Raw genomic sequence first — 143,037 nt, 5'->3', positions numbered from 1 at the left:
GCCCGGGAGAGTTCATTGTAAAGGAAAGCTTCGTTGTAATGCATGCAATCAATGCCGCCCACCTTCCGGAATCAAGAGCTTCTTCGCTGAAATAAAGCTAATTCACTCACTCACTCACTCACTCACTCACTCACTCGCCAAGATCAACCTGCCTAATTTCGTTGTCGCTGTCTAAAGTTCCAAAGAATCGCTCGCGAATTCATTAGCTTCCTGATTCTAATTAACGCGTACGCTTTCGTTTGAAGGCCCGAGAAACATAGGTGGTCAGACAGTACTTTCTTGAGTGACCCCTACGCCAGGGCAGTTTCGGCTAAACTACAAAGCTTGTTCTTTCAAATGCCGTTCGTTCTCACTTAATAACGGCATTTTTATGTCGCGTTCAAGGTGTTTAAAGTGGTGCTGAAACTTAAGAACTAATGATGGAGTGGCGTCCGTATTGAAGGACGTCATCTCACGAACCTCAGGTCACAAAACGTTTTTCGAATACTCTGCTAGCGCGCTGGAAGCTAAACAGCGGAGAAGCCCAGAGAGCAAAGCCCCAGCGAAAATTTCAGTGTCGCAGTGACGAAAGGGCTCGTGGCGCCACCCCGTGGCAGCCGCGGTAGACTTCGCTACTCAGCACGCGCCTTCCCATCTCGGAGGCCACGCTTAGCTGAAGCATCTACGCGCAGTGCAAAGATGAAATCATTTTTCTGCCTTTTTGAGATCACAGACGCATATATTTCTCATTTATTTGCCTCAAAACTAGCAAATATGCGTTGCTGAGAATGCTCTCGCGATCACAAAAACAGCCAACAGGGTTGGTGGGTTCAGCTTTTTTCGATTACCCTTCACGACGGGCATTGCGTAAAACAGAGCAAGCAATTTCCTGCTCTTTTTGACAGAAGATTGTAAATTCTCTGTGGCATGCAGTGAAGTAATGTCTGGCTTACATGTTCACAGCAGCCTCTACGACAGATTGGCAACGTTTTCTTACTATATTGAAACGGTGCTTAGGGCCCCTGTTGCAGTATAGTGCTGAGGCACCAAACGTGCAATTGGATTGGTCAGTTCTCTGCCACCGAGCTGTCTGGCCGAATATTTTCAGAGGCAGTTAAGCTATCGTCCCGTTCCCGCTCCCCCAGAACAACACTCCACCCCCTTGCATAAATGGCACTGCAGTTCTGTTGCAAAGGCGTGTTGGTACTTGTTTTGTTTGTAAATCTCTCACCATCTCGCGAGTTCGAGCACAACTTGTTGGGTTATTTCCATGGATCGCATTTCATTCCCTTCATTTTCATTAAGTCAGTTCCATTCTCAGCGTCAAGGTCTCAAGCTCGCGCCGCATTTGCCTTGCTTTTCACACCGCGTTAAATAATGACGCTCCCTATCTCCCTCACGTTAAGCTCAGGCGCGAGGAATTGCTGGCAGTGAAGGTTCGGCACAACATTTTGGCTTACCGACAATTATCTAATCTTTGCGAATGAACAACTTTCGGCAGACTAGAGGACCCTTGGCAGTCAGATAGCAACGACTTGTCCATAAACATGCGTTATCCTCGTGAAGATCTGCAAACCATGTCGCTTTTCTTAGTGTGAGGAATGACTGTTTCGCAGCGGCAAATGCTTAGAATGCTTGTGGCAGGAACACCTACTCGTTGATTTGAACAACTGTCAATAATGCCGAGAAACAAGAACAAGTACACATGACAATAAGGTAAGCTACGTGACCTTGCTTTCTTTCGTGAAATATTCTTGTTCGGCTAGGCTTACACACACAACCTACAAAAAAGCAGAAGTATACGAACAATCATATCAAATGTGCTTGTATGTTCTCTTCTTTGTGTTGTTCGCAACTATGCCCGTTTTATTCTTTAGGCGACCAATAGTTTATAATGTTTTTCTAACTAGCCCGACGTAAAGCTATCCTTTTTTTACTTAACTGCTTGTACATACGTAACAGCCTTGTACATATTTTACGAACTGTAAAAGCTGGTTCGGCGCCAGCTTTTACTAACACACCAGTATAAGAACTTTTGTTCAAGCTCTAGACATGTTTCATATCTTTTCTATCTCTTCATCGTCGCCTATCTAGTAGGGGGATGCCTTGATCTTTACAGCGAGGTTTCGTGGTCTTGGTCGTGTCCACGGGAGGTACACCGACATTTACTGTGGCGTCAAAAATTCGTCGCGCCAGCTTGATGACAGTAGTCGCATGTTGTGTTCTATGGCACTCGTGCACCTCAGAACGCTCTCCCAGTCTCAAGGCACGTGCTGGCGTCCTCTGCTGCCCACCGCCGTAGTAGGTGTAGGTACGCTGGCTCTCATAGGAAAATGTCGCACTAATGGACGTTGTTTTCAATACGTACGGGCCTTACAGGGTCTCCTTTCTCCAACATCGACAAGACCATGTCAAATCAACATGGTTGAGTCTAAAACAGGAACAAAAGGAATAGCTTCCCGAAGAAGCTTGGTGAGACTTCCCCGATATAACGTAATGAGCACGTACTTGCCTGGCCACAAATAAACTTTCCGTTCTTCCACTGCAGCCATATCAGGCTGTTATCCAATTATTCTGAGCCTTCGGAAGCCATTTTCGCGGTATTAAGCTTCGGACGGATAAAACATTATGGTACTTGCAAAAGCCAGAAGGACTGGCAATTTCGCGATGTTCAGTATGTCGGTTGAATCCGAAAGAGGCGTTGTGTGTCCTCTAAAAATGGTACAGCAAGAAATTTGCCACAGTTTTGAAAACTGACTCCCTCTGACCTACCATCGCCTGCTTCTGCGTGTACCTCCGTCTTGACATGAATAGCGATCTATGAACATCAGACGCGCACGCTTCGTCAAACAATATTTCAAAGCCTCCTGTCTAGTTCCTGTCGCAATAGCATGTTCATACATTGGCGGCCAGTTAGCCAGTCACACATACTCCTTTAGAATTAGACCTGATAATTATTCCGTTTCCTACGCACTATAGTGAAGAGATACCACCGTCATCATTATTTTTACTTCAATAAAAACTGGATATTTGCATTTGTTCGGTTACTCCTGCAACAATTCGTTCCAAGAACCGGCCTACACAGAGCAATGTAGAAACTTATATATTGTAAACAAAAATTTGCCTGTGGTTTTTATGTGCTGTAGCGTTTTTGTACAGTAATCTCAAAAAACTCTAAAGATTAAGTCAATGGTGTGCCAAAAATTACGCAAATGTCCCGCATTCCGGTAACCTATAGTAATTAGGCTGCAACCCACCTATATTGTAGAGGGTTTACCAGTTTCCTCTTTGGGCCCTATTTATCGTTCCTTGTCTCGTTTACGCTATAACACGCCCCTCCCAGTTTCCTCGCCGCTTCGAAAATGCTTGCTTGCTCAAACATTCTCTGTAGCACTTTTTTTGGTATCACAATCACATCGTTTCTAAAGCACCACTGCAGCATCGACAGCGTGAGCCCCTTTTACAGTAAATGTCGCGGTTAGGCAGTCATTTGCAGCGTAATTTGCATCTATCATTTGTTTGCGCGCCGGCCTGAAACACCTTGTTGGAGTGGCTGCATTGTTGGCGGTCGTCATTGGTGTCATTGCTATACGAGCGGTCGCCAATGATGACCTATATCTAGACGGAAGGAAGTTTGTGAACATGATACATTTCTCGAAATAAAAAAAGACAAATGAAATAAAAAAGCAATACTTATCACAGCTTTCTTTTTTTTTTTCTTTTTAATAGTGTCTTGTCAGACTGCAGGCAGTAAAGTTGGAAGGCAGTTGACAAAAGGTTTTGTAAAGCACGTGCAAAACGACACTGATCGGCGTACTGCTAACAGATAGAACTTTTTATTGCGATAGCAATTATATGGACACTTCAACGGGATTTTTGCCGTCGGCGTCGTCGTCGCCGTCGCCGTCAGGTTCCGTATAGATCCCAAGGGCGATAAAATCGTCGCCGGGCGCCGTACGAGTAAAAGCGCGCGGGGGACGCGCGCTATCACGGAGAGCCAACGCACGGCGGAAAGCAAACGCGATTGTCGCCCAAAAGGCCGTGGGGGTATGGGGGGGAGGGAGGCGGGGCGACGCTGTGCTACGGCACCAAATGCTTATCTTGCAACCCAGCGCAAGGAGAACTGCCAACGCAATCTCCCACGCGAAAGCAAAAAAACTCTGCCAACTAATACGCTTGCACTGGCTGTGATGCCGTCGCCCGCACCGTCTCTTATCTCCTCACGGCTCTGACCTTTGTAAATGCCGCTCAGTTTCCGTTAAAGCGATAAACCGCACGATTCTTCGCCCGCTACAGCGGCCGCGCCAGCGTTTTGACAGTCGTTGTCTGCGGTCATTCAGTGTGATCTATTCATGTTTGCTTGTGCGCGATGACACCACGCTTGTCAATTCAGTTAGAACGCGAATGTGTCCAAGTTTATGCGGCCGATAAAACTACTCTACTATCCCTACTCCGAATAGCTCTCTACCAATTTGCTATCGCAATTGATGCTTCGCCTTTCGGGCGAAACTGCGACATTTTTTGTTTAAACAATACTGAATGATATTCTTGAGGGATAACCATTGCTTTACTAGAGTTAAATAATCAGCGTTGCCAAGATTTGTTTTTCTTTTTTGAAGCGTGTCGCTCAAGTGGGACAACACACTGAGGATCCTGCGAAGGCAACCATGCTGTGAAGTACCGTATTAAGACCATCAATGTGAAGACAACTGTTGCTTCATCGTGGTCACAGAGCCCACACGTCGTACAGTCAATTTCGGCCACTCACACGTAGCTTTAGAATAATAAAATCAGCTCTAGAATATCAATTTCGAACTTTCCTAACTTCGAAGTCAATAAAATGTCGCCAATTGGTCAGTCAGGTCGCTAAAAAAGGTCGCCGATCAGTAAATAGAAAAATTGGTCACTGAACAAACAAGAATATTGATAAATCTCGTGACAAAACTACTAAAATGGCAGCATTGAAAAGAATGCGCGTCAAGGGGCGATAAGCGTGGTCGAGGACGCCACCGATTTGACAGGCTAGTATAGTCGTGATAAACAATTTCATACAGCTGGGGTTTTCTTAAGCAGGAAGAGTTATTGTTGATCTCAAAAGATCCCTTTGACAAGAAATGAATTAGTCTTCCGGCGATCCAACGACAACACCAAACTAGATGACGATAGTCGATTACTATTGCCAATCCAACGTTTTATTTTCTCACCTGGAACCTGGATGAAATTTTTGTCAGCTCTTTGACCACGGTGTTTCTATCTTTCGGAGATATGCAACTGTTGTTGTTCCTTTGAACCCCATATGCACTATTTGAATTGAACAACCAGTTTTTTTATGCATTTCATGTTGTGCCTAGGATTTCAGGTTGAGACATCACTCTTTATTCGATTGTTGCTTATTACGACTTTCATTTTTCATTTGGTAATTTATGTGCTTATATAATCAACGTAACCCATTGTATGCCGATATTATGGGCATTTTCTTCCTGTAATCTCTGAGTCAATACTACCCATTTTAATGCTTTTACGGGTATCCAACGTCCACTGCGTACATAAGAAAATAAAAACCAGACCTTCACACTTTAATTTGGCACCGGACCTCGGAACTATAGTGTCATCATTTTTTAAATGAACTCCGCAGGAATTCTGATTATCTGGGATACTTCTTTATATAGGAAGAGTCTGCGAGGGCTGCTAAGGGTGTGTTTCATGAACAGTTATGTAATCTCTATATGATCTTACTTCAAGTAACTACACTCTTAGTCAATACCGGCTTAAAACAACGCATTTAACGCGGAAAGTAGATCAAAATTTTGACGCTTATAAATGGCTCACTGCAAGTGGCCTACTGCGTATGTAGCCTATATTATGCGGCTCTTGCATATATGCGGCCCGCATTTAAACGTCCCAGAGTAGGGCCGCTTGGAATACGGCACGCATGAACCGCAAATGTTTATGCGGTATTTTAGATCGAATCTGTCCGGCTTACTAAGCGGCTCAGAATTATGTGGCCCAATTGGTATTTTTATGAGAGACAGAGAGAAAGAAACTTTTATTTTCTGAAACGGCAATCCGAGTCAGAACCCGGTTCACTCTAGGTGGGAAGATTCCTTATTCCAGGAACCCTCTGGCTTGGGCTGCCTCCTTGGCCCGAGCGACAAGACTGCGTTGGTCGTCCAGGTCGTCAGCGGAAAGCTTCGCCTCCCACGTTTCAGTGATGGTATTGAAGTGCGCTGAGTTGGAATGCTCTTCTTCAGCCTTTATGGGGCATCCTTGTTTGGAGTCGTCTTGTTGAGTTTGTGAGCTGGGGTCGGTGGATGTGTCACGCAGTGAGCAATCCTGGACCATGTGTTGCAGAGTGTCTGGGATGTCACAGTGGGTGCATGTGTACGAGTGCTGCGTAGGTGTCACAGCTGTCCCCGATTCGTCGTCGGCGCGAAGTCGATCGACGGGGTAGACAAGCCGGTTGGTCGTTCCGTACTCGAGCGAACACAGTGTGAGAGTCAGAGTCTGGTGTAAACAAAAAACACAAGATATTTATCAGCTGACAACTATACACAAATTAATAAAATAAAGTAATAAAAAACACAAGACAGACTAACACACCTGAACGTAATATAACACAATGATGAAGACAAATAAATACGAGCAATATTAACAATAGATATCAAAATGAACAGTTTGAGGATCAAATACACAAGAACACACTCAACAGTATTTCACTAAAGCAAACTTCAAAAGAAATCAAAGTTCAAAAGAAAACAAATGGTGTCATACGCATGGCCGGGCAGCAGCAGCAAGTCCATAAACCGTGAAGTCGGCACGCAGAGCTTTCCCAAAGAATGCTGGCGGTCCGATCTTGTTGAGGTGGATGCGATTGCTGAGCTGGGTTTCCTGGCAGTCTAGATTTGACGTCTTCACTCAAGCAGGTTGAGCTAACTTAAGGCGAATTACCGCGAGCTTCGTTGCAGACGTTGGTTTGTCGTCTCGTACGTCAACTAGTTCCTCGGAGTACCGACGTGGCCAGGCGGCCCAGGCGATACTGGACGGCACTAGCCCCCCGACGGCTTCTCAGCAGCGCATAGGTTCAGCTTCTAGACTAATCAGTAGGGCCCAAAACCTGCGCTTAAATAGCCTCTCCTTTCCCTAGTTCCCTATGTAGGGAAACTGCCGGTATGCAGAGTTCACCTAATTAATTCACGGCTCCTCCCAAAAGTCTTGACTCCGCCCCTTTCACCATGGACGAAGGACGGTAGATTCCCCTCTCTCCAAGGTCAAGCGCCAAGGTCGAGCCCCGGCACTGTACCACGCGGACGCCCGCGCGGACGCCCACGCGGACGCCCACGCGGACGCCCAGGAGATGCCACCCCGTAAGGTCACGACGTTTTTGACGCTCGTAATTCGGCGTGTCGCCTTCTCGAAATTATACGCCGCATAGTGAGGCCACCACGTTTTTGGCGGCCGTTAATTGGCGTCAAAACCACTCAAAAACTCGAGAAAATATGCCGCTCCGTGACAGTAGGATACAGTCTGCGCATGATTATTCCGGCGCAGGATGACTCCTTCCTCTTTGCTCAGCTTCTTGTGTAGTGAAGCGTACGTTCTTCTGCTGGGTCGGTGGTGCTGCAGAAGATCCGAGCACTCTAGGGCGATGTCATCAACGTTGGTGGCCAGCCTGTCGTGGGATCGCAGGAAAGCCCGGCTGGTATGCGCGCAGGCGGCGGCGTGTGCCGCCTCACTTCCTGTCATGCCCTGATGGCCGGCAATCCAGTTGATGTGGGTTTCGGGGAGCAGGGCGCGTGCGATATGATTTCGAAGTATCTTGAGTGCTGCTGCTTGAGTGGGAATCAGTGAGGATTACGGCTACTTCAGGGCAAATTGTTATCGCCAGAGCGATTGGCGTTTCCTCTGCGGTCTCGGCGGCTCTTGCCCGGGTGGTGACAGCGGCCAGTTCTTTGCCTTGGTGATCCGTGACACTTAGGGCAAAGGCGTTTCCAGTACCCTGTATCAGGGTTTGTCACGTATTTCTTGCTGAGTGCGCGGATTCTGCTTTGCCGACGCTCATTATGGTAAGTCGGATGCATATTGCGCCGTATACGCGCAACGCTGATACACTCAGGGAGTGCGGGTGGGATTCTCTCTTTCGGGTCTGTTTCAGCAATGTAGCTTTCACTGTATAACGTAATAGTTCAGCGGAAACCCGCTAGGTGGAGAGAAGTAATTAAAGGGAAAAAGAGACATCGACCCAAATGCAGCAATTGCTACAAAGGAAACCCATACGGGTTCCTCGAAAGAAAGCCTCGCAGTTCAAGAAAAATTCGTCCTGGTCCGGGACTCGAACCCTGGGACGACCGCCTTTCCGGGGCAGCCGCTCTATCATCTGAGCTAACAGATGCTAACAGATGGCAGGGCGAAGTCGAATTTGTCAATAACTCGAAGCAAAGGCAAGTGTTTGACGTATTAAACTACATTTAAGTTCGTTTCCTTCAAGGTTACGCTGTTGCGCTGCCTCTACGGTATAACGGCATTGCGGCTCCAATATTCTGAGACGTCGAATAAGCGGGCGTGATTTTGCCGGCCTGTCTAAGTTTGTTGAACCGACAAATATTTCCATTCACCTCTGCTGGCTTCAACAGGGATATCCTGTCCGAAATACTGGCATATATAGCTTATGTGAATATCAAGAATACTCTCTAACCGATCATATTATGCTGCTCTGTTGTAGTTAATGATTCAGTGTTTATTTTGAAGCAGCAAGGCGCGTCGGTATCTCCGCCTGTGAGCCTACCGTAACTGCATTGCAAATATCAGAAGCTTCACTGTTTAGCTCACGCTAGCTTGTTGTCACCTCTTCCCCTGCAAGGCGCAAGCACGTGACGTTGCAACTAGCTACCGTGGCCATACCTGCAGTGCCGTCGAGCTAAAAGGAATGAAGGGAGGAAAGAAATCGAGGCGTGGTTAAAGAATTTAAATTGTGTGGCTTAGCGTCCCGAAACTGTTCTGGAGCTATGGATTAATTATGGTCACCTGGAGTTATTTAACGCGCATCGAAAGAGCGACACAAGCGTTTTGCATTTCCGTCGGAATGCGACAGGTGCGGCCGAAACGCTATGGTCACCCTGTTACTGCGGTGACTGTCGTTGAGAGAACGAATCAGCTGTTTTAAATTTCGTATAACAAGGCGGGATTTTGCCGACGTGTCGAAGCTTACAACGGCTCCATTCCTTGCCTTGCAAGTCGATGGCTTCGACACAAAATGAACGTGGAATAACCGCGATTTGCCCATTGTATCTTGCGCTACATTAGTATGGTCAGCACTACCGAAATGAGCACTTTCTGCTATCTGGAATGCAAGTGATTCTCCGTGCGCAAGACGAGCCGCATTCATGCACAAACAACTTTTAGTTATGTCAAAAAAAATAAAAAGAAAGCACCGTGCAGACTGTATTGAAGTGCACGCGCTGTATCAAGTGGACGCGCAGTGCTGTGCTGTGTCAGGCAAAGGAAGGTGTGCCATGAAGTGGTTGCAAGCAGGTGAGATGGACATGCACGCTAGCATACCTAATCATCTCGTTGGAGAGATTGAATTCGGATTCAGGTATCATGTACATTCGTTGAGTGTCTCTGCCTTCGTTATATCGATTGTGCCCTCTATACACAGTTATTAAAAGCACACGTTTTTCTCCTACCACGTTAAGTATGCTTTTGCGGAATGCCCACTTCATCTGTGTACGCCATCTGAAAGCATTCTGTACATTCGCGCAGACACGTTCATGCAGACATAGACAAAGAACATATTTTTCAAAGGAGAATGATTTATTTATAATACAACAAACTGCCCAGCATAGTTTCACTGTAGGTTTTTAACACAGAATGGGGACTTGTACACCAAGCTCTGAAAGTAGCAAGTAAAAGACAAACTGCAACAGGAAATACAAAAACATGTGGGCCGTGTTAGTGCCTGCAGCTTTTAAAATATGAAACAAGCATAACGCATGAACTTGCATGAACTTCATGCAGTTGTGACCAACAAGAGTTGGTCACAACTCTTGTTGTGACCTCTCAGTTCACCGTTTTCTCGTTCATTGAAAAACATTTTCTTTATAACCAAAACTATGTAAAATAGCAGATAACGCAACATAAGGAACAGAACACATATATGTACTAAGCTTACTTTAAGGTCACATTTTCTATAGATAAGTTATCTAAGGAATTTAGACAGATAAGTGCTCGCAGCTTTAATGAAAAAAATAGCTATCCATGACTAGCATGAAAAAAACAAATAATGAAACTGCTGCAAGAAAATACACGAGGTGTGTTCAAACACAAACCAAACTTTTGAAATAGCACGCCAACCAGCAGAGAGAGCACGCTGCGGCTACTTAACGCACGTAGCAGTGGGTTGACAACAAACTGCCATTTGCCGCGTTTCGCTCTGAACGTTAGTTGGTGAGCTACAGCCGCCTAAGTGAGCACGTGCACAAGCTGTTTGTCGGATTAGTGCCAAGTTAACAAAGAAAGAGGTTGGAGAACCACGTGTGGGTGTGAAATTTTGCTACAAACTTAATTGGCAAAACTTTGACAGCGACATTTCAATACAAGACATACAGAGAAAACTGTATGAGTCGCATTCGGTGCTATGAGTGGTTCGAGCATTTTGAACAAGGTAGAATGGCAGTTGGTGACAATATCAAGCCTGGACTACCTTCCACATCAACAGATGATGACCATGTCGAGAGAGTGCGTGCTGTGATTCGTGGAAATCGTCGTTTAATTGTTCGAGAACTAGCTGACGAAGTGGTCATCACCGTAGGGTCATGGCATCCTATTGTGAGTGACAAACTTGGGATACATCATGTCTGTTCCAAATTCGTGCCGCGTTTGTTGACTGACGATCAGAAACAGACCCGTGTTTAAATCAGCCAGTAACTGCTTGCCACTGGCAATGACAATGAAAACTTCCTTAACAACATCATAACAGGCGATGAGACGTAGGTTTATGGCTGTGATATAGAAACAAAAGTGCAGTCGTCGCAGTGGGTCGGCGAACAGTCATCTCGTCCAAAAAAGCACGCATGAGTCGCCAAAAAATCAAAGCAATGGTTGTGTTTTCTGACTGGAAAGACATTGTCCTTCAGGAATTTTTACCACGTGGTCAGATTGTAAACAAGGCAGTCTACCAAGGAATTCTAGCGCGTTTGCGGGATGCTGTGTGCAGTAAGAATTTTGCGGGAAACCCAGACCTAATTGTTGCAACATGACAATGTGCTAGTTCACGCGTCGCTCCTCGTCTGCAGCTAACTAGCAAAACATAACGCTCTCGTTGTGCCTCAACAACAGTACTTTCCAGACCTAGCCCCGGAAGTCCTTTTTCTGTTTCCCGAACCGAAACTCATGTTGAAAGGACGACGTTTCCAAGCCATAAAAGAAATTTCAAAACAATGCAACACGAGACCTACGCACCATCCCAGAAAAAGCGTTCCAGGAGGCTTTCCAAAAATGGAATAAATGATGGGAACAATGTATTGCCAGAAGAGGGGACTACTTTGAGGAGGACAGTGCTTAAAATGTTGTACTACCCCGATGGAAAGAAACGCGAACAGCGGAGCGCGTGACCGAAGCATAACTGAAGTTATAGTGCGCGCCGTCCTGTTATCACCATTGACAGGCGGGAACATCCGGTGTGATCGCGCTGTGCGATGGTGCGCCCCCTATCCTGCAATATTTTTGTTTCTGTTCTGCTTCTCTTTTATTTGAAAACGAGGGAAGGTGACGGCACAGTAATGATGACAGCGCAAACTGTGCTATCGCGATGAAAAGAAACGCGAACCGCGGAAAGCGTGGCGTTTAGCACGGTATTGGCAAGGAAAGCTCATCATCAGCCAGTCATATCTGACACTTGGAACGCATTCGCAGTGCCGGAACAAGATTCTAGCGCTACGGTGGCGCCGACTGAAAATAGCGACAGCCAAAGCATATGGGAGTCGGACCCATATCTTCGCACTAGCGCTGACTGTGCCAAAAGCCACGCTTTCCGTGGTTCGCGTTTCTTTACATCGCGATAGTACAGTTTGCGCTGTCATCATTACTGTGCCGTCAACTTTCATCGTTTTCAAATAAAAGAGAAGCAGAGCAGAAACGAAAATTTCGCAGGATAGGGGGCGCACCATCGCACAGCGCGATCAAACCGGATGTGCCCGCCTGTGAATTGTGATGACAGGACGGCGCGCACTATACCTTCAGTTATGCTTCGGCCACGCGCTCCGCTGTTCGCGTTTCTTTCCATCGGGATAGTACAATAAGCAATAACGATGTTCTAGCAAAAGTTTGACTTCTCTTCGAACACACCTCGTACGTATTTGAAATGAAGAACTCTTTTGGGAGCCAAGCAACATGAAAAATCTTTTGTCCTCCGGAGCACACTCCGTATACATGCCACAGCGGTTGGGTGAATGCAGAGAGATTCAAGTGAAATCTTTTAGGTAACCATTGCTAACAAGCGAAAAAAGGCGTTTTCAAATATTTGTTTCATTTTGACATACATAATTGCTCCGTCATCACAAACACATTAGATATCATTCATATATGTTCAGAGTTATCTGTCCTGATGACTCCTGGACCTCCAGGTGGCCGTCGTACCTGGAAGGAAAAAGAAATCCTACTCAATGTTAGACAGTTCAAAAACTGCTTCACCTTAGCCCTGTTAGGGCTATGTCTTGTTCAATAGTTGTTCGAGGCCAATATAGTTGTGATCTTGCACGAAACATCTCAATGTTAACCGTAAACTTCTGAGGCTGCGAGATAACGATCCGAGGTCTTTAATTTGACTGCGCTCATTGTAGTGTGGCTAGAAAACTACCCTTGACTGCGCTTAATTGCACCTTGTTGGGGAATAACACCACTGTTTAGACTGTGTTCAACGCCCTTCCTACTTGACACGGAGGTTGTTGCTGTAGTGCACGGCATCGCATTGATGGGCACACATTATCTTCCTTTCTATTTTAAATATCGGCTCTCCTGTTTCCTTTCATTCCCATTATACCCCTTCCTCCGCATAGTCGCTTCTATTTACACTGGTGAACCTTCCTGTCTTTCTATCTTTCTACCTCTTTTCTCCAAGAGCATGTGTCAGCATTATAAAACTAAGTGTCCATGATTTACTACAGAAAGCAGAACATTCTATATCACACACTTCACATGTGAATAACTCATAAGAGATTGTGGACGACATGCGAATGTGTCCGACCTTTGAAGTTACCGCATTGTATTTGAAACTTCACTGGCATTGTTAGCACTAAAGTCCACCCCTAATTAATCCTAATGCAATGAGCGCATACACAGTGTAAACAAAGTAATCAATCCATGACAATAGACACACACATAATGCTCTGAGCAAGCAATTAAAGAGAAAAATACATTCAGTTGCATTCTTTACGTTATGCACAAACACATTTTACATGTGCTTGGCCTTTTTGAACTCAACTCATTGTGCTTGGCCTTATGGTTTATTTAGGTCATATTTCTTCACACTTGCAGGCAATAATTGATTGGCCTACATTGTCAGCTGGCTCTCAATGGCACTCATTTATCTTCATTACACTTACTGGCATTCAATTACACTTGCATTAACATTCGCCTAAACTGAGTGACTTCCCACTCTTCTTAAATCAGCAGAAATTAGTGAAAGACTCTCGAATGTGTGTCCATCTGTAGGGATATTACAGTTCGTGAAGTTGCTTCATTGTCATCCGCATGCGAGCATTATTGTAAACACTTTTATCTTTCTGAGCCCCACACCACTTTTAAGCTGGGAAAATATGAGCTTTTTCTTCGTGTGCTTCATCATAAGCATATATTTCCGCGCTGCAATGAACAGCCATTCTGGGCCTGATTTTCGCTTATCGGTGCTCTGGTCCACTCTAAAGTTCCACTAGAGAGCCCGGGGTTCTCCTTTCTTTGGTGGTGTTCTTATTAGTGTTGACCTCCCGCTTTAGTCCTGTATAGAAAACAATTTAGTTAAGCGAGAATAAAAAGAAAATGCATAAATGTGATAACTCGAGAAGCATATGCTCATAAGAAAGGTCTTATTAAGGCCTATTTTGGTGCTGTTGGGTACCTCATAGTCGCAAATCAACACTGCATAGCAATTACCACACAAAAGCAAAATGTCCAACTTGTTATGTTCTTTTGCTTCTTTCATAGTATTTTTAGCTATGCAGCACTGCTTTCTCACAACATTATCAAACGACGCAAGTACTGAAAACCAGATTATCTGTCTGCTATAAAACTTGAAACTACAAACTACTACAATCGATGTGTCGTATCGCGTTGTTGAAATTTTGCCAGTGGCATAGAACTTCGCCCCTTCTACAAGTAACGAGTGTACTGCTCATCGCCGAGAGGTATTGTAGCAAATCCTGCGGCTAGTGCAAACCGACACTTCGGAGCTGCTGCTGTCATCGGAGTTATATGATTATGGTCGCGTCACTCAAGCTTCGAGCTAAATTGGGCTTTGAATTTTAGTGAACTCAACGTACTGAACGGGAAAGCCAGCAACCTACGCAAAACGACACACTACACAGAGGAAAGTGCGTAACACAGCAGAAACTTGTTCAAAATAAAACCGTCGTTTGACAAACTGCAACTACGAAATGCAATAAATTATTCACGCAAAGCCAACGAAAAGGATTTTTTTTAAAAAGGTGCACTTCATGGTTAGAACGCTAGGTTGCGATTTCCAGCGGCGCTATAAAACGCAAGCCCTAAGGAAAATTCGCGCATGAACTTTCAACAAATGGACACCTGGCTACGCAAGAAAAAAATCGCCAGCAATCGTACAATTGCAGTAAACCGAAACGTTCAGGTATTTAAATCACCGAGATTCTGCTGGATCATAATAATGCAATGGAAGAAATTAAGCATTTACTAAGCGTAGCGTATGGAAAGCACAAATCGACCTACCACAGACACAGGTTCTCAGCTCTACAGCAAGCACTCCTGGGCCCGCCGATCCAGTGCACATGGCGGCCCACTACCACTGATAGCCTGTGTAGCCGTCGTACTCGCAGGAGTTGTCGAAGTTGCACTGGCTTCGTGCAATTTCCGGTAACAACGGTAGATTTTAACATCACTGACATCACCGAGAGCGTTCATCGACGTGGCCAGATCACTTCGCAACCTGAACACAGTCACATAACGTCGTCGTTACAAAGATGTGACGATAATTGCCGCCGAAAACAATCGCCTCATCCGCCGGCTTACGCCATGTTTATGTTTCTTCACGACTGACGCAGTCTTTCCTCCTCCTTCGCCATCAAAGCAACGCAGAGGCGACGACTTCTTTCTCTTCGTTCTCTCCTTTTGCCTTTCTTTGTTCTTTCTCCCTCAAAGCACCTCTCTCACCGCTCCTTGCAGCTTTTGGTTCGTAACACTCTCTCAACGCTTCGGCACGCTTTTTGCGCGCCACATTTGCAGGGCTGCATATAAACGTTGCGTCCATATAGTGGGATTAGCCTGCTGCCGCAGCTATTGTCGCATAATATTACTTGAAAGTCCGTTTATATGCAGTACTTTACGCTGGAACGAAAATATACCGCATATGTGCCGGACGTTATACAGGACTTGACTAAGAGCGTAGTAACGAGATCTAGTCACGTTTCACTGGAATCTAATACTTACATAGTGCAAACTCGACGCTGATTAAGTCCGAAGTTTCAATACGATGCCTTTACCGGTATTTCGCTTTAGGACGCTTTCTGTTATACAAAGCGCAACCCACGTCACCGCATACACCACTTTCGCCAGTCTAACCTGCTTTCTACCAAAGTAAAATTTTAATTAGTGTCATTTGTGCTTGACCCTGCCACTGGATCAAACTTTGTCAACTCGCTGCACTATAACGAGCACGAACAATTTCCAGACTTTCTCTGGTAAATCAGCCTGAAGATGATGGGCCTGCTAAAAACCGTGCAGGGAGTCCCAGTGCCTCACTTCTTTCCAGACAACGCTGTCATTTCGGCGCTGACGTACGAGCCTCTCCACTAGGACGTCTTCGTCACTACGTTCCCAAAGTGTGGGACAACTTGGGTTCAGTGCATTGCATACGGAATCTATCACGACGGCAAGCCACCACCCAGATCACGCTCGATTCCTTGCCAAGTCCCCGTTCATAGAACTCTTTGGTGCTGACGCAGTGGAAGCCATGCCCCGACCTGGACCATCACGACTCACTTGCCTTTTGACGAGAGGAAATTTTCCTCCCGCGCGAAGTACATCTAGGTGGCAAGGAATCCTTGCGACGTATGTGTCTCTCTGTATCATCACTTCAGAACACAGACTATGGCCGCAAAAGTTTAAGTTTCAACGAGTTCCTCCGATGTTGCGTCGACGGTGAAGTGAATTTAGGAAGCTACATAGAAGACAGCTTCCTCCCCTGGTACTCCCGCGGAAACGAGAGCGGCGTTCTCTTCTTCACCGACGAAGATCTGCTCACTGACGTCAAACTGAAAGTGAGAAGGATCGCCGAGTTCCTGGGTAAATAGTACGCTCGTCTCGTCGCCAGAGAACCAGAAATGCTGCAGCGAGTTGCCGACATCTCCACAAGGGAAAATATGCGACCGCATTTTCAGGGATTTCATCACGACCAACTTTGAGTTCGTGGTCGACCATAGGAACAGCAGAAACATACCATGGACCCAGGAAGTATTGAACGCTCTGGGGTTTCTTATATATAGGAACCGGCCGCCAGGGCATGAATTCGTGCGTGATGTTGCGGTAGGTAGCTAGAAAGACATTCCTAATGATTGTCATAGAAAGGTACTGAGGGAGTGGATTTCCGCAAATGCTACTGGAAGCGATATTATGAACCTGTGGTCAAGTACCAAATTAGAATAATACTATTTTATGTACACCTATGATAAACTTCCAGCGTCCACACTATGGATGACTGTGACTGAAAATAGAACCTGGCTTTGCTCGATCATAGAGGCTGAGTCCCACGACTATTGCAACCGAAATGCCTGACTGGTTAGATAATAACCGCTTAACATTATATTTCGACGTCCCAAAGCACAACGTGGTTCAGTAAATCAACGGCACAGAATAGACGCGGACTGAGAACGCATACGATGGGACAGGAGCCAACTTCCACCTGAATTTATTCTAAACAAGAATTTGCTTTTTACGCACAGCCATGCCACGGGAGAATTGTGAAAATGCTACAACGATATATCCATAACAAAGCGCGAACGCTAGGCGATCATCTGCGCATGCTTATCAAAAGACACGCACAGAAAGTGGCTGAGAAAAGCAGTTCCTTATCGAGAAGGGATAAGGGCGCCACGGTGACACAAGCATCACCCCTTCTCTTCACATAATAGGCCTATATTACTTCCCTCGCAGTCTTATCTTTACTTTTGCCTGTAAAAATGGTTTACGGAAGGGGTGATGCTTGTGTCAGCATGGCGTCTTTATGCCTTCCCGATAAGGAACTGCTGTTCTTGCGCAACTCCTTGCATGCACGTGGTTTTACAGCAAAGCTGTATATAGCTACGCGAAAACAAAATCCGTCCGTCCAATGTGCGCAGATAGTATCATCATCAGCAATGGCTCGAGCGTCGTCGTCTTCTTCGACAGCTGGCTCGTTGGCGCCCCTCGGCACAACCGCGCGAATGCACTCGTGCCACTGCTCCCGCGTTCATCGCCGTCGTCTGCTTCCACTTCCGCCTCGGTTTTCGCTCATCATTCATGCGTAGAATTTCACTTTTCTTCTGTCGTCGTAATGGGGAGGCCGCGTTTACGGCGATATGAGCCATTGCTTAAGGGGCATGAGCCATTCATTGTCTTATGGGAGAGAGAGATTTAATTTTGAAGCAATTCAATTTTCAAGAATCGCAAGCGGCAATGTTACAACGGCGGACTGCGGGCATACCGTCAGTGACGTCATTCTTTCCGTCGCAGCCGAACCGTCGGGATTCACCCAGTGATTAACACCGGGACCGCACGTTTCAGCTTCGCTTGTTAACCATAAGTACGGAGTGCTTGGGCGGTGATTTCTTTTTATTAGCATGCGCAATTGATCACTTCGCATTTGCGCTTTCTTGTTATTTTTTTCGAATATTCATCATTATCATTTGACTTGCCTGTTCATAAAAAGTGAATTCTTGTTCTGTATAAATTCATTTAGAAGTTGGCACTCGTCCTGTCGTTTGTGTTCTCTTTCCGTGCCTATTTTGCACCGTTTTCCTGACGTATGACCCACCAACTAGCTCAAACCCAAATTTTTCACTACATGGTGCTATTAGGGAAGCCGTGCTTAATGATCCTGAGAAATTGAGCTGCTGGGATTCGGTGACACGCACTTAAAGGTAACACTGCAACCCTTTTTGACCGTGCTAAATATATAGGCTTCATCGCCAGACAGTGCTGTCATCAACGCCTCAACCAAAAATCAAAGCGCCTTTCTTAAAGAAAGATGATTGAACGCGAAGCTTTCGTCCGGGCAGACTGAATCAAAGTCCAAAGCTAACGACCACGCAACGAACCCGAGAAATTCATAGTGACTCAATGCGATGCATATGTGATTTGATTTCTTGTTTAGGATTGTATTTTTTAACGTTGAAGTTGAATGAAGACACGTTTCGTGAAGTTGCAGAGCCTTTATATTAGATCAAGTAGCCGTTAATTACACGCACAAAATCACACTTTCACGGACTGCATGCCGTTGCCGATACACGGGATCAGCCTTACGGGCATGATCGCGTTCGCGCTTATGTTCGCGTACGGCAGCCCTTTCTTCTGCCATGCACTGCACCCGCGGCAGCGGGTGCAGCGCATGGTGACGGCCGGGAATGCATTGCGTGACGTGCGTAATGCAATGTGGATATCTACAGTTCGTCTGGGTAGCGTGGCATTGCAGTTCCCATTGTTCTTATTGATTCAACTGCGAATGTAAACTATAGTGTTCTAATATTGTGTGCGCAGATGCGCAGATAGTTCCATTGTGTAAGTTGGCTTTCCTGCAGTGCGTTTTCGGCGTTCACGGACAAATCAGTGAGACCTAGAAAGCTTCGCTTTAAAATTATTCGCCCGGACGTTTCTTTGAGTTTGCAGTCTTGTGCACAAGACAACCTGCTCTTATTTCTTCCACTTCGCAATATCTCAGGCAATTTTCGTGTACATTCCTAAGCTATCTTAAAGACAGAGACTTCGTATTTATTTAAATCACGCCAATGAAACCGCCTCCGACAGAATGGAACACGAATAAGCCACATCCTCGTATAGGGAGCCTACATGCAAGTGCTATTCACGTTTGCATGTAGGTTCCCTATCCTCGAAAAGTGGTTGGCGCCATCTGATGGAACACAACAATACCACTGTGCCAATTTTGTAGCCTTCAAGATCGGCGCAACCGTAACGTACCCATACAGGCAATGCCGGCACCACAGTTCAGTTGAATGCCCTGTGGAATATAACAGGTGTCGTTCCACTTTCTAGCACATTGGGAACAATGAAACGAATCTGGATACAGTGAGACCTTGGCTAAAACAGAATCTAATTACTAATAGCTGCGCTTGTTCAAGATGCATTCGAAATAGCTTGTTTGGAAAATATTCGCAAGAGCAACTTATGTAATCTGAGACCCAATCCACACATTTACCAGAACATTGTACCTAACCCCTTCAACCTAAGTAGAGGAGCGTCTTTCGTTCCGCACTAATCTGAATGCTGCTTCTAAAAATGGAGCGCGTGACTTAGTGAACAGCAGCAGAACGTATTTCAGTGAGTAAGCAATATTACGTGGGAGGGCATACGATCATTCCATATTACAGTAAACCTGGCAGATCCAAGCTACGACAGCACTTTAGTAGGCTAAAGGTCTACTTGCATTCACAGGCAAGCTGGAAGCTGGAAACGGCATGCTGGAAGCCGTTTTTGCAACGTTCATATTTTTATTAAGAATGCAAGCTGGAAGCCACTTTTGCAAGGTTTCGCAAAGAAGGTAAGCGTCCATTCATGACTACAATATTACACGTCCTGGATTTCGTGAACGTCAACCTAAAGGGCAATGCGTCTATACAGTTTGTCATCATAAAGCGAATGTTACGAGGTTCTTTATTGTAGTTTATTATAAAATTCTAGATTGATTGAGTAATTCTGAATTCAATGAAAGGAGCGTTTTATGTCCTTCCAATGTGACATTTAGGTAGTAGGCTCCAGGTAACATGCAACAATTGAAAACGAAAAAGCAAGGGTGCGTGGACGAGCCCGGGTTGTGCTTGCTAAAGATGACGAAGAAAGACAAGTTGGAAAAATTGAAGGGATCACATGTGCTGTCAGAGCCTGACGAGAGGTTAAAATGTGTGTTCCTTTCAAAATGACAACAAGGATGCAAATAATTGTGCAGAAACCATCCACCATGGTTGTCAGTGCAAGCGAATAGCTCGAACGAATGACTTCTGACCGACCACTAAAATGGCCGAAAAAGCGCAATAAAGCTGTTCACGCTAAAAATTATTTCATGAGCAACCCAGTTGCAATGTCCGGCAAGTACACACCGATCAAATTGGGATGCGACGTTCGCGTCCGTGATGTGAGCGAGAAGCTAGAAAAGAAAACTGAATCTGATTTCGGTAATACTCATTATCTTTAGGGTTGTGTGGCTCTCTTTGACAATGTCTACCCTCGCCAGATATTCATCCGGGCAGTCAACCCTTGAATACATTTAGGTATCATTTTATATGTCGCTGTGCTATGCGCTAAAATTATTGGGCAAGGAAAAATGACTAGGGCACCAGCAGCCCCAACGTGGCCCTCGCGCACAGAAAACGTAAATGCGCCCGTCTAAGTAGAGTCGTCAGTGACGACACAGTTCCGAAAGCTGTTCTGAGAAAATGTATCAATGATAAGGGCAGAGTAGTTTTCCTATTTCCTTGACGTCCTTATCTTGAATGGGAGCTTTATTCGAAGGCGTACAACGTTTCAAGCGTGCCCTGGTTCCAATTGAACAGCTAGCTCCACAGTGATAAATTCATACAGTCGCACCGGGCATCTGGCTAAAGCGGAGGAAGCGCTTCGAAAACAACAGCTGTGGCCTTTAGATAAGCACCTAAGCAGCCATCTCCAGTATGCAATGGACGCATTGCCTTGCAAGCGCTCGCTCCTGAAACAAGCACCAAACTGCGCTAGTTCCTTACTGACGTTGAGGTTTCCCGAAAGTTTTGCGAAAAAGCTTTGGTAAATATTACTACGGTGAGTATACGCTCTTTTATTTCGATTACGTGCAAATGCTTTCTACCAGGTACAAAGAATACCACTCCAATAAATTATGTTCAATCGTTCGCATCTAGATTTTTTGCACATAAGTGCTGCATCCTGTCGCATCTTGCGGCATCTACATGTGACAGGCTACCTTTCATTCTCAGGCAGGCTTGGTCTGATCAACTGACTGACCAACGCCCAGAACACCAATTGTCCTAAAGGAGCTGCTTCAGCGCACCAACAAATAGACTAGTCAGAAACCTTCGATAAAGTAGAAATGTGAATGACTTGACTGAAATTTGTGATTCCAACGTAGAGACCAAAGACAAACGAAAAAGAAAAGTCGTATACGCACCTGATTTATTACGCGGTGTCACTGTCTTTCCCTATCAATTAGTCACGCCTACGTAACTGTGTTCGTATGTGCCCGACATCATCGTTTGACATGATGCGTGTATCCACTTTGTTATCTAACAAATCAAAGTAAATATTTAGGTTTCACATTCCAAAGACACGATATGACTATGGCACACTGTAGTGGGGAACTCCGAATTATAATGAACAATGTGGTTTCTTAATGTGCACCTAAATCTCAGCACACCAGCGTTTTTACATTTTTCCCCATCGAAATGCCACCGCCGGGCCCGACATTCAAACCATGACCTCGAGCTCAGCAGTATACAACACCATATCTACAAAGCTACCGCAGTGGATATCACTTTTTTATTATATCTCCTTCATCATTCCATACTGAAGGGATATAAGCAATCAACTGTTGCTTATATAATAATCCCATATAATAATCCCCAAACTTGATGTTAACAGACTGTCGCTTTCTAATAATCCTATCGTGCCCCGGAAGAGCTATAGACCATTTGTACGGTCTAGGAAGAGTTCGCGACACCGTGGGAATGAAAAATGGTAATCTGCTTTTCATACATGCCAACATTCTTTTTCGCGAAGGCAGCTCCGCCATGCGGGCTTCCGCAGAACTTACGCATATTTAGTTACGTTTCCCCTAAGATCTTCAAACCCTGCTTGAGCAGCCCTATTGTGGAGCCCTTGAAAAATCAGTGGTGTGGAATAAGTGGACCTGAGGTAAATAGTCGTTTGTACAGTACCCGCCAATGCCTTCAAATTTCGATTAATAGATCCTCAACAATCGGGCGCGTTTGCAACGATAATGACTTTGCAAAGTAGTTTTCACCCAACTGCGTGACCGCGCGTGGAATACATTGGCAACTTCAGAGTTAAGCACGTTCCAGCGCCAATTAGAGCAGTCTTTTCAGAGGGTTCAAGCAAAGGCATAAAAGATGCCATTCACCGTAGGCAACACAAGTTTTGTAACAGCTAGATACACCCACACTCATGCTCATTTTATTCACCGAAAAAGATCTGTCATGGAAGGTTCATGTTTTTTTTTTTTTTGTTACATGTATGACATTCACTCTGTCGACATGATCAGAGACTCTTTGTTGATTGGTAAATCAACATTCAGCTCATATTTACGTAAGCAAAATGAGCAATTAGGTCCACTGAGAAATCTACAGAAATGGTTGAAAGTTATGCAACTTCAAAAAGGCTATACCGATACCAACAAGCAAATTTGAAATGACTTGCTTCCGTCCCAAAAATAGTTTACTTCATGGTTCCCAGTTATTTTTTGTCTCCTTTTAAAATATGTTCTCCGTCTTTCCTGACAAATAATTCTTCGGCCAATGAAGGTTTCAGTTCAATATTGTTACGCGAAGGACCTGGCCGCACCTCCACCACAATGTTACCCCGCCCTTTCATTACAATGTTACGCGAAGGATGGGTCAATTAAACAAAAAACTATTTACGGATTATATTTACAGCAGCGGTTGATGCAGTACTGACCGGTTTCATTCACAGTGCGAGCCCAGTTCGTTCTTCCTCCTCTTTGCTCGATTGATGGCTCCCGCGCGCCCGGTTCAAACGACCAACTACAACACGCGTGTAGCAATATTGTTTTAAGCAGAGCATGCTTTCAAACTTCTAAACATCCGAGGAGACCTACAAAATGTTTGAAAAACACATTATTCTTGGAGCAATAACAAAATCTTTAAAATATGCCAAGCAATTTTTACCCGAATTATGTCCATTCATAGTACTTAAAGGAACGCTTTATCCCAGGAGCTCCTATCTTAATACATGCGAACGGAGAAATTGCTTTCTTTTACTACCACTACACCGAATTAGATTAGGTTTGCAGGTTGTTAACAAAAAGGGATGTCACCGACTGCATGTTCCGGATTTTAATAGAGTATATATGTTTGTTAAAGCATCTTTGAAATCAAAAAATTAGAAAATAAAACAAGCGTAATGTACCAGCTCTGTAACTCAGCAACAAAAAGATGTCCCAGTTATGTAAATTCCAAGTATTGAGATATATAAATACCCACTTGAAAGAATGTACACCGCTCTGTAATTTTCAGAAAAAAATTTGTGAGTAGGACCGGTTCACTTAGGACCTGCTCAATGTATGAGTAGGACCTGCTAAGATCTGCGCAAATTTTCTAACATTTTCACATATCCTGCACACTCACGTTTCAAAATCATTTACTTTAGATGCCCAAATATACAGATTACAGAAATGCGTTATCTGTTGTTGGTGCGGTGTTACGAATTTGTTAACTTAGCCTTTAAATTTTTTTTCACTTATGCCATGCGGACAACTTTTGTAAAATCTCTCAAGACTGAACAAAATTTATGCTCCCTGCTGTCATTAAATGTAGCTTTGTCTCTTAAGTGCAAGAAAATGTTCAAGTCAATTCCGTAGTTGTCTAAAGAGAGCATTTCTGCGTCTTCCATGTATTTCTATACAGATATCAGAGTGGCCCCTAAGTTGAAGCCTCCTCTTAGAGTCCAGCTTTGCAGGCTTGCCGGGTGTGTGACAAGCGAGCAATCTTAATTGAACATTTCTTCGCGCATGCGGTCAATCTGCAGGTTCGCCACAAATTCTGTGCACCAGCTCAAGCAAAGTGATCCGCTAAAAGACCAAGCACCGAAATGGCCAGCGACGCCTTCAGGTACATCGAAGGCCTTCATATTGCTAAGGCTTTTCCCGAAGACACCGTCCGATCAACCATCGCCTACAAACCGCAACCGGAAGACCTGTTCATCGTCACTTACCCCAAATGTGGCACCTCCTGGATGCAACAGATAGTCTATAACATCCTCATGGACGGCGACGTGCCCGACGACAAAACGGACGCCGTGCTGCGCCTACCATTTCTCGAGGTCCAGGGAGCCGACGCCGCTGTTCACGCTCTCAAGCCCGGAGCGTTCAAGACCCACCTGCCCTTCTGGCTGCATCCTTACTCACCCGATGCCAAGTACATCTACGTTGCCAGGAACCCGTACGACTGCTGCGTGTCGTTCTATCACCACACCAGGAACTTCGCCATATACCACTACGAAGACGGCACGTTCGACGACTTTCCTCGACAAGTTTGTCTGCGGTAAAGTGGACTTTGGTGACTACTTCGACCACCTCCTGTCGTGGTACGAGCATCGCGACGACGCTAACGTGCTGTTTGTCACCTACGAAGACATCAAGCAGAACACGAGGGCTTGGATACTTCGCGTGGCAGAGTTCATGGGTGATGCTTATGGAGCTAAGCTTCGTGAGGACGTAGCCTTGCTAGACACGATAGTGGAGGCCGTTTCTTTCGAAAGCATGAAGCACTCTCTGAATTCCAAGTACGATGCCGACAAGGCAAAAAAGGACACGGCTGAGTATAGCTCCAATAGTGCCCCGCCCTCACAGGCAAAAGAGTGGCACCCGACACTGCTGAAGAGTTTCGAGGCTTTCAAAACATTCTTCGCCAAACCTATGAAGGGAAACTTCGCGAGAAAGGGCATCGTAGGTGACTGGAAAGAGCACTTTAGCGATGATCACATAACCAAGATGAAGCATTACATCGCTTCGAAGACAGCTGGAAGTGACGTGATGAGCCTCTGGCAGGACATTCCCGTCGAATAATCTGAGTGCTGTTGAATAAAGTTAAGGTAGCAGGAATGGCATTGGCTTGTGCCGAAGCCAATTTATGGCTCGTAATATTGGTGCGGGAGAGGGACTGTTGTTAAAGAGTGGAAGTCTCAGGCTGCTTATGGATAGATATCGGTCACGTTATTAAAAAATCATTGCTTAATTAGTAAACACACAATTTATTTACTATTTGCACTACTGAATTCATCGTAACACATCGGTGACGTTCAGAGTTTGGAAGGAATACAATGTACGTTCCACGAATAATAAACTTATTAAGCACAATCGTAAGGAACACGTTTTTTTTTTCTGAGTGAACTTTTCAGGGCCGCTCGCTACAGTATCCTCGCAGGTCTTGCTCTTATAATGGTTCTGCAGGGTCACAGAAACATAATTTTAGCTCCCTTACGTTCACTATCTTTCAAGTTACTCAATCACGAAGAGAGACATTTATTCAAAGATAAACCTAAAAGGGCGACTTGAGACAGTGTGTTCAAGCAAGCTAATCAGTGTTCACCCGAGCAGGCAAGGCGGTTCGCTAGAAGAAACGAAGTAAAATGAGGATCATGACTATTTGGATGGAAAAGTTGCTGCGGAAACAAAATTAAATAAATAAAAGTGAAGCATGCTTGAACACTGAACATCAAGCTTTCTTTTTCCCAGAAAGTCTTCTATGGCCTTCGTAACCTGACGACCAGAGAATTTTGGCTATAGACCACAACAGGCGTTGTCAGAAATTGGCCAGTAGTCTATGTGTCCTCCAAAGTACAGAGATTCCGTCGTCCGAGCGCAGCGAGCCCACAAAGAACTGATAGAGCATCGATGAATGATCTGTGAACGACATGGCTGCGGTATGCCAAAATAACCCTTAAACATGATAAACAGGCATTGAAGTAAGATACATTTCTCAGCGCTTTGCATGAGCGTGCAATGACTGATGACAAGATGATCGATTGAGGCTCGTAAACTCTACACAATAAAATATACTGCTGCCTATCTGGGAATTTGCAAGATGCATTGTTTACTGGGCAAGTGCTAAAAAAATGAAACTCAAAGTACATAAAACTCGGAAGCCAAGTTCCCTCCACGTGGTGCCGACAGCCGGAGGCATGATACGCTCGTAGGTTCGCTGATATCGTTTTATTTCCTGAACGTGTGGAAGCGCTTTCATTAATGACACTGTTCCCTGCAGTCGCTGAGGTGCGTCACTGTCCCCCGCAGTCACTGTCATTCTAACAAAAATCCGAGGACACCTTAGCACTTATGAGTTATGAATGCGAAAGCACTATGCTCCAATTGAAAGCCGCTAAGCCGTCCTTCGAGTTATGAAGTCCTCGTGGGCAAGCGAACGCGTTGAGACCCTTAGGGTTCATTCACACTTGCGACTAGGCGAGGTCGCGCGACCAAGTTAGTCGCAAAGCGACCAGTCGCAAGTAGTCGCAAATGGTGGCTTTTCTCGAAATGCGACCATTTCGGGCTAGTCACTCACTGCTCGATTTTTCAGTGCTCGCTGACGCTTATTTTACGCGGTGATGACATTTCAAGCAGACGTGAACGGCAATCGCGAGACATTTCGGTTTAGCGACTTGTCGGTCGCATTTGTCAGTGTGAACATCGTTCGTCTTGAGTAGCTTTCTGGTCGCCAGTCGGAATCGGTCGCGTGACCTCGCCTAGTCGCAAGTGTGAATGGGCCCTTAGCGCGTTTTGATTTGGCCTTACTGAGGCGCAGTTCGAACGCAGGCGGGAGCTTGCGCGGGCGAGGATCGCGCGAATAAAACAAGCCACCATACAACAGCGTCTGCATGTGGCGTCGCGCCATCGCATCGGCTCCGTCGAGGGGCACTGGTGACGTGGCGTCGCAGCGAATGGGAATTTAGGCGCCATTGCGCCGCTACAGACGACGCCGGCTTTTTCACTCGATGGTACATTTGATGCTTTGGCATGAAAAAGCTATATAGGTGATACCCAAATAAGCATTGTCACGACGTACTTCCGCCTACTGCAATCGCTTCCGGCACATTGCGGACACAAAACATAGCCTTCGACGCCCGTTCTTGGTAATCAGTGGCAGTTGTCGGAATTTAGACACCAGCTATTCCGGCACACCCACTGGATTAAACATTACGGCGCCCATGCCACAGTGCCGAAAGTCGTCTGTGAACCGCAATCCCATGCGCTGTGCTAAACATTCCACTGCAAAGCTTTAGAACAGCGCAGACCTTCACAATGACGTAAATATAAAGCATTATCACAGCTTGACCACAAAGACAAATGGTTTGCACGGCAAAGGCAGGGAATTTCATGTCACTGGCAGATCCAGAAGGAGCCTTAGGCAAACCCCCTCTTCCACCACGCCCCGAGAGGTGGCTCACAGTGTGGAACGTGAAGCGACATGATGCGTACACGTTCTATCAGCATGACTTTTGGCGGAGTGCTAAGAGAGAGGGGCTAGAACATGTTTTCACAAGTTTCCCGCCAAATAGTAAATAGTAGCAAAGACGCGGGAAGCACTCGAAGGCAGATGGTGTTGTTGGTCAGCACATCATCAGATCTCAAGGTTTTAATGCGTTTGGCATCTTGCCGTAATTTTTTCAAGCATGTCGCTAAATAGAGACAGAAAAGTCGTTAAATTACCGCTAAATGTTGCTTCAATGTTGCTAAAGTTGTCGCTAACATTCTTGAGTAAAATTTAGATGCTGTATTGTAAGCTAACGGGGTGTAAATAATTTATCGAAACGTCTCAACTTTGTATAGCGCGCATGTGGGTGAGGCACAAACAATGAATTTACTATCAGAGTTTAGCGGGTTTTTACTTTACTATTGTACTTCCACAACAACGGAGATAGCCACTGTAATTTGGCATTTACTTTCGGATTGTGCGTTTACACATGCAGCACGATTCAAAAGAACATGAGAAGTCTTATTTCCCCAGCACGCAAAGGCTCTTGGTCCACAATATCCCTGATTATCTTCTAGTTCTCGGCACTCTTGGAATGAAACCTAAATTCTGACACACACATTCGGTCTAATGTAAACATGGCCATGGTAATTACGTGACCTTTACGCAGATCAATTACAACGCTTTAACCCCTTCATCTGCCTGAAAGCTCCTCGCATTACTCACTTGTCCAAAAGCCATAATATAAGAAGGCAGCGTGTTCGGACTCGCGTGAGCATTATGTCCAAAAGACATATGATAAGGAAACAGTGTGCTCAAACTCGCGCGATCGAATCCAGCTGCTCCAAAATTTACGCCTTTAGAGTGCTTATCTGTCGTATAATTCACTTGCGGCGTTATAAATATCACCTTCAAATTGATTGCAACCGCCTATAGGACGCCTCTCACCGGCTGCTGGGAAAACGACTTTGCGGGTGGTGCGGTTTGAGTTATGGTGCGTGCATTCGGAACAATCAGTGGCCAGAGCTAGCCCCCCCCCTTTAGCTTTCCAGGAAGAAGAATAACCTTTGGATTTTGTAGTCTCGGTGTATTTCATGACGACCATGTCCGGGTCAGAGAACCCACGTTCCCACCAGGTGTGGGCACACTTATTTACTCCTACCCTTGCAAATCTCCACAATTCGAACCTATTTAATGACAGTGCAGAACACAGTACGTTAATACCCATTAAAATCGGATTCATAAAATACAAAACATGCATTTTGTGAGCACACTGTATAAGCCCCTACGCTGCGAAACACCAATGTCAAGACGAAGTGAAGATGATGTGATGTGAAGACCACCAATGTCAAGGCAACCGTTGATGTATGGTGCTCACGCAGCCTACGCATCTTACAGCTGATTACGGCTGCTTAGATGTAACTTTTGAATAATAAAGTGCCTTGTAGAAGGCAGTTTTAAGCAAGTTCTTCCACTTCGAAGCCGCCAAAATGTTGCCAATCGTTTTGCATTGTCCTTGAATATAGGCGCATGTCGCTAAATAGACACATTTGTCGCTCAATAGACTAGAAAGCTGTTGAATCTAGCGACAGAATTGCTAATATAGTAACACTGATTAGTATTCTTTAGAAACTGTACCAACTTTCCAGATTGTACTCTTGTATACAACCTCTTTCGCGCCAACTTGGGTCACTGAGTGTGTGCCGTTTTTCAATAACCGAAATTTATTCGATGCTGGGAAAAATCGATCCCGCGTCGTGTAAATAATCAGACGATCTTGTTTGAATATATATTCAGACGTACGTCGCACACTGAATTCACGGCCGTGGTGATAGATGATGCAGCGTGTGTTGAGGGAAGCGCAAGAGAAAAGCCCGGCTACAATGCACACCTCATGCATAACAAGTTCAGTTGGTGGCAGTACGGTGTGTCGTTACATTTCATCAATGCTTTCTGCGTTATCGTCTTCAGTCATGCTGCGAAGTTTCTGTGGGAATTTTCTTTTTTTTTTACATCGAAGCTGTTGATACGGCTAGAATCACTCAAAAATGTTATACGCCATGTTCGCAAAACTATCAAGTAACTACAACGCATACAAAGTATGTCTTCTGGAAATGTAGGGATTCTTAGGTCCCAATAGAAAGGCAAAATTTTTAAATCTCTCTACCAGTTAGGGAGTACATGAAAATTGTTAAACACTCGTTTTTAGCACACTTCGTAGCGTTATATGAACTGCTTAAAAGGTTCTTCCTTTTCCGTGGAAAGACCATAAACGGCAGAGACTTCACATTTAAAGCAAATGAGATTGTCTTTATGGGTGACGCGCACCGCAAGTTTGAAGAGCCAAGAATAGTTTGGTGGGTTGAAGATATTTACGGAGTTCTCGTCTTCTCTCAATATGGATACTTCATAAACAGCATGTAGTTGCTGTTCGCCGGTCTCCTTGCTGGACTATGCGAAGCACGGTGGTTATATTTAGTTGAAACAGGAAACAGGTCGTGCTGGGCAAACGATAAATATTTCATCTGTCTAGCTTAATTGCAGCCTTTGTAGATATGTAGTTACGTCATACTGGCGTTGTTCGCTATATTTCCCAAAATCCTTAAACAAATGCACCAGACACTAACTTCTAATTGGGTGAAAACAGTAGGAATGTTAAGTTTAATGTGTGGTGGAACTTTCTTGTGCCTGGTTTAAATAAAAGCGTTGTATATAATTATAGGACCCCATCTATATCTTAAACTTATGTGTAATACCAAGTTTGAAATTCGGTTTTCCAGATTCCTTCATGTACTAGACAATCGCCTTGTTTATATTTGATTAATACAAGAGGAAGGTTATGGCTAATGGCTATGCAAAGTTTTAAATATATGGGCCTATTTGCCTCATTTGTCATTAATTATCTATGCAAATCTCCCTGCAAGTGATTAGTTTGTTTTATGGGTGTCGCAAATTTCAGCCCACTGCCATGAGATACGTGACCCAAATTCAACTTTGCACAAATTTTGCAAACTTGTGTGCGCAGATAAATGTGTGTGGATGTAATACAGCTTCTGCAGGAATGTTTGTAGCAAGTACTCACAAGTGTTCCGCTGCCGTTATCACCTACGTTTCCAAATGTCCTGACAAACCTGGGCGTTAAGAAAAAGAAACTTTCTTCATTAGAAATGAGGCCGTCTTTAGTGCAATGTATCGCGCACTTTTAACTCTTCTAGTGGGTGCTTTGCAAGCTATTCTGGAACACTCCTTTTTTCGCTATTTCCAGACGTTATGCAACGTTCGCCCGGTGTCCTGAGTGAACTAAATTAGTCACATTGCTTATATGAGGCCCAAGTAAGGGCCAAGTAATGAATGATGTGTAGAGAAAGTGCCGAAATGTGGAAGGTCGTGGTGGCCTATTCCATAAATTACGTATGCAAGTGCTTCGGAGAGTACTGGGTGTGTATTACGCGTGGCGCAAAATTTATCCTGCTGCACTTGACGTAACTAAAAACGCCACCAAATAAAACTTACCTGACATGTGGGGAAAACGATGACAAATTAGTGTGCGGAAGTTCATTTTCTTCTAAACTAATACATTTTTATGCGACCACACCCCTCCCCCCGCAGAAAGCGCTTATTGAGCCTTTCGCGTAGCAGTTTGTTCCTGATAAACAACGCCGCACGTTGTCTCAGCGAACGCTCACGATTACAAAACCATCACCGCTTCTGCCGTTTCTGTGCCGTAAGCTGTCGGAAATGTAACTGAATTTCGCTCACGTACTGCGCTCCATTCATGCTTCAAAATGTGGAGCGGTGGATTGAAGACGTGTGCAATAGTTGGCTGCAAAAATAGTGACTGTCGTGTAAAGGAATGGAATGAATATGGGTGCAAAGTTCGCGAACCATTGTTACATACGGACAGCCTGTGTTTCCGGCCCTTCTCGATGCACGATTTTCCTCGTGGATAAAAAATTTCACTCATTCGCCAGCGTTGTATCCCTAACCTCCAAACAAAAGACTTCGACCCCGGAACGTCGGCAAGAGTGAGTACCCCTCGGTAAACAACGACAGACGGAGTAGCACCGCTTCTAGCATAATAAATTTTATGCACACTAATTACACACATCCGCCCCAATTCGCTCGCTAACTTACGCACACTCTATCGCCAGCGTATTAAGAATATGTGATTGGGCGCACACTTGAATCAATGCGCCAAAGCATGGGTGGCAGCGACTACACCGACAGCACACGAATGATCGAAGCTGTATGTCTCGTGACGGTCCACAGAAGTAAACAAGTTATTAGCGATAATACATCCTTTAGCGATAATACACGCTATTACAAAGTACAGAACAGCTATGTCCCAAGCTTTGTATGGTGCACGAACATATCTATTGCAACTGAGCACACCCGCGAGCGATTAGGCAGAAAATAATTGAATAGTGACCGCACTGACAAACTTCATTAAGTCGGAAACACGACAAGCCGCTGCATTAAAGTATTTGCCAAATAAAGAATGAAGAGCAAAACACACTGATCCTGATGATGACACTGATAAGCGTAAAGTTTGGATAGCTTGAAATATATTTTTAGCACCGCTTTCAGAACAAACACCATATACGCTGCTTGCGCCGTTTGCACAAAGCTCAACAAGCTCTGAAAGCGCTTTTACATGTCCTCTGAAGCTGTGGCCAAAGCTTCGTGTCGTCTGCATATCTTCCAAAACAGAGGTTTCCTGAACCACACAGGGCATCACACTTCCTTTGTGAACACGGAGTCAACGGAGGCAGCTGAGGCAAGCAGTGGACGCATCACCACGTGATCAAACATAGCAGCATCCACGGGATCACTGTCACGGGATCGCATCCAAAGGATCAGTAGCAGCTGGGTTCTAGAGTATAGTTCCCCGTAGTCATTGAACCCAATTACTTGAAGAAAAGAAGAGCTGGCAAGCTAAAATAAAAGGCTGATCTTTACTGTCGGAGAATGCTGCTATCAAAGTAAACCAGTTCAGGGCTGAAGGAATCATTGAAGTCTGCGGTCGCTTTCTTTTTCAAAAGAACATTTTCCCCACTTTCTCTGTCAACTCTGTAAGAAAACGTTCACGCCAGTTTGTGTGAACGGTGCCCTTAATAAAGTGCTCGATGTATGTGAGTTTATGTTCTCCTCAACGTACTTACCTTGCCTCAAAGCTGTTGTTTACGGTATCTCTTTTGCACGCGGTAAAGCGATGCAATTATCATGCAGGAACAACACGAAAAAGCAGCCCTTCACCTCCTTTTGGGCAACAAGCGCTCGTCATGCGCCGTGTCATCACGTACTCTATCTCTGGGAAGCGATTAGCGCGAGATAATTGTTTTGGATGCGAACCAAGTACGCAAAACCCCGAAGTGAGACGCGTGATCTCTGTATACGCCACGTGATGCGCTCTCCTATACAAAAGGAAGATCAACGCAACTTTGCAGAGCTCTTTCTTGACTGCGTAGAATGTGACCTATAGGCTACGTAGATAGTACGGAGCACTTTGAAACATAGTCCTTATTTCTGGAAACTTCACCGTTTTCTCGAAGTTGCATATGCGCATCTACGTTGTGTAAACGACGCCTTATATATGCATGACTCTCTGTGTGGTAGTTGTACCTAATGCGGCTCAATTTAATGACGCGCAAAGTTCTTAGATGCACTGATCGTGTCGCCTAGTGGAACAACGATATCCCCTGCGGCAAGCATTTGAACTCTGACACATACCTTCTTGTTTATCGGAACAACTTTCATCTTTCCTTCGAGCGTGTCCCTCTCGATAGAGCTTCCTGTGAAAACCTCAGATCTGTGACACCGGTGCGCCACCGAAGGTAGCTTAATAGCAATTTGAACCTATTTCCAGCTGGTTACTCGCTTTGTTGCAGCGGCACCTGAGAGACCAACATGCCTGAGGCACAGGTAAGCCTGTTCTTTTTTTGCTATTGACATGCGGGACAACACCGGATTCGATACACGGAACTCCTGCTGAACAAATTACTTGCGCATGTTCAGCGATAGAAACAGGCTGAAGCGCGCACCAATCCAGAAGCTCGCTTGGCACGGTCTGTTCAAGAGGCGAGGCTAGAGGTGAAGGTAATTGCAGCTTATAAAACCGCTACTTCACATCTTTATGTAGTCATAAATATTTTAATTTCACTGACTTGACCTTGACCGCAATGTCTTTTTGTTTTTGTTTTTTCTGGCGGGAGCAATAAACATTCATAAGTCGGCCCTTTATTACTTTTTCGGGCATTGTTGGTTGTACATAGATCGCGAGGCCTTGATTATAGCTGCGTTACTAAGTTTGTCCACGTTTTAAAACAAATAATGAGCAATATTGGGCAGTAGAGACCGGCCCGCTAATTATGCTGCAATTCTGGGACAGTTATTTATAGTTACAGTTTTGCGCTTTCGGGTATAATCGAGAAACTCTTAGAAACACTCACCGGTAGAATTTTTCTGCATTAGGATTTATCCGGAAAACTACGACTTTGAGGCCACGTAGGCTTAAAATACTCGAGGGTGGCTTCTGTTCATCGGACTGACCAATGCATTCTGCCGCGGACGCCGCAATACGTGACGTCTTTATGACATCAGGAAGATGCATGAGACGCAATGTGTCAAAGGCACAAAATCTGAAAAGCTGGAAATGGACATGGAAACAAGTGGCGGTGTGCACGAGCTGCTCATAAAGCTGAGAAAACGTTTAACGAATTGTTGCCCACTATCAGTAACCTTGAGGCGGAGTAGACTTTAGTCTACCAAGTCTACACCCGATGCTTACTGTGCTCCTGAACGTTCTCTTTGCTCAGTGGAGCGATGATACGCTAACGAGCTTCAATGAGAAAGTTAATTGCATGCTTGAGATTGTTGAGGAGGAAAAGTGATCTGACGTAGTTGGGTTCTTGTAAGAAGTGCTGCTACGCAGTGGTTGAGAAGTGTAACCGTACTCTCGAAAAGAACATAGCCAGTGAACTGCAGTATAACAGCAATTCATTCTAGTACTATGTGGAAATTATAAACCCCCCTCAAGGACCGATTTGCCGTGGACATTCAAGACTTACTTGGCATTGTTTGCCCTAGTTGTGCCAGATCAGAAAAATATCCCCCTACTTCCCGCAGACTTTCTGCAGGGTCATTCATATGATGTGAAATACATTGTTGAGCCGATGGTGTTCTTGCGCATGCATGTACAGGACCGGCCACTCCTTTCACGTTGTGCACTGCATATACTAGCCTTCACAGTATCTTGTGCCAACGTCGAAAGGACGTTCTCTCTTTTGCGCGTCGTGAACAAGAAGGAACGTGCCACATTTGCGGATGCAAACATAGGAAAGTGTACTGGTATACAGGGTGTCCCAGCTATCACGCAGCACGATTTAAAAAAAGACGAACGGCGATACGCGAAGCCAACCTAGTGCGTATTGTTTCCAGTACAGTGGAGTAGCCGCCAGTAATATTTTGTTACTGAGATTTAATTAGGTTTTGTAATCAATTATCTAACTCGATAAGTACTGTGTTAATTATGAAAATGTCAATTAGAAAATTGTAGAGCAACATGAAAAACTCCCGATACAGCTTTCTGTTTCTCAATACGTGCTACACAAAAGTGTTTTTTCCGAGCGTGAAAGAAGGCCGCGAATAGACGCAAAATGCCTCAAGCGGCCAGTCGCGCGGCAAAACTGCACTTACTCGCGGGCTCCTTTCACACTCAGAAAAACACATTTTTGTGGCACGTATTGAGCAACAGAAAGATGTATCGGGAGTTTTTCATGTTTCTCTGCAATTTTCTAATTGACATTTTCATAATTAGGACAGTACTTCTCGAATTAGATAATTAATTACAAAACCACATTAAATCTCAGTAACGAAAAAATTACTGGCGGCTACTCCATTGTACTGGAAACAATACGCACTAGGTTTGCTTCGCGTAACGTCGTTCCTCCTTTTTTAAATGGTGCTGCGTGATAGCTGCGACACCCTGTATATCACAAGTTGAAACCAGCGGCAATAATTGTGGTACCAGTTGCACAATAAATATATTCTGGCCTTGAGAGTGCGTTCTGGTATTAGAGAACAGTTGCCTAAGTTTTGAAAAAGACAACATCCACCGAAATATGTCTAATGACTTGTAAAATATATACTGTGGAAAAACACTGTCATTTTGGGCACAGACAAACTCCGGAAACGCAGAACCCAAGTTATAGTGGATTGGATTAACGCGCTGGTTCGCCCAAAACCAAGAGCGACTTCATAACAGGTATGTTTGCTCCAGATGGTGTGTTCGGTCACGTTTTGAAGTCGTTCTTGGTTTTATGAAAAACGCCTCGTTTGTCCAATACAGACAAACTGAGGCCTCCACAGAGAGGGAAAGAAACAGAACTGTCAAGGGAAAGGCAGGGATGTCAACAAGACACGAATATCCTGTTTGCTCCCCTAAGCTGCGAGAGGTCAACGGGTAAGAATTAAAGGTAATTGAAGACAGAGAGCACACCATCCGGTCTTGAATAGTAGAAACGCGATATCCGAAGTTCGCTTCAGTATTGGAGTTGTTCGCTCAGACCGACTGCCCGAAAGAAGGGCTGCGTCTTCTGCAACCGCTTTTGTGATACCTCTCTTCTGTAGAGATAAACATTCTGGCTTGTGGAGCGCTACTCTACTCTCCTAAATTATTTATTCACGTGTAAACGTCAATTAAGGCAAGACACGTCAGGCGAACGTCAAGAAGCGGCGAGGCGACCAGCAGCCAAAATCCTGGCAAGCGCAAGCTCGGGGCGCGTGGTTGGCACCAAGACTGTGGCTTGCTTGCTGACTGCTTCGTCGTCGTCTTCTCTTCTTCATTATATTGGCCCCCGGTGAATAGCGTAGCCATCCTGGCGACTTAAGGCGTTGACAGTATAGCGGGGTCATAATAGGGCTTGAGGCGACTCACGTGAACAATTTCTCGACCACGACGACGTAAGTCTTGGGACGGTGTCAAGGGCTTGTAGCGCCAACCGACGCTGCTATGCGGGGACGCTAAAGTCGGCGCTCTCGGCCGGCGCTTTGGGCCGGCCGCGGATGCCGAGGAGAATAAAGTTGGGCAGCGCGTGCTAGCGGCGCAAGCACGGCACGCGCCAGTCCGTTCTAAAAGCCTGCTGAGCTGGTCCTCTTGGTGCTGCGCTCCGTGACGACCCCTCGGTTTCTTACACTGGTGACTTCGGACGTGATCCTCAGAGTATCAACAAGGACCGATTCAGCATCGCCTGCTACCGAGCCCTGCCCGCGGCCATGGACCAGCTGGAAGAAGAGTGGCGCCCTCCAACGCTCGACGACCCTTGGCGTTTGCAACTGTGGCCCTACCGTCCGCACAGCCCTATCGTGTGGCTCGCGCAGGTAGACGCACAGCTATACGTAAATGGCGTGTCGTCACAGCTCTGGCGGTACCTACTCCTCAAGCGAGAAATTCCCACCGACGTCTTCTCTCGTCTTGACCTTCATCAGACCAGAACATGTACGAGGGCCTCAAGACCGCCTTCTTTCAACACTTTGGCGTACCAGTTCCCGATCACTTACGCAGCGCGACACAGTTTCCTTCAACGGCTGACGCTTCCGAAGGAATGGCTCAAACTACGTCGTCCTATTCACCATCGGCGCCGGGTGAACGCTGCGCCACTGCTCGCGAATCTTGCGCCGCACGTACACCACAGGAGCCACTGTGCGGAGACAACAAGACAACTGCGCCTCCCGCGTCTTGTTCGTTCCCCGACGACGAACAACCTCCCGCCACAGTGCCCGCACCATCAACTACACAACTGGTGAGCCCGCTAGTCCTCAGCAACGACCACCTTGCATCCACGTCCGAGCACACCAAAGAGTCGGCATGCACTCCGTCTCCACCCGAGTTACATGCCGTCCCCAGTCCAAGCCGTGGAGATGACTCAGCAGCGAGCCGTGCCTTGACGGCTGTCGAGAAGCCTATCAGTCCGCCCGTTCCGAGTGAAATCCTGCGGCATCACTGCAGTGAGACTGGTCCGCCAGCTATCACGTGCACTGCACTTCCCAGCTATGCCAGTGTCTCTCCCGTGGAGCCCTTGTCGCATGCCCCCTCTCGCAGCGCACGTTCAGTGTCTCGGCTTCAACGCCCCAACCACACTGCCTTGACGTTTGGCCACAAGGATGCCTCCCCGGCTTGCGGTGCTCGGCGTCGGAGAACTCGTGCCCAGCGCGGCCGGCAGCCCCCCTGCTTCGCTGGTTTTCGTCGCTGCGTCCACCCGATTTTACACAGGTGCCAGGCCGGACGCTGCTACAGCGCACTTCGAAAGCGCCCGCCCTCAACACCAAGCCTATGTTCACGGGTCCGACTGACATTCACACGTTGGCACCACGCTAACTTCAATAGAGCGAACCGGGTCCCGTGGTCGTGGGCTTGTCACCACGGTCGCAGCATCAGCGGGGGTCGGATTCGATGTTGCTGTCGGCGCCGACGCACCCCACCACCGGCTTCACCGCTTGACCAGCCCAAACTTGGACATGTCATCGTGGCTGCCGCGTTCCCCGCACCGTTCTGCGATCGACCGTCCATGCTCACCGACCATACAACATCTGCATCTGCAGCTTAGAGCGCGAATGGCGTCGCCCCTGCGCCCTCCGAGATGCAGGGATCATCGGGGCCACGTTCCTCAAGCTGCCGCCACCAAAACCTCGTCCACTGCTGCACTCACAGGCCAGACCACCTCAGTGAATCGCGCACATTTCGCCGCTCCGTCTGGGCGGGGGGCCCTGTAGCGCCAACCGACGCTGCTATGCGGGGACGCTAAAGTCGGCGCTCTCGGCCGGCGCTTTGGGGCCGGCCGCGGATGCCGAGGAGAATAAAGTTGGGCAGCGCGTGCTAGTGGCGCAAGCACGGCACGCGCCAGTCCGTTCTAAAAGCCTGCTGAGCTGGTCCTCTTGGTGCTGCGCTCCGCGACGACCCCTCGGTTTCTTACAGGCTCAACGTCATAATTGGCTGGAGATGTCCGAGCGAGGATGCGGTAGGGCCCAAGATATCGGGGCAGTAATTTAGACGAAAGGCAAGGCGTACTCGGACGAATCCAAAGCCAAACTAGGGCACCGGTCGCGAAAGTAGTGAGAGATCGGTCGGTGTCGTGCCTGAGCTTCTGGTGACCTTGGTCCTCGGTTGTCAATGAACGGGCCAATTGTCGACAATCTTCGGCGTACTTGGCGACATCAGAAATTGCAGTGTACGCAGATGAGTCAGGTGTGTAGGGAACCATAGTGTCCCGCGTGCATGACGGCTCACGTCCGTACAAGAGAAAGAACGGCGAGAACCCTGTAGTCGCGTGCGTAGCAGTGTTGTACGCATATGTGACGAATGGAAGGACGGTGTCCCAATTGGTCTGGTCTGACGCCGTGTACATCGTCAGCATATCCCCCACAGTGCGATTAAATCGGTCAGTGAGGCCATTAGTTTGCGGATGATTGCACTTGTCATGCGATGAACGATGTTACACTGAAGGAGCAAGGCTTCAATAGCACCAGACAGGAAAACACGTCCCCTGCCGCTTAAAAGTTCACGGGGAGCACCGTGGCGCAGTACGAAGTTGCGTAAGATGAAAAACGCAACGTCTCTTGCTGTGGCTGTGGGCAAAGCTGCAGACTCGGCGTAACGCGTGAGGTGGTCCATGCCGACAATTATCCACCTATTCCCAGAAGTGGTCGAGGGAAGCGGGCCGTATAAGTCGATACCGACGCGGTCGAATGGACGGGCCGGGCAAGGGAGAGGCAGAAGTGTACCGGCCGGGCGTTGAGGTAGAGTCTTGCGCCGCTGACAGGCAGTGCAAGCACGTATGTACTTGCACACAAATGCATACATTCCGTACCCTGCACCTCCACCAAATGCAACGTGATTTATTCACGCGTAAACATCAATGAAGGCGAGAAACGTCAGGCGAACGTCAAGAAGCGGCGAGGCGACCAGCAGCCAAAATCCGGACAAGCGCAAGCTCGGGGCGCGTGGCTAGCACCAATACTTCGGCTTGCTTGCTGACTGCTTCGTCGTCGTCTTGTCTTCTTCATTACAGTACCTTTAAAGGCGCTTGCAAATGAACAGTTCCGCACAAAAATGACACTGTCTACCAATATATAACGCTTTCTACAGGATGTTCCGGTTAACTTGGGCCAAACTATCAAAATAGGCAGATGCTACGTAGCTGGACAAAACCAAAGTAATGTTGTTTGCCGTCGCTTGGAGATACCCAGGTTATTCTTTGCACTCCGCCTAATAAGATAATTATAGTCCTAATTAATTATTCAACTTCTCAATTACTGTAATTAGGTGAAAAGTGTCAATGAGAAAATTGTAGAGACACATGACCAACTCCCAATACATATTTCTGTTTCTCAATACGTGCTGCATAACAGTGTTAAAGAATCTCGCGAATACACGCAAAATTACAGAATGATCTTCTTTCGTCAAATATTCTGTCAGTTTTTCTCTGCCTGTGTTCAAGTGGCCCATGGCTCTAGGGGCCTATACAGCTCGTTCGTGTCTTCACCTTTCGACTCAGCCCCATGATAATCGTGTACTCATGTATTTTCATACAAGATAAAATTTTAAAAAATATCTGATTGGCACAGCAAGAGTGTAAAATCTGCCTGTCTTCGGGACAGCGCATTTATGAGTGCACTTCCTGCGCGATGGATATACTTCCTGCTCCCGCGGACATGTCGCGACAGGTGTCATTCCACTGTCAGTTCACAAATGCAAAGCCAGCTCATCCAGGAGAGTTAACCGTACCGTGGATCAGTTGCTCCTGCGCTTCGACGTTCCTTATCCAATGTTAGAGAGCTTTGGGTTGCTGGTTGGTTGGCTCTCGCCATACCTTTTGCTGGCATCGTGATTGACGTAGTTGATAGACGCGTAGAATTGGCCACAGACGATATCCGAGGAAGCGTACCGTGGGATAGCTAAGCTACTACGGGAAGAGCGGATAGTACTATAGCGGTTAATATGAGTTGCAACACGGGGATACACCCGTTAGTTCTTTCATTAATAAAAAATTACAAGTGCCATTTTTCGTGTAAACATGGTGCTACCAGTAATCGGAACGGTTTTCAGCTGACTTTCTGTGCAGGTGGTGCCATGCTGCCGTAAGGGCACCGACACAATAAAAAAGGGCTTCTCACGTTGCAAATCATATTGAGCGCGATAGTACATGAATTTGTCTAACATTTGTGCTTGTGGCGTTAGGCGTTCTTGCAGCATTATATTTCACGCTTTATCTTTCTAGGATTCAAATGAATCATAGTTTTGTGGCGATAGCAATTATGTGAACACTCCGAGCAAATTTTTTGCCGTCGTCATCAGCGTCACCGTGAGGTTCTGCATATATTAAGGTATGCTGTATTTGATACCATGCTATAGGTCATGCGGCATGGGGGGTTATATTGCCACACTATTCTACCTAAACATTTGCTCATGCCAGTTTTTACCTTCTTGACAAAATTATTGCCAGAATTTTGAGAATGGCAGCCCACAAACAAAAGTCACGAAACGAAACACAGACAGCGCACACCTTTTATCTTATATCTGCTCAGACCTAAATATTAAAAGTGTGGAACAATAGCAGAGCTCAAAGCTGAAACGGGTATTTTAATAGCGCGGCTGTACACTGCCTATGATATCGTCCCAGGAAAGAAGTTTTAAACATACCCGATACGGAAAAGTGATGGTAAAGTCGCTAAGGAAGACGCTGGCTTTAATTAATAAACATAAATGAAACTGTCCGATCGCCGGATTCAAACAGAGGAACCCTATCACAATAGCTCGCTTTTATTTAGTCAGCTTACGTTTACTTCAATTCATGCTGCCACTACAGCTACGAGCTTTAGAGTTCGTGTAATACTCTAACATGTTGCTATCGCATTCATTGTTTCACCCTGATGGCGACACTGTGATCATTTTCTAAACGCTGCAACGCAACAAATCTGTCTGCAAAAACATTGCCAATAGTTGCACTTATACTATTTCGTTGGATATGAGCTGTTTACAAAGTCACGAAGCCGTTCGAAGCCAGAAGGGCGAAGTTTAGACAAATTTACATACTCTATCCTTATAGCGTCAAACTATTCCAATCTGTTTTGATTCCAATCTCCTGAAGTAAAATTTTCGTAAACGCCGACGCAAGCATTGGGGGGTGACCCGCAGCAGTCGATTGAACAGCCCAACCAAACGCTGTCCTCGTTCATAGTAGGTCACTTTTGTTTGCTCTCAAAGCAAAGAGCACTGCCTACGTTGGCAGGCTTTTCTTATCTAATTGGCTGACAAGAGACGAGGAGCACGCAGAAGTGGGCATTCTTTCGGTTAGGCCGAGCTAGCACAGTGAAAGTAGATAACCGGATGAGGAGGGTGGTGCCGGCGTCTGCAATTGGTTCACTGCCCTGTGCCCAGCTTGCGGTGGCTGGTCGAAAATTGTGGCGACGTGCAACGTAAGGTTGAAAATGCCTCTAAAACACATCCTCACTGAAGGAATGTTGGCATTGTGATGTCGTATAGGTGCCGAGAATGTTCTACAACATTCTATTGTCACGCAATTTTTTTCTTGTACTCAAAATAAATCCATTCTCCCCTGCAGTGCCGACTAGCCAATGCCAGAGTGATTGGCAGGTAGCCATCTTCCATTCCTCTTGGAACAGGGTGCCATCCACCAATTCCCCCCCCCCCCCCCAAAAAAAAAGAATTCAGTTTTCTTCGGCAACACAATGAATCTTTAATGCATATAGGTCACTTTGATGGGGTGAGTTCTCGCATTTTTTGAACATCAAGTGAAAGCCCGAGAGCGTTTCTCCAATAACGGAGGGCTAATGGCAAAAAAGGGCGTAGAATAGCAAATAATTATTTTTACTTCGTTCGCTCTAATCACGAATAATCAGTGTGTCCACGTCAAATAAGAAAGGCAGACCTCGCGGTTTTCGGAACGTCTCGTGACAGGCAAGTGAAGGGGGGACGGCCTGAAAAATATTTAACCAATCACTGGAGGGCTGATCGATAGCAGAAAAGTCATCGAAACTGATTGCAATAGATTCATTTTATAGCACCCCGGCTCATCATTACCATGCTTACTGAACCATGACCCTTGCAGCTGCCGTAGACACTGTCGCCAGGATTCCATTTAGAATTTTGTAAGAAACTCTATATATGAGCAGATATACTGACCCGAAAAGATGATGGTTCCGGGTTCAATCTCTAGACCTTAACGACTTTTTTTTTCAGTTACGAATCTTTACTTCTAACGAACTCGCGTGGGTTCTTGAATGGATGACATTTCCTTTTCACGTGTTATAAATAGCTATATCATAAATTATTGAATTTACCAAAAGCCACAGAACAGCGGGTGCTGAGCGAAACCGTAGAGGCGGGTAACAACATAACAATTAGGGTAGCAATATATATCGCCATTTCTCAGTGTTGACAATGCAACCTTTTGTTAGTTCTTCACCCTCAAGAACGTCGAGAATGTGTTCGTCGCTTACGTTGTCATAAGCAAATTTTACGTCTAATGGTGCGACCGAGAGACGCTTCATAGATTTTTACTGTTGTACGGAAGTCAAAAGCTCAATGATACTGTCAGTTGGAGACCATCCACATTAAAAGCCAAGCATAGCATCTAGGTAGTTGTTTTAATATTCTAGGTGCCATTCCGTGCGTTTCAGCGATATTCTCTTCATAGACCTGCCGACGCACCTCGCAAGTGCAATCGGCCGGTAAGATGTAAGGGCCAGCGGAGATTTTCCAGGGTTCAATAGAAGCATCAAGTAGTCGAGAACTATGTCGTCATGCCAAGATTAATTGAAGGTATCTAGAATACAGCATTTGCTGTCAGGCCTAGGTGCCTTAGATCAGCATAGGTCACCTCGCCGGGGACCTGGTGATAACGACCGCTTGCGCGTAGCCGAAGGCCCTTGATGTTCTCAAGAGAAAGGCACTTCCATACTCTGATCTCGCGCGATAGGAACGCCATATAGTGACAGGAAAGCCAGTAGAACGACGTCGCCTGCAACCTTCGCACAAAAATCACCAGCGGCCTCAAGCTCTGGACGACTTTGATGTAGGGCTAGCGCAGTGAAGAGGCGGCCTTGTTGTGGAAGTGAGTGAAGACCCCAGAGCGTTCTGCACCAGGTGGATAACGCCTTGCGAGGGTCCAGCGATTCGCTGAAGCTCTTACATCGTTGGTCCTAAAGTTTGGTCATTTGACGCTGAACGTTCTTCTGAATGTATCGGACATCGCTGAGGTCATAACTTTGTCCGTCTATGCCACCTCTCGTCCCAGTGGATCGCCCAAAACGTCTCTAATTCTAGGCCGGAAGGAGCGTTTGTCAGCAGAAACGCTAATGTGTAATTCTCACGCCAGCAATCGAAGCCAGAAAGCTGCACCAGCTCCGGCAGAGCCGACTTAGCCGAGCTTGTCGGTGCGTTACTTGTGCTTCGCAGTTGTTGCAGCCTTGCACGTCTCTGTAGGCATTCTAACGTTCCACGTGCGGACCGCATACGCCCTCGATACCTGGACCACATGGCAACTGTTCCGACGCTGTAGTTGACGGATCGATCGTGCCTCGAGTGCCCCCGTTGTCGATTCTGCCATAATAACAGGAAAATGTAGATGAAAGCACACAACGACATACCAGGCATGTGTTGTGTTCCAAAATTCGCATACAAAGCATGCGGGAAATTTTGGAAGAGAAATAGGACATCTATTTTGGTGTGTAGCTTAGTTCGAGAGCCTGAACAATCTCATTTTGCAAAATATTGTCACGTTTACCCTCCGAAGGTTGTATAGCAGGTTATGAGGAATGCCGTCGTGGAGGACTGGGGTTCCTTACAGCGCAGAATTTTTTTTTCTCGAAAATAGTGGCAGCTTTGCTCGAAGGGCGAAGCACTCACAGCGACAGTAAGGCTTAGCGTTCGTTGCTCTAAGACTTTTCCGACGTCGTTTTGAATATATTCGCGGGTACGTGATGTTGGCGTGACGCAGTACGCAAGGCAACTGCTGCTCGGCAGAACAGCGCCATGGGGGCTATCCGGGCTCTCACAACGCCGGCATGATTGGCAACGTCGCTGGTGTCGTTTCAGGTACATCGCACTGCGATGGGGCAGCAGAAAATACCGACGGTAAACCTGCGGTGCTTGTCAGCGCCCAGTTTAATATTAGGTAACGTTAGCTTGGCGCTTACTGATCGTTCCGCTCAGAGCAGCGCATACTGTACACAGGTAATACCACATAATAATAAAAAAGTTATAAGTACGTTGTGCAACTAAAATACAACTTGCATAGATCCCAAGAATCTTTATTCACCAGAAGGCACGCTCACAGCTATGGTATGCATCAATATCGGTGCATAATTGAGTACAATATGACGCATCTGACGTAATATTTCAGCGGTAGCAGGCTAGGTGGAGAGAAGTAATTAAATGAAAAAATGAGACATCCACCCAATTGTCGCAATTGCTACAAAGGGAACCCACACGGGTTCCTCGAAAGAAAAGCCTCACTTTTGAAGAAAGATTCGTCCTGGTCCGGGTTAGCTCAAATGGTACAGCGGCTGCCCCGCAAAGGCGCTGGTCCCGGGTTCGAGTCCCGGACCAGGACGAATTTTTCTTCAACTGTGAGGCTTTTCTTTCGAGGAACCCGTATGGGTTTCCTTTGTAGCAATTGCTACAATTGAGTGGATGCCTCATTTTTCCATTTAATTACTTCTCTCCAGCTAGCGTGTTTCCGCTGATATATTACGTCGAACACTTGCCTTTGCTTCGAGTTGTCGATAAATTCGACTTCGCCCTGCCATCAGCTAGGCGCCTGGTTAGCTCAGATGGTGAGCGGCTGCTATGGAAATGCGGTGGTCCTGGGTTCGAGTCCCGGACCAGGACGAATTTTTCTTCAACTCTGAGGCTTTTCTTTCGAGGAACCCGTGTGGGTTTCCCTTGTAGCAATTGGCACAATTGGGTGGATGTCTCATTTTAACATTAAATATAACGTATCATACATGCGATACATGGTACTGAATATGAACAAAACCAAGGAGCAAACAAAACTGTAAATGGTGTCTGCTTGGCGCTGACTTTGCGACTTCCACTTTAAAAACCACTATTACAGCGTACATGCAAAAACATTATTGTCCGCCTCGAATTCATGAGTGACACCAGGACCACCATAAGCTGTTCAACAGTTTTAACAGCTGTTCAAACAGTTTCACAGCTGTTCAAACAGTTTCAACAGCTGTTCAGATTCGGCTTCACCGAGTTTGGAAAGCTCTTAGTCTAGATGACAAGATAATATCTCCCGTAGTTTGTGCAGCCTGCGGTATATTGCTTTATTTGATCGTCGAGATCGTTCCGCAGTGTTGCGGAAGCGCTACAAAACATATGTTAGCGTTGTAGCAGCTAGTGTTGTAGCATCTAGCGTTGTAGTAGACGAGACTTGCAAACCGATCTCCTAACAGTGGTGGCAACGAGATGGATATTCCAAACATTCCTGCAACCAGCTTCCAGAAGGTGCGTGCTACAACACATACCTTTACTGCGGGCGTGTTGCGGTCTTTTTGTGCGTAGTGTATGCATTTATAACTTGATACCATTTCCCTGCATCCAAGCTTGTCTCCTGTAAGTGGAATGCATCACTGATATCGCCAATGAAAACTCTTCACTTCAGATGGCAAATATGGTGAAAGCACGGCGGCCCATGTTGTGTAGTCGCTGTGCCTGGAGGTACGGCTGTCTCACACAGCATTTCACAAAGCCTTGAAACTGGGTGTCTTACGCCACTTTGTATTCGTTGTTTGTACAATCTGGATTTGTAAGCGCGCAAGCGCCGCATGCTACGGTGCTGGCGTTACTGCTGTCGGAAGCAAGTTGTCTAGACTTCGCGGCATAAGCGTTCGATGGTAATACCATTGAAAGAGCAGCGGCCTGCCTGGGTACTTCTCATCATCAAGTCGGTCACATGTACTCTTAGTGCACCGCTGCCTACCAAATGTAACCGTGCATGACAAGATCCATCCTCTGTTGGCTTTCGGCTCACGCAAAGCTTACTGCGCTACGTATTGCTACTCGTCTAGCCAGCACCATGAGAAATAAGTGTGTTTTACTACGCGTGCTGTTGGCGTCGGCAGGAGAGTTACCCTTGCAGCAAACAGCAGTTTACTGCACAATGTTTAAGAGAGCAGTGAGTGGGGCAAGTTGGTTAAAATTCGTGATTAGTGTCAGCGCGAAGGACAAGGATAATGCGAGGCGGCAAACACGGCGCTGAACTGGCCAGTGGAACATTATTGAAAAAGAAAGAAAAATATGTAAAGATAGGTCTACAGTGCGCATCACGGGATTTGCAAACAAAACGCCACCACCAAGAAGTGGCATTAAAGCATCCCCCGGCCTCAGCATATATCTTATACTGACTTACGCAAATCATTTACACAGCGGTGACACGGAAACCGGGAACAGCTATATTTGGGTTGAGTGCACGAGCGTGTCTTTTTGTACTAATTGTAGCTATCCCTGCTTCTTGCGGGTTTGTTGGAGACATTAAATTCTTGCATTCTGTGTCTTGCACTTTGGGTAGGTTATCACAACAAAAAAAACATTTCATTACGCAAGACTTGTGTATTGTAAATATATTCCGGTGAGAATGCTTCTGAGAACGCAGTTCCAGAATATTCTGTTGATATCTCGCCCCGCACTGATTTTCTGTGCCATCTTGCCTCCTTCTGGACGGTCGAGCCAGCCGCAGTACCTCGGGGTCAGAAGTAGGTCTGTTCGTCCGCCGCGCCTTTGCAGAAAGAAGCACGAGAATACCAGCTTACATGCCTATGGTATCGTTAACGCTGGTGACCTAGGTAATCGCACATTAGCTGCGTTTGGCAGACCCCATCTTGTACTATTCTTATCCTTCTGAGGCACTCACAAAGCTGTTCAGTCTCTTATTTTCTACCTATGCTGCCTTCCACAAAATAACGGGCTTTTCTGTAACAGGTATTGAAGTCGTGTTCTATATGCCACTGCATTTCATCAATCTAAAACTTACCGTTACTCCCGCAATAAACTTGCTGCTTTTTATTTTGTTTATATACCCGCATTTGTAACGGCAGTTACACCGCGATTAACATGTGCTTACGTAAGCAGTTTGCATAGGTTGTACATTTCCATGCTCGTCAATGTTGCACCCTGCTTTAATCTACCTGGGGAACAAGCTTGTTAAAGCCATTGATCACAATGGCTTTTGGTCTGTGCTCCTGACAACATGTAATGATGTTGGATAAACTGAACTGAATATAAATGAATTTATTCGCGGTGCAGCAGGAGAAGCACGACCTGGAAGGTGTGGTCCGAAGCCGTCGCGTGGGTTCGTACGTCTTCTGCGAACACTTTCCCGACGAGATCCTCCGAGGAGCCCTCGCTTACCGCCACCGGCCTGGTGAGGTTTATGTGGTGACTTATCCCAAGTGCGGCACAACCTGGATGCAGCACATTCTCTACCACGTGTACACACTTGGTCAGCCGCCACCCACGGCCGAGCATTTCTTCCGCAGCATGCCTTTTCTAGAGAGGCACGGCGTGGAGGCCGTCTCTGGACTGTCTTTTCCTGGTGCGTTGATGTCTTCGAGCACTTATATAAGATTACTACTGACAGTTTGTGCCTACAATGTGACAGCGCTGGCATTATATCATAGCATGTTTTTTGTCTGCGCGCTTACGTGCACACCGTGCCAAATTTTTTGACGCGCCCATTGTATTACTCATTCATTAAACCCGCCTGCGGTAACATCTCGTCATTGTGCGTACGTGTGTGTGTGTGAGTTATTTGTTAGTTTCTTCATATCATTTCTGTATATTCATTAGAAAATCAAATGTTGTAAAGGAAGCCCACGACGGAGATTGCCAACATTTTCAATTCAACACGTGTTGCATGGTGCAGAAGTAAGGAGCTTTTTGTTTCGTCGTCGGAAGGCAGCGCTCATAATGGAGAGGTGGGCACGTGGTTCTATCAGCGCAGTGACAGCAGTGCCTTCAACGTCAACTTCAATAAGGTTCTGCTTCGTGGGCGAAGTGAGCAGAGTATTTGAGGGCAAGGTCGACATCGAAGTTTCGCCTCCAGAAGCTGCCGTTTCTAGTTTTCCGGCCGCGTTGGGTGGGAGGATGGAAGGCGACGAAAAGCGACGGTGCTAGAGCGAAAGAGACTGGCGACGTCGGGGTGACGGTGATCGGCTGTAGCAAAGATTCGGAGCAGTGCCGTCAGCGACAGTAAGATTCTGGAGAGAAGCATCGGGAGCAGTAGGTGCAGAGTTAGGGAAATATGCGCTGTTGTACGTCGGAGACGGGGTTGGCCTTGGCCATCAGTTGCGGCAGTGACGAGCGATGTGGTCAACGCGGCAGCAGTGGAAGCAGGTGGGCCTGTCGTCAGAGGTGCGCCATTCAGACGGATTGCGAGATGTGGCTGGAAAGGATTGTCGTGCACGAGGAGGGCTACGAGAGAAGTGCTACACGCTGTGTACGTGGGTACACGAGCACACGGAGTTAAGACCCATGTTTTCACATTTCTGTCGAGCAACAGCCTGGATCGTAGCAATTATGGTTGGTGATGGATCGGTGGTCGTCGCGGAGTAGTCTGGAGAATAGGTGGCCTCGAGCGCGCGGTGAACGATGCGGGTTACGTTGTCACATGGGATTGACTGGCGGGGATGGTCCTCACAAGTCGACGTAGCAGCGGTATTTGTAAAAAGCGCCAGGATTTCTTGTATGTATGAAACGTAGGATTCTGTGGGGCTCTCAGCACAAGTCTCAAGGGCCTTTTTTGCTGCGACCGTGCGCTCGAAGGGGTTGCAGAATAGTTCGCGAAGTATTTCTTTGAAAATGTCCCAGCTTGTTAATTCGCATTAGTTGTTTCGGTACCACACACGTGAATGGCGCTGGTGTAAAAAACTACGTTAGCAAACGTTATCGTTGGATCCCACGTGTTATGTTAGTACTGACGCGTTCATAAGCGGTGATTCTCTCTCCGACGTCAGTGCCGCCCAAGCCGCCAAAGAGACCAAGGTCGCGAGCGTGGGAAAGCGTCACGACTGGAGCAGTGTCATGAGTCGTAGCCGACGCTAATGGGCTCTCATCTCCGGAAGGCATGGTAGCGAGCTGGAGGTAGCGGCCGCTGCGGAGCTCCGTGGCGAGGACGGGTATCGCAAACCTCCACCAAAATGCTACGTGTGGTGAGGCACAAAGGAACTAATTACTACGAATTTACAAGTGCAGCGCAGGCAGATACCAAGATGATGATGATGATGATGACGAACCTCTACCATGGCTCGTACCCTGCTCACGCCAAGCCCAGATGCCCGTCTTCGTCTTCCTTTATACCATGACTCTTAAGCTGATGATGTTGGACTGTGACAGTGTCATAAAATAAATCAAATTGAAATACTCCCATTGGATTACAGATGTTGCTGCGTTATGTCCATAGTCAAGAAAACAAAAACAAAAACATAACAGGTTTGTGCGACCTTCAGTAAACACATACATAAGGCAGGCCGGCATCGAGGTTGTTTCCACCCCGATATTCTACGGTGGTGATTTCAAGCGCCTCGCCTCTCCTCGCTGCCTGCGCATCTCGCTCCATGGCCGTACTCGATGCTCATTGCAGTCTCATGATTTCTAGTCGTCGGTGTTCCTCAGAAGTACAAGTAACTCGTCAAGCTCGCTCGGCGACTGTTTTCTTGACTTTGCAAACGTCTGGCGTGACTTTCTTCTTCGATACCACCGTAAAAAAGAGGCTAAGCGATGCACGCGCTCTGTCTTGTAGCGCACATGACGCCATGCGTCAGAGCCTGGTCACTTAGCTGCTCACGCCACTGCCAATGCGCCTCTGAGTGATTCAGTGTTAGTTGGTCCGTTTGACCAGACACGCAGCAGCTCCAACGTATTTTGCTCGCCTGCTCTGGGCTCAAAGCATTACCTATGAGTACTAAATACACTGTTCAGTTTTTCCTATTCCTTGTGTCGATATCCTAAGCGCAATGAGCATCAACAAGACGTCTATTTCCCATCAATGTGTCAAGTGTTTTGTCTCTACAGTTTCCTTGCGATAGCAAGGTACAGTGAGCGCTTGCACTGGTTCATGAAGCATGTTATGTAATATGTGCCTTCTCGATGCGCCATCATATGGCGTTTTTCTTGGGACAGTGAATAACGCCAAATGTTTGAACATTTCCAGCACCTCGAGTGGTCGAATTTAATCTGGAGTCCACCACTACGACGTGCCTTATAATCATAACATGGTTTTGTCACGTAAAACCCCGGAGTTTCATTAATTAACTTTTCGGAAAGTTCTTGCGTGCCAAAAGTCTAAACACGCGATGAAACGAAGCAGAACGTGAAAATAGAATCAAAGGTGTGCACCGCCAATCTCGGAGGCAACAGCCTTCATTCGCTGAGTGCATGTGAGGTGGCGCCTCTACACAGGCGCGTAATATATCCGCCTTCTTGCCCCAAGTTCGTTAACGGACGCATGAAACGGCGGTTGAATAACCAGAGCACTTACGTCAGCGGCGCCGTGTGCAAGATAGTGGAGAACTTGCTGTCGCACACCTATGAGCCGCAGTTTCACGCGGCGAGCCTCTAGTTTCTGTCTGTCTGTCTGTCTGTCTGTCTGTCTGTCTGTCTGTCTGTCTGTCTGTCTGTCTGTCTGTCTGTCTGTCTGTCTGTCTGTCTGTCTGTCTGTCTGTCTGTCTGTCTGTCTGTCTGTCTGTCTGTCTGTCTGTCTGTCTGTCTGTCTGTCTGTCTGTCTGTCTGTCTGTCTGTCTGTCTGTCTGTCTGTCTGTCTGTCTGTCTGTCTGTCTGTCTGTCTGTCTGTCTGTCTGTCTGTCTGTCTGTCCGTCCGTCTGTCTGTCTGTCTGTTTGCTTGTTTGTTTTGTTTGTCTTACAAACACTGTCATAAAATTCTGGAAATTTCCTACGGCTCTGAGAGCAACAATTTTTTGCAGCACCTCGGTTAACTTAAGGCACAGCCAACTTTTTATAATAATCGTAAAGAGATCTTGACTAAACGTGAGCATCTAGAGAGATTTCGGAATCTTCGTATGCTTTCATGCTTTTAGCTTTTACCATTTGCCTTATGCGAACGTTGAGAAATCAGTCGTATATTCCGAACTACAAACAGCATTCTTGTACTTTTTTTCAACCGACAACTACTAACAACCTTCAGAATTCCCCCAACAAAGTTTTTCCGATGTAATTCGTGTTCTGTATTTCTCAAAGTTCTGTAAATTCACTTTTATTACAACTTGTTCTTTCGTACAATTCTAAAATAGCCTGCACCATTCGTGACTCGTATTTTTTACGGAATAATTGTCATTATTGTCATTATTCTTGCGGGCACTTCATTTAGCATTCTGAACTCACATTTGTTCTATCTCTGGAGTGCTGCGGCACGCTGAGATGTGCATGCCAGGTGCGCAGCGTAATTAAACAAAGGAAATACGCGCTGGATCGATGGCCATTATCATTGTGGGACAAAGAAAATTCATCCAGTGTTGTGACAGTGAGACAAAAAAAAGGTACACCGACGATTACGATACTCCCTAACGCAAAATTAGAGCGCAGCTGTATACATGTTTTCATTTCGCGATATATTGGCTGGCGTGGACAATCTATCTCGTGCGGCATGTAGCAAACGGAGCGAAGTGTGGGCGTGACTGGCTAGCTCATCTGGAGATCGCAAGAGCCAGCGCGTGGGTGATGCGTGGGCACGATTCACAGCAGTTGCCGCCGACAATCTACCAGGCGACGCGCACTACTCTGGCGCCATCTCGTAGCCATCGTCGCCGCACTACGCTTTTCTTTTCACGCTTTCGCCATACCCTCCTCCTCCGCTTTCCACCTCATGGCTCTGCTGCACCCTACTCTCCGCTTTCCTGCTCGCGTCTTTCATCCCCCGCTGCGCTCAGCATTCGCTCTTTCATCTTTCACTGTGCTCGTTCGCTCGGTTACGCTGCCGCCGCTGACGCTGGCCGTAGGAACGGGCGCCTAAGTGCTGCGCTCTAAAAAGTCTTCTCTAAGGCGTTCACGGCAAACACGCTACTCAGAGCGCAGTTCATTTTACTTTCCGCGCACATTATTTCGTGCAAGTCTGCGGTGAACAAGCCTGTCGTCGCCCTCCAGATACAGAACAGAGTGATCAAGTTGTGTTAGTGTGCTTTGCGCCGCTGTTTGCATAATATGGAAACTATAATATTCGTGTTTGATACGTGTTATTTGCGTATGTATGCTATTAACAACGTCGCTAGATAGATAGATAGATAGATAGATAGATAGATAGATAGATAGATAGATAGATAGATAGGATAGATAGATAGATAGATAGATAGATAGATAGATAGATAGATAGATAGATAGATAGATAGATAGATAGATAGATAGATAGATAGATAGATAGATAGATAGATAGATAGATAGATAGATAGATAGATAGATAGATAGATAGATAGATAGATAGATAGATAGATAGAAGTACATGCTGTGTTTTCTGCACCTTTTGTGCAATAATCTAACCATGGCTGCTTTTAGATAACAATGCCTTCTTTATGGCCGTAACTGCAGGCAGTGCAATCAAGACGCATATGATGTACGACCAAGATCGCATCTGCCCCGAAGCCAAGTACATCTACGTGGTGCGAAACCCGTTCGACTGCTGCGTCTCCTTCTACCACCACTACAAGATCTATCCCATCTACCAATTCGAACAAGGCACCTTCGACGAATTCTTTGAGCTCTTCCTCTCCGGTGACGTGGACGGTGGAGACTATTTCGACCACCTGCTGTCCTGGTACCCGCACCGAAATGACCACAACGTCCTTTTCGTCAGGTGCGCAGATATACTCGTGATTATGACTGCGTTAACATTGCGCCGCGGTACTCTTAACAGGAAAAAATTCATCAAATCACAAATGTACGCCGTGAGGTCTTCTGTAGGATGAACCCGACGTTTTTAGTGTTACAGCTGAGCGGAAGCATTTAAAGAAATAAAAACATTCCGCGTGGTAGTGGCTAATCAGGTTGGAGAGACTATGAGATTTAGTGTCCCTTTAGGAATCACACTTTAGACTGCCAAAAGTTATCCAGGCTGGATCTATGTTGGCCCTTCAGATTTTTGGAACGTACTATCAACGCCCATAGGATCATAAAAATAAACCCCCCTCACTCAGACTCACTCACAAAATATATATATTTTTAACACGAAAGTGTTTTATGCCGGGGTCCACCAAGACTTCACTGACGTATTTCCGTCACGGAAATACGTCACACGAACATACACAAACATAATACAAAGAAAGAAACCAGAAGAAAAAGTTCCACAAACATGCAAAATTTGGAAATGGAACCCACGACCTCTCGGTCCGCGACGATAGATCGCCGAGCGTTTAACCCATTGCGCCACAAACGCATTTGCAGAGAGCTACACAGACGCGCCTTATATATCTAACACTCCTCCGTGTACCCGCGCTCTTGCTCCGGGCGGTGCCGCCGCCTACGAGCAGAAAAGAGAAGTACTGCATTATGACACTAACGCGCACCGACAGTGAACGCTTCGGTGGTCTCAGCACTACGACGCCTCGATGCCAGCATTCGAAGGGACGCTGGCATCAAGAAGCACTACCAACGCCACCTAGGTGGCGTTCACCGTACTCAGCACAGCGGAGCGTGGCCTCCGCAATTAGCTCTGAAAATGTTTCTGAAGTTGATCGCGGAGGCTGCAATTACGACGCGCTGTACGCGCTGATTTGACTCGGTGACGATTCAGTTACGTGCTTTGTCTTGCGCGTTGTATTAGTGTGTCAGTTACGTGCTTCGTCTTTCGCGTTGTGCTAGCGTGTGCAGCGTAGTGCAGCTTCCATATGCACGACGGTTGCTCATGGTCATCGACGTTGGTAGTCGTGATGGAGGAGACGTGCCACCAGGCGTCAGCGTGGGTGCATCAACGCCTAAGGGCGCTTTAGCCACAAAACACCAATAGACATTATATATCAATGTGCAATAAACATTACACTACTTCTGTGAAGACACGTTTCACTTTCGTGTTCTATACCGATTCCTATATAAGAGGGATCAACCACATTTTTTTTTTTACTTAGAACCTCACTCGTACTCACTCACCAAAATTCTACTCAATCGCACTCACGTGGACTCGGACTCATCAAAATTCTATTTAAGTATAGGCTCACTCACACACAGATTCACAGATCGGTCTGAGTCCGAGTTAGTCGACTCATCAATGAGCTTGCCGACCTATGCTCAACGAAACTTCCATTTGTCGCATACTATGCTTCCATTAGTAGCTTTTGGCCTAGAATTTTTTATTATGGTATATTTGATTTAGTGCTCTTGGCGTACACCACAAATGTTAACAATAACAGATTATGAAAGGGGATGACGTAGATTGCATTTTTTATATTAATATGATTCGCTGTTGTTATGGCGTGAAAGGACGCGAAATGATGTCAAGAAACAGCAATACAGAAAAGAACGTCCCTGCAAATTAACGTCAATCGGGGCAGACAGGTTCAGTTTTCATGAGGAAGTTGCCAGCGTGTTAGGCATTTGTGTCAGCGATGCTCCTGCTTTTCATATACCTGTTACACTGGGGGCTTTGTATAAATTTGGCGCATTGGATAGCAGAATCTCAGTTGGAACTCTGTGTTTGTCCTTGTCCTGTCTACGACCGTCATGCGGTACCCTCATGATAATGAATCCCAAACTAGCCCAAACAGCCACCCCGCTAAGTTTGGTTGCCATGAGGAATTGGGCTCGCTCCCGCTGGCCCCTTCCTTAGAAAAAAGGACAACTATATTTTGAATTAACTTAGTAGCGAATGACGTTCTTTCCTGTATTGTGGCTGCTTCAGATATTTTCGTGCCCCTGTTAACACCATAAGAACCATAAACTAACTTGCCCAGAAACAAACAGTCATATAATTCAAAGTATGCACATAACTAAATTGATAATGCGCCACGCAGCAGAAAAAAAAATAACATAAAAGGGCCGGATTGAAGCCTCTATAAACTAATGTTGCAGAATGTGTCTGATATTAAAGGCATTTCCTCAAAACATTTACCAATGTGCGTTTTCTGAACCAAGTAGTGGCAATCGAACTGGAAAAGAACCCGAACGGGAAAGAAGTTAAGAATGTGGTTACTGGTATTCTTCATGTGCGCTCATCTTTATTGAATTGTACGTGCCAACACGCCAAAGGATGAACGCTGTTTTCATCTAGCGCTGTTTCATCGAACCAACTCAATGAAGCACGAACATTTTTTTGTCTCTGCTGTCACCCAAATCTCTCACGTAACGCTAATGCATAGCGAGTGCTGGTAGCTGTACTAGACGGGAACATTCACGTCGTAACTTTTCTACGACGACCCTCTGCAGCTCAAAGTGTGTATACGTAGAAAGGCGAAAGAAGGTTTATATTAACGCGACTAGCGTTAAGGGCCCCGTGTCGCAGACAATCCGGCGCCGGCATCGGTGTCGGCGTAAGCGCTGGTATCCGTGACGGTGAAAATCACCCCGAACCACCCCGACCGCGCAGGCCCTCCGCGTGGCGCAAGTTGTTAGTGAACAAAAATTGAATTTCTCATAGTAAGATTTCTCAGAAAAATGGTAAATTACGACTTAACCCCAACCTATACACATGGTGGCAACGAATTGTAATTTCAATGTACGAGAAAACATAATTCTGTTACGAGGAAACTCAAACACAAACCTCTTTTCCAGCATTTATATCATGCCAACAGCGGCGCGCTCTGGTAGGTTACTTGCGAAAATCTTATCCAGGTGGAGCTCGCATCCTCGGCCGGTCAAATTTCGGACACGCGCGCGCATCGGGGCAACAGCAAACAATTAGTAAAATAATAATAAAAGGTCCTAGGGCCTTCAATTTTAATATAAGACGACTTATATTGCCCTGGAAAAACGTCTTCCCAGCAATGTATTTCTGTTTAAATGTGAAGCCGACTTTAAGGGGATTGGTGTAAGCTTGGGCTTTGTAAGCTGACTTTCCCGCGTTCTGTGTTGCAGTGAAGCCTACTCATAAAGAAAAATGCGATGCGAACGGGGCCCGATAACGCTATCGCGTTCCACTCTTAAAGGCGAAGCTTAAGCGTTCTCCAATTTTTTTTATTGGCCTGAAGTGTTTATGTTTTGCTAAGATCCCATGCCGCTTTTGCTTATTTCTGCAGGTACGAAGACCTGAAGCAGGATACCAAGTCCTGGGTTACTAGCGGTGGCCGACTTCCTCGGAGCCGAGTACGGAAAAGCGCTCCGCTCTGACCCTGACGTCCTGGCCAAGGTGCTGCAAGCCGCGAGCCTGGCAGACGTCCGCCGGCTAGCCCGGCTCGAGCGAGAGTATCAGGCTGAGCTCATGGCCTATACACCCAGGCACAGGTGATGATATGCAGTCTAGCTAGCATGGGGCATATGAATCTCCGTAGAGACTTGAAAGGACACCTAATTGGTTTAGAGGGATAGAGGAATTTTTAAAAAGGTTATAATTTCGCGTCGAATTTCCCGCACCATTCGTCATGGATTTGAAAATACTTTCGCGTATTCAGGCTCTTGTGACAGACAGTTTATTCACCGCATGTGCTTGTGCGCTTGCTTGTACCTGTTGCTCATAGCGCTTAAACAATCCTAAACACGTCTCACGAATAAATACGAACCTCAATGTTCGTCAAGTTCCCGAAACTCGCTAAATTAGGCTTTTCATTCTTTTGAAATACAGCGCCTTTGTACTTTAACTATAAAAAAGAATTCACCGTTCAAGCACTCCGTACACATGGTTAACCAGCGAAGCTGAAACGTGCGGCCCCGGTGTTTATCACTGGGTTAATTCCGACGGTTCGTTACAGTATTTCTCAATTATGAGGTTACACACACGTTCGGCTGTGTCCGCCGTTGTAACTTGCGTTCGATGTCTCGAGTTTGCTCGGAGGCGTGGTTAGCAGGATTCGCCCGCCATTGCCGCTTGCGATTCTTCGATACTAAATTGCTTCAAAATTAAATCTGCCCATCACGCGTAAGACAATGAATCAACGAGCCCGCTGCGGAAGAAGACGACGACTCTCGAGCCAATGCTGATGATGATAGTTTTCTGTGGACAGGCGACAAACACACGCTTTTTCGTTTGGCCTAGCCATATAAAGCTTCGTTTTAATTATCTATGCCTCAGCAGACACATTCAAAATCAATGGCATCTAAGCGGCGTCGCCAGCCACATATTATTCTTGCCTTTTCTCGGTTACGAAGCTTTCTGTGACGGCAAGAGCGTATTTGTTTTCTTTTTTTGTTTTTTGGCGTTGGAGGAAGGTAATTTACTAATACAGCTCCTAGTGTCTGAGGAGCTCAACAGCTGAAGTCTGATGAAGTTCGGGACTTGCTTAGACTGACTATATGAATTTATGTTTTAATGTTGCATTCCCCATTGTACATAGGGCGGATGCAAAAGCCTCTGCATGTCGTTTCATCATTTCGTGAATACCGGCAAGGCAGGAAGGAAAGTGCGCTGACACGGAAACTGCGAACCGGCAAACGAATAACGTTATTACGTTTTTGCGGAGCCACTTCCAGTGAGAAGGCTGGAAGATTGTGCGGGATTATCTTATTTGGCTTGGTAATTGCTTCCACGGAAACAGAACGTTCAGAGCAAACTTCTGCGTTTCAAAGGTTGCTTATTCGTCCATTTCTTTGGTTATTTCTCGTTTTTTGTGTGTGTTTGTGTGTAGGTTACCAGGTGAAGTAACGGAGTAATGTAACGAGTAATGAAGAAATACGCATTGTACTTTTCTGGAACTGGAGTTACGAGCAGAGGCGTTTTTTCGAGTCTTTCTTGGTTTAGCACTGTGGTAGTGACTGGACATTAACACACATAATCTCGGGATACCGGACCGATTACTGTAGAATCCTCGACACACGTTAGACACGGCACACTTGCTTATGAGAGCGAGGTCCTCCGGAAGCATGTCAATTAGCAGCTGCAAAATTACTTGAAGCGTGTCTGGAATGCCGTCACGCACTGTCGACACTGGCTCTGTGCAAGTTCTACAGCCGAGAAGACTTCTTTCACAGTCTTCTTTTATAACGAAGGCTCTTGAATCTTTGCCTCTGGTTCTTCTCGCTGTAATACATTGAAAAGGAGGAATTGTCCTATACAACATCCGCAGAAACGATATTGATAAAGTTCGCAGCATATAAAAGCAAGTCATAATCTACCTATTCTAGACACAAGACCTAACATTCATTACCTTACTTTTTGGGAAGGAATTACTGAAAAGTGGGTGCCGAATTCGCATAGCGTTTCAGTCATAAGTGGTCTTGCGAATGTCCGCCCACCATCGTTGATAATATGTTCAACATCGCGAGAGGCTGATATCTGTGTTTCTTGGGAACATGGGCAATCTCATGTGCAATCGGGAGGAGTTTTACCACTGCACCCGCTTTTGGCATAGAGATAGCAACGCAGTTTACGCTGCCACTGGCAGATTTAGTGGAAGCATGTGCTTGATCATTTCCTTTGACAATGCAGTACCTTGGTAGCCACTGAAAAACGTTGTCGTGTCCTGTCTCAACTGTCCGATGGCAAATTGGTTATATCTGCTTGACAAGTTGTCCGTAGCATCTATGGCGGAATGTAAGGAGTAAGCTATGTAGGGGGGCTGCCTTGGAATTTGAATAAAATGAATCAGCGCTTTATTCGTCCCAGTGAATTCGGGAATGAACCTCAGACAAAAAAGCCACAAAAAAATCTCGAAGACATCTGGGGTCCAGAAAACAAATACAGGCATCCATTAGACAGGGGCGGCATGCAGACAGAATTTATGCCAGCAGGTAATGGCGAAATAACATTTTAATAGGACACAAGATGTGGTATAAAATATTTCACAAGATAGACCTGCTGCATGCCAAGGAATTTCGGCTATTTTTCGAACTTCACCGCAGTGCGCAAACGGAACTCAATGCGCAGCATTTTCAAGAAATGACATTTCAGAAGGCAGCCCAAATTTCAGCAACTTTCCGTTAGTAACGTCGAGGGGGTGCGTCTTTTTATTAGCATGCGTGTTTTGGTCACTCCTGATTAAAACGCTGCTATAACACAGCTGGAAAGTCACGAATCAGTGCCCTAAATATGCAAGATTTTGAAGGACGTATCCTCTCCACGTCGCTAACTGAAAGTTGTTGAAATTTGGGCTGCCTTTTGTAATCTCATTTTTTTTTATTCTACCCATTCGGTTACGCTGGTGCAATAGCGTGAAGTTCGACTGATGGCCACAGCGGCAATGTCGAAAGTTTTCTGGGTATGAGGGTGTTTCTTAGTCGATGAATTGAAGTACTGCACGCAGATCTGCAAGTTTGGTGGCTGTCGTCGGTGTCAAAATTCCAAGCTCAATGTATTTAACCCGAACGAACACTGCAGCTGCCGAACTAAAGCGCAAGACTATAATCCATCGTTGGAAACATACAAGCGGTCACTGTGGTATTCCTGCAGTACCAATCGAAACATTGCTACGCATCTGCATACGTGATGAACACGCCGAGTTCAAGGCGAACCGCTGTCGAAACGTGTGAGACTAGACGAATAATAGAGCAGGCTTAAAACATAACCGATATTTAATGACACAGAAATAGTCAACGCAATAAACACAATTGGAAACGTTCATATCGGTGCATACATTAATGTGTCGCGCAACGTATATTTCACGTTTGGTATCCACATAATCAGTTGGTCAACATCGGTACCATCTTTATTTATATCTCTCACCCTTTCCGCTTCCCAGGGCCGCGTCAACCGCACGACTGGTGAAGTTCTTGCTGCCCGCTGATTCAAGCCAGCGATAATATGTTGACATTATTTAGGTTCATTGTCAGGAGTGGTCAGGCTGCTAAGTAAGGCTTTAAATGCTAAGTAGTCAAGTGTTCAGCGATTCTAAATGTAGAATTTTCCTGCTCGTGTTACAATGAAACTTCTCGCGCTACAACATATATCCACCGTTAATCGCGTCAGAACAGCGGCTACTTGTAAAGAAAATCATAACTGTCGCTTTACACGATAAAACTCAAGCCTGCCGGGTCGGTCATGCCATCCACTCGTCGTCAGATGAACCGCTGTTGAAAGCAGCACACGCTTAAACGATAGCCTTATTAAGATGGCACACTTTTACATTTCCAGCCAAGAGCCATGTTGGTATTCGGTGATTGCTCGGGGATTTTATTGTAGGCCATTCTAAAAGGGCTATATCGATCAAAGTAAAATTTCCCCAAACACTTCACAGATATGTGCGAATCCAAGTATCATGTTAAACGTCTTATAACAGGAAACCCGGCTCCGCGGTTATACACACACCGATCGGTGTCATCTAGGCATTGCTATAAACAAACGGGTCATCAAAACCAGCACGACTATTACTATTATTTTATTTTGTAGCTGTTAACATTTCGCATGCGGAGCCGCTCTTCGTATCCTCTTTCCTCTCCTTACGACAGGTTACCCCGGTGGGCACAGTTGTACCTGGACCACTCAGGTCACCGCGCGACCAGCAAGCTTGCCGAAGGCACAAGCATAGTGAGGAAAGGTGTTGTGGGAGACTGGAAGAACCACTTCAACGCGGAGCAGGTGCAGAGGGTGAAGGACAAAGCGGCGCTGAAGTCTAGCGAGATCAACCTATTGAGTCTGTGGGGAGACTGCCTCAGACTTTAAAATAAGTAAAACAATATTTCCAGCAAGTGCCCCATAAAGGGACGCTTGCAGAAATTCAGTGCCATTCTATACGCTGTGAATGTGAATCACCAGCGGGGCTGTAGATATGATGACATGCTATATTGATTTCAATAAAGACACATCCCGCATGAATTGTTATTTTCGACCGTCTTTATCATTTTGTCACTAAGATGACTATAGCTTTGTGGTCGCTATGGTAGACAGCCATGGGTCCTGTTACGACCCTGGAAATGCTCTTCGCGAAAGTCAAGTCTATGCAGGACCGATGACGTGTGGTAGGCCCACCGACGTTTGTATAGCACTGAATGGCGAACCTTTCCTATAGAAATTCCAACAACGACTTTCGGTCTGGCCGACAAAGGTCTACGCTGAAATTACGCGCAATTACGATGGACATGGACTCGGCGTTAGCAGCCTCCCGCCGCCTTTGCGCTCATTCCCGCTTCTGCTCTCGCCGTCGTTCTTTGTAGGCATGCTGTTCTTCCTCGGTCCGCACAATACACGGCCTATCCATCACACGGCCGGAGCGCAACTGAGATAACGTGCCTATGCAGTGCTTCACGTCACCAGCCAAAGAGATACACCCAGTGATTATTTTCAGTTTTTTTAACAACGGAGCCAACTGTAGAAGAAGATGACGACGACGACGCGCGAGCAGTTGCACGAGCAGTTGCGCGAGACGCGCGAGCAGTTGGGCCGAGGGGCACCAACCAGCCAGCTATGGAAGAAGACCACGACGCTCGAGCCACTGCTGATGATGGTAATTTTTGGTCTACGCGCTCGGTCTACGCACGCAGGGATCCGCTGCAAACTAGCGTATAACAGCTCCGCTGTAAAAATATTTCCAGCAAGTTCCCCATAAAGGGACACTTGCAGAAATATTACGTTTCGGTTGCCTGCCTACCTGCCTGCCTGCCTGTCCTGACCGACCGACCGACTGACTGTATGTATGTATGTATGTATGTATGTATGTATGTATGTATGTATGTATGTAGTATGTATGTATGTATGTATGTATGTATGTATGTATGTATGTATGTATGTATGTATGTATGTATGTATGTATGTATGTATGTATGTATGTATGTATGTATGTATGTATGTATGTATGTATGTATGTATGTTTTTCACTGTAGATCGCTGCACATTATTTTGTAGTCTGTTGCTCCCTGGACCGATGGTATCCCGGTCACACGTGTATGTTCCACGGAACAGACGAGCGTCATATGGTCTCCAAAGCAGCGTCCTATTGTCTCCCCATTGCACACATTTGCTACACTGCGAATGTCATTAAATATATGTCACACTAATATACCTATAAATAAATATGTACAGTACTAACCGTCGTTGCGACCAGTGTGACTTATAACGGTGCACGTGCTTTCTTAATCATTTCATTTCTTGCAAGAGAAGTCGTTCCTGTAGATATATTTCGAGCAACATATGCTATAAACAGAATCTCAACTGAGCTGTGGAAGAGGAACATTTACTAGCTCTACATTTTCCTATAAGTGTAAAAGTTGTCATTTGTTGGAAGTGGGTGCCACACACTAAGACACATGGAGTAGCTGGTGTCAGTTGACTACGCCGTCATCATTACCACCTAATAAAGGCAATGATCGAGTGCCAACAGCTGAGCCGAAGAGAGACACGAACTCGAAGTAGACACCGTGTTTCGATGTTGCGTACGACCTAACCGCCTACCACTTTGTACCAATGCTTCAAAACACCCTAAACGGACGCAACAGAATACGCATTCAAGGCGAGGTGGCCGTCTTGTCGCGAAGACAATAGGCTTACGATACCATGTCGTGGCTGCGAAAACCTTGTTTTGCGGTGGTTCCTTGCCAAAATAGATTTTGAGTCTGTATACAGTATAGACTTCTAAACCACTTTTCCTTCTTATGGTCTTGTCCTTTTAGCAATATAAAGTTCAAGGACCAAAGTCCTTAGGAGTTCCTTTCATTTCATCTTTGGCGGCCCAGACTTACGCATTGGCTGTTTAAAGAACCTTCTGGTACAACCTATGGAACACCTCGATGCAGGCAAAGCTGGTCAGCCCAGTTGCAATGATAAAAATTTACGTACCTTATCGATAGAGGGTGGGGCTGTCATGGGAGGTTGTTGTCTCATAAGATTTCATGCTGCCTTTCTCATCGGTTCTTTTCGTGGAGTGTGTATAGCTCGTTGCGTCAGCGGGGAACCGAATAATCGTTTAGTTTCTGTACTAAGACCACCTTTATTTAAATTCCAACGTGCTTAAAGCTAATGCAATCGTCGCCAATTTTCAACCGTTTAACGTTGCGGACTGTCACGTAATTCTGGGAGGGTTATAAAAGCTTCATTTCAAGTCGGAAATTATCAGACGTTGATTCTAGGGCTTCTCAATAATGGACCGAGGTCTGGTGCCTAGTTCGGGTCCGCCTGGGTTTGTGACTGTCTGATAGACGAAGCGGTCATTGTTCGTGCGTTTAGGCATTGTTTCCTACCAGCCGAAGCGAAAGGTGCTCTCAGTATAAGTGTCCGTACTCACCTTTGTACTCACTGGCGTCAGCACATGACGGGCATTCTTGGCAGCACTATTTCTTTCACGATGTCAAAGAATCTTGCCAGAACACGACTGTCTTTTATTTCATACTCATTCAAACACTACACAGCACCATAGGCGCCAGCGCAGAAGAATTAAAGGAAGAAATACCGGTTGTTACAACAATGCCAAAAATAAAAATAAAAGTTGACAGCACGACAGATATAGAAAGAATCACACATGCAACACAGAAAAAAACAGCCGTACGACAAATCTTAAGTCCACAACAGGCTTCCTGCCTGTCCGAAAACGGTGATGCTCGCGGCTTAGAACCTGCTCCTACTGAATGAGCCGGCGTCATGTCCTCGGGTACTGGAAAAGTTATGAAAGAGTAACCATGTGACACCAAAAAAATGACTATACGAGATCCACAATGCACATTTTTTTCTCACGCAGTTATGTGCGAGTGGACGTTCAATGTTTCCAAAGCTAACCATGTCTGCTGACGTCCTTGAAAAGTGGACGAGTTTTTTTTTTAATTTCGCGGATGAGCGCGGGGAGAAAGGATGAACGTGTTAGGATGACCGCCAGCACCATTTTCCATGTAAAGATGCAGAGGAATCCTTATCAATGAGCCTTAGCCCAGAGACCTAAGAAGAATTGTAGAATCTAGAGTTCTTCATTCGTTTCACAAAACAGACGCGCGTCACACCGTTTCTAAAGCACCGTCATGCCTGTCAGCGCACAATCGTCCACGCTTTCCTGAAGCGGTGAACAGGCTCATAATATCTACCGCAATCCGTGCTTCTACTAGTGACAATTCTGCATTCATAAAAAGAGTTACACATGCCACCTCGGTGGACTTCTTCCTGGTATTTTGAAGATGTCCCTGACTGCCTGCTTACTGAAACAGACCAACGCTATAAAGCCATCAAGAGCCTGCACTGTTGTGTTATAGCCGATGCATGAAGGTCTGTATCCTATGATTTCACACCTATGCTTTTCCAATGGTAACAAGTCACTCAGAGGTTTTTCTGCAGTACCAGGCAGTCAAAACTACTTAGAGCGCATGCACGTCACGGTAAATTGATTTTCGAAACAGTTGTTTCTACAGAATAATCTATCTTGCTGTCCCTGCTCATTTTGGCAGTGTATTCCTTTTTTAGATCAGAGTGCCTTCGAGGTGAATATTTGACGCCATCGACAAATGTGCCGCTAAACGACAGAGTCAGAAAAGCAAGCTACACGGCCTTCAGAGTTAAAACTGAAAGTGAAATTTAAAAAAAAACCGCAACGCTGGCTAAGCAAAATCTGTTTGTACAGGCGGTTTATGCGCTTTGTCGGACACATTTTTCGTAAAAAAAACAAAGAACCAAGCACATAATTCACAAAAACTTCTTAAATGAAATCGTTGCTATCACAATTAATTTACATGTTTGCATTTGAAACTTTATGACACATTTTGAAGACACCTTCACATTGTTTCGTTCTCCTGGGGCGCTTGTGGTGCGATATATTTGACACTCATAAAATTTGACACTCAATCAGCTAATTTCGCTTTCTGCAGCATTAATCTCTACACTACTTCAGACGCCCATTGCGACGTAGTTGTGCGTAGATATGACTGTCGAATATTATTTTCAAGCTGGGCGAATCTGGCAACAGCTGCACTTTTGGTATAGGATAGTGAAAGCAAGCAACGACTGACTCCTTCTCTTTCCCTCACGTTGACATTCCTTCACCGCTTGACGGTGTGTCGGGATCCAAGCTCATGAATGCGAAATTGCTGGCTGCGAAATGCTGGCTGAGTATAAAATGTTATGATGAATATCTCGAGGCAGAAGCACTCCTGGGGAACCAATCAGAGTGATGTTGTCGTGAATACGATTGTGTTGCCGTATATCATAACGTGCATACCCAAAAATTTATTCAGAAGTTTTGTTAAATTTGTGTTTGATGATTACAATTGTTCGCTGAAATTGTGTCCGCCAAAGCGCATAAACCGTTTGTGCAAGCAGATGTTGCGTAGCTAGCATGGCGTGTTTATTTAAAAAGCTGTTTAACTTTGAGGGCCCTGTAAAGGAACTGCAAGAAAGGCATCACGTGACTGGCCGCCATCTACTGTGCCATTTCAGAGTTGTAGCTAACTAAAGACGTGGAGAAACCGCGTATTCAGCCAGTCAATGGCGCATAAGGCCATGCCAAATGTTTCCTACGGATAACATGCATGACGGCCCAAGTGGCCTCACCATGGTCCCCATTTGCGCCTTCGTAGACAGAGGCAAGTACAGTCCGAACAGGTAATTTCTTAATGAACACGATTTTATGGCTGGCTAAGTATGGTCCCGTTCAAGCACTGTCCGGGTCCTAACAGACCCCGCTGTCCTGTCAGCTCCATTATCTAAGGGGGTTTCGTCATAACCACGTTTCTGTTCCCGTTCCCCGACGCGAGTCGGGGCTAGCCCAAACCTCGGCTAATGCACGTGCTAGCCCTCGGCCGACACGAGCTTGGCCATGGGCGACAATAGCGAGGTGATTCGCGTCGTGGACATGTCCACCACGGCCGCGGATGACTTGCACGTCTCGAAGTCGGTGCGGTGGTTGATGCAGGCAATCTCGATGAAGTCCCCCGCAGACCTCGTCAGCAGCTTCTTGATGTAGTCCTCCGCCTCGGCGCCACACTGCTTTCGCATCGCGTCGCCCGAACACTTGAGGTACTCGGCGAAGTTGCTGCGCGTTGTGAAACCAATCGGGAAATGAGAAAGTGATCAAACCTACGTATGACAAGAGTGTACGGCAGAAAAGAGCAAGACGAAACAAGAACACGTATTTCGATTTTCCAACTCGCGAAGTACCCATAGTAGCCAACATTTAGAAATACTTTCAAACTTTCACCCTTGCAGGTGATTTGAAGGCAGAGTGCCGAAATTTGTAAGCTGACCTAGCTGGTTTCCGCTCAGTATGGCGAACGCCACGGACGACGGGGCAAGAAATATGCGAACAGGATACACCCCCTGGCAGTGGAGCAGGTGAATCTACGCTGGTTGCATAATGTCAGCCACGTCGTCTGCGCTGTATACCACGTTGAATAAAGGAACAGGGATAAAAAAAACACTTGACATACAATGCGGAACGATAATCGTGCCGGTGCGTAAAGGCTTTCCAGAATCACAGTTATTTTAACAAGTTCATTAATACGGTGCACCAACAACCGGCGCCCGACCGGCGCCGAGCAACAAACAAGCGCGGCTTCCATGACAAAGCGTTTTTTCTCCAGCGAATAATTAAAAGCATTGTCAATGAACCCTAAGATGTTTCATGAAATAAATTCTGAATGTCTGAATTTTGAAGAACCGTTAAAATTAGCCTGCAAATTTACTTAGATACTGTGATAGTCTACGAAAATTTTCCACATTTGCAGCCATCTTTGAGTGGAATTGCACAGTTTTTGAAAAACTGCAGAATGCATTACATTACATAAAAGAACTTATCGTGCTCAAACGCACAACTTCCCGCTAGTTATTAGTACGTATCAGGAAACAACTTAACTGCAACGAAATAACTGCTGTATAACACAGTCGCAATATTTATCCCAACTGCATCGATCAAAGGGTGAAAACAACAAAAGAAGCAATAGTTTAGGTCACGGCTGGTCATCTTCAATCTCGGGAGATAGACAATGTGAAATTTAAATAGTCAGATAGGGGTTTCATTTGCGTGATAGTGCATTACTTACAGAATGGTCGCACACGGTTATCTGGGACGCTGTTAGTGTCCTCGCTGTTACACGCCTCGTATATAACCCATAAAATTGGGCAGAAAAAAGGTGTAGCTAGTGATTATTTGCGAAAGGACACAATAAACCCACACACACTTGAAATTTTCGGTACACGTCACCCAGATTTCTCTTAAAATATTAAGTCGCTGCCTGTCTGGTCTTCCCAGGGAAGCAGAGAAACTTTCTAAACGTTTGATAAACGTGTCTAAATAGGCTTTTGAAACGAGGTTTTAGCAATTTTTATTGAACCCTTAATTAACCCACACATTTCCGTATCTGCTTGCACAATGCTCGAAAACACTTCCCACATTTCCTCAAAATGTAAACTACGTAAGTATTTGCTTTCTTTTTTCAGAAAGCAGTGAGAACAGGCACATAACGTTCTTGAGTGTCTTTATTCGCACTATAACCACTTCGCTGTAAACATTTGCTTCTACAGTCAGTATATTTTACCTTTTTCTTGTTGAATGCAACCAATCTAAACAAAGTCGGTGCAGGCAATGTCGAACAAAACAGTTTATCTGATTCCACGCATTCCTGTTTCCAGTTTTGGAAACTCTGTATATTCTATGTCTGCATAATAAATTCAATTGAATTGAATCAGTTATGCATTCGCGTGGTAAAGCTTCCTCTCAAAGGTTAGCTCGCAACGACATTTCGGGCCACGTAAAGAGCCTCGATTTAGATAACGTGGCCACATAAAAGCGTCCGCGCAACAAAATTTTCCGTTCTTACAATCGACTGAATGTGTCGCAAAAAGGTTTCATAAGTAGGCGCTTTCAATGCCGAAACTGAAAAAAAAAAAGCAGCCATTTTCGCTCGCCCGAAGTGACACATGATCCAAATCGCGCGGCTCATCAGCGTGACCTCCTATTCGGCACCGCATGTGGCTGCCCACGGAGCTCTGAAAAAATGTCGGAGCCTATGCGCGGGAACTTAACGTCATAACCGCTAACCTACCAGATGCACGCGTCGTCTCCTTAAGCGCTATTAAAAGGCGGCTAATTAGAAAACTATACCATTGCCAGCGCTGCGTCTGTGCCAAGATTGCGGCACTAATATGTAATACCCGTTTGTTAGAATTCAGTCGAAGGAAAGTTTCGTTCCAATTGTCTTTTTGAAACACAAAGTCATAACGCGTGCCTGAATGGGCTAAGTTGCATCCCGAAGAGGGTCGAGTAACCAGTCCGTGCTTACCAGCAGGAGCGGCCGACCCTTAGGTGTGGCTCGATGCTGGCGCTGTAGTCGAGGCTTAGTGTGAGCTTCTTCATGCACATGTGAAGCGTGTCACCCACCTTGTTCATGCAAGGGGCATGCTTCAGGAATTCTGCGAATAAAGGAGTACGCGACAAGTGTTGTTCACCTTTGCTTTCAGGCTCTTCAGGATCGACACGGGTCCACTAAACCAATTCAAGAACAATAACCGTCCACAACTTTGTTTTTATTTTATTTTTTCCTTTTTCTTTGTCCACGTTATGTCGGTCGTTTTTTTTTTTTTTTAACGATACTTTATCGTAAGTCTGCTGCTGTTTGATCACTTATATACAAACTCCTATGTATTTAAAAATTGTGTTTTTATGTATGCATGTTTGCTAAAAAGTGTCACTAGCAAAAGCACAGAGGCTTAAGGAAATCGCAGGATCACCACAATATTCTTGCAGGACACAGTTAACTCAAGTTGCACGCTACTATTTACGCCTGGAAGCGAGAACGAAAAGCGTATTATACCTCTATTTTCAGTAAAATACTGCAGTGCACTTCCAGGAAACGAATTCTGTCAATTGACGTCATTCGAGGTAATTACGACATTTGTGCGAGCTCGACACCATTTCTTTCTGTGTATTTTGTCCCACCAACCATCGTGTAGTGGATTGGAGACGTTGCATTTGGAGGAGACCTCCTGGCTGATGCCCTCCAGGATGACGACGACCATGCCACGTGGAAGCGGAGGAAGGCACCGGTTGGCGAACTGGCGCGCACAGATACCCGCGGAAAACTCGATCCTGCGATGGAACATCAGGTCGCTCAGTTTTCAAGCGGGCCACTCATTCATTCAATCATCCAATATCCGGGCGGTTCGTAAATTTATCAACAACGTTCCGCGAGTGAACAGCGGCAGTGCCAGTGCCATCCTGCTGGGGAAAAAATGAAGAATAAAGAAAATACATCGAGTGAAAGAATGAGGCGCTTTATTGAAAACTGGGAGAGTTTTGCTTGGTGCCACTTATAGCATGCTATTCACGGTGAATGCTATGATAAATGGAATTATAGACACAGGACACAAAGGACACTTAACACACACATTTGCGTTTTTTGTCATTTGTGCTGTAATTGTTCTTGGTGTTTTCCATCTCTGCGCCACAGCTGTGCGGAGAACCCTGCTACGTTTACTCAGCGAGACAGCGACGCCAAACCCGTATGAAGTGGCAGAAAAGCTAGGTCAATGCATGCTGCACCTTATCGACTGCAATGCGATATCATTATTAGGGCTATCCCGATTTTAAAGCCTGCAGGATCCACTCGCGTTATACATCAAAATCAAACCCTTGAAGGGACACAGAGCATGCACTGGCGTAAGGACCGGTCCAACGTGTCACCATCTTTGATCACACAGTCTCCTGGACGGGCTCGTTTTTGAGTACGTCGTCTTCCGATCGGTCCAGTTATGATTATACCATTGCCAAAATTACACTTGTTTACCGTAACACCCGTCTCTAGGATCGGCCCACTTCACTACACATGAAACCTGCCGATACACAGACAGGTAACCAACGCCCAGCAGGATCACTAGTTTTGTTAAAGCATCGTTACTGGAAAAGCAGAAAACGTGGGGTCATGGAGGCAAAGAACGCCTTGCTTTTATAAAGAGTCATTGAAGGAAAGAGCGAACAAAATGTTCGCCCGAGTTTCGCCCGAAAGGCGAAGCATCGATTGCGATAGCAAATTATTAGACAGCTATGCGAACTACGGGTAGTAGCTTTTATCGGCCGTATAATCTGGTTAATATTCGCTTACTAACTACATGAGCAAGCATGTTGTCATGCGCACACAGGCAGACATAAACACATCTCACTCGATGACCGCGGACACTCGCTGTCAAAACAGCTGGCGTGAGGAATAGCGGCAGCACTAGCAGTGAGCGAATTGACCTTCTTGTTGCCTCCTTCTTCAACGCGAACCAAGCGGCGAGAATACAGCGAATACGACACTATCAGCCCTCGGTACATCTCGACTGTACCCTTCCCAGATCGCTTTCAAGATAGGGCCCGCGCTGCCGCGCTCAGCCACGCCATACGCCGCCGCCGCCGGAGTAGAATACACCCCCCCCCCCCCCCCCGTGCTTTGCTCTCGATGGCAGACGGCGAGCCACCATCTTCGACTCACGGTCGCACGCTCTCACTCGCACCCACAGCAGGCGGCGCGATGCGGAGACGTTATCGCACTTGGACTTTATACGGAACATCACGGCGGCGGTGACGACGGCGGAAATTCGCCTGGAGTGTCCATATATTTGCTATCGCAATAATACAAGACCATCTGCGTGGTCGCTATCATACAGTCTGCCAAGGCTTCATGCTCACACCACATCCCAAAGAGAGAATAATGGAGTGTGAGTTCGCAGTCCTTTGCTATCGTGGCATACTCACTCGCACTGCTTGAGCAGCTCTTTGGTGTTGTTGGGAACTGTGTGGCCGGTGCCGAAAATGACCAGGTCAGCGCCACACTTGTCCAGCACTTCTATGCTGCAGCCCAGCTTGAGGGAGATGCCCACCACCGGCCGAAGACCTGCCAGGATGCAGAAAAAGTGCGCGTCAGGGAATTATATGGTCAGCGCTACAACGATATTATAATGTCCGCCGTATTGTCAGGCAAGAATTTCTATTCGTATGTCTTGAGGCATTAGGAGAAATTATTGGCTGGTTTGTTTTTGAACAAGCCCGTTTTATCGCGCGAGTCAAGATTGCTCTTAGGCATTCAATATGTTCATCTTTCCGCATGTCCAATCGGACAGTCTTCCTGCAGATTGTAGAGGCTAGCGTCATCGATGAATCATCTTTTCGCTTAGGGAACCACTACATAAAAAACAGGCCTGCTCAAAAACGAAGTGAGAATAGTAAGAACATTTAATGCAAGTAATAGTCGGCACGCATTTATGCATAGTTCACAGAAGGTTCAAGCAATAGTTAGATATACATACAAATGCAAAATCTGCACGATAGCCTGACAGTTAATTATACATCATAGAAAAATGTTGGGCGTTCAAGAGTGCCATCTGAACCCATTCTGTTGCAGTGCTGCTGGGAGATAATGCGTAAGCGAGCAACTACACGCTCTCACTGAGAAAAGTATTCAGGCAGTTGCCAACAATTGCAAGCAAAAGCGCCTGCTCTAGCTGGAAATTTCGGCTGAACCAATGTCAATGCATTCCACAGGTGTGTATAAAGGTGCCAGTGCCACAAACTACCAGTCAGCTGCTTCCCATTGGTGTACACTTATTAAGCAACAACAAAAGCAGTCACCTGCTGCAAAGCCGGGTGGTTGTAGCACTTTCCTGAGGGAAAAATTTGCACCTTCTGTTCGCTCATGTGTTCTCTTTCCCAGTGAACCGCACTGTACATATTTGGACATAAGCTGCGCATGCTTCAACTGGATGTGAGCTACCCTGGTAGGCTCCCCGCGCACTGCTTCGCATAACATCGATTCCCACAGGGCGTGGGATCTGCCGGCTTTTTTTTTTTTTTTTACTTTCGCGTTCTGTGCAGAACCTACTATTTGTAGCCGCAATTTGTGTAGGAAACTTGTTTGTTCTTTTTAGAGATGTTGTATTAGTTCACATTACGACATGTACCTTGAGCATAAATTCAGGCGTGAACAAGCCAAGCTCAACCAGAACGCGTCCCTGTGGTATCACGTTTTCCAAGATTAGTAACAGTGGTATCATTCGCAATCTCGCACGCAGTTCTGGGAATGCGGCACGTTTAGCTCGTGGCTGCAAAGCGATTGAACTACGCACTACCCAGTGTTCACTTGTTAGTCGTGTTGTGCTTTTCTGATTTTCCTTCTCTTTGCATTTCAGTTACGCTGGCTGTAAGTACAAGTGACGTGTCTTTCGTTATCAGGGACATGCTTCATTACGGTAAAGCTCTGCCATTTACTTCATGTCGTTCCGGCCCTGCTGCGCAAATCATAAAATAATAATGCCGTAATGACAAAAAAAACTGAATATTTTTGAGTGTAGAACAAAGGTCACCCGTCAATTGGCTTGTCGAGTTAGCGTACGCACATGCAGTAACAAAGTCAATTCGTTCACGGACCATAATAGGAACATTTATCACATGCGAGAAAGGAAAATAAAAAAGAGAATTGGTTGGCGAGAGAAAAGACAACGAAAGAAAAGGATTAACAAGTGGTCAGTCTGCACGTCTACAGCCCTTGAACTTTGGCAGATGAAAACCGGCAGGTGTCAGCGACCTGTCAGAACCGTCTCCTCTTCTCTTTCCGTCACACGGCAAGGAAAATGGTGCTACACAGCGGTGTTTATTTCGGCAAGTTTCCATGCATCACAACAGCAGCCGCGTCAGCAGCGCGTCCGAGAATACAGCCCTCTGTTCTGGAACGCATGCATAACTTCGTGAAAGCTGTGGACTCCTCTGTTAAGGCCTCCGCTGACTTGAAAGGTTTAAGAAACATTTAGACATAAGTGCAAGGTGAAATATTGCTCAAAGTAAGACGATGACAAAGAAGAAAAAAGGAGGAAAATGCAGTTGTTTGGCGATGAGAGTAACTTGTCTCTCGTCTTTCTAAATGAACTTGATCGATCGGGACTCCTCTGTTGAAACGTGCACTCCGCTAAAGCGCCCTTACGTTGATTGACGCCTGGTGGCACGGACTACCAACGTCGATGACCATGAGCAATGCATATGGAAGCTGCACTACGCTGCACACGCTAAGCACGTAACTGTGACAAAGCACGTAACTGAATCGTCACCGAGTCAAATCAACAGTAATTGCAGCCTCCGCGATCAACTTCAGTCAGAGCTAATTGCGGAGGCCAAGTACGGTGAACGCCACCTAAATGCCAAAATCGAGGCGTCGTAGTGCTGAGACCACCGAAAAGTGTCATAATGCAGTACTTCTCTTTTCTGCTCGTTGGCGGAGGAGTGTTAGAGTAGCTCTCTGCAAATGCGTTTGTGGCGCAATGGGTTAAACGCTCGGCGATCTATCGTCGCGGACCGAGAGGTCGTGGGTTCTAAAATGAACTTTTTCTTCTGGTTTCTTTCTCGTGTACATAAGAACGTCATTCCGGTATGACTCCGTATACCAAAAAACTGCACATTAAGCCATGAGCCAGGCACTAGTGAAGTGCTCAAAATTAATTTTCACCACCCGAGGTTCCTTTAGGCGCACCGACGCCTAAATGAATGTGCTTTTTATTGCGATAGTGATTATATGTACACTCCAAGCGCATTTCTGCCGTCGCCGTCGTCGTCGTCATCGCCGTGAGGTTCCGTATAAAGCCCAACGGCGTTAAAATCGTCGCCGCGCGCCGTACGCTGCGTGTGCTAGTGAAAGCGCACGAGGGTGAGCCGGCAATCGCGGGTCAATGTAGCGCACGCGAGGGAGGAAGGCAGGCCGGAAGCGCGCGGTCTTTCGAGCGTAAGGCACGGGGGTGAGGCGACAGAGAGGGAGAGTGAGGGAGGGGGTGCGTTATGCTCCGTCGGCTGTTGCTCCCAACGCGGCCGCGCGGCCGCATTTTGAAAGCGATCTGCGACGTGGGTCAAGTGCCGGCCCGCGCGGGCCTCACCTTCACAGCGATCTGCGACGGGGACAAAGTGCATGCGCCGAGTGCCGGTAGCTTCGTATGCGCTGTGCTTTCGACGTTCGCGTTGAAGCGAGGCGAGATACAGCGCGAAGGTCAATTTGCCCGCTGCTGCTGGCGCGCTTTCTCACTCCGGCGTTTGCACAGCGACTTTCCGCGGTCATCGAGCGAGATGTGTTCATGTTTACCTGTGCGCACGTGACACCGTGCTTGTCTATTTAGTTAGTAAGCGAATGTTCACAACTTTATACGGCCCATTAAACTACTATCCTTGCTTCGTATCGCTCTCTACTAATTTGCTATCGCAATCAATGCTTCGCCTTTCGGGCGTAACTGCGACTTTTTTCACATTCCGCATTCATCTGTGAATGCGGCCGCCGCATGCGGGAATCCTGCGCGCGATGTCACATTCAGGAGCAGAACTTCGTAGCGTCTGAACGACGACAGCTCATATCGTTCGAGGAAAGCATCTCCCTAGCTTCTGCAAGCACTGCTCAGAACTAGGACGGACCACAGCAGCGATGCCCACTCGCGGTCTAGCTTTTCGCCTTTCACGGCTCGTACGCGCAACGTCCATTTGTCGTCCGCAGTCTTTACGGTGCGACCAGCTGCTTCGAAAAGTGGAACTTGCTTTATAATGACCCAAAAGTTTGACACCTGCCTCGTAGCTTCTTTGAAGGGAGCTAGTTACATTATAACAACCCGGCCATTCCAGAAGATAACGTCTCTTTCTGTCGCGTTGTGTTGACGAAAAGTGTGCTCTGCCCCGCTCTTTCATCGGTGGTAGGGTAAGCAAGTTCCCGGCTCACGCATGCAGAACGTTTATACATCTGACGTTCTTGTGGGGCTTTATTCTGAATCTTGATCTCAGTTAGCCTAGGTCCCCATAAATGACAATATGAACCATGTTGAAGCTATTTCACTACGCCGAACTGGGCTCATGGCAATAAAGATTCCACTGTGTTTGGCCATCAAAATTCTCGCATCACTGTTCTTTGTCATCATCGTCATACCCATCCATCATTCGCCTTCTCCAGTGCGCAATTACAGGATGACGCGTGCGGGCTCTGGCCGATCTCACGGCCTTTAATTAACTTCACTCTCTTTCTCTAAATAGTGCTGACTTAGTTTGCCCGCTCAGACACGACTCGGCGCACGGCGACATTTACCACTGCAGAGTTATGACTACGAAATTTGACATTCCCGTGCTGGCAAAGTGACGGAGGTCAATGTGAGCGATGACCGACCAGTCAATTCGACCAACGACGAGGCCAAAAATGAAACACCGCTGCCCGATTCGCTCTTTAACATTCCCCTTATAGCGAAGATTGACCGCCGGTGGCGGAAAGCACCCGATTCACGCTTCTGCTGGCATTTCTCGCAGTGGCCATGTTTTTTTGTCTGAGGCAGCTCCAAGCAGCCAGCCTTCGCCTAGGCTACCCTCCTCACTTACAATTACGCTGGATACATGGGCAGTTCAACCGGTTCTCGCTGGACTTCATGCATGAAACAAACTTGTTGGTTTACGCGTGATGCTTTCTGTTTATTACCCGGCCCTTTCCCTTTCTTAAAAAGGGAAATAAAAGTTTAATTATTCATTCATTCATTCATTCATTCATTCTGTGTATTACTGTCTCAGGCCAACCTTTTGAAGCAAAAAAAAAGTGTTCCCTCGCCTAGCGCATTGGCTTCATTGTCCTTAACAGCAAGCCATTTCTGATGAGGCAATTCCCTAATTTAACACTAATCTTTGAATACAGAATCGTTCATGGTTATTTGCACTAGTCTGGTAGCGATTAACCTCTCGCGACATCAGAAGTATCCAAAGCGTGGAAGTTTTATAAGTACGGCGCATCACCTCTGCGAAACTAAGCTTGACGAGTGATCAACACTGTTCTAACAAAGAATGGTGCCGCTGCCACTGTTTCAACTTGTCTTCTTTCTGATGAAGACAAGTCTCTTTGTCGAAATGCCACCGCAATGTCGTCATGACGTAGACAAGTCCTTTCGTCGAAACGTCACCGCAAATTCTTCAAGCCGTAGACAAGTCCCCTCGTCGAAACGCCACCGCAAAGTAAGGACGTAGACAGGTCCCATAGCCGAAAAGTCACCGCGATGTTAAGTCAAGAAGAAGTTAAGTCTCCATGTCGAAAGATTACCGCGAATTCAAGTTATGACGTAGACACGTCCGCTTGTCAAAACGTCTTCACGAAGTCAAGCCCTGACGTAGACAAATCGCTTTGTCGAAATTTTGGCTCCAGCGACATCCCTCGTTAGACCATTGCTGATCCCTTCAAGCCTTCATCTTCCTGTGAACCTCAAGCTGACGAGAGTATTTTCAGGGCAGTGGGCTTTTCCACCGAGGAAACTTCATACCGATTGCGACAAACACGTGACACCTCTCCGTCCCACGGGGAAACCGCACATGGCTATCGAGAACCTAATCCGTCGCCGATCGCATATGCTATATAAATCACACAAAGCGAAGGAGAGATATAGCGAAAGCACGTCCCATATCCCCTAGGCACCTGCAGCCATCTGCGATCCAAAAAAAGAGAGAAAAAAAGAGAGAGAGGGCGCGCAAGGGAGGACAAGGCAGACACGAAGCAGCCGGCAACAAAAGTATTGGAAGTATTCTCTTCCTCCGATTCGCTCGGTTACGTACATACCCGCACGCCTGCTTTAGCGGCATTGCGGTTTCCTGTTCTCGTACATCGTCGGCGCCGTCGTCTTGTACGGGAAGGAAGTTAAATGTCTTCACGCGAGCCGCTTGTCGATTCGCGGCGGGGGAGAGACGGTGACGGCGAAGACGACGCGGTCTATTTTGGTGGCCGTCCTAGATCGCCCCGGCGATCGGGTCGCAGACGCACACGAGCACGTTCGATCGAAGAGGCGACGACGTGTCTCTCTTCTCTTTCCTCGGCGTACGCAGTTGAGCGGTCACGGTAGTGTGAGATCCCCCTGTCGCCCGCATGTCTTCATCGACGTGCGGTGAAGGCAGATAGAGGGGCCGAACGGGCAGGAGTCGTTCGAGATTAACCCACGGGGCAAATCTGGCAGCGACCTGTCTTTCACGGCTGTCAACTGCGTGAAGCTGTGAACAGCTGCTATCGAAAAATGATGTACAGCATATTACAGGTCCCCGCTTTAGCCTTAGCAGATGACGTACGTGAGCCAACGTATGGCAGGTGAATACGCTATATCGGTAAGAGAGGCGCAGGACAGACGAAATTACACGCGTGTAAGAGCATTGTGAGTGCGTATTTGTTTCAAAAGGACGGTGCGTTGGGCAGGTTAGTATTCCCTACTGAAACCATTCACAGCGCGAAATGACACGAACACACAGAAAAGATACACGGACAAGCGCTATTAACAGACAACTTTATTGAAAGCACACATAAAAATAAGTGATGATGCACGTGACAAGAACCGAAAATTGACAATGTGAAGGCACAATTGGCACGAAATGACCATAACAATCCATTGTATCATATCAACCACTAAAGAAACTTGTCCAGGTAATCTATCTCCGACTTAAGGAGCAAAGCAGACAGACGCGCAACACAAGTGTCCCCCACCTTATCAATTAAATAGGCTTCCATTATCTCCCGGACACATTTCTCCCCGTGCCTCGATAGTACTTTGGTTTTGTATTCGTATTTGTATTGATAGTAGTTCGGTTCTTGTCACGTGCATTATCGCTTATTTATACGTGTGTTTTCAATAAAGTCGTCTGTTGATCGTCAGAGCTTCTCCGTCTATCTTTTGTACACATGTGTTCTTGGAGTTTCGCGCTGTCAATGGTTTCAGTGTGTATTTGTGTGTGCGAGAAGAGAGGGGGGGGGGGGGGGGGGAGGCGTTGAGCACGTTGGAACAATGTCTGTTGTGTGCTACAGCAGTGATTGTAGTGATTTCACCTTCACGTAAACGCGCCGAGAAATGATGGTCCCAATCTTGCTTGCGTACTTTCTAGGACCATGCGTATAGTAAAAAACACAGAGACGGCGCATTTATGGACAAGTTAAAGGAGCAGTGAAGAACCTTCCTAATCAGTCAAAAGCTGCAAAGTAAAATTTTCAAATATAGGTGCATTTGCTTGGTGGAAACAGATTTTTATGAGCAGATAAAATGAAATGGGGGCTTGTATTTCGTGACTTTCGAGCCGAAACTATTGTTTTGATGGCGTCAGTATGGCAACATGAAATTCCCAATGTTCTCGTTTGAGTGCGTCCCCTCCTCCCCCCCCCTCAATTCCTCCTTTTGTATTGTTGATGTTTTTTGTGTTTTTGTTTTTTTTTTTCGCGTGACAAGTTTCCAAAAGTGGCCAGGTTCGAGCCGTTGCTTACTTTAGAAGACGATGAAACCTTTCGTTATTGATCTCCGAGTGGTCAATGTCAGGAAGCGTGACATCGCTAGATGTCACTGCGGGAATTTCGTAATAACGACTCCACCAGTCTTTTGTCATTGCGTGCTTCGCGGCTCACCCAGCTTGCTTTCATCGCAAGACTGATAAAACTGTTACTCCCGAACCGATTTAGCTTATCTGAACTTGTATCTTCAGTGTTCATTGAAGACCGATGGGTCGACTTCACCTTCTAATAAACTTGTCGGATTTTCTTTGCGGTTTGTATTCAAGTTCCGCCTACCGGTTGGCGCACCGTGCGATAAATCATTTACCAACATTCATTCTCAAGCGACTTTTATCTCGAATACAATGTCAAACTCAGACGCCTGGGGAATTGACTCATGAACGCCGAAACATTCAAAGCATTCGAAATAAGGAGCTGTTATTTCGTAGGCTGTTATATCAAAAACAAAGCACGTTTTGTTGTCAATACAGAGGGCTCTGCGTCACACGGCGATAAGCGTGATACCATCCACCTCTTTCTGCATTCGTACCGGGTATCAGAAACCGGCATGCAGGTTCTTCCTTCCAAAGGCATCCCTCTCCTCGTGCACCAAGCATACAGCGCACCTTATCGCAACGTGCCGCGGGCCTTTCGATACGTGCTCGAAGTATGCAAGGGCGGTATCCGTATACTTTACCTACATCCCCGTACAGAGTGCGCCTACGCGAGTGGATTTGCGCGCGCTCAAATTCAGTCGGGAAAACGATAAAGCAGCCGTCGGTGCGCGTGCAATACGGCGCGAAACGATTCCGGAAGCATTGCGGCTCTCGAAGATTTCCGGGCTCAGACGGGAGGTTGGGCGTACGGGCACATACATAAACATTCATGTTCAGAGCGTTCTGCCGCTACCGTGAGCGCAAGGATGTCGCCATGCTCTCCTCCGGCACCATCCTTCCTTCCTTCCGTCATTTTTATTTATTTTTTTTTCTTTCTTTCCTTTGTGACCCTTAAGGTGAACTCTCGCGGATGTTCCTCATTCCTTCTTTTATTTCCTCGAGAAAACACAACAAAAAAAAATATTCGCGCACCTTCTTCTTGCTACAGAGCTAGTCTTAGTAAGCCGGGATTACGTAACGTGCATTATTTCTTTTTTTTTTTTTTAGCTCTTGCTCAGCGTCCTAAAATGAAAATCGGAACAGGACCGTATCAAGTGCAACGCAGCTCGAAATAAATTCGCATCTCAAAACCGGTCTTAATACTTTTAGCGCCCTTCCTTCCGGGTAGCCTCCACAGAAGGCTTTGCGTGTATAATGCGTGGCAAGCTGCGTGATTGGCCGGGACGGATAGGAGAGGAAAGTAGGAGGGATCGCGTTTTTAACGTAATTTTCTTGCATGAAAAACCGTGGCAGTGACTTTTTTTAAGGTGTGCGCTTGGCATTCAGGCCCTGTTGGACGCCCTAAGCAACCGCTGTCAGAGTACACTGCGCCACCTAACGCCTAAGCTAAGCTAACCTAACCTAACACCTAGGAACGTAATCCGTGGAAGAGGAGGTGTCGCGGACCCCAAGCACAAAATGGCAGCTCGTTGCTACGGTGTGACATCAGTGTGTCGCCGGAGGCGTTTCAGGCAATCGCGTTCAACCGTGGTTGCTAGGCGCTGTGCCTTCTATATCTTTAATATACGCGGGTAAGTACTCAGAGGAACCCCGAACACGACACGGCGCCGCCCTTATATTGAGTGACCGATTGCGGAGCGTTCTCTAGACGTTATCTACTCAACTGTTTATAAAACTCTTCCTGAAACGTTGCCTCTTGCAAAAACTACGCCGCACAATCGAGCTTAGAAACGTAAAAGCTAATTTTCCTAGAAGAAATAAATATTATAGAACAAAACGTCATGTAGTTCTGAACTTTATCCGCTGCTGTGCCCAAAGCTGCCCGCGGCAAGCCAAATGGAGAACGTTCAGAAACGCAAGGCCTGCGAAACAACCCTCAGAAATTTGAAATTTATTCATGCATGCTCTTCTCTTTCAGCACAGCACGATATGCTCAAAACATGGATATGTTTACTACAGTGAGAGAGAGGGAGGGGGGGGGGGGATAAATTGTGTGGATGGTGCTAATATTCTGGACTCTGTCAAATTCCAGCATATTATCGAATTCGCCATCTTCTCAGGGCTGCTAAAGTCTCTCTATTTGGCTCAAAACGCCAACTTGGCGGAATTCAGCAGTGTCCGGAATAGATCTCCTGGTTCGCGAATGGGACCAATACCACCCCCTTAACGAGGCATTTGCTCTACTATAACATTGCTGACCAGAGGCCAACAGATGGCTGAGCTAAGTTTTCGACTACTCGAAGCGCTGTAACATTGATTAGTCTATTGATCTCGGCGATTAAATTATTTCAGCAATTCCTCTAGGAGATATATCGGCTGTCTTCGTTGCTCTTATCATTTTGGGCTAACTGTTCACATTTTACTGCGACAGCCGTTAAAAGTCCACAACCAAGAATGCTGTGCCCGTACTTTCCGTTGCGCAGTCGTTGTCAGTTGATCGCCGTCAGGTAATCGTCTCAGCTTCACCGTTGCGATGTGTCGCAGTGAAACAAAACATAGCTTCAAACTATGTCCCTGCGGCAATGCGCTGTAGGGAGACAGGGTGGCATTCTCGACAATTTTGGAATATTTTGCGAGATTTCGAGAAACCATTGCAGGAGCGTCTACGAGCGACAGCATTCCTGGCACTGTACCAACCCCGACAGTGTTTCTGGCACAGTGTCAGAAGCACTGTCGATCCATAGACTACGTTGGACAGCGGCGCGTCCTGTCCGTAGTAACGCGAGATCTCGCGAGAGTATCCCCGAAAGTTATCATTCGAGAATGCCCCCTCTGGGGGCTCTAACTACTGCGCTACCGCGCAGTTTCGACTATCGACAGCTTGTGCGGGCTATTGTGCGACACGCAATCTTCGAGAAGGGTCGCGCGTCGCCAGTACAGCGTTTCATCCAGCATGGCAAAGATGGGTAAGACATGCATTTGTCTAAACGTTGCCATTTCTGCACGGAACACTCTCTGTTTTCTTATTTTAACATAAATCCGTTCCATGTCAACGATTAAGCTCATGTCGCCCATAGTTTCTACCATCTCAGTGTTCGCAGGACATTACAACTAAGGAGAACTGATGAAAGTACAAAAATGTTCGCCCATTGTAGGTGTTACTGATGAAATGCGGTCTAGATCTAGCGTCACCCATTGCCTGGAATTACGAGACTTATGCTGAAGATGTTACGCGACAGAATGAATTAGTTGTTAACTTGAGACACCAAACTTACCAATATAAGCGCTCTGCGGTAGAATAGCAGTACAACTAAACCACAAGGAACAATCCAAAAAAGCCGCACTCGGCTTTCTGAACGATGCCCTTACGATTGTATCCGTGTACTACCCATAATCCGTGGCTGAACGACTATGGCCCACCAGATTTTCATCTAGTAAGGTTGTTATTGTCTCGTCGTCACGTCGTTTTGTTGTAGCCATCGCTTTCTCCGGTCATCACTTCGGTGATAGTAGCAACGGCGATCTCGTATCACATGAAACATGACAATCTGGAACAGCACGCACAAGCTAGAACTCTGGCAAGTGTGCCGCATTCTGTTTCAGTGTTCATTAACGTCCATCATATTCCACTATATAAAAGTACCCAATGACACATCCTCGTCGCCAGCAAGTTAATCGCAGAGAGCGTACCACGCGCCTGCCATATGCTCTGGTAAGCAGAACCAGAGGATATTTTCGAGTTTCTCATTTGGCTCTCTTACGCCAACAGCTGTCCGTTCACGCGCAACAGCTTAACAGGCTGAACAGTCGACAGTGCCACAACGTTTCCCCTGAAAGCGTCTGCGTGACTTTCTTCGCAGGCAGAAGGAAAGCGTCTAGCACGACCATATGGCCGGCCTACAGTGATGTGCCAGTCCGATCCACCTCTTTTGACCCGAGGGATGCTTACTTGCTAGGCTCATATCAGCGTCGTATATGGGATTGCAAGTTAAATGTCGAACCCTAAACTATATTGATTCTGAAGTTTTACATGCTAAAACAAAGATTTGATTATGAGGCACGCCGTTGTGGGGGACTGCGGATTAATTTTGACCACCAGGGGATCTTTAACGTGCCCACAATGTACGGGACACGGACGTTTTTACACTTCGCCCCCCATTAAAATTCAGCCGCCTCGTCCGGGATTTGATCCCGCGACCTCGTGCTTAGCAGCGCAATACCATAGCCGCTAAGCCACCGCGTTGGGTAAACCCTAAACTACCCTACCTCAGTGATGGATTGTGTTCACTTGGGCTGGTTAGTACGTGGCGCATTGTAAAAACAAACAAAAATAACAGGGCGAAGACGAAACACAGAACGCAAGATGCAGGCACAACCAAGCGCTGAAGCAGCTGACGCATAATGTCTGTTTCTTGCCCCCTGTTTCCCGTCCCTGTGATGTCTTCTTTCTTTCTTTTTTACCTCAGTGTCGCGGGCTTGTGTCTGGCTGCGGCGTGTACTTGCATATATGACCTGCATACACGTCGTGATCGAAGGTGACGCAGGGGGGTCTTCGATTCAATGCACTGCAGAGAAGCGGCGGCTAGCGCAATACATTACTGTACATGCTCAGAAACGACCCGTCACGACGGTATTGCACAGCATCGCCCCAGCTGCCATGCGTACTCTCAGATAACGCCAGTGAGTATACCGCTTGTCTTATGCACACACACACACCGACCGGTCTCCCCCTTCACGTGCGCGCAGTACGAGACCGGCCGCTAACCGCTGCGTTACCCAATACCTGCCGCCGGCGTGCGGCGCCGCTTCCCTTTCGAATCGTGCTGCGCGCCGTCACGCTATAGGGCTCGGTAAAGAGGTCGCGATGGGGGCGAGTAAATGTCGCCGTTCCGCGCATAAGCTTTGAGCCTTCGCGAGGCAAATAAAGCGTACATTTGGCGCGAAAGACCGCCACGATGACTGGATGGGCCTCTGGAGGCACCTTCCTTACTTTATATACGTACATATATAAATGGAAGCTCGAGCCGCGACCGCGTCGATCGCATTTGTGGCGTATTTCACGCGTCGCGGCGTCGGTGTCTCTAATTCGCAGTTCGCAATGAGGCCGCTGCAAATGCCCGGCTGAAATGTAGCCTGCTCAGTTTCTCATTAAGGAATAGCTTTCCTTCGGGACCAGCTCCGAATCCGCCTATTCAAATGCATGTAAAACGCAGGAACGCTCTCACTAGACAATCGGTTTTAAAAAAATTCATTTGAATTTGTTGCGGTTAAGAGATAAATCTGACTCATACCGGCTGTATAGGAAGCAAGCTTTTGGCGTCCAATTGTTTACGATAATTACAAAAACAACTTAAAATATCGGTATGTTTAAACAATTGAAGCAGAAAGTTTACAAATCCGTAACACTGCGCCAAAACTAGATATCGCAGTTCACTGCGTTACCTGTGAGCTGCCGCGGATGCGTCGAGGCGAGCAACATGTGGATGGTGCTGCAAGTAACGGAGCGGGGCGTGCCACTCCCACTAAGACAGACCTCAAACGGCAGCTGGAAAATGGGTTTGTGTTTGAGCTTCCGCGCAACAGGATTATGTTTTCTCGTATATTCAAAATTACATTCCGACGCTATCATTTGCGTAAGTTGTGTGTAATCTGTACGTAATGAATTTTGTGACGCATTTTATTCTGAGAAATTCTATTATTTCAGTAACGCCTATGCGCCACGCGGAGTGCCTGCGTGGTTCGGGATGATCTTTCTCTAACGGACAAGCGCCGTCGACACCGACATCGGCTTTTCGGCGACACGGGGCCTTAACGCTGTCGCAGTCAAAATTGGTGGTAGTTGACGGGGATGCCAAAGAGTTGTCACAATTTCCATTTATTTAGACTAGGAGCTCCTAGAGTAAACATTGCCTCTTAACTCTCAAACTGCTCGGTAAGTTTCTAGGCTGCTAACGAAAAATGTTAGGGCCGAGTAATATACGCTGCCGCGATACGTTACCGCGAGATGGCCGGTGCGCATGCGCATCTCATACACCAGGATACGATGGCGTGGAACATAGTTCTACAGCCTACGGTTACCGTGCAGCGGAGACGACTGAAACCTATGGCCACGCCAACGCCAGGCGAAGCTATGGTAGCAGGCCAGCAAATGGTGGCGCCCCGTGCAGGAGAAAAAAAAGCCAGCGTTAGCATAACAGCATTTTGGTGCCACGCGCGCCCATCAGTTTGCCGCAGGCTTTGATAGACCACTCGAAGATGTCGGAACGTGATCCGACATGCCCGATAACGGGAGAGCCGAAGCATACACAGACGACATGCCACGAGAAGTGACATGCCGACATGAGACAAGTGACATGAGAAGAAATGCCGCGGTGCGGCCTCGTGCACTGGGTTATGGCTTGTAAGCTCTGCGCGAATGAAATGAAATCAAATGAAATCATCATTTTTCCTTCTGAAAAAAAAGAAATGATGCGGCAGCCACTCAGCGCTGTTTTGTCAACAGTCAACTTGACGAGGCGACTGTCCCTGTACTGGCAACGACAGAATAAATATGCACATACGTGGTCATCGCCCGCTTCAGAAAGAAAGCCAAGTCCATAAAGAACATTTTCTTTGGACAATGAAATACGGATAATAAGATAAAACAGTGTAAAAGAAAAAGAAGGAAATACAGCACCCCAAACACCTCCACAAACTAATAACAGTCACAGCGTTTGCCGACAAACAGCATTAAATATACAACTGCGATGACCTCTTTCCAGTAATGCAAGTAAAACCCAATTACGCGAATTTATGCTTTCGTTCCACAGCATCAAAAGATCGAAAGGACAATACGAAGCCCCCCGTCCCCCCCCCTCGTCCCCCCCCCCAAAAAAAAAAAGGTTACTGAATGTCACTCCGTTCACACATTTCCATAGAATTAGATGTGAAGAAACATCGTAAATAATAACTGGACCTGATATTCTACAATAGACACTTATACTTTCAATACTTTCCAAAAATATCAATACTTTCCAAAAACACTTAGAATTCCGAGCGTTCGTGTATTTGGTGCACGTATGTTGGCCTATTGGTCTCTTTTATAAGGGTAGATTGTTGGCCTACCTAGTGTCATTCAACAGTCATTGCATTGTCTGCACATTAACGTATCCTGTCCATATACAAATAGGCGTCATAACACTATCAGCTGAGCGAGTTGATAGGCATTCATTAGGCAACAACACCGTGGCGTCTAAGGGGGGTGCCGGTGGTGGTGGTGCATAAGGCGGTATTATTGCATTGAGTTCAGTTGTTTGTTTTGACGCTGGTCGGGCCTAGAGAGACGGGACCTAGCCAGGAAAATGTTAAGATTTCCACCTAGGGCAGATGGCTCCACAACAATGTCTCTCGTGATGCGTTGGCGATGTGGAACGCTCTAAACGTCCGATTCATCACAGCGTCATTAATTTGATGCTGTGAATATAATAGCGCGATCCGCGTTGACAGTATGCTAAGATGTTGATCTCTCGGCATGTGTTTACCGCATTCCCGCGTACTGACGGCATATATGCGCTAGTGAGCTTAAGAGGACGCGTTAGCTCGGGGGCTTCTATCTAAATGCATGGGATGGAAGAAATCATTTCTCTCAGCAAACACCGGACCGAATTTGTTGAAGTGTCTTGAATTTAAAAGAACAAGTTAAAATCAACTGACTGTTGAAGGGGAGTTTTCATTTAGATTGTCAATTTTTTTTTTTCATTCTTGAAAATCGATATATTTCAAAAACGAAACTATGAAGTTTATAACTGTGAAACTCGGTAATGAAAGACGATATCACTATTCTATCAACTGCATCTAACAGTACATCTAAAGCAGACAGAGTTGATGTATTATCACACTTCTATCCGATATGCCAATAATATGTGTCTAGAAATTTCAAAAAACCTTCGTTAAATTGCAACCAATTCATGTAAGCTGTGAATTAATATATAAAACTCGACCGATTTAGGTGCTTAACGGGTTGCAGTTTACAAAACTGCGATATCTATATTTAGTGCAGTGTGGAAGACGTATAAACTTTGTACTTCTATTTTATAAAAAATTCCCTATTCTTGGCAATGTTGCGTAAAACATTCCATACCTTAAATTAAAACTATGCGTTCTACAGTCACCAAAATTTACCTTTCCTTCTCCAATGCAACCAATTTCATTCAACTCGGTCCAGGGGTTGTTTCATAAAAGCCATCTCAGTATTCCCTCTAAATGTTGGCAATAAGATATAAGACTAAGACTAGCTATATTTTTTTATTTCTAAATACACGCATGTGTTTGCAAATGTGCGTAAGTACGCGAAGCTCTGCGTCCACGGTATTACGCGGCAAGCTTTCTTGTGCAGGAAGCGGAGGCCGTCCCGGTAGCTTCCGGCTTCCGCGCGCGCGCACACAACCGGTGCGCTCCGCCTGGTTGCGCCGGGTGGTTCCCCTTGGAGAAGCTCGGTATAAGACGGGGAGGAAAGGGAAAAAAAAACGCCAGCTTTGGTGGGGCCCCGTCAGCAGCGCACAGCCCCGCCTTCGCAAGCAGGAGACTGCGCGAGCGAGCGAATAACGCGCAAAGTTTTTCCTCAAAGAACAGAAAATTATTACCCGCATCGCAACAAGCACCGCTCGAGGAACGACGTGCCATCCGCGTGGGAGCAACAAGCTTCCTGACATTGCGAAACTCGGTGTGAATTCTGAAAGCGGGTTCATCGACATTCAATACGGTAGAAACCAAGAGTCCTTACGTACCGGTGTTGACCTCAAATAAAAAGTCATCCTACGTCTGTGCAGCCAGTCTCGGTATCACTGATACGAAAGTAATTCAGCAGTGTTCGCCATGACGCAAACATCGTAGCTTTTTCTGAAAGACCAGGGCCCATATCTTCCTGAGACCCGGACACAACTATCGGAACATAATCGCTCTTGAAGGTAGTTGCTTATGTCTACTGGTATGTTAAGAACTTGAAAAACAATTTTTTCTAATTTATTTGCCACGGTTAGGTGCCAAGATCTGCGTCTCCGCGTACGTGAAAAAAATAACTATCGTCATCATCTCTTCATCTTTTCTATGGTAAAAACTGAAGTTCATTGCTTAAACGCTGAGATGAAGATGTAACTGCGTGTAGTACATTGCCATGTTGCTGCCACGTCCTGGTATTTTCACGCAGTCTTAGCGATTTCGAAACACACCTCAAGCTTGCTTTCGGCCATCTGGGATAACGCAGAAGTCTACATCAATTGAGCGCCAAATTTCGCGAAAGCGGATCAGTATACCACTTCTTTACAGTTACACATTCACCGCATACTTCATACCCAAAATGAATATCTTGCGTAATCACTTACGAGCGAATTTCGAAAAAAAAAATGTTGAAGGCAACGTGCAATGTATTGTACAAGGGGTCTTAGGAGGACATTCACAAAATATTCCTAACCCATATTTCCACGTTAACGCGATTAGCATTGAAGCAGTGCAGTGACACACTATAGTACCACCACCGAAACGTGCCATGTGTGAAGCGTGCCTGCAGCCTGGCGCTTCTCTGGCGCTTCTTCCCTGGACAAGCTACGCCATCTGACGGCACAGCCACGACGTCCTCGTGCCCAAGATGGCGTCAAAGAGGTTCATTGAAGACTGGCGTATACCGTGTTGCACATACCGAGTGATCCAAGTTGACGTCAAGAGGCTCATTCGAGTTCGCCACACACCTAGTTGCATGTTGTTACCAGTTGACAGGTTAGCATCAAAGGGGTTCGCTGGACAGTGCCACATATTCAGTGACCCAAGTAGCTCCGACAGTCGGTTTCCAACCCTGTCCCCTCAGCAAAGCAGCCCGATGCGTTACTTATTACATCGAAGCTGTTAGCCTCTAGTTAGCCGAGATTTTGCGTGGCCGCGTGCTCGCACAAAAAATGTGGGCCGATCGTGGAGACCGCCAAAGAAGCGGCAAGTGCACAGTGCGCTGCTTCTCCAAAAGGCATCACATGACGTCAGCAGGTGACATCATCACTTGACGATGTCGTTTTCGCGTGACGTCACGTTTGCCGAGATGACGTCATCAGGTGATATCGTCACTTGACGATGCCGTTATCACGTAACATAACGTTTGACATGACGACCTTTGGTGGGATGACGTAATCGTAATCGTGATGACGTAATCACGTTTCGTCATCGTGTCAAACGTGACGTCACCACTTGATCACATGCGTTTTGGTACCATCGGCGGTTAACGCCGGATTTCTCCCTTCATGGGTCATATAATGATTTCGCATTTATGAAGACTACCCCCCTCAGCAGTTGTAGTGGTGCTTTTCCACAGCTCCGCGGGGCATGCACTTTCGCAGGACCGGAATGGCAAGTCGATTTTTTTTAGACGATCGACTACCCTGTGACCCAAGTTCACGGGAAAACGGTTAGACACAAACTGGCAGACATACAGACAGATCCCGGACAGTACGTCAGTGGCCTAACAATGCTAATTGCAATGAAAGTACTTACGTTATAACTATTCATAAGAGCAAATGCTACCCAATAGTGCGGATACTTCTAGCGATGGCTGTCAGCCAGTGCGAAAAAGCAATTACGAACGAAAATTTTGTCAATTTGGTCTCATGTCCGTCTTTAGTGTGGCCAAATGAAAACACGCTTAGCTATAAAATTACGCCACTCTTCTCGCACAAGAGATGAACGAGGTGTAAAGGCGGGAGCCATGATGGTGCGAAATGGAACCACACTGCGTCGACGAATGTGGTATCACGAGCACAACCCCGGCGGCGGCGTGAGGACGACAACGACAAAGACGGTGGCATGATAACGACAATGGCGAAAGCTTTTGTGTTATATGAATGCTATTAACATTCTTTGGGAACTTCACCCAGCTTGCGCTGTGTCTCTATGTCCTCGCCTAACCTCTTTCCCGCCAACTTGGCTCACTGGGTAGTCCATGGTCAAATGGGTATAGAGCATCGGGCTGCTTTTCTGAAGGAATCTAGTTTAAAACTAACCATCGGCCCAATTCGGATCACTATGTAACTCTGGGCACGCAGTGCTCTTCAACGAAGCTCCTCGACAAAAACTTAGGTCACTTCTCTTCTATGCCTCTTCTATGTCTATTCTCTTCTATGCTTATATGCCTATTTGGGTCACTGAGTATGGGCCGCCTTTCATGATAATCCGCAGGTAAACATAATAATCCTCAGATAAATCCACCAGCAAAAAATTAGATTGCTAGTAGTAATAGAGTCGCCAATCACCTCTACAAAAATGAATACGCCGCAAGTTTTTTTATCTAATACGTAGGTCAATTCTTTAAGAAAACGGGTAACGCAGTAATGTTGGTAACGTTGATGACGAACAAACGTTGATCGCCCAGCACCACTCAACATTGCCTTAAGTAGCCGCCGTGGTAGCTCAACGGCAAAGCATGGTAATGCCGAACATGTATAGGTTCGGCTCCCAACTCCAACAAGTTGTCTTTTGGTCCACATTCATTTCCATTTTCCTCAATATTTGTATATTCCAATTAAAATAACAGTTAATTTACGCTACGCGTTCCCATGCAGGCTATTGCCTGTTTGCTTCATGTTGCTACAACTAACAAGAAATTGAGCCCCTTCGGCGCCGCTTCTTTTTCTCGCTGTAGGGGAAGCTAGGCATAACAAAGCCATTCAGCATGACACAGTGGCTCTGACTAGAGCTCGGTCGGGGTTCCTACTTCGGCACTTGGGTGCATCATGGCTTTTTGCCCAGTATAGAAAAGGAGCTCCTACATGCATCCGATTAACACGAGATGCAAATCTTTCGCTTACAGGTTCGCCTGTTAATGCGTGCCTATAGGCTCCTCACGCATAGCGTGATATAGTTATGTACCAGCGAACTCGGCATTATGCCGTGCCTAATAGAAAACTATAATTATATTAAATTTGTGGTAGACGAACTAAACATGAATTCTTCACCGTCCGTTATCGCACACAGGGGCAGGAAACCAATAGGAGCGCGATGAAATATTCAATGTAAACCTGACTAAAACATCATAAATTATTAATAATATTATTACCACTTAGTTTGAAAACATATATACACTTGAAAGAGAGAAAAATAAAGCAAGCAGCAAGCTGGGAACTGGTACCGGAAGGGGCATAATGCTAACCTACTCTTTAGGATGAAGGGGGCCGAAACGTAGTAACGGAAGATATGAAGAAGAGAAGGAAAGATTGAAGAAAGAATAAGATGACAGATCTGAAAGACTCAACCAAAACAATGATAAAGAATACAGTACGGCTGTAGGCACGTAACACGGGTGTATACGAGCCGGCCAGCCCCCTTCTGTGTGCAACACCTAAGTCACCCTGGTAGTAAATGAATGCAATCAACTATACCTATCATCCGTAAAAGATGGTGCAACTTGTTACGGTGAAATAGGAAAGCGAGAAGCGGAGGTTTTTAATTTTATAGCGGACGGAATGTAAAGCATCTAACGCGACCATTGCAGTTCCCACCTGTTTTGCTCTGTCTGTGTCTTTCAATGGTATCCCCCTTTTGCGCCGACTATTTTAAGTGATAATACTAAGCGACTTTCCCAACTATAAATTGTATTGCTACCTCTTGCAGCCTTGACAAACGCGCTTACATATTTAAGTTGCAGTCCGAGCGGCTTTTCGTGGCCGTCTGTGCACAATTGCACGTCTGACGTTGTTAGCCGTCTATCTATCACATTCCGCGTTAGCCATGCTTTTGAGTGTCTTTATTGTTGCATATACAGTATATATACGTGACTTCACATACGTGGCTTCACAACAAGAAATAGTAATTCAGTGACACTTTACCCACATAAATTCAGCAAGCAGCCCTGTTACACGTAAGAAATGCATAGACGAAATGAAACAAAGCATATGTTAACATAAACACAAGAAAATTTAGCAGCCACATCTACATGCTTTGTTCGCATTATAGAATACATCACATCACAAGAATCAACAGCGATAGACATTAGGCGATAACACCAAGAGTGGTAGACTTCACAAGCGATAATTTACAGCAAATTGAAATGTATGTAAACCCTTTCACAAAAACATGTCCGATGTTCTGTTTGAAGTTTCTTAGTGAAAGGTAGAAGTTTCATTTTTTACCTGCATGGTTTCGAATCGCAGGCACGCCTCATGTGGTTAATGTTCTCCCATATCCTGTACTCGAAGCAGGATATCCCCGCTGTACTGTTATACAAGTACGAACCTTCCTTCATATTATCTGAACTAGCGCGAAGTAAGTTCTGAAGATACCGTCCACTTCCTTGCCTTTTTATAAGATTGCATAATCCTTGCTCTAGAAAGTAATGTACACTACGAAACTGTTGTCGCAGTGAGCGAGCTAACTATTAGAAGTTAACATTACAATACAAGCATCAATGGATTGCTTGTATTCCGCGAAGGACTTCACTGTGATAATTCGCATGCCATGAGGCACAAAGCACGTACTCTGGCGTAAAGAATGGCTAGTGCATGTGTATACGAAAGAAAGTGGGCCGTCGAGCCTCTCTTGCCGTAGACGGACGACTCCCCGAAACTCACGAAGAGCGGCCGACTGAACGCCCTTCAAGCCATATACCGCCCGTCAGCACTTCCTGCAGGAGCCAGCTCCATTGTCGACCCGGAGTCACGTGACCTCCCGGCCGTATCGTTACTTCGGTCGGCGACCGACAAAGTGACCGACAAAGAGGGCCACCCGAGAAGGTGAAAGCGCTTGAGCGCTGATTGTGTCCGTGTATACAGTATGGGTCTGTTCTTTCTTGCAAAGTAAACAGAGAAACGAACGGACAAAGAAGAAAGGAAAGCAAAATCTAGAATCGGGAATAGGCGGGCAACGCCTTCCTGAAGAGATAAGCCACCATCTCCTTCAAGCAGCAGCAGCAGCAGCAGCGCTCCCTGAGAGGGGGCGCCCCGCGCGTTTGCTGGGCCCAGCGAACCGGAGCGGACACGCCGTGGGTAGGAACAAACTGCGGCTATGCGGATCGCGGCCGGTTCTGCTCTACGGGGCCGCCGTGTTTTCTTACTCATTATTTTTTATTCTCTTCCCGCACCGCTGCTGCTTGCTTTCAACCAGCCGCAAAGATACCTGCATCTAGTTGACATGGTAGATGAACTTATACACCGGAATCGGCGATGCTACTTTATAAGCACTGAGCTCCGAACTCGGACCACCCCAGTCACGAATACAAGCAACGAGAATTGGGCACATTGTGGCAAGCGTGCCTAATTCATGGACTAAGGTTGGCCCGTTCTCTTACCCCCCTTGGTTAGTTGGCTGTGCGGGAACCAGTCGTCTTCGCTCAGGCTCGGCGAAATAAGTCCCTAAATGAACTGCCACTGACGAGGTCAGATAAATTTCTCGATCACAAAGGACGACAGCAACTTCCGGATGCCCTGTAGATCAAGCTAGTGGCATCGTTTCCAAAAGAAAACAAGTGGACGCTGTTTCCGGTTTCCAGAAGATCGTGGGATGTCATTTCGCTTTCATTATTTCTGTCATCATCCACTTCCCGGCATTTTAAGAGATCACTTCAACCTTTAAACTTTTTGAGAAGACGCCAGAGATTGAATTTTCGCCCACAGAGTACGGGTTGCGATGTCGATAGAAACGAAGATGCTTATGTGGTCATCACATGAGCATTTCGTTTTTCACGAGAATTTCACGTGTGCAGAGGGATTTTTGACAACTCTTTTTTATAGGTATCAAAATTATTAACGCGACAGCGTTAAGGGCCCCGTATCGCAGAAAATTCGGTGTCGGCGTTGGCGTCGGGGGCGTGACCCGGCCAAGAAAATCATCCCGAACCACCCCGATCACACAGTCCCTCCGCGTGGCGCAAGGCGTTAGTGAACAAAATAGAATTTCTCAAAGTAATATTTGTCAGAAAATCGCAAAGTACGACTTAACCACAACCTGCAGACATGATAGCGTCGGACTGTATTTTGAATATATGAGAAAACATAATTATGTGTCGAGAAAACTCAAACACAAACCCCTTTTCCGGCATTTCTACCATACAATAGCAGCGCACACGGGTATGTTACTTGCTAAAACACCATCCAGATGGCGCTCGCGTCCTCGGCAGGTCAAACTGGTACTTAGCCTGCCTAATGCGTTTTGGACACGCGCGCACCTCGGGACAACAGCAAACAATTTATGAAATAATAAAAAAGGTCTTAGGGCCTTCACATTTTGATGTGAAGGCCCCTTCCCTTTTGATGGAAATGCATTTTAATGCATTTGGGTTTAAACGTCAAGCTGACTTTAAGGGGATCGGTGTAAGCTTGATCTTTGTAAGTTGACTTTCCCACGTGGTGTCTTGCAGTGAAGCCTACTCATAAAGAAAAATGCGATGCGAACGGGGCCCGATAACGCAGTCGCGTTCCACTCTTAAGGCGAAGCTTAAGCGTCCTCCAATTTTTTGTAGGCCACTACCACTGCTTATCTCATAACATTGATTCCTTAGGGACTAAAAAGCATAGAAAAAAACTTGGTGGTTCACTACTTTCGGTGTGCCGAAAACAATTCACATGTAGCCCCTATAACAGACAGATGGAAAGATGGAATCAGGCTATCTACAGTGACGAAAACCCCCTACGCAGTTTTCTCTTTTTAATCTTTTAGGTTCTGTACCATTGTTTTCGTACAACATCAAGCCCGCGAATAGTCACAGATAGATGAAAGTCATCAAATCTATTTTAAGTGAAAAGGAGTAATCAACCTCCAGAACATCTTACCTCCAAACGCGGTTGACACTTCAGTGACTGGCGCTGCTAATTTCATGCTAATAATTATATAAATCAAGCTCACTACTGCTTCATTATAATAAAACCCATGAAACCCCTTCACATGGTAGCTAGAGTGTGTGTATGTGTGTGTGTGTGTGTGTGTGTGTGTGTGTGTGTGTGTGTGTGTGTGTGTGTGTGTGTGTGTGTGTGTGTGTGTGTGTGTGTGTGTGTGTGTGTGTGTGTGTGTGTGTGTGTGTGTGTGTGTGTGTGTGTGTGTGTGTGTGTGTGTGTGTGTGCGTGTGTGTGTGTGCGTGCGTGCGTGCGTGCGTGCGTGCGTGCTGTGTGTGTGTGTGTGTGTGTGTGTGCGTGCGTGCGTGTGTGTGCGTGTGTGTGTGTGTGTGTGTGTGTGTGTGTGTGTGTGTGTGTGTGTGTGTGTGTGTGTGTGTGTGTGTGTGTGTGTGTGTGTGTGTGTGTGTGTGTGTGTGTGTGTGTGTGTGTGTGTGTGTGTGTGTGTGGCGGAGGAGTTACGTTCCTACATAACAATCTTTACGCCACGAACACGTCTGGTCTCCAAAAGTTCATTCTCGATGTCTCTGACATCGGGTATTCACCTTGCCAGTCTGCACGTACAGACAACACACGCGCATTTCGCGAACTATATGGTGGCGGCGGGTTGTAGCAACAGGTGGTTTTAGCCTGGCTACAAAGGCCGGCAATTGCTCCGCCCGAGCGTCTCTTACAATTTCGCTGGGCGAAAGCCTGTATAAGCGATTGCACGAGCCTCCGTCGGTGGCTTATTTCTGTTCATCCGTTCGTAACCGACATGACAGTGCCGAAACTTCAATAATGACCTCGGCGGCCAATCATTCGTTAATGTAAATACTTTGACGGCACATTTGACGAGGGAAAAGCAGAAACTGCAGCAAATCATACTATCAGAGCATAGCTCTATTAAGCTACTCACGCACGTGACTAGGTTCCAGAGGTAACGTACTGTTGAAGACATTCAGTTGTTCTTGTTGCGTGTGCTTATTTTTTTCTTTCACGCAAACAAGACTAGAGCAAGACGCAAATGCCAAGAAGACCACGAAGGGGCCCCCTTTTACAGCAGTAACTGTTGTATCCTATATACTTCGCAGTCAGTACGTGTCATGTTTGGGGCACAACAGCAACGTCTGTTACGGCTTCTTTCAGCGTCTACGTGTTCGCTCGTCCATCCGTGTTGTCTGTGCCCTAAAAACCAGCTTACACACTTTAGTAGTTATACCTTACGCAACCTGCGTGGTTAGCGTCACAGCTTCCGGCGTACGCGCCGCTATCTCCACGAATTGACGCTCCAGTAAAAAGTGATTATAGCGCTCTCATTTGTATGGCTACGTTATTTCCACCGACGCGTGAACGCAGCCACACCGGGCTGCAGTGACCGTAATGCGCGTCGGGTGCGCGCCTTCCGAAGCCTATCGCTGTACGTCCTCCTCATCCTGCATGGCGCCGAGAGGTCATCGAGCTTTTCATATAATCACGGCCAATGCCCCCTATCCTTTGCTCAATCAGACTCTGCAAGTCAAAACAGGCACGCACGAGGAGAGCGGGGGGGGCACGCTGTATACCCAAGCAGTCTAGCGCAACTTTCCAGTCCGCCGCAAATGCGGAGCACACTCATGTGGCGAGCATGCACTCGGAGCACGACCGCGTGCTGCGAACGTGGTCGTGTCACGTCACGGCGAAGCGGCGCTAACGGAGGAGCCGCCGAACGCTGGAATAATACGCAGTCGGATCAAGTAAAGCCGTAGGGAGTCTCCGCAGAGCGCGCCTATATTTCTCGAAGGTCCATTGTCAGCTGACAGACGCTCGGCGAGCGGTCGACCACGTTCATGGTTCGTCGAGCGAGGAAAGAGGAAGTCCAAAGGACGAAGAAAGGAAGGGAGCAGCACAGAAAATAGTGTGTGTGTCCGCTTTACAGCGACAGCAGTTAGGAGACGCCAAATCGACCGAACTGCTGCTCTTTGTATATGTTTACCTATGACCCACCTGTGAAGTTCTGATAGATGTCTCATCCTTGAAACCCTTTAGTCTTGAATCCCAACTTCCTTTCACTAACATGATTTTGACGTTGACTTGACGTCGCTGACTATGGCCACCACACTTTAAGGCCAAGAATATTTATATTGCTTATGTGCATCAATGCTACCCAGGAGTATGCTGAAAGACTCGGCCTGGACAGATGTCGCCTGCTCATTAACCGTTCCTGATCACCCGTAGCTTTTTCTCTCTCTCTCTTTCTCTCTCTTCTGTTATTCGCGAGTACCATTGATTATACTTCGTGATTAGCAATCAGGGCGTCTACATTTATTTACGTCACGCCTGTATGCACTGTACGTATTGTGATCATTTTGAATACGTGCGCTCGTACTCCTGCCGGTGAAACACTGCCTGTGCTCTCGAGATCTGCACCAATCGCGGAGTTATTCACCCGAGAGAGCTAAACGATGCCGGAAACTGTGACGTCGCGTCCTCCTCTGCCCAAATTATTAGATGATGATATCCTATATGCCTCGACTGTACTGTTGTGAGCGCTGAACTGCAGTTTCGAGGCAATGTGCAAGCGGCTTCGGACGGCCGTGTGCGGTGAGTCGACAACGCCGATCGAAATAAGGGCGCCAGCACACGCGTGCACGCAAAGACGTGAAACGGCATCCCCACCCGCCGCGGAGGCCGGTCATTTCACAGCCGCTGTGTAATACCAGTCCTAGAAACCCACATCGAGCGCCCCTGTATAATAGTGCACGCTTTGACGCGTGTCAGTGGATTGAAAACGAGGGATTCAAGAGCACAGTTCGGTCACGTAAATAATGCGGAAGGGGTGCAGCACAAAAGTGAGGGCACATTGCAATCGCTGTGTGTTGTTTTTAGCATAGCGACTGTACTTAGGTTCTGGTAAAGTGAGCTGTGACTGAACGCTAGAGCGCTACCGAACTACCATACTCTATGCATGACGTATGGAAGGATATGCTTGATCTACGAGTTTTCTTATTTCTCCAATATATATTTTTTTCTCGTGTGTTTTGTTCTTTCTGTTTAGATTTTTCTTAATATTATGTAGCTTTTTTTTTTTTTTTGCTCTTTATGTTAGTGATAGCAGGCCTGATAGCAGGCAAATAGGTGGCTTATTTCGCAGGATGTCATCATTCAAAGACAACAACCCTCACAACGGCGAGAAACACAGAAGTGCTCTCTTTGTTTAGGCAACCGCTTATTCCCTTTTAATGCAAGTTATAGCACTTCAAAAAGAAAAGAGAGAAAGTTTCTTTTTTTATTAAGTAATTTAAATGCTACCTACTCTCCCTACCAGACATCTTGTCTGGTAGGATCAGTTGCTACCCGTAGTTGCTACCCTGGATGCTACCAGACATCTTGTCTAGGCCCTCGAACTATTAGCGAAAAATGACAAAAATTAATTAATATTAAGCAACTGCCGCATAAACCAGCTAGCAGTGCAGCGTCCTTCTCTCGGGCATGATGTGCGTCCTGGCCAGAATTTTCGTGTGATTTATAAATGACGCCGACCCTTGAGGCTGTGAAACGTCGCAGCACCCGGATGCCTCATAGCGTTAAAAAGTACAACTAACCAATACTCGTATAGGCAGCACCATATCTAAGCAGCTCTAACGGGAAGCTATCACTTGGACAATCGGTCTCCACTGGTTTCCGCCCATTTTATTCTTGATTTTTGTTACGGTAGTTGTGGCCGCCTTTATTATTGTCCTCTTTGCTGAGGTTTAATTTCTAAGTCCATATCAGCACCGTTTTAGACTGATACAACATTTATGACAACACAAAACCTAATCTAGAAGCTTTATTAATGAATCATAATTTATGAACTCAATAAATGACCTCATATCTGGGCTATAGGTCGTTCATTTTGGTAAAAATTAAAAAGTTAGATTCTGGGATTTTACGTGTCACGATATGATTGGGAGGATTATGTGCCTCATAATCATATCGTGACAGGTAAAATCCCAGAATCTAACTTTTGTCAGATCTCTGACAACCGAGCGCAGTAGGTCTTGTAACCGTATCTACGTTTCAGAAGAACGTAAACTTTATTTTCAAATCAATCAGATTCGAGTCCGGCGACATTTTAGTGGGTCTGGGCATCCGCCGCGGACGCGGTTCCGAGCCCTTGTCTCGAAGCAGCTTCCACCGTTACGTTTCAATCTTTCTTTCTTTTTTTAACAGCTTGGCTAGCGTTAGCTGGCACACACAGTATACGGTGATTCTAGAAGGGAGCATATACTGTACGTGAAATCTTGCATTGTAAAAGCTCCCTAAGCTCCCTATAAGCTCCGCCGCGCGCGCGCACGCGGAGGGCCTGAGCAAGTCAAAGGCGTTCACACAGGCCAGTCGCCCTCAAGAAAGACAAAAGTGCCTTCACAGCTTTGCGGGCCGACGAGCGATGGGGACAATCTTCAAGTAGCACGTGCACGGACAACGGCCGATCGTCCAGTCGTCGCAATGCTATGTTTGTCTTTCCGACTGAGATCGATGGCAGTGAAACAACAAATGTTCGATGTCCTCTTGGCCTCCGCACACATTGAAGAAATGACCGCGACGTAGAAGGCTTGATAGATAGATAGATAGATAGATAGATAGATAGATAGATAGATAGATAGATAGATAGATAGATAGATAGATAGATAGATAGATAGATAGATAGATAGATAGATAGATAGATAGATAGATAGATAGATAGATAGATAGATAGATAGATAGATAGATAGATAGATAGATAGATAGATAGATAGATAGATAGATAGATAGATAGATAGATAGATAGATAGATAGATAGATAGATAGATAGATAGATAGATAGATAGATTCAAGCAGCCTGAAGTTAGCAAGGAATGCTTAGCATAAAGAACGGCAGCAGACTGGCCACGCTACGGCTACTGGTTTACCGAAAAAGTGCCTGGCTGTATAGTTACAGTTATACATTTCCGTGTTGCGATCATCACCACCGCACTTGTAATGATGCGAGCGACCGCATTTTAGAGCGTCGCGGAAACGTAACCCCCAAATGGAACTTCAGCGGTGCGTCTTTTATCGAACTATGAAAAGCTTACAGTGAAAGCAGGGTCGCTTCCGCGTCGTCTGGAATGCGAGCGCATTTTTTGAAGAATACCGGCGACCTCTCTTTATACCGAAGCAGCGCTCGCCACCCTGGTTTTCGGAAGTGGAATTCGATAAAGTGTAACATTAACGTCATCACACGACTCACCGACGAGCTAAGGTTGAAACAGGTATAAAGTGGCTGCTATATATGCATGTAGCTGCAGTAGTACAACGGATCCGGGCGTATATTTCGGGTCACCGATAGCAAAACAATGCGGCCATTTGTTGCAATTCAGAGGCCGGTGTAATCCAAAAGAATTACCGCCAGTCTTATTTTTGTCATTTCTGTGCAGTTTCTGCAAGAAATAGACTACAAAAATTAAGCTTAGGTTAAATTGAACGTTCTGCTTACCTCAAGTATCTTCGTTTTACTTCTGAGGGAAATCTATCGTTACCGAAGATCGCTTTGGAGAAGGCACTGTAGTGTTTGACGGGAGGTGTGACGTGGGAAGTTTCTGGAGCAATTTCGAAAGTATCTTTTTCTTTCTTGTAATGCTGGCCACCAATAATTAACTTGTGCAAGTAATTGGCCAAGTGATTCAATTTTTTATGAATAAACATATCATTACGGAGTACACAATAATTAGATATTAATCGCTTTGTAATTAAGGTGACTTATCATAAAATACAGAAATAATCAATCTACCACCTTCACTTGCTCTTAATGAAGTCTGCAGCACATTGGCATAAAATTATGTAACTTTCATACATTTATCGACTGTCGATCATTATTCGTGACTGAATGGGATAAGAAGACTGTACGTCAAACAATGAAGTGGCACGAGCAACGTTGCTGACCAGTTCAACAAACTAACTTTCTTTCATCGAAAATGCATTTGGAGAATTGGATGGTAGGGACAATGCAGTGCTGTCGGACACGAAGCATGATTGCATAATGGTGAGTAATACTGGCTCTTATGATCTATAGGCTTCGGGGGGGGGGGGGGGGGGGGGGGGCAGGCTAACATGTTAGTTAGGACATAATCAGTAAGGGCACTTGATCCAGCGGCAGGGCAACGAGTGGGTAGATCGAGTAAATATTAAAGGCTGTAACCGTGACAAACGTTAATGTACTATTCTGCATTGTGCATTTGTCGTCGAGCAGATGACGTTTATATCTCCCATCATTACTTCATTTTTGTTCTCGCGAGTAATTCCAATTCTGTTAAGCAATGGGTTAAGTTCATAACAAAACTGCAGGGTAGATGAGCTAGGTGAACGTAAAGATGTAGCCGAATACTGTATTCCTGTTATCCGCATTAAGTACTCAATTACCAGATTAAATTCCATACTGCTTCACAGTCACTTAAACTAACTTTCAGGTCATGCCGACGTCCGTATTTCATACAATTTAGGATAAAAACAGCTGCTCTACCATGGCGGGAGTTTAATCGGTGGCAGTACTCAGCTAGATACATGGGAAATGAGTATAGTTGTTTGCCATGATCATCATGCCATGTTTCTCATACGCAAACCATAGCGAAAGGGAAGCAAGTTGGGGAGACCAAAGATCCGTACTCATCATAATGTTTTCTGAGACTACGGGCATTAAAATGCATCACAGAGTGTTACAAATTAACTCTCAAACACTGATCTGAGACATTTTGATTAGCCGGAAAAGACGGAAAGATCAGATTCCTGCCGAATGCGAAATTTCGACTGTCAGTGCACTCTAATCCCGGTAACGTTTATAGAAGTGCACTTTTCAAATCTAAAGGTGACATACATACTGTTACATTGGAATAGAATTTACATTCTCGTGGAATAGAGGGAACATTCTCATAACAGGTGCTGCCGTTGAGACGAAGCACCTCTGATGGAAGACGCTGACGATGTACTCTGAAACGGTGCGGGGATAATAAAATAATTTTTACAGTTCATTCAGCCCATTCTCACCCCCAAATCGTCCAGGAAGACATTGCCATTCATCCGTATCAACCTATAAGTTGAATTGCTTTCGAAGGTTTTTTTAGTAGCTGGGGCCCTTGCATAACAACTGGCGCCATGTCCGCTTGGAGCTATTAAGAGCACTTGCACGCAAATGCCTTTAGTGAGTCGAGGCCTAGAAGTGAATTGTTTGTTGGCCACAGTGCTACACAATTTGCAGACTCCTGTGCCCAATGAAGACATTTGTTCCTGCACCAGACGTCATCCTTTGAGCACACTTATTTTTATGCTGGCAGTGCCACAAAACGTCAACTGTCACCAACAGAAGACTTGAACGAAACCTGATATTCTAATTAGTCATTTACTGCATCAAATTAAACCTTTGAGTATAATGCCTTTTTCTTGGGGAAAACAATACAAAACAATTTATGCAAAGGCTCGTACATTTGTGAGTGTCCGAAGGTGTGTTTCTTCTACTGTAACTAAAACTTTGTTTATTGAACTGATGTAGTTCGCTGAAACCCTTGTGTGGTGTGCATTTGTGCCTCGTGATAGTTTAACCTCTGAGTAATGAAACCGCAATGCTTCGCCCAAAAACTTTGCTTCTCCTGCAAGAAGGTATATTCACTAAAAATTGAGTCACGTGTAAATGTGATTTTCCAAAAAGCATAATGTAATAGAAATACTTTTAGGGTATTTCTAAATTGTATAATTATAAAACAAATATATTTGCTGATATGATATTCTGTGCCTCAAGCGCCGTCTCCATCATATTGCATTGAGTATAACTTTAGAGTTGTCAGATAGAAGTTCTGCGTTCTGAAAGTTTGATCTTATGAAAGTAGTTTCTCGCAGGATGTGTTTTTTACAATTTCAGATTATCACCAGTTCTTTCGTTCTAGTCAGTGATTACGTAACTGTCATTGAAATTTTTGAATAAATCATTCTGTGTGCTGCTGAATAGTAATGGCCCATTGTGAGGTATAATAATAATAATAATAATAATAATAATAATAATAATAATAATAATAATAATAATAATAATAATAATAACAGTAATAGTAATAATAATAATAATAGCTATGATGTTACTATTAAAGGTTGGTAGGTGCTATGAATGAAGTCTTTTCTACCACAACTAATGAGCGCCCAATGTGGATACTTGGGCTACAGTTTGTGATAGACACTCGGGAACAGCACAAAGTGTGATGCCCACCATGAGCCACCTCATTTTGCAACCAAATTGCATGCATGAAAATGTGAACATTATTGAAATTGGGAAGCGGAATGGTGAAATTTTAATCGTCACTAATATGATTCATATGTAATTGCCCAAAAGCGGTATATCTTCTGACTAATACTGCGTACCTTCAGCTCCTCCGACAGAAAATGTGCGAAGTATAGGTTTATTCCCTTTATGAACACACGTTGTTCGGAATTGCAGTAAGGCTCTATAAATGACATGCTTTACGCATTACGCCCAGCTTTGTCTGTAATATTGTTAGCAACAGATTAACTTCCACATAAACTGTGTGCCATTTCTGTTCCAATAAATTAATCTGGAGGTATTCGTATTTAAATGTGACGTTTCATTTTAGGTACAGTAAATTTTTCATCTATACCGCGTGTTTAGTAAATGCCGCGCAATTTTGAAGTTTGTGGAGCGCAGATGCTTACTTCGTTCAGCAAACATTTACGCACTTGTTGGCCTAAATTGAGAATAGCGAGAAATCTTTTTCCTGAACTAAATTTATTGTTATTTTTGAATTTGTTTCTTGAACTCAATTTATTTGGCCACATATACATAATGCTGTATACCAATGTGGTAAAATAATTCAACATTCTATGCAAATACCTTGGCAGCGATTAACAAAATTTCAGAATCCAAGCCTGTGAAAACTTGGCCAGAGAACTTGGCAAGAGTGCTTAGTTTATAGCACGAAACACGAACTGTGTGGGTCGCCAAATTTTTTTTGAGCCAAGTGCCTATTGTATCAGTCATATACAAAGCAGCATTCACAGCTGCACACTATATAATGTGCAAGATCAGTGTATTTTAGGTCATCTGTCTGGGGCATGCCATTCAACTCGTAAGACTCTGCAGGATAACGGCTAATGCATACATTTCGAATACACAACAGCTCGACTTCTGCAAACAAACCCCATGAGCCATCGCACGAGTAGAGGTTACATTCAACATTATTTGTTAAGTTTAACTAGCAGGCGTCGTAATTGGCCGAGATGGCCAATTAGACCAACAGAGTTTTATACTGCGGTGACCTCTTCCGCCAAGAAAACAAAACGATTATAAGAACTGAAAGCCGGGTGCGCTGGTGTCGATTCATTCTAACTACAGCATGACAGAAAGACAAAATACAAGAACAACGTGAACACACAGAGCGCTGGAGGGGTATAGGCCCGATAAACAGATCATAGCCATTACTATATCAGCTGCTGGCAACTGCGAGGGAGAACCGCTAAGAGCCACAAAAAGTGATTCTACATTAACGCCCATCGGCCAAGGCAACCGGCCTCACACAGCTTTCAGTAATACTTCTAGAGCAGTTGTACTGAAGTCACATTTTGTCTCTTTATACTGTGAGCACAACTGCAGTTTATTGAGCGTGCTTGTGCATGATTTGATTTCCGTAATAATTCCTACACTTTACTCTTAGTTGATAACATACAGAAACTTATTTTCAGTGTCGCGATACTTATGTCTTACGTAAAAACTTCTGCTTTAGCTAAGACGCATAAGGATTCCTTCATTGTCCTTTCTACAGAGTTAAATGTACTTAGCGAACTTCGAGGGGCCTTTGCAGTTGCCACAGGCTAGCTTCCTTCACTTTCGCCGAACTTATTTGTCGCTGTCTCGATGCTACGCGGTTCATGTTCAGGCTACTTTGAGAAAAATATTCGTTGACATATTCGTTGGCAAAAGCCACACACTAAAAAACTACATTTTTAATTGATATATATGCAAACCGCACGTTAAGCACTGCAAAACACACACAAGAAACAAGGCATCTATCTGTTCGTGCAAGCACTCAAAGTGCAATGTATCCAACGCACCTTCCCTGACAGCTGCGTGAACATTTATACCGCAAAGCAGCTCGCTGTTCGAGCTCTATGGCAACTTAAGCCTATAAGCCACTGCCCTCGTTTCAACATCCGCCGTTAGGGCATGCACTGCCGCAGTTCCCAAAGGGCGTCCGATTCTTTTCCCGGAGATATTAACGTTGCAGATGCATAACAAGCTGCCCAATTAAGACGCAATGCGTGATCGATCAGGCTTTCATGTATCGCCTGCGCAAGCAATCAAACCAGCGAGGATTCGGACAAGACGGGCGCGCGCGCTCTTTCGCAAAGGGCCTTTCTTCGCGCAGAGGCGCGTGCTCGCGCCGGAGTGCGATATCAGAGCGTGAAATCTATGTCGTCATCGGAGGAAGGCGAGCTCGTTTCGCGGCCACGCCACTTACGGCTTACGTACAAAGCTGCCTGCGAGCGCAGACAGGCCGGCGCCCAAGGAGCGCCCCCCCCCCCCAAAAAAAAAAGAAAGAACAAATATGCAAAGCATTATATGCCCAGGCGCCCAAAACTGGGATGCGAGAAAAACTCATACCGCAGCTAGGGGCGGTCCTTCGTGCGTAAGGGCCGAGCGGCGGCGTAATCTTTGTAACTGGGCAACGTGGCAGAAACAGTTCGACTTCCCGTTCGCATGCTTTTTTTTTTTTTTTTTTTGTTAGCGGTCAGTGGCCAACCATCCTGAAAACACTTCTGCACACGCACATATCAGAAAGCACGTATATAGTCAAACGTTACTTTGGTTACGTGCTCAGAAAGTGGAGGCTAAAAGTAGAAAGCAGAGTGAGTTGTCGAAGACGAAACGAAATGCAACGACCGCGTCTTATGATGAGCACTGGTTGGACAAACTCGTTTTCGGGTAGTTAGAGCGATCGGTAGAAGAGTTATTGAATGCCGGATGCGACGGGACGACGGCGTGCTCGAGGAAAAACCGATGGTGATCCGGATATTCTTAACTTGGTCACTCGTTTTTTTTTACAAAAATTAAACATTATATTTAAATTTAGGTTAATTAGGTTTCTCAGTTAAACTTTAGGTTAACTTAGTTAAATTTTGGACCGCGTAAAAATCCTAGCTTGAGTTAGTGCAGATGTAGCGGTGCTTCTGTGCAAAATTTGACGTTTGAAATACGAGCCCAAGCGTCATGAAAAGCTCCCCAGAATGGCTGTTTTCGATACCGAAACTAAAGAAATGCCGCCATTACGACTCGCCGGAGGTGAAGCATGACCTAGTGCGCGCGGCTCCTCGGCATGACCTCTGAGATAAGGAAACGCCTGTGGCACGCTGAAAAATCTCGGAGTCGCCGAGATGGGACACTTCATAGCGACAACCACAAGGTACCCGAGTCGTCTGCTTAAGTGCTGTTTGAAGGCTGCTATCAAGAACATTGCGAGGGACCATTAGAGTGACGGAATGAATACCAAGAGGAGGGAAGCGCAGTCGAGGACAGCAGAAAACTATAGGTGAGGTGATGAAGTTAGGAAATTTGCAGGCGCAAGTTCGAATCAGCTAGCGGAAGACAGGGGTAATTGGAGATCACAGGGAGAGACCTTCGTCCTGCAGTGGACATAAATATAGGCTGCTGATGATGATTATGATGATCAAGAACATTATGTAATTTCTATCACCGAATATTTGTCAAGATACCTTTAAGCGGCATGTATATTAGCAAATTTAGCAAAAGAGCAATTCTATTGCAGTTGGCCTTTAAATTAAGTCTACCTGAGAGTCTGTTACGGGCATCATTACGGGCATTATCGGTTCCAAATGTCAGATCATCCCGATTCTATAAATTCCGGTATCTTGTCTGAAAATGGTAGCGTGTCAATTATGTCAATGTGATCACGTTTGCAAGGTAATATCGGGGCCATAATAAACGCACTGGTAATATCAGATATCTCCGCGACCATCCCTACTCACGGAGGCGATGGTTACATCGCTGTATAATTGAACAATAAGATATCGCGCACTTACGGCATCATACTTCGCGCATGCGCATACCACTACATAAATTTGTTTTTAGAGCGACTGTCTGCGCATAAGAAAAGGTTGCAATAAATACACATCCGAATAAACTCTAATACTGCTTGCAAGCCATCCAACACGTCAAACAGGGCTTGCTGCGCGACTCCTGCTGCGACTCTGGACGGTCAGTGTCAAAATACGAGGGGAAGTCAAAAAGTAAAGGGACTTTTGAGAAAGGGTACATTTATTCTAATGATAGAACACTGAAACATACATTATTTTTCTACATAACTTCCCTGCACTTCAATGCATTTTGTCCAAACATTTCACAAGTTTTTTTGATTCCGTCGGAAAAAAAAAGTTTTTTGGTTGCACCTGTAACCAATTTTGCACAGCATCAATGACTTCTGCATTGGTTGCAAATCTACTTCCCCTGAGCGATTCCTTCAATGGTCCAAGCATATTCAAATCTCTTGGAGCCAGGTCTGGACTGTATGGCGGGCTGTTCCAGCAATTCGAATTCCCAACTCCTTTATTGTTTCGGCCGTCCGTTTGGCAGAATGTGGCCGAAGCGTTATCTTGCTGCAGGAGGACACCTTTTCGCAGTTTTCCACGACGTTTGGATCTGGTTACAGGTTTCACTTTTGACGACTTTACTTTGACTTCCCTATTTCACCCCAAGAGGCGAAACTATGAACATTGAGAACCTATTGTTATGGGTTGCGAACTAAACTGAAACCTGTAATCAGATCCAAACGTCGTGAAAATTGCGAAAAGGTGTCACCCTGCAGCAAGATAACGCTTGTCCACATTCTGCCAAACGGACGGCCGAAACAATAAAGGAGTTGGGATTCGAATGGCTGGAACACCCGCCATACAGTTCAGACCTGACTCCAAATTATTTTCATATGTTTAGACCATTGAAGGAAGCGCTCAGGGGAAGAAGATTTGCAGCCGATGCAGAAGTCATTGATAACCGAAAAACTTTTTTTTTTTCCGAAGGAATCAAAACACTTGTGAAATGTTGGGACAAAGTGCATTGAAGTGCAGGGAGGTCATGTAGAAAAATAATGTATGTTTCAGTTTTCTATCATTAGAATAAATGTACCTTTTCTGAAAAGTTCCTTTACTTTTTGACTTCCCCTCGTAATTCATGTTTTGACATGACTGTCCACAGATCTTACATAACTGTTTTGACGTACGACTCAAGTGGCTATGTTACGTTTTCTTTTTTTTTCCTTTTCCTTTTGTTTAATTTTTGCTATTGCAGTCACTTCATTCATTGGAATGTCTAAAAGGAATGTGTTCTTTCACATTTCGACATTGATAAATTTAAAAATACCTACGTGCATTTTGAAACGGTCAATCTATATTAATATGCTTATACTACGGCTCCCAAACAAAAGACGTCGCCGGCCCTCACCGGCTTCCTATGCTGCGGTCAGCGACTGTCGGGGAGGAACTGTCGCCACCCTTCGCAGACGTCTGCGAACGACGGGAAGCGCTTGCAAGAAGTAACCATTAAGCTTCATTCATTCGTCTTGGGGTAGCCCACAAAGCTAAGCCCCTATACAGACGGCCATTGTGTGCTGAGTAGCAGACGACGCAATGCTTCCGAGTTTCGTCTGCCCGTCGTCGACTCGGCTCACGCCAGGCACGGTTCCTGGTTTTAAAGCATCACCCCACCGCTTGGATTGGGACAGGAATAGCGCGTTTCGCTTCCCGTCCACTGGCGGCGAACAAGAAGCAAAAAGAAAAACTAGAGGGAGGTACGATTTAGCGTTTACTCGCGCACCGTCGAGCGAGAACTCGGAAAGGCGGTTTGCGTGCGCGTGACTGGAGTGAAATAAAAGCAAAAAAGGGAAATCAGGACGGCGAAGAGGAAGAGATGCTTCACTACTTTTTCTACTTCTTCGTGTTTTTGCGCGCCGCGGTTTGCAAAACTGTGGTGTCTCTTGCGTTTGTTTCGGTTGTCTCCGTCCTTATATCGTCCACATGAGACTTCGTTCGTGCGAGACTATCTCCGTTTTATTTAGATTTTATCTTGGTGTGAGCTTGCTGTTGTCGTGTCGTAACACAATGGCTCTATCAACCAGCCTGTTCTGTGTTCGGCTCAGGGTGATAGCCACGGACAAAAAGAAAGTATATGACGCCGAGGAATCAAGCGCCGTTGGAAGCAATTAACTTTTTAAGTTGGGCATCTTGTTACGTTTATTGCACTAGGCGTCCGGTTGAAGGTTGCTATTGCAACGTATAAAACTTAAGTTCGAGTAATCGAATGTACGAACAGCTTTCCGTAGGCCAATAGGTACCACATGCAGCGTGGAAGTACGCCGCTGTAAGCTACACTAACACTCCGATCCACAATGCCTAAATAATGATGGCCTAATTTGACAGTTTTTACTCTAAACCCAAAGTCTGATTGAAAGTGAAAAATGGAAAGTAGACGATGCAAAATATATGTTTTTAATGAGACTTGTACGCGTAACCGAAAACATAACCGATTGCAAATACAATTGCTTCATCGAAATATGAAAGTGATTACTCTTACGCTGCTTTCTTCCCGACCTTTAAAAACACGGCACACATGCAGTAAATAGAACGAGGGTCTGGATCTTTCACTGCGTACCCGCCAACCTTTCACATGTCGTTTACATTAACAGTTGCTATTCAAAATTTTCGTCGTTCATCTTCCCTCGTTTTCATGTGAACACACCAGCACCGACACGGACTGTTCGCTTGGTGTACTTGCTGCAGGGAAAGGGTGGTTCCATAACGTGCGAACATCTTGCGCACAAGATTGTGGTTACTCGTCGCCGCGGTGATCGCGTCTGGGTCCTCTATGAAGCTCAGCGCATCATTGTTCCTGGAACGTGGAGAAGACGCTACCGGTAGAGCCAATAAAAACCTGTAAAAAAAAGTCACAGGCCTGCGCGGCACACGCAGCACAGTCACAGCGTAAGCTGGTGGAGCGGCTTAAGAGTAGCAATTTCGGTACCACGCACAACAGGGTCTTCGCGGCAAAGTCTCTTCGCCTCTTGTTGAAGAGAGCGGTCTCAACTGTCCGCCCGGCGTCGACGGCGAGCTGCGGTTCGTAATGCTCTCTGCACAGCAGTCCGCTCAGCCCGATGATGCTTGGTTGTAGCTGCGCACGTAGCTCTACGATTCTCTTCTTCACATGCGGTTCGTACCTTGCGAGGAGACGCCATAACGTGTACCGAAGAGGTACCGAGAATACGTGGCGCACATGTCACATCGGGATCGCGTTTATTGTGCGCCTCGTCTGAATCGCTTTTCGTCGTCTGCGCCTGTGCACGCGGCTTTTGCAGGCGTCTTAACTAGATGGCGCCACCATACTGGCGGAGGCTCGGGTCATCTGCGCCTTGCGCGCCTGCCTAGGGCGCGTTTATAGGGCCTTTTCTGACGCTGATAGCAAGCGCTTGCGTAGCTCAGTGGAAGTATCCGACTCCCACGCAGCAGGCCTGGGTTCGATCTCGGCGGAGACCGGGTAGTTTTTTTATCGCATTTCTGGCGATAGTGGTTAAGCGGCAGCGGCGGCGGCGGACAACAACGCAAACCGAAACGACTATTAGAATGAGCTCATAACAGCTTACGCTGTAAATATTCAGAGCCCTTCCACTACTATGAAGAATGAAGCCAGCGAGGCTGTGACTATGGAAGGTCTGCTGTAATGAATATTGCCCCAACGATGAGAATGGGCGTATCGTCGTTGGGCATCAACCAACCGAACATGTCTATCATGAACGTTCCGGTTGAGAAACTCGCGTTGAAACCTGGCCGTCGTACCGGGGAAGTTGGCGCTAGCGTTGCCGAGGCGTGCACCACCGTTGTTGGGTTCCTGGAGGCCGGGGGCAAGACGAAGCTGACGTTTTCCCTCAACATCGCGCTCCCGCAACTCGGGTTCCGCGGCTCCTCGCTGACGTTTCGCCTGGGCTTCGGCCGCCCACGATAGAATCGGCACTTCAATGACGAGCCCTTTCCCGAGCGCATTCATTCTGGATGGATTTCCATGAAGTTTCTTAAAAATTAAGTCTGTACATTACGTTAGACAATGAATGGCTCATGCCCCCGTAAACGCGGCCTCCCCATTAGGACGACAGAAAGTGAAATTCTACGCTGGAATGATTAGCGGCAACACAGCCAGCTGTGGAAGCAGACGACGACGATCAACGCGGGAGCAGTGGCACGTATCAAACGGCCCGAGCGCAAACCGAGGGGCGCCAACGAGCCAGCTGCGGAAGAAGACGACGACGCTCGAGCCAATGCTGATGATGATAGTTTTTTTCTACACGCGGACATTATGCTGGGGTAGCTAGCCTTTAACAGCTTCGCTGTAAAAAATCATGCGTAGGGGACTGTCTGGCATCCACGTCCAAAGTGGTCACCGCTATCGAGCTATAGCAGCGCCGGTTCAAAACACCGGCCAACATCTGTGGGAGAGTTACGATGTGGAAACAAATGCTGAGCGTCCGGTATTGCCTGTCTGAACAAGCGCATCTGCGAGGCTGTTGCGTTACACGACCGCGGGCATGCTATGGTGCAGTTCGATGTTGCAGTTCCCGCCACAATCAAGCGCTCGAAGCTACGTCGTCAACAGCTCCTCTCGTAAGTAAGCGAACTGATTACACGCGATTGGTTACGGTAAAAAAGGGATTGAGTTAAAGTGAACATCACCAAATAAAAAGTGTAATCAAGCAATCATCAAACTAACGAATGTAATTGATTACAAGCAATGATTACGCGTAATTGCTTTCTTCACCAGAATGATAGAACAACGTCCTTGAAAGAAAATGATAATGTCCTGGGTGACCAGTAAAGGGAGCACTGTTGAAGGACAAGTCGAACTCGTAGACAGCGGTGGGGTAATAGTACTCGTTACACGGGCACACCCAACTGCGGTAAAACTGCGCCTCACTTACACCCTACCGCAATTACGTGCACTTACGAGGAAAACTTGACACCGTTTATGCATGCAGTATACCATTGCTTTCGAAATAAGTGCAGTGAGATCTTCCGAGCCGATTTGCATAACAGTGGTAGGACATAACTGCAAATTAGCTTAACCGCTGTTAAGTCGTCCGGGTAACTATTGTACAAGATACGTGGCAGTAAGCGTAGCTATGGAAATGTGTCAATAGCGTCTTGAGTTACAAAGCGAACGTAACTGTTTTCTGGTGGTCAAGGATTTTATGCAACTCGACAATATTGTGACGAAATTTCCCAAAAAACAAACATGTCTGCCGGCATTTTGCAGCTTGTCTGTGTATTGTTCAGTAATGCATCAAAAAGTGTTGTTGCCCTTAAGAAATGAGACTATGCCAGGCCAAAGCCACCCAATGGCGTAAGCAGTACGGAATTCAGAAAACCTGTTCCGCACTCAGTAGAACTTATGCATCTACGCGTCCGCAAAGTAACCGGCAAGTCCGTCAGATAATTCAACTTCAAATTCAAATCGTAACTGTCATCAGCACTTTGACATTCCGTGTAACCCTATTTCTAAAGCTGCACAATGACGATGGAATCTGGTTCCGTATTCACAAAAACGTCTTACGCTAAACATGTTCGTAAGATAACATTTCAGACAATGCTAATGTTGGACGTATTATTTGTGAAGGCGCCCGGTCAATGCCAAAGAGCACCTACGAACGGAAAGCTTTGTGAATTCCACTCCTGGCGCCAGATTCGCTTTTCAGAGTAACTCTTCAGTAGAGAGGTTCAGAAAATGGTGTGCACAAGTTGTTAGCTTGCGTACGCAGAAGGCGCCACCTTCCGTATACCCACGAAATAACGTCAGTGACACGTTCGTATAGAACCCTCCTTTTTACACCGGAGCGTCAACGCCCGCTATCTTTGGACTCGCTATTTCTGAAAACTCCGTAATGTTTCGCGCGTGGAGGCATGCGGAACGCTGAAAGAGCACAACCTCGTAAGAAGCTGCGGGAAAATTAGCGCCGTAGCTATTTGAGCTATAAAAAAGTTAGCCGTTGCTGCTATATTGAGAGCTCATTGCGACGAGTGAACGCGAGCATGCCGCTAAAAAGGCTGACTGAAATGCCGGTCGTTTATTTCGGTCCGCGTGAAAACGTGGAACGGAGAATTTGGGTGCGTTTGATGGGCTGCACTGGTGTGGATGCGTCCTCGGACGCGAATAGCCCGAGCGCCCAAAGTACTATAGAATGCGCTGAACCTATTTAACGCTAGATCCAACCACAATTAAGATTCATCGCCAGTTGTGGCCCATTTATGGAATACTAATGTCACCGCTAAGAAAGACCAAATTGTACAATCGGATTGATTATGAAACATAACTGAAGGTGCAACATCACAATTTTCGAAAACAAACCTAACATTTTGTTTCAAATAGAAGTATTTAGTTCGAGAATTGGTATTCGGTTTATTCAAATATCCGAGCGTGACTAAATAGACGGGGTTGCCGAGATTACTAGAGCTTGCTTGCTTTGAAAAAAGGTCATGCATATGGCCCAGTGGCCGTTTCAACATCACATTGTTATACAACTAAGAAGTGTGCGGAACTATCACTTTACGCTAATTTGCAAGCGGCTCAGTCGAAAAAACTTCCAAAGGTGAGATAGCGTCGTATGTACCGAAGGGGGAAGACAGCTTAGTTACAGCCCCTGTGTGTTCTGGAAAGTTCTTTTTCTTTTTATAGAAGTAATAAAATAATCTGCATTCCTTTGCATATTCGAACCCCGTATTTGATTGTCACATTTCAAAAATTCTTCCTATTTTATCACCCCTGATAATCAGCTAATGCTTCAGCGAAACGATCGAAGTTGACTTCCCCCAAGAAGTCCGCTCCCATTTTACAAGATTAATCCCGTACCGTGGCAGCTAAGGCTCCCGGTGCAGAAGTGTCCGCGCACGAGATGTAAAAGAGCGCAACGTTACATAAGCAACAACTGCTCCGCAAGTTACGCAAAATCAGATACCCAAGGCAATGAAGTTTCTTCCTCCTTTCCAAGTTGCATCAGAGCAATGCAACGAGCACACGTACTTCAGATCTCCAGAATCTTTCTCCACCAACCCGTACGCCCTGCAGCATTCGGACACGTCGTCGAAAGTGCAGCATTGCGTTCGCGCTCTACCAATACTCGAGCATAGCGGGCAAATTTTATTTTAATCTTATTCCTCATCTTCAGCTACACCGAAGGCTCGGTACCTTCTTGACATAACTTCGAAATGAACCCCGAATTCTGAATCACGTTTTGAACATAGTAGTGAAAATATTTGCTGAGTCGATAAGGTATCCCTGGGCAGACTGTTTCACTTAAGTGCTCAATAGGACGCAAACGGCAATCGGTAATGCTCGCTGCAAACCGACCTCATGGCGAAAGCGTCAATTTGACAAAACCAACGTTTTTCTAAACGACGCCGAGTCGCTGCACGCATGACAGCAACTGGCTTCAGGACATCTGGTTGGCATCGGATTGCATCCGCACTTCTTGAAAGCCCGGGAAAGGAAAGTCGTCCCTCTCCTGAACTTTCAAAGAGCATGGAGTTTCGCGACATAGAGCAGCCAAAACGCCAGCGCTTCAGCAGCGCTGATGATTTAAAAGGCTTCGTTTCTACCAACAAAGAATGCACGTAGCATTCACAACAAAACACACTGCGCATACGAATAGGTAATGTTGTGCGCACCTAGCATTCACAGCAAAACAGTCTAAAGGATTATTGTATTTTACCTGCCAAAACCACCGAAACGCTGTACTACACTCACGGAATGAAACGCGTTAATTTAGGAACATACATACATACATACATACATACATACATACATACATACATACATACATACATACATACATACATACATACATACATACATACATACATACATACATACATACATACATACATACATACATACATACATACATACATACATACATACATACATACATACATACATACATACATACATACATACATACATACATACATACATACATACATACATACATACATACATACATACATACATACATACATACATACATACATACATACATACATACATACATACATACATACATACATACATACATACATACATACATACATACATACATACATACATACATACATACATACATACATACATACATACATACATACATACATACATACATACATACATACATACATACATACATACATACATACATACATATGTTCCCGCCGTCTCGAGTTCTTGTTATATCGGTGTAAGTTTGGCTGTTGTGCTTAGATCAGAGTTTCTGCTCTCTTTAGCGACCAGATGCGCAGCGAAGTGACATCACCCTCTCGAGTAATTGCGCTCATTCAGTGTTCTACCTTAAATTTCCCCGTCGCGTTCTAGCCCCGTCGGTATAGTACATGCGAATAGGCAGTCTTCAGCGCGAGATGACAGAGCAGTATCCAATAATTAATTAATAAGGCCTGGTAGATTATCGGTGTATCCTTTAATTTCCACTTTTTTATTTACCGTAGAGACATACAGACACACGTGTAATTGAACTTGCACTGCCGTGCATTGAAGGCTTTGTTAGTTCAGCAATCTGGCCAAGTCTACTGCATGCGTGTGACAATGGCGCGCGCAAATTACACCTACCCTGCGCGAACTAAAGGCGCTCAAGCCATACATTTCTTTATACCGTGCCTCCATGCAAATAATGTCGCCGTCTCTAGCTATTTCATGTTACCAACGCTGATATCTACTGGCTGCATTGCTGTCGATTTGTTTTGTTTTTGAAACGTAGAGTACATCCAAAAGAAGTTTCAGGAAATCTTCTCTCGGTGTAAATCGAAACATTTCTGATGTGCACGTACAAGGTGATACATCCGTGACCACATTAGCGACACAATTACAAACCGATTTCGTTGGCCAAACATCTTTATGCGCTTGATTACTTCAATGGAGGTAACAGAACTCAGTAATTCGCTATTCGCTACATGGTTTTTTTTTTTTTTTTGCAGAAACTAATGGTGTTCAGACACTTAATGTCAAGAGATCCACTACTCATCACTGTACACGTAGGCCGCGTTTTATGGTATTCAAACTTCCCAGATATCGTCATCTGGACATGTCCTTCTTGTTCTATATCCATGGCCGCATCTCTACTGCATCCGTTCACTTCCTACCGCTTATGTCTATTCTATCCAACGCAACGCAAGTCTCCTCGCGTGTAACATCTCTCGCACTGAGGGGGAAAAAAAAGGTCTGGTTACGACGCCGACTTACCTCAATGGCCTACGGGACTCACGATACGTTACCGTGGAAATCAATTTCCGTCAAAGATGTAGCGCGCAGACAACGACGGAGCGTATTCGATATTGAGGTCGATAAAGGGGAACCCTTACGTACGCCACGAGGAAGTGTTACTTTTTTAGCACAGGTGTTATCGCTGCCGACAAAAAATAAAGTGAGTCGTAGCCGTGCCGCAGCTTGTGACGGCTAGAGAACGCAGGAGAGCGTTGGAAGCAAACAATGTTCAAACTGCATTGCGAGTATGGTAAAGTTTTTCAGACAGCAGGAACCTTGGGCCGAATTCACAAAGCATCTCATTCACAAGCGCCATTTGCCATTGGCAAGCCGCTTTCGCTAATAATATCCCCAACATTACGATTGCATCACACCCGCTCTTGAGAGCAGTTCTAGCCTACGAACGTTTTTGGGAATGCGGGCCCTGATTTGTACAATATCCATCATGGCAGTCGAACAGCAGAGACCAGCGTCGTCGAAGATGCTCAAAGGATAGACAGAGTTGGTTTCCTGAAACTTACCGATCAGAACGAGGGCGCATATGAGGATCATGGCGACGCTGCCTGGTACGCGCGCCACAGAAATCATCGTCGCTCCTAGGAGACACAGAGTTGACTCGTGGGCGGCTTCCGCCTTGCTGAGCACACCGCGCCAGCGACCTGGCGAATCCAGGAGTCTCACCACGGACGCGTAATCCTTGTTGGTTTGCACACAAAAAAAAGCCTCCGTTCACTGAAGAAAAAAGAAACCACACCACAAAAAAGACCGCAACTTGGTTTCCTTCGGTTTCTCCCACCACTGGAAGTCGGGATCTGGACAAGGACCTCCTCTAGGTTGAACGCTCGTGGTTGTGTCCTCCGACGTCGGATGTCTGTGGTGGCCAGTCGAGGAGAATACACACTTCCTTTCTTTCTTTTTCCGTAAGGACCAGCCGATATTCGAGCAAGAGAGGCAGCTATTTCAGAACCGAAGACCTCTCTCTCGTACCGTCTATTTTAGCCGGCGACAGGCCGAAAAGGTTGCCTCAGGACAGTCGCGATGTCACGTGCCGAGCCCGAAGCTGAAGACCTCTCACCACAGGCGAGCTTGCACGAGAGAGTCTTCGAGGAGAACGTCTCTGTTTCGGCAGACGACGACGCGTGGGCGCGTTTAGCAGCCAAGCGTAGACCAGCCGTCTCACGAGCGCGGATGTCTTCTAATGGGCTCCTTGCAGCATCTGATGGCACTACTGGCGCGCTTGAAAACGCGAAGCCAAAAATGTGCGAGCTAACGCACAAGAAATAAAACCACCAGAAGAATAATAATAAAAGAGAGAAGTGTTCTTGTCTCTATTGACCCCCTCTTTCTCTCTCGCTTTCCCTCTCAATCACTATTTCTTCGCCGAGCGAAGCCTCCTTCGAAAAGCAACGGTGCCTATGAACGCAAGTCCTGCTCGGCACGCGGGTTTCTTCGGCCTAGTATACTGTGGGAACTGTTTTTCCTCCAGTCGGGTCCAACCCCCTTCCACCATCTTTCTTTTTTTTTCTTTCCCCCTCCACAGAAGCTTTCGAAGCACGATCTTTTCCCTTTTGCTTCTCTCCACTTCTGCATTTCGTCTCTCCTTTCACTCTTTTCTTTTTTATGCTTTGTTTCCTTTCGGTTCGGTTTCGCTTTTCTTTGCTGATTCCGCGCCGCTGGAACGCTGACCCAATTTTCGGAGGGGCGACGCCGCCTTCGAGTCGCCGCGACGGCCCGTTTCCGCCATGAGAGAGACTCTTTGCCTTCGGGGACTGCTCTCATTGGACGACATGTGGTCACGTGATCGCCGCGCTCCTCCGAAGTAGCCTCACCATCCCGCGCAGTATAGTGCCTGGCTATGGTAACCCCCCTTCTTCTTCAACCACCCTGACTCGGCTCACTTACCGTCGACCCGCGACTTTCATTTCTTTTCGGCGTTATTTCCGAGAGCGCCGCACTCGAGCCTTCGACGAGGAGGAATAAGGTCCGTTATAAACCTGCCCGCAACCAGACGCTTACGCACGAATCCGACGCAGAGCCGGTGCATACAAGCGTCGACTATATAACACTGCGGCATTGCTCCAAGAACAAAAAGAGGGCAGTCGGACGATGAGCCGGCTTCGAAGCCTGGCATTATCGTGTTTTCTTTCTCGTCTGCCATTACGACGCTCTGAGCGCCCCCGCTGCCCGCCGTCTCTTGATCGTGAGCGAAGAGGGGGTGCAGGGGGTAATAGTCACTGGCAGCGAGGGTCGATAAGCCCTTCCGGAAAATCGGAAACACTCCGGTCAGGTCACTCAGTGCGTGTAACCTTTTACTACCCAGAGCGGTAAGTCTGCATAGCGTACGGAGCCGATGGCATGGCGGACGCTTCCCCGGAAGAGGAGGGCGCGGCAATAACGAACCGTTCCAGTAATTAGCATCCCTGCAGTGTTAAATGCACGCAGCGACGTACTGACTAGCGGGCTACAAGAAGCTAAATCGGAGAACGTCTGTCCTAGGGTGCTAATCTGGACGCTGTTGTGTCGAATTCCGCCATGTTGGCACTTCGAGCCAATCAGAGTAAGTGCAGCTGGGCTGTGAGCCAATCACAGATGAGCAAATTTGACAGTGTCTAGAATCCATCCCCCGGCCTCCAACTGTTGGTAATGCTCATGTTATAGCTTCAGCCAATTTCTGTGGCGTTTGTAGTGTAATTACCCTTCCGTCAAGGTAATTGGATCAGACACTCTATAGTTTCTCACTCCGAGCCGTTAACTTCATTGTCTCTTGACTTCATGTCCTCGTTACTCAAAATAATGGAGCTCTTCAATTTCCTTCATTCCTCTCGTACTATAGTAGCAGGAATCATCACAACATGATAGACACAATCCCGCTTGTGTCTATCACTTGGTGTGTCCTCGTCCTTTATTCGTGGGCAAAAGGCCTCACAATATGTATTATCATGCTTTCCTGGCCGAACAAGTCACTAGCAACGAAGGTGATGTTTTTTTACCCCGGCGTGAGAGCCACGACGTGCGAGCTATCGTGCCGTCTTCGGAGATATCGTTGTTATTGTCCTCAAGCCGACTACCGATGTTTTGAATGGCACATGGAAAAAAAATGTGGCGCTGCCATTTTTATTGTTAAAGCATTATAGGCGAACGTCACCCAGTTCGACGGTATCAAAATTGAAATACGGGCCGATAACGAAGGTAGTGCATCCTAACACAGCTTTCACAGCGCTGGCTGCCACGAGCGAAGAACGCGAGAAACGGGCACGAGACGCATACGACAGACGTTTCAAAGAGCGGCTAATTAGGCACGAGAGAACCAAACGTGCGACCGCGTACTAATGGTTAGAGCGTCGGGCTGCCGTGCTCAAACACGGAGGTTTGGTCCCACCATCGGTCGTGCATTTCTTTATAGCATTATCGGCCGAGTTCACCCACCTTGGAGGTATTTAACAAAAAACTCGATTTGCGTTGAGAAATCGCAAGTTTGTAACAGATACGAGGTGTATAGGAACGTCACTTCGATAAATGAAAGAGTGCGAGGTCGCCCATGGAGCACGCGAGCGCAGATGTCGATACATCACAATCAAAGTATGCTGTAGCCTACTTTTAGAGCTAGCGGTATTAAATTCGGGTCAAGTGCGCTTTTTTCTTCGGCTGGATTGTTTTTTCCTTCTTTGTTAGCAGATTTTGTTTCGCAGCGGCACAATAATTTGAGAAAAGCATACCTGCCGGTCGCAACACCGTTCAGCCTCGTTCCCCGTAACATTTCCTTCGGGGCATAATCAAGGACACTCTGGCTGGGTCACGCAATGGCGGTAATAATCTGCCCCGTTACGCAGTTTGTCTAGCGCGTAACGTGTAATTTGTTACATGGTGTAGCAGCTACTGAATTGCAGCGTCGTGGTTGTTAGAACAATGAGAAGATTTCTGCAAACCCTAAAGTCATTCCGCGTCGCCTTGCCTGATGGTTCGTCCGAGCTAAATTGGCAGCGCGCAAGGCGGGTCAGAACCGCAGCCGCGTCTAATACTTTTTTTTTTTTTCGTACGCGTCAGATCGTCGCTATAATGCTTTCAGAAGCTGCATTGGCCGGCAGGTGGTGCTTTGCGGAAGCGCGTGCCGGTTACGACCGATACATCTGTGCTCAATTGTGAAAGCCTTCGCGTTTCTCTAATGTGAGTCGTGTTACGAGCTAAACCATAAAGTTTAGGGTTACGCTCATACCCAGAACGTATGCAATGAACAACGAATTTACATTGGTACAGCGGGACAAATTCGAGTGAAAGAGATCAACTTTAATGGCGAAAGGTTCTATTGTTTGAGCCGTCGGCAATGGTCCATCGCGAATTTGTATATTGGGGAACTTCACAACCCAAACGCAGTACGTAAATATTTATGCTCGTATACGGGCAAGCCGGAACGAATTCGTCTTTCAAAAAAGTGCCTAACAGTGATAGAACAGCTAGAAGACATAGAACGCAGCTCTCGCCACTACTGAAACACGAAGACTTCGGGGATTCGTACTACTCAAAAGATAAAGTGGAAGGCCTTTCTTCATTCCGCCTCCTACTCCGTCTGCTATGGACACACCTTTAAGGCTAAAGGAACTGCAGTCGGCCATAAGCTCTGTCCATCAACGTTGCACCCTTGAACCATGATGGCATCCCCAACCAAATGATTTCCAATTTACCTGAAGAAGTGAAATGCAATCTTCTAGCGTATTTCAATAATGTCTGGAAAACAGGAAACATGCCTTCATCGTGAAAGGTATATAGCCTGAATTGTGCCAATGCTGAAGCCTGGAAAAGAAAGGAGAAATCTGAAATCATATCGACCGGTATGCCTGACTTCATACGTAGTGAAACTGATGAAAAAGCTTGCCGTTGTCCGACTAACGCGGTAGCTTGAGAATCACAAGGATCTTCTAGAATGATGCGAGTGGCTTTCGACAGCACTTGAGTACCCTGCATAATGTCATCGAGTTGGTAAGCCACTCAGAACACCGGCGCATATATACCTTTCCAGCACTAGCCATATTTCTTGATGCTTCCAAAGCGTGCCACTGTGAGTGCTCCAGTGTACGATATTACTCACCTTATAATTATGTTAATAACAGGGCACCCTCTCCGATTTGTGCATACATTCATCAGTGACCGAACGATGCAAGTGAAGTTAGGGGCAGTACAGAGTACTTCGAGAGCATGCACGAGAGGCGTGCCGCAAGGCAGTGTCACTGTAATTCAAAATGTCCATCGCTGGTTTAGCCGATGCCTTGAAGAAAGTGTGCCAACCAGTGTGAGTATCAATTGACACTCCCGACAGTTACACTGAGTGCAGTTCTGTATCATTGCTGTCAGTGCTTTGTGTTATAGGAATCCGGTTTATTACGGTTAAAATGCCTTGCAATGCAATCATATTGCTACAAGAGACACATGCTACGAGAGACACATTCTGCCAGGGGCAGACGACAAAGAAGACGGTTCTGTCGGGTGCTGGTGGCTGTCCACCGATGTTGTTGTTTTGAGGCAACAACAACAACATCTTGGCTACTGTGTCTGTCTAGTGTAAATACAGTGTAAATAGTCCCGCCTTGTGTCGTTTTACGTAACATCTTTGTGGTGGAAGTGCTGGGTAGTTCCCTGTTTCCATCACGGAGCTCCGCAACGGCCGCTTCATCACGCTTCCGACCATGTCAGTCGGTGCAGGCACCACGTCTTCACCCGCTGCCCCTCCCGTGGCTCCCACCTACATCGTTCTGCCTCCTGCTCGTGATCCTGGAGTCTTTTCCGGCCAGGATGGGGTTGACGTCGACAAATGGCTCAACCTTTACGAACGGATCAGCGCCAGCTACAGGTGGGACCCGACCCTTATGCTCGCCAACGTGCTTTTTTACCTCGATGGCCCACCACGGGTGTGGTTCGAGACGCACGAGGCGGACATTACAAGCTGGGACTCTTTCAAAGAGAAGATACGCGACCTTTTCGGGGACAGCACTGGCCGGCAGCATGCTGCGCGGAATGAACTTGCGACTCGTGCACAGACATCCTCCGAGTCATACGTCTCTTACATCCAGGACGTTATCGCTCTTTGCCGCCAGGTTGACGAGCACATGCCTGAGTCCGAGAGGGTTTCTCATGTGCTCAAAGGTATCGCTGACGATGCCTTTAACCTGCTCGTGTACACCAACGTTGATACCGTCGACACAATCATCAAAGAGTGTCGGCGGTTTGAACATGCCAAGAGCCGCCGTATAACCCAGAGATTCACCCGGCTGCCCAATACGGCTGCAAGTTCATCGTGTGATGCCGTTCGCCTGCCGCCAACCTGTGACCACATTACCCGTATTGTTCGTCGCGAGATTGAAGCTGCCTGTCCTGCACCTATTCCACCACCCGTGTTTACATCCCACGCCAGTGACCCAACGCCGCCATCAGTGTCCCTCATTCAAGCTGTAGTAAGGCAGGAGTTTGCCAATCTCGGCCTTCCATCGGCGTGCCCACTGACTCGTCCTGACGCTCAGCCTTATTCCTCTGGACCTGCTCGACGATCCTACACCTCTCCTGTCTCCTTCCGCAACCCTGCGGAATGGAGAACGCCCGACGATCAGCCCATCTGCTTCTCCTGTCATCAAGCCGGGCACATTGCTCGTTATTGCCGTCGCCGTTGGACCTACGCATCTCGCCAGACCTCCATGCACTCTACTCCTTTTAGACGTCCAGCCGCTGGTTCCCCTACTTACTACTCGTCGTCCTCCCACGAGCCTCTTCCCTCTGACGCCACTGCTCCTGTTCGCCGCTTCTCCCGCTCCCCGTCGCCACAACGCCGCCAGTCCCGCTCTCCGCAGCCTCGCCGCTTTTCCTCGCCGTCCTTCTCTGGACGCTCGCCGCCGGAAAACTAGATAGTGCAGCTTATGGAGGTGAAGCTGCAATGCCGTTGTCCCCTGCAAATCCTCTGCTGACTCTGCCCACTCACCATAGCCTTCTAGAAGTCAAAGTCGACAATGTTCCTGTGACCGCCCTCATCGACACTGGTGCACAGTTGTCTATTATGAGCGCCCCTTTACGCCGCCGCCTGAAGAAGATTATGACTCCGTCTACGACACAGACAATACGTGTTGCCGATGGTGGTGCTGTTCAAGTGATCGGAATGTGCACCGCCCGTGTTAGCATTGCCGGTCGTCACACTGTCGTACTTTTTGCCGTCCTTGCTCACTGCCCCCATGACCTTATCCTTGGCCTTGACTTTCTTTCGGCACACTCGGCCTTAATTGATTGTTCCTCTGAAACACTCTGTCTCGATCTTCCTCTTCTATCAGATGCCTGTGAAACGACCGTCAGCCGCTTAAGCCCCGCCGCTTTTGTTCGCCTACCGCCTCGAGCCGTTACGTACGTGTGTTTGTCATCGACCCCACCCGTTCCTGACGGCGACTATATCGTCACTCCGATTACTGACGTACGCCTGACGCGCAATGTTACTGTGCCACATACCATCGCGACATTATCAGATAACTGTGTGTTCCTCCCGCTACTAAACTTTGGTCTGACCCCTCAAGTGTTGCCCCACAAGATGTCACTTGCCCACCTCACCGCTATAACAGACCATGACGTCAAGGTTGTCGCAATAACTGCGCCTGAAAAAGCTGAAGTTTCCCGGTCACCAATTTCTGACGACAGCATTTTTCGCAAAATGATTGCATCAGACCTTTCTCCTGACCAGGCCGACGCTCTCTGTCGGGTTTTGGCCTCATACAGCGACATTTTTGACATTCGTGATCGACCCCTGGGTCAGACTAAGATTGTCACCCACCGAATCAACACTGGCGACTCTTTGCCCATTCACCGTCGACCTTACCGTGTGTCCGCATCAGAGCGCGATGTTATTCAAAAAGAAGTGGCAAAAATGCTTGCGAAGGACATCATCGAACCATCATCTAGTCCTTGGGCCTCCCCCGTCGTATTAGTAAAGAAGAAAGACGGCTCCTGGCGTTTCTGCATTGATTATCGGCACCTCAACAAAATCACCAAGAAGGACGTGTACCCTCTTCCACGTATCGACGACGCCCTCGACTGCCTCCATGGTGCCACCTTCTTTTCCTCCCTGGACCTTCGATCAGGCTACTGGCAAATCGCTGTAGACGACCTGGATCGCGAGAAGACCGCCTTCGTGACCCCTGACGGCCTTTACCAATTCAAGGTCATGCCTTTCGGTCTCTGCAACGCACCAGCCACCTTTGAGAGAATGATGGACACACTGCTTCAAGGATTTAAATGGTCGACGTGTTTATGTTACCTGGACGACGTGATAATTTTCTCTCCCACTTTCGCAACACACCTTGAGCGGCTTTCGACCATTCTAGCAATTTTCCGACGAGCTGGCCTCCAGCTCAATTCCTCGAAGTGCCACTTCGCTCTTCGTCAAATTACTGTGCTGGGCCACCTCGTTGACGCTTCCGGTGTCCGACCAGACCCAGCGAAGGTACGCGCTGTCACGAATTTCCCCGTTCCTCGATCTGTCCATGACGTTCGTAGTTTCGTGGGGCTGTGCTCCTACTTTCGCCGTTTCGTGAAAAACTTTGCGGCGCTCGCACGTCCACTCACTGACCTTCTCAAGCAAGACGTCCCGTTTTGTTGGGGTCCTCTACAAGCTAACGCCTTCTCCGAGCTCATCGCCGCCCTAACGACTCCACCTATTCTTGCCCATTTTGACCCCGCTGCTCCCACAGAAGTACGCACAGACGCTAGTGGCCACGGCATCGGTGCAGTTTTAGCCCAAAACCAACGCGGCATTGATCGTGTTATTGCGTACGCAAGTCGTCTCCTTTCGAAATCTGAACGCAATTACTCGATTACGGAACGGGAATGTCTTGCCCTTGTCTGGGCGGTTTCGAAATTCCGCCCTTACTTGTATGGCCGCCCTTTTCGTGTTGTCACAGATCACCACGCTCTCTGTTGGCTTGCCTCACTGAAGGACCCTACTGGACGACTTGGTCGTTGGGCGCTGCGCCTTCAGGAGTACTCTTACTCAGTTACCTACAAGTCTGGCCGCCTCCATCTGGACGCGGACTGCTTGTCCCGCTACCCTGTTGACCAACCAGACGGATCGGAAATCGAACATAGCCCCTGCGTTATGTCCATGTATCAGTTTCTCCAGATTGGTGACGAACAACGCCGTGATGATTCTTTGCGATCGCTCATTGACCGGCTGGAATCGGCACCTAACGACGCCTCACTGCGCATGTTCGTCCTCGTGAATGGCACACTTTACCGTCGTAACGTCCAGTCCGATGGCCTTGAGCTGCTTCTCGTTGTGCCTAAACATCTGCGTTCAACGGTCCTGCATGAGCTTCACGACGAACCAACTGCTGGTCACCTTGGAGTATCCCGCACGTACGACCGTGTCCGGCGCCGCTTCTTTTGGCGCGGTCTCGCCCGGTCTGTTCGACGTTACGTGACCTCCTGCGATAAATGCCAACGTCGGAAACGTCCTGCTGCACCCCCTGCTGGTCTACTTCAACCACTCTCCATCCCGACCGCACCATTCTTCCGTGTTGGTTTAGACCTTCTCGGCCCCTTTCCTGAGTCAAGATCCGGCAACAAGTGGGTCGCCGTTGCTATCGATTATGCGACCAGGTATGCAATCACTCGAGCGCTCCCCACCAGCACTGCTACTGACGTTGCCGATTTTTTGCTCCACGATGTTATTCTACACCATGGCGCCCCTAGCCAATTGCTCACAGATCGAGGCCGTGCATTTTTATCCCGAGTAATCGGCGATCTTTTGCGCTCCTCCTCAACGCAGCACAAGTTGACCACCGCCTACCATCCTCAAACAAATGGCCTCACCGAGCGCCTAAATCGCACCCTCACGGACATGCTCTCAATGTATGTTTCCTCCGACCACCGTGACTGGGACCTGGCGCTGCCTTACGTGACCTTCGCCTACAATTCATCGCGTCACGATACCGCCGGTTATTCACCCTTTTACATGCTCTTTGGCCGTGAACCGACGTTGCCAATGGACACCCTACTTCCGGCTGCTGCCGCGCCGCCTAGCGAATATGCACGTGATGCCATCGCTCGTGCCGATCATGCGCGTCAGATCGCCCGCTCTAGGCTGTCGGCCTCGCAAGCGACCCAAAAGCGCCTCTATGACAGCCGGCATCATGACGTTCGCTTCTCACCCGGTGCCTTAGTTCTCCTGTGGTGTCCATTCCGTCGTGTGGGCCTATCCGAGAAGTTGTTATCTCGGTACACGGGTCCTTACCGAATCATCCGCCAGGTCACGGACGTCACCTACGAGATTGTTCCCGTCTCTCCGACTTTGCCGCCTGCGATCGCTCCCAGTGACATTGTTCACGTCAGCAGGCTGAAAGCATACCACCCTCCTTCTGACGACAATGTTTGAAGTGCGCCGAGACGGCGCTTCCACCGCCGGGGGTAATGCTACAAGAGACACATGCTACGAGAGACACATTCTGCCAGGGGCAGACGACAAAGAAGACGGTTCTGTCGGGTGCTGGTGGCTGTCCACCATCTTGGCTACTGTGTCTGTCTAGTGTAAATACAGTGTAAATAGTCCCGCCTTGTGTCGTTTTACGTAACAATATGAACGAGGATATATCGAAGTAAGGGACTGTATACAGACGCTCTTTTGAAATCATACGTAAGAACATAAAGTGATTCTGCAACAATGCAAGAAAATATTTAATTTCCCGTTAGCTGAGGACAATAGTGGTGTAAAAGAATAAGAAGGAAAAGCAAATGACACTTCAGGACTTTTGAAACATGTTAATACTGCCACGAGCCCACGGCTTTCACGGAATTGTCGCTATTATCCGTGCATCGCTCTCGCCCAAGACGCGCTTACAGCATCCTAGACATCGTGAGCGTACTAGCCATTTCAATAGTGAGACAAGCACGTCTAGTCCGGTTGCACGCGCGAAGCGAGTAGTGTGTTCTCCAGTCCCCAATTCACGTCAAAACCAGTGGAATGTACGGGAACTACCGGTGTGCAAATATTCGAAATTTTGAATACGAATCAAATGACCTTCGGCATTTCATTCGTGTTCGATCTGTATTAGATTCGCGCTGAATTCGCATTCCATTCGCATACCATTCGCTATCCGGAATTGACGAATATTCGCTTCTGTTCGAATCTAAGGTATAGCAACACGTATTGGGGTCTCGAAGCAGAGAAATAGATGCAAGTGATGCCAAGTTGGAATACGCTAGCGCAAGACAGGGGTAATTGGAGATCGCAGGGAGAGGCCTTCGTCCTGCAGTGGACATAAAATATAGGATGATGATGATGATGATGATGATGATGATGATGATGATGATGATGATGATGATGATGATGCCAGTTACAAAAAAGTTCTGCTGCATGACAGCCGTGGTCGTTGCGCAGAAACACCTGCTCCTAAGCGAACTCGTCGGGCAGATAACTTCTGTCCACTAATTTCTAGTTACTGGATAATGTTTTACTTGTAGGCCGCCCATATGCGAACTTGTGGTCTCAATTCAGGTAAAGCAATTTATTATTTGCCCCGTCTCACTATATACGAACACCTCTAAATCAATGTTCCGGTGCTGTACTATCACCACTTGCCTCCTTCAACGAGCACAATACTCTACGCGCACCTGGTGACGTATTGTGCCTTTGATTCATTCCTATTATGGCCAAATTGCATCAGACAACTCAAAGCAGCTCTTTGACATGACATCCCTTCGCAAACAGCCTTTCCGGCATGTACCAAATAAAGTAATTAAGACCATTTTTCTGGCCACATCGAGTGCACGCAAACTTTATATTTCCCTGTGTTTAGGAATTAGAAAATATTTTATATTTGATTCGATATTATTCGGAAGTCGCTTTTCTCGATTACCCGTTCTACAGCGAAGCTTTGTCAAGCGACTTGAAGTGGTCGAAAACGTTACAGGCCAGTTTTCACGTTTTGATGTGAAAGCATCAAATTGAGCGGCAAGTCCGGCGTCTGTATCACCGAAACGGCACCTAAATTCGCATTGGCTGCAATTCACAGCCAAATTTTGATATGTGCGTCCATCAGGAGTTAAGTGCCCTAGGACAAAGACAATTCGCGAAAGTGTACTTAAAGGTGTGAAATCGAACAGTGATCAAGCTGATGACTATGAAAGATGGATTATGGACAACACATTTTATGAGTCACTATTGCAGTATCTCTATGAAGCAGACCTGCGTGCTTATATTTAGTTCCGTACTGACGTTATGTCGCGTGGCAACCCAAGCTGGAAAAAAAAGCTGAAATTGCTAAAATCCTCGTTTCCGGCCCGTGTAGCGACGTTATATAAAACGCTTCATAAGTTTCTCCGCTTCCCTGGAAGGATCAAAAATGGCAGAAATTTCATATTTTGAAAAAAATGGAGGACCCGTTGTTTGTGACGTGTACCCAAACGATGAAGTGTGTAGGTCAATTAAGTGCTTTGAAAATATTTACTGAACACACGTCTTCTAATTTTCACGTGTTACACGAGGCATGTAGTTGCTTTTTAACCCCCCCAGGTGCATGAGCCAATGAGCCGAGAAATTATCAATGCGTTGTATTTTTTTATTATGGTCTTCCAAAAAATAATCAAACACCTTTCACAAAAATACTTTGAAAGCTTATACGTTACACTGTGGGACCTATGTGTCCCTATGTAGCTTAAGGAAATCATACATTTACTTGGGCTTCCTAGCTGCTTCCACCGTAAGACTCCATAAAGCCATTTCTTCGTGTAGGAAAGCACAAGAGAACATTGCAAATGTTGCAGTAGGTAAATGTGGGGATTTCAAGCTTTGAGTTCGAACGATTCGTGCACATCTTTCGAGCGGGATCTTTTGGAATTTAGCGTGCGGGAGCTTCTTGCCTTCTTGCACATTATTATGGGCCTGCCTATCAGCTCGAGACTTCTGCTGCGCTCTCGGCTCAAAACATTTCGATAAGAACCCGTGCGACTGCTTGGCAGAACTGCAGCGAGGTCAGAGTGGGCATATTGGGCTCTTCAGCTGGCAGTTTGATGCACACAGTGTAGGCAATGTTTACTCCAATGTACAGGAATTCAAAGAACACTCGAAGGTAGTATTTTATTTTGGACTTTCAGTCCACTTCGTAGGCTACCTTCTTTAATTAAGCTGGCAGGAATGTGATAGCTTATCAAACGGTTGACAATTAGAAAGGCCTTTATTTGTTCTGCCGACGTTATGAAAACGTTTCCGTTTTGCTCAGCATGCCAAGTGCCTTTTTTTACAAGCATTTTTGACGAAGCTCTTCAACTTCATAACAACAAAAAATATATTTAGTTAATTAGATCCGCCGGTTGTTTGCAATGAGGATTACACTTTATTTCTCTCTGTCGCACGCCGGAATCATGGGGGATTCTCTGTTTTGTACATCTTCTTCCATTCGATGACACTCTGACTACACGCAAATTTTTGGGAGCAGTAATTGCGAGATGCTTGGCAGAAACACCATCCATTTGTGGCTTTTTTTTTTCGATGGCTTTGAGTGTTCAGGCTTCTCTGGGTGTTCTGCGTTAATTCCTGCACCAACGCTGTCAACATATTTTTTGTCAAGCTGTAAACCAGGCTCATCGTTGTTGTCATGAAACAAACTTTTAAAGAATCTTTTCTTCCGATACTATGGATTTCTGTTGTTTTCCTGTCATAATTTTTGAACATTAAAGCGTTTATCTAAATAAACCAGGCCGTACGTGAACGCACAAAGTATAAAAATTTATTAATTTCAAGCTGCTCTTAGAACGCAAAGGTGCAACCCCACAAGCGAACGCCGCCAATTGGCATCCAGAATTATGTCACGCTACACTGGGACGCATATGTTTCAACGCTTCTTTCTCGATAAAAAAAGTTGTTTATACTCTTTTAAATTCAAGAACCTTGGTTTATCAAAAACCCTTGATCACGGCATTCTATATTCCACACACTGTGTTTCTTCATTGATTAGAAAAACCTGCAAAACAAGTACTTAATTCGTCGACGGCCAAACACCCATTTGTGGCGTGACTGCACCAACGTTTCGTCATCCTTTTGGCGTAGAGTTGTAAACCACAATCATATATTTTGGTAACGGAAACTCGGTAAATTGCCCTCAGTATAGGTTTCTAGGGGCAAAACGTATTTGTCGAGACATGATTAAAATTCGGGGACATATGTGCCCCATGTACGTTAAGGGGTTGGAGGTTTCCTCGTGGAAGTACGCGAGGCATGTTGTTTATATTTCGTTTATATACGTAAGAAGCATGTAGTGAGTTACAACGCTAAATGTTTAATCTGTCTACGCTAATCACAGCATTTGTGTAAAGTTATTTATTCAAGCATTCCAGGGTGTCATACAGCCGTTATGCGCACTGCTTCCCAGAGTACTAAAACCACCCTACAAGCACATTGTAGAGTGGTTGTAGGGCTTCCAATTCGGTGAAACCTTTACGTTTCTACCTGAATTATAAGCGTTACAGTGATTAAATCCTCGATTTTCTTTTTTTTTTCTTTTTCATGCATTATACGAGGTATGTAGTTAATTTCTCCGGTTTTCCCGGTGAACTAAATTAATCAGCTTGTTTATATTTGGTGATAGTGAGGGGTACGTACGTTATGGGTAAAATGTAGGCAAACCCCAAGTGGGTGGGGGTATTGTAGCTTTTGCAATAATTGCATGTGGAAGTGATCTCGCAAGCTGTGAGTCTGTTTTACGAGCGGAACAAAATTTATCCCGCTGCCCTGGCACAACTACAAATGCAACCAAGATCAAACTCAGTTAGTCTAGGGGGAACGATATTGCAACTTGTGTACAAAGTTAAATGCTTGTGGATCCAAGTATAGCCTTTGTGAAAAGTTAAGGCGAAAGCCCAACCCACATGGAGCGATTTTCTTGCAAAAAAACAAACGCTTAACCTTGCACTCGGCCGCGCAACGCTTGAAACAGCGAAGCTGGGCGACCGTAGCCCAGCATTTTCCGGAAGTGCGCGCGAACTTTTTATCTTAGTACTCATGATGATTATAATTTCTTTTCGCGCGTGTCGGACTTACGGCCGTCACTGCGCGTTGCATAGAGCAGCTTTCAACACCTACACCGCGTTGCAATACCGACAACGCGTTCCAGCAGACCCGCTCCATGAATGCATCTCTCTCTCTCTCTCATTTTCTTTATCTCTTTCCCGAGCAAAGCGCGCAAAACCTCTTCTTCACCTCGCAGAGCACGAGCGTGCGAACGCGCCAGCTGTGGACGAAGACAACGACGCTCGAACGCAATCATATGGTTTCGCATAAATGCTTGTTCTGCCAGCGTGGCTGTATAGCCTAGTGGTTACGACGCGCCTTGGGAACCTGGATACGTGGGCTCGAATCCCACCTCGACAAGAAACTTTATTTCTTGATACAAACCACGAACCACAAATTACGGCTGGCTTAAACAGCTTCGCTGTTAAAATTGGCGAACGACCACGCGCGGCGTCCGCCCGGCGGCAGGCGGCTGTTGGCCGTCGATCAAGGCGGGCTAGATATGTTCGCCGGCGGTCAACCGCTCACCGGAAGCGGCGAATGAGGGCTGTCAGCCCGGAACAATCAGGGCGCGGTCACGTCCGACTTCCTGCCGCCGAATTTGAATCTGCTAGCTAGCCAAAGAGCGAACATGGCGACAAAAGCTGCGCGCATCGCGAACAATGATCGACTGATCACAGCTGCACAGGCGTGACCAATATGGTTCAGCTGCAGATACAAAACTATTTTAGATGCGAGAGAATCTTATGCTCGGGGCAGTGTCCGTTCTGCGACGTCCGCACCCATACTGCGCATGCGCTACTCTCCCTCATGCTCCTCTCCTACGCACGTGTGCGCTCTCCTCATCCCCTCTCCCCCTCTCCGCCACAGGTGCGGCGCAGCAAATCATTACATATAACTCTCTCTCACTCTCTCTCTCCCTAAGGGTACGCCGGTAGGCGGCTGCAAGTGTCGCGGCGCAGTATAAAGCGCGTGTACGCTGTGCTTCCGTCATTCTCTCTGTGTGCAACGATGCGCGAAACGCCATGAACAACGTCAACGTCGGCGCTAGTTGCAGCGGCAGCGCCACCACCGCGGAGCTGAGGAAGGCTCGGGAAGCCGAACGTAAACGTCAGCGTCGGCAAGCGGACCCCGAACTTCGGGCCAGGGAAACCGAACGTAAACGTCAACGTCGGCAGGAAACTTCTACGAAAGCAACACGGGCTCGGCACGCCCTTGAGTGTCACCACTCAAAGGCACAACGGAGAGCACTCGGCCGTCCGACTATCCTTCCACGGTGACAACAACATCGTCATCATGACGCTGTATCTCAAACCCAACATCTCAAGAGAAAGCGTCGAACTTTACCTCGCAAAGAGCATGGTAGAGTACACCAAGACCTACAGACACACGCCCTTCATACTCGCAGGGGACTTCAACGTAGACATACTGACAACCGATTGGCTGGTGCAGCACATGAAGGACGCATACTCTTTGCGATGCATTTCCCAAGATCACAAGCAACCCACCACCAACAAGGGAACGTGCATAGACCTCGTCTTCGCAAATTTCACACTCGACCCTCTGCAGCAAGACCCATTGATGCTACACTTCACCGACCACAAAGCCATCGTCTTCAAGATACCGCGCGCACCGACGCTAGGAATCACGTACGATCTCTAAATAAAGACGCAACAACCCCGTACAAACGTCTCCTCTATTCTCGATACATTCTCTCACTCAAAATTTATATCACTTCATTATAACCGGTTCGCAAAAGCTTCGCTTTACATAGATTCCGAAGTTGTTCGTTGGATTGTGTGTTTCTTTTTTTTTTGTAACATGTAGGCAAAAGCCATTACCAGAATGTTTAATGAAACTAAAGAAATGTAAGAGACAATAAATAGAGAACAAACTGGCCACTAAAATGCAAAAAAAAAAGAATTTATCGTTTTCACGCAAACATTCGGCAGTATTTCGGCTGGCATCGTGGCTGGCGTGTATTACCCACAAAGGACCGCGTCGCGTCGTGGGGAACAGGCCCCACCGCTTTTTACCCAATGTGTCTGCAAGCGATTATTTTATTCCGATAGCAATTATATGGACACTCCAAAGCGGATTTCTGCCGTCGTCGTCGTCGTCGCCGTGAGGTTCCGTATCACGTCAACGGCGATGAAATCGTCGCCGCGCTCCGGACGCTGTATGTGCGAGTGAAAAGGAGCGAGGGACGCGCGCTTTCACGGGGAGCGAACGCACGTCGGAGAGCAAACGCGCGTTCTGCACCGTGCTCCCTGAAGGGCTGCGGAATTAAGCGTCTCTTGCTCCTTTACAATCACGATATATAGAGAGCAAGCGCGACTTTTTCAGTCGCGCGAAAGGCCGTGGGGGGACGGGAGGAAGGGAGGGGAGGGGACGTGCGGCACCAAATGCGTATTTATATATATGGTGATTGTAAAGGAGAAAAGAGACGCCTACTTCTGCAGCCCTTAAGCGAGCACGGCGCAGAACGCGCGTTTGTTCTCCGCCGTGCGTTCACTCCCCGTGAAAGACGCGCCCCTCGCGCCCTTTCACTCGCACATACAGCGTTCGGCGCGCGGCGACGATTTCATCTCCAAATGACGTCATACGGAACCTCACGGCGACGGCGACGGCGACGGCGACGGCGACGGCGACGCCGACGGCGACGGCGACGCCGACGGCAGAAATCTGCTTTTGAGTGTCCATATAATTGCTATCGCAATAAAACGTTGCGAGGCGAGAAGGTGGGTAAGATTTCAGACGCTGCTCGACGAGTTTCCCATTCTGATCTCGTCGAAAACCTCCGAGCCGCCCCCAGAGGCACCGGCTAAAGTCCCTATATAAGAAAAGTACCGCCATCTACTCTTTCCTCCGCCGCCTCCTCTCCTAAAGCGCTTGCTTTTTTTCTTTACTTTTTGCTTGCGAAAGCCAAGTCGACGGTGGCGCACCTAGAAAGTCCACGTTGAAGCTTTCAGGCCGGGCGCGCGCAGCCGCCGCCGCCGGCGACTGCGGCTGCGCAGAGGACTTTCAACATGGCTCTGAGGCGGAAAAAAAGAAAATATAAAGAAGTGAAAAGCGCGCGCTATCATCGTCCAATCGGAGATACAGGAGAGAGAGAAGCGGCGTTTATCAAAGGATGGCGGTACTTTTCTTATATAGTGACTTTAGCGAACGCGGGCAAAACGCCGACGGCGTCGACAGCAGTTCTGCGCGTTGCTGGTGCTGCTGCATGTCCAAGTTTATACAGCTGATAAAACTATTATCCTTACTCCGTATAGCTCTCTACTAATTTGCTATCGCAATTGATGCTTCGCCTTTCGGGTGAAACTGCGACATTTTTATATAAAAACGTTGCGAGGCGAGAAGGTGGGTAAGATTTCCGACACTGCTCGACGAGTGTCCCATTCTGATCTCGTCGAAAACCTCCGAGCCGCCCCCAGAGGCACCGGCAACAGTCACCAACGCCGCCCGCGTTCGGTGCAAACGCGGGCAAAACGCCGACGGCGTCGACAACAGTTCTGCGCGTTGCTGGTGCTGCTGCATGTACAAGTTTATACAGCCGATAAAACTACTATCCTTACTCTGCATGTCCAAGTTTATACAGCCGATAAAACTACTATCCTTACTCCGTATAGCCCTCTACTAATTTGCTATCGCAATTGATGGTTTCCCTTTCGCGTGAAACTGCGACATTTTTTATATAAAAATGTTGCGAGGCGAGAAGGTGGGTAAAATTTCCGACGCTGCTCGAAGAGTGTCCCATTCTGATCTCGTCGAAAACCTCCGAGCCGCCCCCAGAGGCACCGGCAACAGTCACCAACGCCACGCGCGTTCGGTGCGAACGCGGGCAAAACGCCGACGGCGTCGACAACAGTTCTGCGCGTTGCTGGTGCTGCTGCATGTCCAAGTTTATACAGCTGATAAAACTACTATCCTTACTCCGTATAGCTCTCTACTAATTTGCTATCACAATTGATGGTTTCCCTTTAGCGTGAAACTGCGACATTTTTATATAAAAACGTTGCGAGGCGAGAAGGTGGGTAATATTTTCGACGCTGCTCGACGAGTGTCCCATTCTGATCTCGTCGAAAACCTCCGAGCCGCCCCCAGAGGCACCGGCAACAGTCACCAACGCCACGCGCGTTCGGTGCGAACGCGGGCAAAACGCCGACGGCGTCGACAACAGTTCTGCGCGTTGCTGGTGCTGCTGCATGACCAAGTTTATACAGCTGATAAAACTACTATCATTACTCCGTATAGCTCTCTACTAATTTGCTATCGCAATTGATGGTTCGCCTTTCGGGTGAAACTGCAATATTTTTTATATAAAAAAATGACAGCAGATCCACGAGGTGAATGATGATGAGTGGGCGAAGCTCCGGAGGGAATCATCGGATCTCCCGCTTAAGGGGACGCTAGCACAAACGCGTTAGAAACGTGCAGTACTCTCTAGTAAGGGGGAGCGGCCACAGCGTCTTACGCCGCCATTTACACATGCCGGAACGTGCACCGCGTTTGCCGACGCCATCACATGACTGCTGAGAGAGTATACCCCCCCCCCCCCCCCCGTATTCATAAACGCTCCTCGACTTGAACTTGACTTGCCACCGCTTTGGGCAGCGCGTTCGAAACGCGTTGAAGGTAAGGTGGAGAGGCCACAGCGTCTTACACCAGCTTCTTACACGGGCCGTAACGCGCTAGTACAAACGCGTTAGAAACGCGCTAGAAACGCGGCCTTTCGTTAATGTTGGGTATTTATAGCCATCGTGGTGCGTTTGTCCATGTCCGCTTCGTGGCGTAGTGGGCTAACGCCGCGCGCTCGGAAGCGAGGGGTCCCTGGTTCGATTCCGCGCTACGGACACAATTTCGGAATTTTTTTCTCATTTTTCTCAGGCTGGTTACACACTACTACTACTACTACGACGGGGACGGAACGGGTGCCGCCATAAGGAGCTTCGCCCCTAAAACGTTGCGAGGCGAGAAGGTGGGTAAGATTTCCGACGCTGCTCGACGAGTGTCCTATTCTGATCTCGTCGAAAACCTCCGAGCCGCCCCCAGAGGCACCGGCAACAGTCACCAACGCCACGCGCGTTCGGTGCGAACGCGGGCAAAACGCAAACGGCGTCGACAACAGTTCTGCGCGTTGCTGGTGCTGCTGCATGTCCAAGTTTATACAGCTGATAAAACTACTATCCTTACTCCGTATAGCTCTCTACTAATTTGCTATCGCAATTTATGGTTTCCCTTTCGGGTGAAACTGCGACATTTTTTATATAAAAACGTTGCGAGGCGAGAAGGTGGGTAAGATTTTCGACGCTGCTCGACGAGTGTCCCATTCTGATCTCGTCGAAAACCTCTGAGCCGCCCCCAGAGGCGCCGGCAACAGTCACCAACGCCACGCGCGTTCGGTGCGAACGCGGGCAAAACGCCGACGGCGTCGACAACAGTTCTGCGCGTTGCTGGTGCTGCTGCATGTCCAAGTTTATACAGCTGATAAAACTACTATCCTTACTCCGTATAGCTCTCTACTAATTTGCTATCGCAATTGATGGTTCGCCTTTCGGCTGAAACTGCGACATTTTTTCATATAAAAACGTTGCGAGGCGAGAAGGTGGGTAAGATTTCCGACGCTGCTCGACGAGTGTCCCATTCTGATCTCGTCGAAAACCTCCGAGCCGCCCCCGGAGGCACTGGCAACAGTCACCAACGCCACGCGCGTTCGGTTCGAACGCGCGTGGCGTTGGTGACTGTTGATAGTATACTATCCTTACTCCGTATAGCTCTCTACTAATTTGCTATCGCAATTGATGCTTCGCCTTTCGAGTGAAACTGAGACAAATTTTTCTTCCTAGTGGCATCCCCTTTGAAACGAGTCGGCAACGAGTACCGTATATACTCGTGTGAGGGCCGCACTTCTTTTTCTCAATTTTGATGAGGTGCGGCATTTACACGGGACCGAATCTTTTGGTCAAAAGGGTGCTGGCGCAACCTGGGACTTGTGCATAAAGCCCCTTCCTTGTGCACACCCCGGCTCTCGCCATCTAGTAGCCGCATGTGCAAGTACGCAGAGCGCAAAAATTCGCCGATGCACGCTCGCGGCCTCGGCGAACCGAACGCGATTGCTTTTCTGTTGGAAATGTTTTTTTCCAAATTTTTGGCTGCCAAGTTGGGGGTGCGGCCCTTAGACGAGCCTATACAGTAGCCACCAAGCGTGCTTGATTCAATAAGGCGTTTATGCATCTATTGCAGTCTGGCATTTTGCATATATTTTCTCTCTTCATTAAAACCTCGATCTCTATATTGTATATTACAGATTTTTTATATAGATTTTTACTGCTTAGTTAGAGTTGCTACCTTAATTGCAAACTTTTTATTTTGCAACTTTCCACTTTTTGTTGACGGCCTAAATAAAAAAATCTGCTCGCTGCAGTCACTCTAAATTTGTCTTTTAAATGCAACGAACCTTATCAAAATGGCCGCAGTGGTTGTTGAGAAGGATTGGCTTCTCGCCTACGTTTACTTTTGATCCCGTGTACGCATCGGCCAGCGCAACGAAATCAGTGTTGTATTTTTTTTTTCCTCGCGCGGACGTTTGTCTACTCCATTCGTCACGGCCTTCAGTTCCGCATTATATACGCGTGCTGATGTACAAGGTCCTGGTTGGGTTAGGTATGATTAAAGCTTACGTGAGCTCCATGCGCCGTGCACTAAACTTCATCTGGACGCGATGACGACGATCCGTCGTCTAGCAAGCCCCACCTCTCCCTAACCTTACGTGTTCCTTACCTATTTTACCAGCTGGCCGAAGAGCTTGCGCTAATTATCTTACATCTTACTTCTGTATCAGTAGTTCGTGTTTCAATGTGATAGCAATTACACGGACACTCCATGGAGAACATCCGTCGGCGTCGTCGGCCCCGCCCTGAGGGATAAGATGGTGGCTGCTCGCCGATAGTTGCTGCAGTTGCGCGGAAAAGCATGCAAGGGCGAGCCGAGAAGAATGGTGGCTTGAACTTTCATAAACCGTGTGTCGTAAACACGTAGGTTATGTTCCCACGCCGCATTAGGGGCTATGACAATTAATTCTGGCTAATTGACTTCTGCGCCTTTGTGCCGCGCGCCCCGCACGGCACGCATTTGTCGCCCCTCTTCGGTCTCCATTCCACCCATGATTACACCCCACCGACGTCGGCGAGAGGTTGACGATAGAGGGAGCGCGCGAGGCCGGCGATGTGTGGCGAAGCGGATCGCGTTTTACAGCGCAGCTCTTGCGGCAAGCCTCGGCGTGACCGAGCGAACGAGCACAGCGAAGGATGAAAGAGCGAATGCGGAGCGCAGCGAGGTGATGAAAGACGGCGAGAGCGCGAAGAGGAAAGAGAAGGAGGAGGGTATGGCGAAAGCGTGAAAAGCGTAGTGCCGCGCAAGACGGGCTCTGCGGCGACGATGGCTACGAGATGGCGCCAGAGTACAAAGCACTGCATGAGCGGAGAAGGTCTGTCTGCGGCGGCTGCTGTGAATCGCGCCCACGCGTCACCCACGCGCTGCCTCTCGCGATCTCCCCCGATTAGCGAGGCCACACTTCGTTCCGTTTGCAACATGTCGCACGAGACAGATTGTGCGCGCCAGTCAATATATCGCGAAATGAAAACACCTATAGGGTTGCGCTCAAATTTCGCATTAGGGAGTATCGTAATCGCCGGTGAATTTTTTTTTCTTTTTTCGAGGCAATGCGACGAAGGTCTGCCATGCGGGGTGCGCGTCACAAAGGCACGTGTGAAGAAGCGGCCCACGCTTTTATTGCTTTTTATTTCGAGGATATTGCATTTTTTTCCTGTTGGTGCACACACCCAGTAGCCCGATTTTATTATAACCGACAACATGGCATGGGAGCATTGCAGAAAGCAGTTTATTTTACCATAGAACACATGCAAAAGTTGATAGTGCATCGGCTGCTCATTGTTATATCAGGTATATCGTTAAAACCGGTATCGTTATAGGTGTGGTCGACGACTGTACAGGGAAGACTTCGGAGATCTCGACCTATTTATTACCAAACGAGCGGAGTGAGCCGTTTCAGCAACCAGGAGCCGCAGTGCACCAGTTACGCTCACGACTGAAACATATTACGTTGCATACTGGAAGCGCAGAAGTGCACAAATAATGTTGCAGCTTGATGTAACCTTGCACCCGAAGTTGTAGATGTAGCATTTGTGAACTGATTATTTTGGAGACAGAGTCGCAGATAAAAAAAAACTGCACTGCAAAGCAAGCGCATAGCGAGACTTCTGCGACTGTGCTCCTTGCATAGCTTCCACAGTCTGGCCTGCTCTGTATTAAACAGAGAACATTATAATATGGGAGTCGAGGGTGGGACGAAGAGCGGGTACAGCATGCTCTTGTGGGAGGAGCTTTGTCACTGACTCCAGTAGCATGGGCAAACGTAACGAATGTGAAACCAATTGTCATGTATCGCAACTGCTGACCTCATGGAAGTGAATCAAGAAAGTTTCGCCCGATGGCAGCTATGGTGCGGCATTCATTTGTAACTCCCTAGTTTAAGCTCTTCACCATCTTAACAAATAAAGAAATCCTTCCCAGATGTATGCCAATCTCCTAAATATCATCAACCTAGAAGGCAGGCAAGGGCTAAGAATCTACAAAAGCGCTTCGGCTCGCATCCCGGAACAGTCTACACGGAAGTAGCTAAAATACAAATAACAGATACTGCCTAGCGGCTGTAAGCCAACGATCGACCATAGCAGCCTCTACCAAAGCAAAATCAGCCAGTACAGCAGAGGCGGTAGCAATCGCCCTAGCCATCAAGGATAAAGACCGAGAGGAGAGTCAGCCTTGGTACTCACAGACTCCCAAGTAGCCTGCCGCCTCTATTTGATTGGAAACATCCCCAAGGCGGCCTTAAATATTTTGGGACATGGCTTACAAGAATATCATACCATTGTGTGGTGCCCAGCACACACGGGACTGGAGGGAAACGAAAGGGCGGATCGGCTAGCTCGCGCATTTCACATCCGAACGCCGACGAGTCTTATCGACGAACCTCCAACAAACTCACGTGACATCTTGGAAAACCAGCAACGTGACCGCCAAAAATTTAGTAATCCGCACCCGGACCTTACAAGGGAACAGGCTCGTGACTGGCGCCGACTACAAACGAACACGTACACAAATCTATACCGAGAACACCATAATGCCCCACACAATACGCAGACATCTGTCCATGGAGTGGAGAGCGGCCCACTCTTGCCCACATTACGTGGGAGTGCTATTCGCGGCCCCTAAATATCAATTCCCCCAAATTAGGGCAAATAACCAGAAACAGGCAGTAGGAGACCTGGCTTGCTAGCATGGAACAGGAGAGCCAACTGGCTCTCCTCGACCAAGCCCGGCGAGCCGCTAAGGCCAGTGGAGCCCTGGACTGAGGGCCCCACCCACTCACCCTTCAATCCCCTTCATGGAATAAATGTTTACTACTACTACTACTACTACTACTACTACTACTACTGACAACTAATACATCAGAGACAGTGAAGCAGTACAAGCGAGTTCTCATACCCTTTGGAAGTATACTATGAATCTGTTTGCTGGCTGCAGCAGCAGTCGCTGCTGTTGCTGCATTCGAGCGTGATTGCGGCCGACAGCTACCACGCACACTGTTTTGCAGCATCACAATGTCAGCTTTCACCATTGCAGCCACAGAAGCACCTATATAGCTGACCTACAACGTGGGGGCTAGAATAACACAACATGAGAAACAAAAATTACAAATTACTGGTTAAAAATACCATGCATATAAGTTGTCTATTTGAATGAGATATATGGAAGGCAACTCTTATTTTAAAATCATTGATCATTACATTTCAAAGCGAATTTGGGGCTCTGACATGTTGCATTGCATTTATATTTGATATTGACCATGCTGTCACAAGCTGGCTCTCACGTAGCACAAAAGACCGTTGTGGAACTCTCCTTAACATTATCATCATCATCAGCCTATATTTATGTCCACTATACAGGACGAAGGCCTCTCCCTGCGATCTCAAATTACCCCTGTCTTGCGCTAGCTGATTCCAACTTGCGCCTGCAAATTTCCTAACTTCATCACTCCCCTTAGTTTTCTGCTGTCCTTGACTGCGCTTCCCTTCTCTTGGTATCCATTCAGTAACCCTAATGGCCCACCGGTTATCCATCCTACGCATTACATAGCCTGCCCAGCTCCACTTTTACCGCTTAATGTCAACTAGAATATCGGCTATCCCCGTTTGTTCTCTGATCCACACCGCTCTCTTCTTGTCTCTTCATGTTAGGCCTAGCATTTTTCGTTCTATCTCTCTTTGTGCAGTCTTTAACTTGTTCTCGAGCTTCTTTGTTAATCTCCAAGTTTCTGCCTCTTATGTTAGCACTGGTAGAATGCAATGATTGTACACTTTTCTTTTCAACGACAGTGGTAAGCTCCCAGTCAGGATTTGGCAATGCCTGCCGTATGTACTCCAACCCAATTTTATTCTTCTGTAAATTTCTTTCACATAAGAACCATCTTGAAATGCAGCGCAATGGGACAGCACAACAGAGAGGAAGACGAACACAGGCGCTAGACACACAGAAAGAAGAGCCCGATGCAAAATATACTTTAAAAGAGTTGAATGTTGGGCTAGTTGGTATTTTGACATAAGAACCATCTTGAAATCTTGAAATGCAGCGCAATGGGACGGCACAACAGAGAGGAAGCGCCTGTGTTCGTCTTCCTCTCTGTTGTGCCGTCCTATTGCACTGCATTTCAAGATGGTTCTTATGTCAAAATACCAACTAGCCCAACAATCAACTCTTTTAAAGTATATTTCTTCACATGATGAGGGTCCCCTGTGAGTAATTGACCTAGATAAACATACTCCTTTACAGACTCTAGAGGCTGACTGGCGATCCTGAATTCTTGTTCCCTTACCAGGCTATTGAACATTATCTTTGTCTTCTGCATATTAATCTTCAACCCAATTCTTACACTTTCTCGGTTAAGGTCCTCAATCATTTGCTGTTCTCCTTCCCCATTGTTGCTGAATAGGACAATGTCATCTGCAAACCGAAGGCTGCCGAGATATTCGCCGTTGATTCTCACTCCTAAGCCTTCCCAGTCTAAGAGCTTGAATACTACTTCTAAGCATGCACTGAATAGCATTGGAGAGATTGTGTCTCCTGGCCTGACCCCTTTCTTGATAGGCAACTTTCTACTTTTCTTGTGGAGAACCAAGGTTGCCGTGCAATCCTTGTAGATAATTGCCAATATATTCACGTATGCATCCTGTACTCCTTGGTTATGTAATGCCTCTATGACTGCTCGTATCTCTACTGAATCAAATGCCTTTTCATAATCTATGAAAGCCATATATAGAGAGGTTGATTGTACTCCGCAGATTTCTCTATTACCTGGTTGATGAAATGGATATGATCCGTCATAGAATATCCCTTCCTGAAGCCAGCCTGTTCTCGTGGTTGGCTGAAGTCAAGTGTTGCCCTGATTCTATTTGAAATTACCTTGGTGAATATTTACACAATACTGAGAGCAAGCTAATGGGTCTATAATTCTTCAATTATTTAATGTCTCCCTTTTTATCAATGAGTATAATGTTGGCGTTCTTCCAGCTTTCTGGTACACTTGAAGTCGTGAGGCATTGCGTATAAAGGGCCGCAAGCTTTTCAAGTATATGATGTCTCCTATATCCTTCACTATATCGACTGTTATTCCATCTTCTCCAGCAGCCTTTCCCCTGGTCATATCTTTCAAGGCCCTTCTAACTTTAGCGCTAGTTATAGAAGGGGCTTCTGTATCCTGTTCATCCCTACTTCGAATGAAAGTAGCTTGGCTGCTCTGGGTACTGTATAGGTCAGTAT

General features: G+C 46.6%; 1 protein-coding gene and 2 pseudogenes across 1 annotated transcript; 2 read left to right on the top strand and 1 right to left on the bottom strand.

The window, feature by feature from the left end:
* The first annotated feature begins 21,310 nt into the window (after positions 1–21,310).
* Positions 21,311–25,276, top strand: LOC119458218 (sulfotransferase 1C2-like; annotated as a pseudogene).
* Positions 25,277–33,077: 7,801 nt separating this feature from the next.
* LOC119458217 (sulfotransferase ssu-1-like) lies at positions 33,078–61,547 on the top strand (annotated as a pseudogene).
* A 4,339-nt stretch (positions 61,548–65,886) lies between these two features.
* On the bottom strand, positions 65,887–116,666 carry LOC119458955 (uncharacterized). Its single transcript, XM_037720811.2, has 5 exons — positions 116,636–116,666; positions 71,379–71,517; positions 69,589–69,734; positions 68,929–69,058; positions 65,887–66,683 (listed from the first exon to the last, which is right to left on the bottom strand). The coding sequence occupies exons 1-5, from the start codon at positions 116,664–116,666 to the stop codon at positions 66,440–66,442; spliced, it is 690 nt and encodes a 229-aa protein (XP_037576739.2). The 3' UTR covers positions 65,887–66,439.
* Positions 116,667–143,037: the final 26,371 nt, after the last annotated feature.

The sequence above is a fragment of the Dermacentor silvarum genome, chromosome 7 (assembly GCF_013339745.2).
Source record: "Dermacentor silvarum isolate Dsil-2018 chromosome 7, BIME_Dsil_1.4, whole genome shotgun sequence".
Taxonomy (NCBI): domain Eukaryota; kingdom Metazoa; phylum Arthropoda; class Arachnida; order Ixodida; family Ixodidae; genus Dermacentor; species Dermacentor silvarum.
Note: the sequence above shows the minus strand (reverse complement) of the source record. Positions and strands in the feature narration are given on the sequence as shown.

What these genes read in the sequence shown, in the direction of transcription:
- LOC119458955 (XM_037720811.2), bottom strand. Translation starts at nt 116,666, where the DNA reads ATGATCCTCATATGCGCCCTCGTTCTGATCG. An exon ending in GAGCTGCTCAAGCAGTGCGA is followed by an intron (nt 69,735 to 71,378) that starts GTGAGTATGCCA and finishes GTTCCATCGCAG; the next exon opens with GATCGAGTTTTCCGCGGGTA. An exon ending in CTCCAATCCACTACACGATG is followed by an intron (nt 69,059 to 69,588) that starts GTTGGTGGGACA and finishes CTTTATTCGCAG; the next exon opens with AATTCCTGAAGCATGCCCCT.